At 38.9% G+C, this 144,179-nt stretch overlaps 4 protein-coding genes across 15 annotated transcripts; all 4 read right to left on the bottom strand.

The window, feature by feature from the left end:
- Positions 1-5,445: 5,445 nt before the first annotated feature.
- On the bottom strand, positions 5,446-26,113 carry LOC121326350 (period circadian protein homolog 2-like). 3 transcript variants are annotated; one of them, XM_041269583.1, is made up of 24 exons: positions 25,955-26,113; positions 21,618-22,074; positions 20,307-20,405; positions 19,845-19,999; positions 19,318-19,439; positions 19,004-19,205; positions 18,810-18,861; positions 18,539-18,681; positions 16,824-16,902; positions 16,069-16,175; positions 15,682-15,838; positions 14,522-14,630; positions 13,840-13,971; positions 13,604-13,712; positions 13,285-13,453; positions 12,558-12,685; positions 11,815-12,018; positions 10,293-10,580; positions 9,016-9,884; positions 8,679-8,834; positions 8,071-8,257; positions 7,469-7,667; positions 6,874-7,024; positions 5,446-6,521 (listed from the first exon to the last, which is right to left on the bottom strand). In XM_041269583.1, the coding sequence occupies exons 2-24, from the start codon at positions 21,959-21,961 to the stop codon at positions 6,348-6,350; spliced, it is 4,335 nt and encodes a 1,444-aa protein (XP_041125517.1). In that variant the 5' UTR covers positions 21,962-22,074; positions 25,955-26,113; the 3' UTR covers positions 5,446-6,347. The 3 variants fall into 3 exon arrangements, with proteins under 3 accessions (XP_041125517.1, XP_041125518.1, XP_041125519.1); XM_041269584.1 differs by having other exon boundaries at positions 11,815-12,015; XM_041269585.1 differs by lacking the exon at positions 11,815-12,018.
- Positions 26,114-32,143: 6,030 nt separating this feature from the next.
- On the bottom strand, positions 32,144-46,355 carry LOC121327365 (vesicle-associated membrane protein 2-like). The gene is made up of 5 exons (XM_041271344.1): positions 45,912-46,355; positions 37,795-37,921; positions 35,752-35,910; positions 35,495-35,546; positions 32,144-34,027 (listed from the first exon to the last, which is right to left on the bottom strand). Coding segments are annotated over exons 1-5 (357 nt in total). The 5' UTR covers positions 45,914-46,355; the 3' UTR covers positions 32,144-34,010.
- A 2,208-nt stretch (positions 46,356-48,563) lies between these two features.
- On the bottom strand, positions 48,564-98,986 carry LOC121326758 (phosphatidylinositol 4,5-bisphosphate 3-kinase catalytic subunit beta isoform-like). 10 transcript variants are annotated; one of them, XM_041270223.1, is made up of 25 exons: positions 92,929-93,223; positions 92,533-92,806; positions 87,873-87,945; positions 77,171-77,357; positions 74,552-74,780; positions 73,503-73,726; positions 70,148-70,327; positions 69,195-69,362; positions 68,424-68,513; positions 67,429-67,677; positions 66,486-66,582; positions 65,808-65,938; positions 65,487-65,540; positions 64,998-65,186; positions 63,053-63,174; positions 62,275-62,418; positions 60,413-60,512; positions 59,425-59,603; positions 57,625-57,734; positions 56,293-56,371; positions 53,584-53,751; positions 53,285-53,408; positions 52,702-52,847; positions 52,432-52,564; positions 48,564-48,921 (listed from the first exon to the last, which is right to left on the bottom strand). In XM_041270223.1, the coding sequence occupies exons 4-25, from the start codon at positions 77,321-77,323 to the stop codon at positions 48,784-48,786; spliced, it is 3,207 nt and encodes a 1,068-aa protein (XP_041126157.1). In that variant the 5' UTR covers positions 77,324-77,357; positions 87,873-87,945; positions 92,533-92,806; positions 92,929-93,223; the 3' UTR covers positions 48,564-48,783. The 10 variants fall into 10 exon arrangements, with proteins under 10 accessions (XP_041126157.1, XP_041126155.1, XP_041126154.1 ...); XM_041270221.1 differs by lacking the exons at positions 92,533-92,806; positions 92,929-93,223 and adding an exon at positions 98,311-98,986; XM_041270220.1 differs by lacking the exons at positions 92,533-92,806; positions 92,929-93,223 and adding an exon at positions 98,103-98,302.
- Positions 98,987-114,134: 15,148 nt separating this feature from the next.
- Positions 114,135-115,952, bottom strand: LOC121326507 (forkhead box protein L2-like). Its single transcript, XM_041269816.1, has one exon. The coding sequence runs from the start codon at positions 115,429-115,431 to the stop codon at positions 114,514-114,516; it is 918 nt and encodes a 305-aa protein (XP_041125750.1). The 5' UTR covers positions 115,432-115,952; the 3' UTR covers positions 114,135-114,513.
- Between the last annotated feature and the right edge of the window lie 28,227 nt (positions 115,953-144,179).

Here is a 144,179-nt window from a genome sequence, read left to right as displayed (position 1 = left end):
TGATCTTAGATAGTGGATTACTATATTATTTTTTATGTGGGATATTTGTGAAAATATGCAATTTTTAGTAACAATTTGTAACATAAATATGATTCTTGCGTATCTCGTATGACCTTGGATATTCTCTCTGTACGATTCAGAGATTTTGGCCAATTTCCAGGTTGTGGTCAACCAGTTTTACAGGAAGAAATGTAAACTAGATGCGCGTCGACAACGTCAGCGGAGAGCCGTTTCATCCCTAATATAAAGACAATAATCAATTGATTTTGAACTTTAGCGCCTGGTTCTAAACGCTGAATTAAAACCAAGGGTCGAACAAAGCGCCGAAATTGCAAACCTCAGTCTATCAAAGCTTTTTACCACAGATCAATATGAACCATTAGCTCTCAGCGTTGATTCGGATTCATACACACTGGCTATTGGCTCATGAAACAGCACAGAAGGCGATCCAGTTATTTTATAAAACGTTAACTGTTTGTGACTGTTGTAAAATATATAAAAATACATTCAAATGCATCAAATGGTTTGCATTGAAAGGTAAATGATCTGCCAATAACAATGTTAATAATAATATTACACAAAGTCGAGAAATGAGTGAGCAGTCATTTGACGTCTGACCACCAGAGTGCGCTACAATCACAGTAGCTGCGTTGCCATTTGTGTGGCGCCACATGAATAGCCTCATCAATTAAGCCTCTTAACCACATACCTGTTTTCTGTCAACTGTACCAACGATTAAGAGGCTGTTACTGCCCCAGGTCACATGCATATAAATATGGATAAAGGCACCTGCCAAATAAATATTAATAATAATAATAATTATTATTGTGTTAAAAACATTGCAAAAAATATGCAGAAAGAGACTATTGTGTAAATGGCACTGAGCTAATCCAGTAGAATGCTGTGTAAATGGCACTGAGCTAATCCAGTAGAATGCTGTGTAAATGGCTCTGAGCTAATCCAGTAGAATGCTGTGTAAATGGCTCTGTGCTAATCCAGTAGAATGCTGTGTAAATGGCTCTGTGCTAATCCAGTAGAATGCTGTGTAAATGGCTCTGTGCTAATCCAGTAGAATGCTGTGTAAATGGCTCTGAGCTAATCCAGTAGAATGCTGTGTAAATGGCTCTGAGCTAATCCAGTAGAATGCTGTGTAAATGGCACTGTGCTAATCCAGTAGAATGCTGTGTAAATGGCTCTGAGCTAATCCAGTAGAATGCTGTGTAAATGGCTCTGAGCTAATCCAGTAGAATGCTGTGTAAATGGCTCTGAGCTAATCCAGTAGAATGCTGTGTAAATGGCTCTGAGCTAATCCAGTAGAATGCTGTGTAAATGGCTCTGAGCTAATCCAGTAGAATGCTGTGTAAATGGCTCTGAGCTAATCCAGTAGAATGCTGTGTAAATGGCTCTGTGCTAATCCAGTAGAATGCTGTGTAAATGGCTCTGTGCTAATCCAGTAGAATGCTGTGTAAATGGCTCTGGGCTAATCCAGTAGAATGCTGTGTAAATGGCTCTGAGCTAATCCAGTAGAATGCTGTGTAAATGGCTCTGAGCTAATCCAGTAGAATGCTGTGTAAATGGCTCTGAGCTAATCCAGTAGAATGCTGTGTAAATGGCTCTGAGCTAATCCAGTAGAATGCTGTGTAAATGGCTCTGAGCTAATCCAGTAGAATGCTGTGTAAATGGCTCTGTGCTAATCCAGTAGAATGCTGTGTAAATGGCTCTGAGCTAATCCAGTAGAATGCTGTGTAAATGGCTCTGTGCTAATCCAGTAGAATGCTGTGTAAATGGCACTGGGCTAATCCAGTAGAATGCTGTGTAAATGGATCTGAGCTAATCCAGTAGAATGCTGTGTAAATGGCTCTGAGCTAATCCAGTAGAATGCTGTGTAAATGGCTCTGTGCTAATCCAGTAGAATGCTGTGTAAATGGCACTGGGCTAATCCAGTAGAATGCTGTGTAAATGGCTCTGTGCTAATCCAGTAGAATGCTGTGTAAATGGCTCTGAGCTAATCCAGTAGAATGCTGTGTAAATGGCTCTGAGCTAATCCAGTAGAATGCTGTGTAAATGGCTCTGTGCTAATCCAGTAGAATGCTGTGTAAATGGCTCTGTGCTAATCCAGTAGAATGCTGTGTAAATGGCTCTGTGCTAATCCAGTAGAATGCTGTGTAAATGGCTCTGTGCTAATCCAGTAGAATGCTGTGTAAATGGCTCTGAGCTAATCCAGTAGAATGCTGTGTAAATGGCTCTGAGCTAATCCAGTAGAATGCTGTGTAAATGGCTCTGAGCTAATCCAGTAGAATGCTGTGTAAATGGCACTGGGCTAATCCAGTAGAATGCTGTGTAAATGGCTCTGAGCTAATCCAGTAGAATGCTGTGTAAATGGCTCTGAGCTAATCCAGTAGAATGCTGTGTAAATGGCTCTGAGCTAATCCAGTAGAATGCTGTGTAAATGGCACTGGGCTAATCCAGTAGAATGCTGTGTAAATGGCACTGGGCTAATCCAGTAGAATGCTGTGTAAATGGCTCTGAGCTAATCCAGTAGAATGCTGTGTAAATGGCACTGGGCTAATCCAGTAGAATGCTGTGTAAATGGCTCTGAGCTAATCCAGTAGAATGCTGTGTAAATGGCTCTGAGCTAATCCAGTAGAATGCTGTGTAAATGGCTCTGGGCTAATCCAGTAGAATGCTGTGTAAATGGCACTGGGCTAATCCAGTAGAATGCTGTGTAAATGGCTCTGTGCTAATCCAGTAGAATGCTGTGTAAATGGCTCTGTGCTAATCCAGTAGAATGCTGTGTAAATGGCTCTGAGCTAATCCAGTAGAATGCTGTGTAAATGGCACTGAGCTAATCCAGTAGAATGCTGTGTAAATGGCACTGGGCTAATCCAGTAGAATGCTGTGTAAATGGCTCTGAGCTAATCCAGTAGAATGCTGTGTAAATGGCTCTGAGCTAATCCAGTAGAATGCTGTGTAAATGGCTCTGTGCTAATCCAGTAGAATGCTGTGTAAATGGCTCTGAGCTAATCCAGTAGAATGCTGTGTAAATGGCTCTGAGCTAATCCAGTAGAATGCTGTGTAAATGGCACTGGGCTAATCCAGTAGAATGCTGTGTAAATGGCTCTGTGCTAATCCAGTAGAATGCTGTGTAAATGGCTCTGTGCTAATCCAGTAGAATGCTGTGTAAATGGCTCTGTGCTAATCCAGTAGAATGCTGTGTAAATGGCTCTGTGCTAATCCAGTAGAATGCTGTGTAAATGGCTCTGTGCTAATCCAGTAGAATGCTGTGTAAATGGCTCTGAGCTAATCCAGTAGAATGCTGTGTAAATGGCTCTGAGCTAATCCAGTAGAATGCTGTGTAAATGGCTCTGAGCTAATCCAGTAGAATGCTGTGTAAATGGCTCTGAGCTAATCCAGTAGAATGCTGTGTAAATGGCTCTGAGCTAATCCAGTAGAATGCTGTGTAAATGGCACTGGGCTAATCCAGTAGAATGCTGTGTAAATGGCACTGGGCTAATCCAGTAGAATGCTGTGTAAATGGCTCTGAGCTAATCCAGTAGAATGCTGTGTAAATGGCTCTGAGCTAATCCAGTAGAATGCTGTGTAAATGGCTCTGAGCTAATCCAGTAGAATGCTGTGTAAATGGCTCTGAGCTAATCCAGTAGAATGCTGTGTAAATGGCTCTGAGCTAATCCAGTAGAATGCTGTGTAAATGGCTCTGAGCTAATCCAGTAGAATGCTGTGTAAATGGCTCTGAGCTAATCCAGTAGAATGCTGTGTAAATGGCACTGGGCTAATCCAGTTCTCCCAGGTATCAAGGGGTGTTTTTACTCATTTCACTTCATTGTTTTAAATTTGTAAACAGGATTCAATTAGACACTTCTGTTCCTACAGGACTGGTTATGACTGGTGAGCAAGTCTGCTGTAAAGATGACACTCCGCAATGGATAAAAGCAGGAAAAGGAGGCAGAACAAACTGACTTTTGATAATGACTGTGAATTGAACAGCACTGTTTGCCAATATTGTAGCAGTGATGATGTACTGTAGGTTAATGACGTCTGTATTTGAATGAAAGGTTTCATCAGAGCAAACAAGGCAAATCTAATTTAAGAACATTTACATAGCAGATGAAAAGGTTTTTATATATTGCCTAGGAAAAAAACTGAGGCTAATCAAATAATATGGATGCCTTTCCACCCTCGGAGCAATTCAATCATACAAAGCAGACCTGGACACGAGTCACACTGACCTTTTTTTTCATATTCTCCTTTATTTGCTCTGTGACTGTACAAATAATCCCCAACAAAACGTTCTCCTCTTTTAATTACATTTTTCAAATAAAAAAAAAAATTGTATCAGTGCATGTAAACTTTGTCCAACAACACTTAAAAGACCAACATATATGCTTTCATTTCTACAGTTTATAAAATATTCATGAGTTACTGCTAACAAGTTACCCTATTCTTCAAGTTGTAGACAAACGCACGCACTGGAACTAGAGCATGTACAGGCACATAACGCTCAAATGTACGTTTAGATCAGCAAACACATTGTGTTAAGAGTGTGAAACACTTTTGTTGTATCTGAATAATCCCTTTACCACAGTTAGTAGTCAATCCCAAAAGAAGAATGTAACAGTTAAAATATTGATGCTTTCTTATTGCCACACCATGTTGCCTTTTTCCCCCACACTTACTCCTTGCGGGTACCATTTCCACAAACAGTTTTTCTTCAAGTGACTCGCTTGCTTTCAGCTATCTTTAAATGGGGCTGAAACAGGTATGTAACTGTGAACATGCAACACCTGAGCATCGACATTCAACATGAGAAAAAAAATATTTCCCTTTTTATTCTTTAAAAAACAAGTTTATTGTTATAATATATAACTATATATATATATATATATATATATATATATATATATATATATATATATATATATATATATATATATATATATATATATTTTCCCTGGTAAAGTAGTGGAAAAATTCAGTTTAAATTCATCCTTACTATATATTTTTTATTTATTTATTTATTTTTTGTTCCACAATGCAGAATTGCTTGCAAGAATCCTGGTTACCCGGTCACAGCAGACAAACTACATTGCACTTTACTTTCATGCACAGACAAGAACCAATAACACTGCGATTGTCTCAAAGTTCAACTAGCACCGACAATGGCCCTTTCTTCTGATGCTGTCATTGTGTTTATTGACCATTCAATAAGGGAATGACAGTTAAAATTACCTTTCAAATATACAAAACCAAATTACATTGAGTGGCAAAACCAGTACAACATATCAAGTGTTCTCTCACAGGACAGCCAGCACTGACAGTTATGGTTAACACAAATAAATACTTAACCAACTGGATGAGAAGTAAAACAAATAAATAAATAAACAAATATTTATAACACATACAGTAAAACCTGTATTTATGGTCACCTTGGGCCGGTTTTTCAAAACTTTTAATTTGGATCAAAATGATCCAGATTTTGTAATCCTATACTTTGTGATCAAGATTACTTTTACCTGGATCATTCTGATCCGGTTTTTCAGAAACTGTCACTGCTGGATTACATTTATCCAGATAACAAATAATCAAATATAAAATCCATTATTATTTTTTTAAGAGGGCCTTATTTATGTTAAAACCTAATTGATGCATTTACACCAGCCTGCTCCAAAGTACTGATCTCACAACACCATACAATACACACAGTGTTTCTCAAGTGGTTGCATTGCTCAACTTAAAAGTGATTGCAGCTGAAAAACAAACAAACATATATTTCTTACTTGTTGTAAACTGCTGTTCTTCATAAAGGCAGTTTTTAAATAAATACAAAATGTTTTTTTTTTTTTTTAATTATTTTAAAACATGACGATAGATCTGATCCAGCACTCGGTCACAGAAAGCCTTGCTTTCACACAGTGTTGCACTTTGATTGAGACTGAAAGTGTTCCCAGCCCTTCTAGAATTTCCAATCATTAACCAATCAGCTGCTTCCCCTGTTGACTGACATGCTTTCAGCCAGTAGTATTCTTTGACAGAAGAATGACTTTGACTTTTCTTTGACTGCTGAGGTGAAACAACGTAGGAAGTGCAAGTGTAACTTCCTGACAGAAAAGGGCATGCAAACTGGAAAATTTTCAATGCAGTCCCATGTATTATGTTTAAAATGAAATATACATGCTAGCTGTATTTGCAGGTCTCAAACTCAATATCTGAGACCTATGCAGTTACAGCAAGAACCAAACAGGTAAGATTCATGGAATTATTTTGTTTGCTAGGTTGCTACAATCATTTTTTATTTCTGGAGTCTTTCTCATTAATTGTCTATCTTGCTGTTAGGGCATTGGGCTTGCTTCTGCATTCATTTGCTCCTCGTTTGTAACACTCAGTGTCCTCAAACTGCCCTCCTCACTGGGTTCGATCATTGCGCCGGGTTCAATGACCTGTGTAGCCTCGTCAAAGGCAGAGGATGCAACACCCTGAGTACTCTCCACAGAGCAAATGCATTCCTGAAGAGACAGAGTGAAATACGTTTAGTACAGGACCACAGTGAAGAAAAAAAATCAGTGTTAAAAACTGTCCTTATCGAATATTTGAGTGTGACCCACATGAACCGGGAAATAAAAACAAAACAGGTATTGGGTGGGTCCAAGATTCATGACAACGTGTGCAGCTGTGGTCAAAAGTTTAGCATCACCGAGAATTTTAGGATTGAGACAAATCCAAAAAAAAAAAAAAAAAAAAAAACACACTATATAGTTCTTTCCCCCCCCCCCCCCCCCATTATTAGGGGTAAAGGGGATTTCCCCTCCCCCCTTCCCCTCCTGTGCTAAATGTATAATTAGGGTTCAACAAACTTACTGCGACATCGATAGCTTCAGGCAGGGCGCCCTTCTTGAACCAGGGGTGAACTTCCACCAGCTCTCTCTTCTGTTCCGTCCTGAACTTGGGCTGGGCTTTCTGCATCTGTTTCAGCTTGTCTCTGTCTTCTTTGAGAACCGTCTCAAAATCTCTGCAGTCAAATAAATCAATAAATAAATAAATCAGCTGCACCTAATATACACATCTCCCCCTTCCCACGGATGATAATGCAGCATTACATGCGTCAGTACAGAGGAAAAAAGTAGGTCACCATCTGGAACTGCATCTAATCCCATACATTATTGGTTATTTAATCAAACTTGGAAGACCAGTTTGAAGTTGCCAGAGGCCAGAATTTATTAAACACACACACACATTACCATGGCCTTGATTCTATTACTGTGAAGAAGATTTAATGACAAACAGGTGTCTGTTTGAGATCTAGATACAGAGTATATATTCATCTCAAATATTTAAAATCAAAATTGGCTACTATGACTACTACAAAAGTATATAATTTGCTAAATGTACACTCCCATTACTACAAGACTACACACTGAAACCCAGCCTGCCTGGGCGTCCCCATGTTACTCACCGTGACGGCACCTGATAAGTCATCATGACCGAATCGTCTGCATTTGAGATCAGCAGCCACATCGGATCCTGGAGGACGTATTTAACCAAGCCAGCAGCTTCTTTCTTTTCCATGCCGGTCTTGCCTTTCAGTTGGTGGTCGTTCTCAGAAGAGTCAATGCTTCCAAAGTACTTGCTGGTATTGCTGGTCTGGCTGCTCCCTAAATGGACGAGGGATTGCTTTTTAGTTCAGTTATACTTGCATTAAAACAAGCATTGAGTTCTTGTAGAATGGTGGTCTAAGAAAGCACTGAGACTCTTAGCCACAAATGCTAAATTAACTAAGATGTTGCTTCAGTGTACTTTTTGGGAATAAAATATATATTTATGTTTCAATTTTTATTTTTTTTTCTTACATCAGCTGTTTACAAATATTTTGGAAAATGAAGTACTTTATTCAGGAGCAGACCTCCCTCTGGAGCAAAAGCTGAATACATTTAGTTAGGAAATGTTATGGTATTGTATGGGCAATGGCATGTGTGTGGCATGCGGTACTATTTGTCATTTTGTTTCAAACTGTATTTGAGATGCAAATTGTTGTTGTTTGGTTACTGCGATCGTTACCTGTTCCACTGCCTGAGGTGCCACATCCATTGGAAGCTGAGCCCAAGGACCCCGAGTTTGCTGACCTCCCGCTGCCTGAGGCGGCCGACCCTGTACCTGACCGCGAGTCTTCCTGCAGCAGGATGTCAATCAGATCACTGGAGGAGGAGCGGGCATCACTGACCTGGCCTTCACCTGGGGATTCGCCCTGCACAGCAAGAAGGAAGGGTCTTTTGAGTGGGGTACGGAGCACACATTATCCGTTCAACTTTAGGGAAGAAAAGAAATCAAGATTGTTCAGTGTGCCACATTTTAGAGAAATATACTTTATTTGCAAGATTGTTAATATAAACATGGTTATAAAAAAAAAAAAAAAAAAAGATGTAAGAGGATTTTTAAGATTTTATTTTGTCAGACAGATGTTACACTTCAGTTAGCAAACTGGTGGTGTGAACCCATTACTTGGTAGGAGACTAAGATACACTTGATCAGGAACTAAATCAATACTTTTATTTAATGTGCTTATTTTACAGCTACACCAACATAGTGTTAAAACAGATTAATATGTTTTCAAGTTAAAAAAACAAAAAGATCAATATACTGCCCAAGTTGTCTCGATGTTCGCCTACCTCAATGTTCCAACAACCTCTACAGCTCACTTTATCCCATACAAGGTTTTCTTCTGACTTTAACCCCTGATCCCTGGAATAAAAGGATCCTGAGGGAATAGGAATATTGGCAGGTGCTCCATACGAGTTTACTGCACCAGGATGAATATGTGCCAGCTAAAGGGTGTAAGGATACATTAACATTAACATTAACATCAGATATTGCTAAAATATATAAAATACATGAAGAAAAACAGTATATATATAATATATATATATATATATATATATATATATATATATATATATATATATATAAACAGGACAAGAAATATTTGTAAAATATATTTCTACATACGCCCTCTGACTCTTTGCTCGTGGTGGCTCCTTTGTCTCTGTCTCCTGCAGTCCCAGCAGCCCCTAGGAATGCGGCAGAAGGTCCCTGTTCCTGCCGTTCCACCCGCTTGGGCGTCTCTTCCAGCTGAAGGAGATTCAGCTGCAAAGGAGAGCTGCACCTCGACTGGAACAAAGGTGGAGAGGCTTGGTCCTGTGCCCCGACCGACTGGGGGGTAGAAGAGCGGGATGGCCCATCACGCTGCTCACTCTCCATTGGCATGTTGTAATGAAACGGTTGCCCGGGAAACTGGGGGTACGCCTGGACAACATTGGACTTGGGAGCACCAAACTGGGGCTGTCCTGGGAATGTCGGCGGAACGGGGAACGCAGCTTGGGCGGAGAATGTTGGATGTGGGGGGAAAGAGGGCTGTCCGGGGTAAAAGGACGGATGGACTGCACTGTTCATTTGTGGGAACATATAATTTGGGAGCACGAATGCCACCATTGGAGTAACTAAAGGTGCCGAATACTGTGGCGGGTGCATTTGGCCGCAATTGTCCTGGGCACTCTGCCCATCCCCAAAGCCAGACAGAGATGGGCTGGTGGCTGAAAGCATAGCTCCTGGTGCAGTCAAGACTGGCATTGGGTACGCTGGCACAACCGTGGGGAAGGACATAGCAGGGTAGCTAGACTGAGAGGTTTCTGAGGGGGACCAGGGGGTGTGGTTTAGGCCCACAAGAGTGGGCCTGTTTGGCTGCTGATTGTGTGAAGAGGTGCTGTCTGATGAGTCACGTTGCTTCAAACGCTTAGACTTGGTTTTCTTGTTTCTCCCTGCCTTCTTAAAGGGGAGTTCTGTGGCACCCTGCCCTCTCTGTCTGGGTGTTTGTGTACCTTGAACCAACAGAGAAAAAGGGAATGCATTAAAGAGTTTTGCCCTGAATATGAAACAGTTCTACATGCATGTCCTTTTTTATTTTTAATACACAGCTTATCTTATATATAGGAATTCTAAAAAAAGAACATGTGCAATATACTTTTATTTAAATCACAGAAGGCAAAGGCACAGAGTAACTTGTCGGACAGATAAAAACTTTAATTATAAAAATTAAATCTTTTTTTTTTTAAAAGGCAAAAAAAAAACTTAATTACAAAATAAAGCACAATTAAAACAATCTAAATTAAATACCAATTTACACTTTAAAAAATATAAAATCACCCCCACTATCCCCACGAAAACCACTTAAATTAAATGTAAAATAATAATAATAATAATAATAATAATAATAATAATAATCCCACCTTGTGCACATTTGTGCCCCTTGTGCTTCTCCTGCAGGTAGAAGCTGCAAGGAGATTGAAACACGTGGAACCCCCGGGGCTCCTTGAACTTGCTGAGGAATGCTTGCTCCTCCTGCTGTGTGTGCGCTGCCAGCACCTCTTTGGTGAGGCCCCGCTTCTTGTAAGCTTCCTTCTCCTGGCTCACCACTGGCACCACACTGGCTGGAGGCGGAGGGGGAGGAGGAGGGGGAGGGGCAGGGGGCTGGCTCTCCACCAGTTCAATACCACTCTGACCCTCTTCTGTTATTTCTGAAATGGCAAAATTCAGTTTTCTAATCTATGCTCCAATACCTTTATTTATGCATTTTTAAATACAATCAACCAGCAAAATAAACAAGTAATAAGAAAGTCCTACTAAAGATATAATTAACATTGTCTCCCACATTTAAATGGGTTAAAAGACAGCGACCACTAGTTTTTATTTTGGGCTGCTCCATTTCGCTGTTGTTTTCCCAATCACAGCAATTAAGTGCAGATCAGTTCCCTGACAATGCATTTGATCAGCTCTTCTGGAAGGTACAGTGCTAGAGGGGGAGAGCCCTTACGTTTTAAACTGTACAACAGCATATTTGAGATTATACTATTTGGGTTATCCCAATCATTACTGGTGCCACACCCATTGAAATATGGATTTCTTAGTTAAAATCCTGTAGGTAGTTTTTAATTCATTATCAGGGACAGGCAGAGTGTTATCTGGGTAATTTTAGTTCTATGATGGCAGTCCTTTCTGTCTGCTTTTCTATTTCCTAAAACATTTCAATGTGCCCAGGATATACTGGTAAGCTGCTGTAATGACAGGCGCTTAATAGTGGTTAGTTTGCAAAAATCAAAGAGAGAAATTATTAGCAATACAGAAAGCATGACAAGATACATACATTCAAAATCTTGCAAAATAAGAAAAGAAGTATGCATGCAATAAGAACACAGTATTAGGGTATTATTAGCCTTGGCATAGGTTTGAGTTGCTTGTCGTTCAGTTGCTTTGCAATTTGAACAGTTACTCAGTGAAACACATCAGGGCCATTCAATGAATATAAGTTAATATTGTTGTTATTTCAGTGCCAACATTGACTATAATACATATCAAACAGTGGGAATAGGCATTCAGTAGGAGCTTACTCGAGGTACGAATTGAACATTGCGGTACATATAAATGGAATATTTACTCTTATTAGGTCCTTTGAGAGAGAGCCTTCTGCCAATTTACAGTCAAATTTCAGTACGATGCTTCTTATAATATATATATATATATATTATATATATCTATATATATATATATTAATATATATATATATATATATATATTAAATATAATAATTTTAATTAAAAAATAATAATACTGTTTGAAATAAATTTTTATCCACAATTCAGTACGAACTTAAAAATTAAAATCTGCTACAAAAATAAATGAATAAATCAAATAAAAAAAAAGTAGTAAAAACACGTTTTAAAAGAACACAAAACCAAAGGATTATGTGTGTACCGGATTCAGGCTGTGGTTTCTTGTCCCCAACGTGAACAAGGGTACTGCTGTAACTACACTGGCTGGTAATGGACACAACACTTTCAGCCTTGCTGGGTAAAGCAAGAGGTGTCAGTGAAGCACCAACAACCGCTGCTGCAGAAGCGTTTTCAGGCGACTTCAACGAAGCAAGATCAGCTTGACGCTCTAACAAGGGCGGGTCTGCTAGAAAAATCACATCACAGAACGAAGAGAAGAAACAATTTCAAGAACCGTTTTTGTAAAAAACAAAAAGCCCAACAAAAATTACTTAATAAGGGCAAGGTAGCCATCTTTGTCTCAAATATGGACACACTAGCTCTTAGTTTTGGCTGATTTTCTGTTTAACCCTTTCAGTCCAAGGTCCTGCCTTATCTTAGCGCCGTAAGCTAAAATAAGCCGTCAGAAATCACGTTGCAACCTCACATGACTCTTGGGTCCCAGTCTGAGGTAGAAATATCTGTAAAACATTTTTTTTCTTTTTTGTTCTGTTCTCATGCAAACTCAATAAAGGGGTTCAGGACTGAGAGGGTTAAAATCAAAACTTCAAAAACTTTTCAGTGCAGCCAACACACAGCTCCTACTTGCAACAGTTCAACCAAAGTTGCTATATATATATATATATATATATATATATATATATATATATATATATATATATATATATATATATATATATATATATATATATTATATATATATTTAGACACACACATGCGCCGTACCTTGAGAAACTTGCATGCTGTCGTCAGTGACACCCTGCTTGTCTTCGTCAGAGTTGGAAGATGCCGTGTTGGAGGAGGACACACATTTCCTCTTAACAGTGACTGGGACATTACAGCTATCCAGAAACCTGGAAGCAACACAGCAAAGTGAGCCTGCTTGGTCTTGCTGTTGTACGGTATACACCACACAGTCAAACCTGTATCAGGTCTTAAACAATTACAAAGCAGGGCAACACTTTCATTAAGTCTTATTAAATCAGGAGGGACTTCCTTTTGAACAGTGCATCTTCACTTTGCAGGACTTGCATGCTTTTCTCCTGATTATACTATGCATTTACCACAGTTTGCCATATGTTTTTTTTTATATGCTTTACCACAATTCTCTGGGCTTTACCGTATTTTTAAACAGCTTTGTTGCAATAACCACTCACATCTGCTAAGCTGATGTTGATTATTTGTAATAAAATTAAGACACAGTGTACAAAAACGAGTCTGGGAGTTAACAACATACACATCTTGCTAATGTTTCTGAAGACACTCAATAATGTCTGAACACCTACAGGCTGGCTGCACTCCACAGAATCTTTCTTTAGGAATGTTTCTTGAATCTTTCTTGACCGGATTTCAATGGATAGAAACAGGCTTTAAAAAGGACCAACCAATGACACACCACTCCTTAAAAGTTACACAAATAGTGCCCTGTAACACCACTGACTCTTTTACTGACCTGATAACACTCTCAAGACAGCTGATTTGCTGGTAGGAATAAACAGTCTGTTCCTTATTGCTTATCTCTTCAGAGTTGATGGTTTTCTCAGAAATACCTATTGCATTACCAGTCCCAGAGATCAGGAGAGTGTCTTTGGTCCTCAATTTTGAGTCCTTTTGTGGTTCAGCTAAAAAAAATAATTAAAAAAATAGGTTAACTGAGGATGTCCCGTTAATTCCACCATGCTGGTAGATTGTTGTGGATAATTCTAGCCCTGACCATTCAATTACTTAATAATAATAATAATAATAATAATAATAATAATAATAATAATCACCAGCAGAGCTGTGTTTCTTCGGCTCGGGTTTAGCTCTGGACTCAATAAAGACCTGCTGCCCCTGGTTCTTCAGCATGTGAACACCTTTACAGATCTCTTGAAATGTTCTCTACAAAAGAAAAAAAGCAAATCAAACACCATTTTTATTTTGAGACTATTATTAAATGCATCGTAACAAAGAACTGAATGGAAATTAATTAATAAATCGTATGTGTACATTCTGAATACAGACTTACAGGTTTCTCCTGATGTGACTCTTCGTTTAGATGACCAAAGCTCTCACTGGATGAAGCCACACTTCTTAAATGTTCACGTGACTCGTAGCTTCCTAAACTCCCATACCCACTGGAGCCATGGCTGTGCACCGGCTACAAGAAACACATTTAAAAATAAATAAATAAATACAGCAATGGAAACAAGACCCCCCCCCCTGCCCCTTGCATTGCAGTTTGATCCATTCCTGGCTTTACCATGAGTTTTAAAAAACAAAACAAAACAAACCTCTTCTTGTTACCTATACACTGTGGCTAATCAAGCTTGTAATAAAACCTGGAATGGGTGAAAGTACTATGCAATAGGAGTCTTTTTACCATCCCCGAAAAAAATTAATAGTGTTAAGTATGGATAAATATTAATAGACGTTAAACCTTATAAGTTTGTACTGGTTAATTATTTTTCAGATGAAAAAAACAAAAAAACAAAAAAGCTTAATTTAGAACAGTTACACAGATCCTACAACAACATGTGACACACAAACACACACACACACACAATGATCCGAGTCACGAATCCTCAGCAGACCAACTGATCTAAACAAGAACATGCTTTTGACTTTAGTTTCAAGCACAAACCACGACACAGTGTTTAGAAGAAAGCATGCTGTGTATAACTGCGAAATCAACATGTTTCAGGACGTACCTGGAGCAAAAGCCTGTGAATCTGCTCTGTGATTTCCTGAATATCAGAATCGATTATTTTACCCTCAGTAAATGGCGGAGCGGCAAAGACATCCTCATTTACAGGACCGCTGTTCAAACAACAGTTGCAGTTATGTAATTTTATATATTCTAAATCCATATTGCTGCACATAATTTTTTATTTTTGTAATCCTTTGTTTTGGCTACAGATTGCTGTGTCTTATTTTGAGGACAGTCACGTTAGACGTGCCAGTAATCAGAACAGTGAAATTTCACACCAAAAAATGTATCCTTTTTAGGCTTCAGTTTCTTATTTTATATTGAGGCATCATAAAAGCCTTTGAAGAGCAACATTTGGAGAATTAAGTCAAATTTAAACTTAACTTTTGCACTTGAAAAAATTAGAGTACAATATTATAGCATTATCATTAAAGAGAACATTCAAATAACAGATTGATGCCAGTTAAAAATGCTCCAACAAATTACAAAGCAGCCTGTCCTCAAGTGAGGGCTATGGCACTTAATGAGTTAATAATATTATTCCTTTTTACATAAACACCCTGATGGAGTCCAGTCGATTCAATGGGACGTTATCAGGCAAAAATCACCCCACAGGAATGGGCCAGTAGGTACCCACTAGCCTTAACAGGTAGAGTGGGTCCGGATTAAAAGCTTTAATGGACGTCGGGAGTAGTAGCTGCTAGAGAGCGCTAAAAAACAGTGTTGAAATAATAGTAAAAATGACTTTAATAGTAATGCAGTTAGGTTTATGGGTAGAGATTAGGTTAGTTGCAGACATTAGGTTTAGGTGAAGGGGGTAGATTTAGGGGTTAGTAGGCTAGTTGGTACCTACTGGTTAGTTTGTTTTACATCACCCAATCTGACTGTGATCAATTAATTCTGCTGCTAAGAAATACTGACCCATTCCTACGGGCTGATTTTTGCTTGACAATGTCCCATTCAATCAACTGATCCCAGTCAGATTGGGTGACGTAAAACAAACTAACCACAAGCTCTTTGCGGCACCTTGCTTTGATTGAAATGCGTATCTGTTTTAGTAATTGTAGCCACTGTGTGTATTCAGAGATCCAGATTCGCAGCACAACTTTGCTTTATTAAATTTTACAATAAAAATCAATACTTTAAATTTGTGACACTTACGTTCTGACTGTATGTCTTCCTATGATAAACGACACCTTCCTGCTCCAAGGGTTGACAAAACTAGACCAGCTGGTATCCATAGTAACGTATTCTCCGTTCCGAGCACAAAATCGAGTTGCACAATGATCTGCGAAGGGCTGCCCTGCACACTGCAAAACTAACAACAAAAATCAGTGCGTAGAAAGCATTCAACAAATGTCTTGCACAACTATCCAAAATAATCTTTCTCCATGCCAGCTTCTTACAGTACTTTGCAAAAAACAAAAACTGAATGCGATGACACATAACTAATCTCAAAGCATTTTCACCACAAGATACTCTCTGAAAAGACAACACTTTTCCTGCAAGTCCAAACAGATGTGTATTAAAGCTACCGTACAAACTTACTTTTTTTGTGGATAGCCAGCATCAAATGCCTGTCGCTGGGGTGCAGATACAGCAACACAGGTGTCCCTATCAAGTCCTGAGGAAGATAACCCAGCAGTGGCACCACTCTGAAGAAACAGATTGAACGATTCATGAGCAACAAGATATATTTAAGAGAGTGAACATGTTATTTACTACAGTATGGGCAATTCACCCCACAGTGAAGCCACAAACCCACAGGGCTTAGGCAGCTACACCCTATGGTTCTATAGGAGAATGAGGACTAACATTAGCAGCCCTGTGTCCCAGGCAAGGGGAGAGGATTGCCCTAAAAGCTCCCTTTACATTGGTATACCTGCCACTTTGTCCAATACAGTGTTCTTTAAAAAGATGGATTCAGTTTGAAGTGTGTCTCCTTTGTTACATCATGTCTATAGCTGAAACTGTTATCTGATGCATTGATGTTTTTTTTTCTTAAATGGAAAAAAGCCATTTAAAATGTGCTACGAAGAAAGACCAGTTTGCTGAAAGCGCTTGCCTTAATAGACTAAATGTATAGCTGTCTTCAAATTAAAAGCTGTATTTTCCTTACAGACTGACTATACTGTTCTATTAAAAGGATGTACCCAAGGTTAGGTGTTTTTGAAACACAACACTATATTACAATGACATTTTTGTGAATGCTGACGCTTAATTATTCAGTGAAAGCAATCTTTTATTAAAGTCGGTTTTGTCATTTGACAGTGTTCGTTTTAGAAACGAAAATAAACTCCCACCTTTCATCCACATCCTCAAACATGCAGCTTGGGGTGTGGGTGGTGGTAAAGATCCTCTTATCTGCAGGAATCCTGGGTGCTAAAAAAAAAAAAAGAAGATATGTAAGGTTTTTCTGTCTGCATTGTGCACTGTGACGTTGCCAGTGGGACCAGAAAAAAGGGTCGACTCTGAAACAGATGAAGCAAATTCTCATTGTGCACAAACAGCAACAACAGCAAATGATATAAAACCAAAAAATAATGACACCGATACAGGACAGTAGTGGACACATGAGACAAGAGGCATAGGCAGCATTTCAAGCACTCCCAGGTGTTGCAGGATCACTGCAAATGGTTGTGAATTCAAACCTAAGAGACTCAAAGAATCACATGAGTTAAGCTGCTTTCTCCCGGATAGATACAATTACTGTATACCTAAACTTGAAAATGCAATGACTTATTCAACTTATGAAATGATACTATGTGCACATACTTTTTTTTTTATATCAGTAGGGATATTTGGATGTGTGCAACCATGAACGTTTTTGAAAATCGAATCAAATAAAATTTTAAAATCAGGTACTATTGAAGTGTATGATTATTTGATCTACGATCTCTTCTTCTTCTTCTTCTTCTTCTTCTTCTTCTTCTTCTTCGCACCTCATATTTTCATCGATTGTGAATTAAAACTAGAAATGTCTATTAAAAAAAAGGACTTGTAGGAAAAAGAAGGAAATAGACAACAATTACAAGCAGCTCCAATTCCTCTGTGATTGATGTAACTGTGTCATCTGCACATGCCAACTGCATGCGTGGTGGTGATGAACAGAAAACCAAAATAGAAGATACTATTCTGGATCCTATTCATAGTGAAGGCAGGAGAACAAAGCCAAGCCAATCTTGGGAAGAGGAAGGCTGTACACCATATAATAACCCATCACGCTGAACAGACTGTTTTTACATTGAGTGCAGTGTGTTTCTACCACATGCTGGTCTGCCTGCCTGCCTGCCTGCCTCCTCTCCAGAAATAAAGGAAACCAGCTTCTAATTACACACATAGCTACAATTAGTAACTACTGAGATAGAATTACTCAAACAGTTGGCATTATACATCATTCTAAACAAAGAAAGGTACACTGTAAAAACATAATATACACATTTGTTAAAGAAAAAGTATGAAATGTTTAAAAAGCATGGAGAGTAAGCAAATTACTTTCTGCAATCTGCAATATCAGCCTTCATCTCAAAAGCTTCCCTTAAACATACTAAGCCGTGTTAAATATTCAAAATGATCTGCCTGCTTATCCCTCTAGCACAAGGGTGTCAGTTCCTGGAGGGCCGCAGTGTCTTCTGGCTTTCGTTCCACCCGAGCTCTCAATTACTTAATTGGTCTAATTATTTGATTAATTGGACACATTTAACACTTCTCTCCAGGCCTCAAAATGTTTCATAGGTAGTGTACCTTGAATCAAGTGCATTTTTAAAACCATCAACTGTAAAGAAATATTAAATATGCCAAATTGAACAAATAATGAGATCAGTGATTAGTTAATTGAGAGCTTACGTTGGAATGAAAACCAGAAGACCCTGCGGCCCTCGAGGACTGGAGTCTGACTCCCCTGCTCTAGCTTAACATGAATAGAGATCTGATGTTAATCAGAACAGCCCTAGTATATTCAGACTATGAAAGGATTCCATTAATGAGAAGCTGTGTTCAGCACTTGCATTCCCTTTACCTTCATATCCAGAGTGTACTCTTTCTGCAAGCAGCAGGCAGCTGAAATGGTCCTCAGCGTGTTCGGAGTGCTGTACCTTCATCAGGTAAGGAGTCATCCGGAATGGGCAGTATAGCATTTCTCCCGCTCGCTCTTGCCCGCCGCTGTGAAACATGATTAAAAGATCAGTGGTCAGGAATCAATGCCGAGTCATTCTCCAGTAGATAGAGACATTGGTTTGGGCTGCAAGTTACCCAGTCACAGCTTTATAAACCAATTCATAGGAGCTCACCTGATCCGACAGAAAAAAGATTTTTCCTGTATGGAGTCTAGAGGAGATGACTCTGCAAGAGAAAAATACAAAATGGTTTCTGGAACTGTACTTCAATTACACCCTGTTTGTTATTTAGAAAAATATATGTGCAGTCCCAACTACCAATGTATAAACACAAACTCCCTTGTTGACATGGATAATGTTGTACACACCGGCCCCAGTACACATGCTCCAGGACGGCAGTCTGTAAGGTGCTGTGAAGCTGTAGAACACGCTCACGTCTTGTGGTGACAGGAACTCCACAAACTTGGCATTCCTGAACACCTCTCTCTTACAGTTCAGGATGCACGCAGCTTGATCGGAGATGTAAACAATCTTCCCTGTGATCAGAGAGACAGCCACAGCAAATATATCCTGTGGGCAAAAAGCACAAGATGAGGCTGCAATGTAAACAGGCTTTTAAAAAATACTGCACTCAGCATGCACTTGTGAATAGAGCCCGTGGTATCATCAGCTGCAGACTTACATTGTTTTTCAGTGTGTACTCAGATGTGATGTTGTCTATCTCTTCAATGGTGTAAGAGGAAACATCAAGACCAGAGGGCTGGCTTTCGTTGATCATGAGTAACTGGTAATACTCCTCATTAGCTATACAAATAACAACAAAAAAACCACACTGCGTCAACACAGAAAATTAATAAATACATCCGCTTTTTGTCGATTTTCTTGGAAAGTTTAACATTAATTTCAATTATTGTAAAACTAAGGAAATCAAAACCCTTTTCACAAGTGTCCCTTTCAAGGTCTGTTTGTATTATGCATCCTAGTGCAAGAAATAAGGACTGCATGCAAAAATAATGATGATCCGAGTACCTAATTTGTATATTTACAGTGACAGGATTAAAGCCACACTTATGTTTCCAGCCATTTCAAAGCATTTCTTATTTGAGAGAATGGCCATTGACCTGAGAACAATGTGGCATTAGTGTACATGATGAAATTTAAAGCTCTCGTGGGGGGCAGGGGTAGCTGAGAAGCCACGTGTCCTCATACCTTTGACTTGCTTCACACAGCGCAGTGCGTAATTCAGCGTAGCCAGTGTGCTGGATTTCCCTTTGGCCCTCTTTTCAGAAGGGAGGCGTACTTTCAGCTGCTTCAGAGTTTTCAGCAACTCTTTTTGAGTCTTGGCCTTCGCAGACTCTTCACTACTGCAAAGTTGAAGCAGAGATATTTACATAGCTAAAATGATAGACCTGCTATTAAAGTTTTATATCCCCTTTGGTGACAGTTTGTGTGAACTCTATGTAGTTTCATTAGTTTTTTTCTTAAGCATGTCTTCACGTTGTTGAAGGGTTAATAAATGTTTAAGTATCAAAAATACAACGTAAACAAAATACATGCTGTCATCAAGTCAGTAGAACAAAACAGAGCAACAGATTTATCCTGACACTGGGCTAACAGCTTAAACAGCAAAACACTTTGATGGCGGTGCACTGCTAAGACTGCTTCACTAACCTGCAGCCGCTAGTGGAAGGGTTGTCAGGCTCAGAGCTGGCACTGAGGAGGCTGAATGCATTGGAGCTGCTGGGTGGAGACGGACTCTGGGATTTCGCGCTGTGGAGAGAAGTAAAGACATTTAGTTTGAACGTGACACTTACAGGGTGTAACGCTGCACTGGTCACAGCACACACCAAAACCACTTAAAAGCTGCCCTGAATTCCAGTGGTGCTACTAGATGGTCCACTTCTTTTGTATTTTCAAGTGAGGACAAGAAAGATAGATTTACTTTGGTTTCTACTGCACAGTAGAATACAAGTAAAAGGCATGACAAAGTATTGTTTATAATGACACTGCATTGATAGATATTTTTGGTATAAATGCATCCCCCAAACCAAACACACTTATATTCCCCTAAACAGGGTGATTACACAGAGGGTCAATGCAATTATAATTTCTCTGCATCTGCTCAGACTATGGACTTGTTTTCCTGGCTTTACTGGGTCATAACCTGGAGTAGGTGGCTTAAGCTTCCAGCAATACTTTCTACAGCCTATTTATAGTGCAAATGAGCTTACTCCAGAAACCAAGCCCAGACATCTGAATTACAGTACAGCAATGAATAACGGTTTTAAATACGCTATCAGCTAAAGTAGTCGCACCTGAGTGCAACAGGGCAGCAGCCGGGCGTGTGCCAGAGGCCCCGCACACCGAAGGTTAGCATCCTAACAACAATGCAAAAGGGTCGGGCTTGTCTGGATTTGTGGTTCTAGAGCTTTTAACCTCATCTCATCTCATCTCATCTCACTGACAAAGGACAGACTCTGTATCACACAGCACTGCCTGCTACACTCCTCACCTCCTTTAACCTCGCGATTGGCTGCAGCCACTCTATGAGATCTGGGTAACGGCAGCACTGCAACTGGGCAGAGGCTGGGCGCAAACCAGCAACCCTGCACACCGCAAGAGTCTAAATCACAACGCAAAAGAGCTGCATCACACAACACTGCCCGTTAGCTAAATTAAGACATCTGCAATAGGGCACTGGCTTCAGTGTAACCTAATTAGTCTTACATAGTAATAAAGCCTTAAATAGTTTACAATGGTAAGTCCTATCTATTAAAGTACCTTGGGGATGTGATGCTTACTTTAGCCTATGAGATCTATATGGATGGCGGAATTATTTTGGGAGCAATCCTTCAGTTGAGTTTTGGCTCAAGATAAGAAAACTATATAAAAGAAACAGACAGTTTATTTGGTGGATTAAACTACTGGTAGAAACTGTCACTAAAAAACTGAAATCACACACAAGATGACAAAGGCAATGACCTTTTATTGCTCTCCGAAGATTCCAATAGCGCTGAATCCTTCCCGTTCCCACTGGAACTCCCTGAAGATTCATTCCCGTGGGAGTCGTTGCCGCTGGAGCCGCTGCTCGTCATCTCCATGTCGTCGTGCAAGCCCTGCCTGGGCGAGGGGGCTCTCCTGTCCTGGCTGCTGTCACTGCCATCTGAGTGAAGCACAAGCTCTGCCTCCTCAAGTCTGGCTTCTGAAAAGCTGCTCATTCTGTGCAGCCGGGGTCTGGACGCTGAACACGCTGGGACATCTTCAAAATCACGGTCACGCTTAGTGCTCTGCCCCTCCAAAGTGGAGTAGGGATAGCCTTCCGACATCGGATGGTAGGAGGTTTGAAATGCAACCAGGCAAAATCCAACCCATTTATATTGTCTTGCTTCCAATGAAAGCTGGTTCTCACTCGATGCTGACAAGCAGAAATCTTGAGTATCTGTTAAAGTCAAAAGAGACACATAAAAACACATTTGCATCTCGAAAGAGATGTATTACAGCAGTCTAATGTACATCAAACAGCCCCTACAAAAGTGGATTATTGTACCTATGCAGACAGGGTGGAATAAAAAAAGACCGATGTCTGGGTTTGAAAAACATATTGTATGTGTCTATGTCTGGGTTTGACAGGCGTACTGTATCTGTACGTCTAGATTGGAAATGAATCAGAACAATTGTCTGTCTTCAAGTCTGGCATTAGCCAACAAGTGAAGAAGGAAAGAAATTCACATCTGGTAGTGATCAAAATACAAAGGCAAAGACTTCTCTTCAAAGTAGTGCCATTGGACAGTTTACACTCCCAGTGTCTCTGTGCACTTTAGCAGACCTCTCACCCCAGGCTCAAAGGCTAGACCGAGCAATTTCAACTTTTTACTTCATAGTGAAAACCTAGACTTCAAGAAAAAAGGTCACAGTAGCAGCAAAACACTGCAGCTCAGTAAAGTAACATTCCAAACCAGTAAAAGCGCTACAATGAAACAATCCAACGGCATCAGAAATGAAACCACTACTAAAAATTACAAACAGTGCAGTATATGTGTTGAAACATGCTGACTTACTCGAGCAACTTGCTACAGACGGCAAATAGGCTTACTTCAGAGGCTTTGCCGTACTGCGGTAATGACCCTATTAGAGTAGGTTTTACGAGGTTCTTTATACTGCATCCGGACATATTCATGCAGTACCGTGAAAGTAACATTGATAGTAATAGTATGCTTTATGAAAGCCTCATAAAGGAACAGCTTACCAAGATAAGAGGAGCGAGTATAAAAGTGCGGACTCGGTGGTGTGTAGAAGAGCTGTGCATTTACAGAAATGCATGGGAACTCTTAGCATTTATTACATAGTGGCAGGCACACTACTGACAGCATGCCAATCACATTAGAAGTCATATTCGTCCATATGGGTAAATGCACGACAGCACAGGCAAGTGCAGTTTAATATAGATACAGGGAGATACTTGGAATAGCGGTAGAACAGTGTGTTTATTACCACAGTCCAGGTCCAAAAGTCAGAGATGGTTAACCTAAGGTCATGAAATCTGTGTCACGTCAGAGAAGTATCGTCACTAACACTGTTAAAATGACTCAGCTGGAGAAAGACAGTTGAATTGACATTAAGACATACCATAAATAAATAGCCTTACCCTTCTGTTACTGCTCTATTGTTCTCACATTGACACTGCAGTGACACTGGGTATAAACAAAGGGAAATGAAGGGGAATGAAATGACACTGCATGGAAAACACCCCACTAAAATACAGCCTCGTAAGAACACAAGAGCTTCTTCTGCTCTTGTGTTGACAAAATGTTCTGGCACAAAAGCTCCTGTAGCCATGGAAATGCACATATTCAAGCTCATTCAACCATTGTTATCAAATTGAGGTGCCTTAATGCTCCCTGTATAACAGAATTACCACAAGTGAATTTACTGCAGCCCTTGAGCAAAAACTCACTTTGCATGTATTAATGTTACTGGGGTTTTACGAGCAATTTGCTTTAAGACTAATCATTATTTATGCAACCATTTACCAAGAGTCACACACGTAATTACAGCCAGTTTCACATCTTATAAATATTTGTAATTGTTTTAAAAATGTATTTAACAAATAACTGCCTGCTAGACTAACAGCTTCAAATAGTAACCACATTTAAGACCAATTTCCACATCCACAAAAGCAGCCTATAAGAACATGAAGATGAATCTGAATCCTCTTAAAATGCCCTGTTTGCACAGGAACACCTGTCAGACAAGCACACATCCAATTCTTCCCAGTTTGAATAGCTTGGCGTTCTCTAAAACGCTCTTCACCCACGGTCTCTCTCCAAACATCCTGTCTTTTGAAGACTGCATTAACAGAACTGACTGCATGATTATGTTTTTTTACAGTACATCAAATGCCACACAGCATGTAATTCCATCTCAAGTGCAACGAGGGCGGTTGTCAGTCATTACGTTGTGTTTTGTTGCAGGGTAGCAGACCCTCAATATGCATTTGCACTATTCAAACCCATCCATACCAACCCACAGCTCTTCTTTGGCAGGTACAGGACACCCACGCTACAATCTTTTTCTCCATCACATGTGATTTTTCATGGTACACCATGATTAAAGACACCCTAGGGGCTCTAAGTAATCCCCAAGCAGCCAATATTCATCTAGGTACAGTAGGTATATGTGACTTAAGATTTTCCATAAAAATAATAAATCCCAATGTAAACTTTCTGTGGGTTATGTTGAACAAGACCTAGCTGTATGCAATTCAATATGCAAAACTAATTAATTGTATAGAGCGATGCAAAACTTTTGGCCATAGCTGTATATGTACTACAACCCTACTTGACTCTAAAATCAAAATCTGAAGTAGACACCATGATTAGAGCTTCATGTTTCATTTTGTATCCTGTCACCTGTCACTTCCCCTCACTGACATGCATTTCTTCCATTTCTTTGTGTGTCCAATTATACCCGTCCAAAGTTACTTCTATGGGTGATAGGGCCTTCAGTTGCTATTCACTCAAGCTCTAGAATGCTCTCTCACAGAAAATAAAAGATTCGAATACCGCTGATGTTTTTAAAAAGCAACTAAAAACACATTTTTTTAGAATGGCATTGGAGTCTATGCAGGGCTGGCTGTTTGTGTGTTGTACAGTACTGGTGCTGTGTGTCCTCTGTTTCTGGGCTAAACTTGTTGTGCGTCCTGTTTTAATGTGTAACCTGCTTCGTGTCCATTTTTAATATCACTGTGTATTGTTTTAAACTATACAGCGCTTTGAGATATGTTGTATGAACTGCGCTATAAAAAATAAAGATGAATATTATTAAATATATTATTATTACTTGACGATCCCAGAATATGCATGTCCTGCTAAACAAAGACCAGGACCTGCACTGTCAAGGTAGCCCTTGGTACAGCATGCAGAGACTCCCCCAATCCATCACCCACTTACTGTACACTGCTACTGTGCTGTCCAGCCTTAGAAGACAGTTAGTTTAAATTAAAAAAATAATAATAATAATGTACACACTAACTACAAAAATAACAATCGTATGACCAGTACAACAGGAGCATCCGACACCAGCCTTGTTGCATTCGAATTATGAAGGCAGATTTCACATCCTGCAGTTCCTTGTGCCACTTACAGACGTTCTTAACAGGCTTTGATGATGTACTGTAGTTTAACATTCAGTGCTGCGGGCAGCTGATACAGTGAACTCTGAGGACGCATTTTTCCTATCAATTGTTTGTTCTAAAGAACGGATGGCGTGCAGATAAATAAATAAATACATTTATACATAAATAAACAAATAAATAAATAAATAAAACACAGTTTACAAGGATTTGCAAATGATTAAACTCATGTTAGTGTAAAATAAACATGCATCGTGCGCAGAAAGCAAAGTGACAGTTATGTGCACACTGTGTTAGAGAAAAAAAAACAAAAAAACCAGCAAGGGTTGATATTGTGTGTAAATTAAAGCAACGCTACAGCAGCCACATAAATGTAACGTGGGTTCGTTTCCTAATCTAAACACGCTGACCCACCAGTAGCTTAGTTATGTAATCTCTTTTAAAACTGCCTTTAATAGCGCGTTTCATCGTTCATTTTAAAACACACTCGCGAAAAGATCCTAACGCTACATGCACTGTAAGAATTTAAACGTAGACACGCTACAATTTAACAAAACAAGTGATTTTACCAAGGTGCCGCTGCTTCATAATACAATACAACGTCCCTGTGTTAACCACACCTAGCACAATGTAACAGCGACTGTATGGGATACATTACATAAGACCAATAAATAAAAAGTTTCAATACCTGAATGTAAAAAAAAAAAACCCTTGACTGTCCTCCTTGGTTTTGCTTTTCTTTAGTGGAAACGCTGCGCCGCGCTCTTGTCAATGCATTATGAATTCCTGCGTATTCTCTAACACACCTATGGGAAGTCACATAACCCAGACTGAGCTCTGCTTTAACACTGCCTGCAAAGATACTCAACTACTGAACGTGACCCCATTCCTTGCAGGCAACCCTATTGGTTGCGACAGCTTTGCGTTTCCATGGATATGTGCCGGAGATGACGGCTCTACGCACCGATTGGCTTGTGTTGCAGCCAGGCTGTTTATATAACGCACACATGGAAAACCATTCTGGTCACAGCACTACTAGTGACAATGTGGGCGTTGCGGTGGGCCAGTACTGTGCGCCTTCTTACAGAATGAAACGACTAGGTTGTAATTGTCCACTGTTATGTAAACGCGGTCCAACCCATTTTAAGAACATAAGAAAGTTTACACAGGAGAGGAGGCCATTCGGCCCATCTTGCTCCTTTGGTTGTTAGTAGCTTATTGATCCCAGAATCTCATCAAGCAGCTTCTTGAAGGATCCCAGGGTGTCAGCTTCAACAACATTACTGGGGAGTTGATTCCAGACCCTCACAATTCTCTGTGTAAAAAAGTGCCTCCTATTTTCTGTTCTGAATGCCCCTTTGTCTAATCTCCATTTGTGACCCCTGGTCCTTGTTTCTTTTTTCAGGCTGAAAAAGTCCATTGGGTCGACACTGTCAATACCTTTTAGAATTCTGAATGCTTGAATTAGGTCGCCACGTAGTCTTCTTTGTTCAAGACTGAACAGATTCAATTCTTTTAGCCTGTCTGCATATGACATGCCTTTTAAGCCCGGAATAATTCTGGTCGCTCTTCTTTGCACTCTTTCTAGAGCAGCAATATCTTTTTTATAGCGAGGTGACCAGAACTGCACACAATATTCAAGATGAGGTCTTACTAGTGCATTGTACAGTTTTAGCATTACTTCCCTTGATTTAAATTCAACACTTTTCACAATGTATCCGAGCATCTTGTTAGCCTTTTTTATAGCTTCCCCACATTGTCTAGATGAAGACATTTCTGAGTCAAAAAAAACTCCTAGGTCTTTTTCATAGATTCCTTCTCCAATTTCAGTATCTCCCATATGATATTTATAATGTACATTTTTATTTCCTGCGTGCAGTACCTTACACTTTTCTCTATTAAATGTAATTTGCCATGTGTCTGCCCAGTTCTGAATCTTGTCTAGATCATTTTGAATGACCTTTGCTGCTGCAACAGTGTTTGCCACTCCTCCTACTTTTGTGTGGTCTGCAAATTTAACAAGCTTGCTTACTATACCAGAATCTAAATCATTAATGTAGATTAGGAATAGCAGAGGACCTAATACTGATCCCTGTGGTACACCGCTGGTTACCACACTCCATTCTGAGGTTTTTCCTCTAATCAGTACTTTCTGTTTTCTACATGTTAACCACTCCCTAATCCATGTACATGTGTTTCCTTGAATCCCAACTGCGTTCAGTTTGAGAATTAATCTTTTGTGCGAGACTTTGTCAAAAGCTTTCTGGAAATCTAAATAAACCATGTCATATGCTTTGCAATTATCCATTATCGATGTTGCATCCTCAAAAAAATCAAGCAAGTTAGTTAGACACGATCTCCCTTTCCTAAAACCATGTTGACTGTCTCCCAGGAACCTGTTACCATATAGGTCATTTTTCATTTTGGATCGTATTATAGTTTCCATAAGTTTGCATATAATAGAAGTCAGGCTTACTGTCTGTAGTTACCTGGTTCAGTTTTGTTTCCCTTTTTGTGGATCGGTATTACGTTTGCAATTTTCCAGTCTGTCGGTACCACCCCTGTGTCAAGAGACTGCTGCATGATCTTGGTTAGCGGTTTGTAAATTACTTCTTTCATTTCTTCATTTCGGCCCAGGGGATTTGTTTATTGTAAGAGCTCCTAGTCCCTTTAACACTTCTCCCTCGGTTATGCTAAAGTTATTTAAAACTGGATAGGAACTGGATGACATGTGGGGCATGTTGTCAGTATCTTCCTTTGTAAAAACTTGTGAAAAGTAATCATTTAATATATTTGCTATTTTTTTTTCTTCATCTACGATTTTGCCATTTGTATCTCTTAAACATTTAATCTCCTCTTTGAATGTTCGCTTGCTGTCGTAATATTGGAAAAACATTTTGGAATTGGTTTTAGCTCCCTTAGCAATGTTCATTTCTATTTCTCTCTTGGCCTTTCTAACTTCCTTTTTGACTTGCGTTTGCAGTTCTGTGTACTCTTTCTGCGTACTTTCTTTTTGGTCCTTTTTTAATGCTCTCTAAAATGTCTTTTTTCGCTGAATATTTTTTTAAATTGATCTATTAAACCATTTTGGCAATTTAGTTTTACATATATATTTGTCTACTTTAGGGATGTAATTGTTTTGCGCCTCTAGTACTTCATTTTTGAAGAACAACCATCCTTCTTCTGTGGGTGTTTTCTCTTTGGCAGCACTGGTATAGAGGATCGATGAGCTGTCGTTGTAATAACGTGTAATGCTTTTTAATGTAATATATTTATTGCACTGTAAGCAAAAATACACATAATTTCATTATAACAACTACGAATATCATGTCACTAAATATCGGACATTAAAAACAAAAACAAAAAAAACATTCAAAACGCAATATCACTTAGCAAATGTCTTTGCCTTTTCTCTGCAGACACACTTTCTCTCACGATGTACAGAATGGCTTGTGCAGTAAACTTTACAGTGAAGTCAATAAGTAGCTTACTTACGTAAAGGGCGTTGGTTCCGGTTAGAAGCTCGAGTGTTATACAACAGCATAACTATCTACGTTTAATAATAATAATAATAATAATAATAATAATAATAATAATAATAATAATAATAATAATAATAATAATAATAACTAGAACTGCCAGGCAGTTTTAGTTTAGTGTTTATTTCTCAATGTGCCAAGTTTAAAATCAGCAACTTCAACTGTTCCAAAGAACTTTTTTTTTTTTTTTCAAAAATGTGTCAGGCAGCCATCTTGTTTTTAACGTGAGTTTCTTAAAAGTCGGTTGTATTGCTACAGTGTCAAGGATGATGCTTGTGAAGTTTCGAGTTAGTCAAGTAAACTGAGGCAGTTTTAAATTTCAGACTCAAACGTACATCTGGCGGTCATCTTGTTTTATAAAACATAACCATTTGACATATTTGTATCCCATTGTTACTGGGACGATAACTACCAAGTTTGGAGTTTGTTGGACAAACAGTTTTCAAACAGCAGCAGTTTGTTGTTAGGGGCGGTTTCGATAAGATTTGTAGCAGCCATTTTGACATAAAAAATTGACAAAGCAACTTCTGCTTCGCAAACATGATATATGGGTATATATGATATATGCCAAGTTTCAGATCAATTGCTTCACCGGTTCCCAAGAAGAAGATTTCGAAAGGTTTTATCGAAAAATGCGTCACGGCGCCAATTGCAAGGATGCAGAAGCAAATTTTTTTCAGCATCTGACAGCCAATGAATCCAGCTTGTTAGCTGCCAAGTCAGAACCTGATCAGGCACACAGCCTCAAAGCAGCAGCAGTTTAAAGTTTTGGGAAGAAAAAAAAAAAAAACTTTAACAATAATAAAATTAATAATAATAATAATAATAATAATAATAATAATAATAATAACTAGTAGAAGTAAACCACAGTAGATGCAGGAACGAACATAAAGCAATTGCTCCGAAGCAAACAACACAGTGCTGGAGACTTCAAAGTGCAGTGGGAATGCCACGTAAAACAAATGATTTTTTCCTAATGCATTGTTGGCCGAGGTTCTCAGTGAGACATTCTTTACATAATCCTATTCATTAATTTAGTAGCAACACACCAGCCAAGGAGAAGGGATGAAAGAGCTGTGATGGAAATGACAGCACTGGTAAACACTGGTTAGAAATGATGTTTTACTGGTTTTCAGATGGTTGTGCTGGTTCAGGTATATTGGTGCTGGCTCAACCAACACAACCATTGAAGACCAGTAAAGCACCAGCTCTGACCAATATAAAACAGTTAGAACTATAAAGTTCTTAAGAAAACTGTTTGTTTTCACCACTCCTGAATTACACTGTTTGCTATAACATTGTCTGGAATTTCATATACCAGCTGGGTTCTCAGTAAGGGGCCAATAAATTGAGCTGCTGGAAAATGTAGAACTTTTAGAGATACTGTAGTGTATGGAAAAAAAAAAACCACCTGTACAAAATAATCAGTTTTGCAGTAAAGAGATATCTTGTGCGTTATTAAAAATGCAACAAAGGGGCATTATTCATGAGGGTGCATAGAGGAACAGGGACATTGCTTTTTAATATGGTGACTCATTCATTACTTTGAATCATTGCATCACAATAATGGGCATACACTACATTACCTAGTGTGACGCAGTTGAATGGATTACCATTTTCCATGACACTCTTCACTTGTACATTTTCAGTGTGTAGACCCATCGCAGTCCTCAATATTTCATAGAACGAAGGTCTATATAAGATTTGCTGATGGATCTCCTCAACCTACATTCTGTTTGAGTGTCCTATGCAGCTGTCCTGTTCCAGTCTCCACTTGACAATGTAGGAAAACAACCAACAGGAACACAAGTCTGTAAGTGGTTTTAGCATTTTAATAACCTAATGAATCTCAATAAAGCACATGTCGGGTATAATTCCCCATGCTTTCTATTTTGCACCCACCATTCATAAACACATCCATGCAGCTCTCTTTTCATCATGATTGAACTGGACTTTTTTTTTTTTATCATGTGTCATTCAACGAAAATTGATTTTGTCACCATTCAAGTCTCCAGCCACTTACTTGCATTTCCTTGAACCAAAATAGGTTTCTAAAATTGTTTCCGTCCATCAACAGAAACATTTATTTATTCCCCTACGCTGTCGCCGAAACACTGCATGCGACAAACCACTTCTTATTAAACCCTTTATCAGGGTAAAATAGACCAAATTAACAGCAACACAGTACTGACTATTGGGTTTTAAGGTAGCCTGAGGATCCTGTGTTATTGAATGCTTTCTGGAGGTGGATCATCTCCTTTGATGCTACCCCACTTCTTGTTTTTGATGTGTCCATCAATAAATGCTCCCTCCACACTTTTATAACAAAGGCACTGCCTACTTCACTTCCATAACTGCTATCCTTTAAACATGCATCTGGACTTCTTTGTCCTCTAATGCTCCTCCACAATGCTGTGAAGGAGACGTTATTAAGGAAAACTGTTGCTGGGCTTTGATCATTTTCTCCAATTGCTTTTCAGATATATATTTCTTCAAAACACTTGCTCTGAACTCAAAGAAAAACTTTAAGAAACTAAAGTAGATAAACAAGACCTGCAAGTTCCTTCTCCTCCAGTGAAATATATATTTATAATATATATATATATATATATATATATATATATATATATATATATATATATATCAAGCTCTTGGTGCTGACAGATAGGCAGAGGATCAGGATGACGATTGTGTCGTTAAAGTTCACCACAGATGTGCTCGACTGGATTACAATCCATGGAAGATGACCACGGGGCGTATTATTGTCTTGAAAACATTAGGCTACAGCACTGTTCTACAATGATGCTGACGTGAACAACAGCATTCTTTCATCCTCCCTCAGTAATCAAGGAAGCCAGGGTATACAGGCAGACTCTGACCCCCTTACAGAAGATTACTCCACAAATACAGAAGACAATGAAATATCCAGCGATCTTACAGAAAAGGCCACTATCAGGGCAAATATTCAAACCCTATAAAACCTGAATAAATCAGGGTCACCAAAGAGACTGCTCAGTGCAAGTTGCTGTGTTTGTTTTAGGAAGCAATGAATTATTAATGCTTTCTGATTGGTTAGAAAAGTTTTTGAAACATAATGAATATCTAACCTCTACTGTCTAGTTTCATGAAATGTTAAAAAATGGTTAACATGGTTCTTAACGATGTTCTTTCTTTGTGCAATTTATGAGCTTTATGGCATCTAAGCGTCTTCCAGCACCCCCGGTCCACTCCCCTCCATTTGCTATTTAAACCGTCAGTTAAAAAGCCATCAAATTGAAACTCTTCACACTTTGTATATGGAACAGTGTTATGAGATATACCAACACAGAGGCACAGACTTTGTTTTGTAACAAAACTTTTATTTGCACATTAATATGCACATTAAACTCTGTAAACAGGATCACCATCGCAACATAAAAAATAAAATAAAAAATCCAGTAAATAAACAAAGTACTTCCATGCAATGCCCAAACATAACACTACAGAACCGGGAATGACCTTGAACTGACCTCCAGCAGGGGCACGTACACAATATCACTGGTCTTCACAAGTAAGAAGCTCCATTATGACACAAATTAGGCAAAGCCATTTTTATTCAATAGAAAACAACTTGGAATGCTCATTTTTTTGCATACTCTCAATATAATGTATCATTATTCTACTTGTGCTTAACATACATAGGCAATTAACTCTGGTAACGCAGAAAGGTCACAATAGAGGAAGAAAAGATTCATTTTGTGGCTAACAAGAATATTTATGAAAGCTTTAAAAAGCGTGAGACGTATCAAAAGACTTTTAGCCAAATGAGCTGACAGCAGAATACGGTCAATGGGAACTACACTGTGGAAATAATTACGCACATGTCAGTTTTTTTCTTATGGAAAACTAGATTAGAAATCCTGCTCTTTGTTGTTTAGTTCAAACTTTTTAGGGTACCCTTTAGAGGGTAAACATCAGCTTGCATCATATTTTCTTTACATGCAATTGCTGTAACTTTCAGTGAAGTGTTGCTAGGTTCGTTTTGTAAAGGAAGGCTATGATTTGAATCATTGTTTAAATATTTGTGCTTTGACATGCTGTTTTGGGTCAGAGAGATATCTCAGGTGATTACAAAGGCAAGCTACCATAGTCCCAGTGAATAATACTGCAGTTCCTGTGACTGTACTCATACTGGACAGCCATGTTTTTATTATTAAACAATAAGTGTAAGGCACAACACCACCACATTTACAAAAACATGTACTACTAGTGAATGCACTCGGCGTTTAAGATATAGGTCGCTGCAATGTCAAGCCTTGTTGTGAGACTAACACAAGGCACAGCTAGAGTGTGGCACTATTTTACAATACAGAGACGCAGCTGCAAGAGAATAGAATGCAGAATGTTGCTTGTGGCAGAAATCTACAGTATGGAACAGTGCGTGCGCTGTGAGTTTATCAACTTTCAATCCCAAACTCAACGTACCGCACTATTAGAAACGGCTAATGCACTTGGAATCTGCATAATGGAACTATTTAAATCTTGGTTTGTTAAACTTGACTGAAGATCCAATTTGGCACTAATTTCTGGCACTGTGTTTGGCAAAAATAACAAGCAAATTTACAATATAGGGTATTTTGTAAATATACTGTTGACTTACAGTAGTTTGCATTTTCCTTAACTAATTGGATTGTACTGGCCCAATCTCAAAAGACTATTTATTGGCACATGCTTTAAGGCTTTAGACAGAACCTATATATGGTTAGCATGAAACACAGGTTTAAATTCCCCTTAATATTTTAATGCTCTGTCCTTGTAAACACAAAAACAACCACTCACATCAGGAATAGAAAAGTTTAAATGACATTACGGGACACAGATCTACTCCGGTTACAAAGCAATATTTCTGTCACCTTTGGGAAAAATGTAGCCATTAATATCTTTGCTTGGCAAACAGAATGGAGAGGAGGATTCTGTATGCCGGAGTGCTACTTGTCACATGACAGACAAGCAGAAAAGGGAACACTTGGCAGTATTTAGCTGGTACAGTTGAAACAGATTAATTCTCATTATGTAACAGTGATGACCACCACGCTACTCCATCAGATCACACTATTTACAAGCAAAACAAAAACAACCATGGGACTGGTATGCAGAGGTCAGTATGTAGAAAAGGTAGGGTCCTTGGAAAACATGGGTCTTCTTCATTGTCACTTCCTCTCCTCTTTAGGTGCAGAAATAAACTATTTGAAAAGAGAAGCAGAAGATTGACAAGTTAGCAGAGCTGCTGTATAACAGTACTCCACGTTCTCAAGCAGCAGGAGTACTTTCGGTAACTCATTCGTGTGCAAAACAGTCCAACACATTCAACACATCCCTGAACATGGTCCAGATATAAAGGGGCAACAATCTGTCTAAATTAAAAACACTATTCTGCAATTGTATGTATTTTGGTAAAAACAAACAAACACTAATTTTGGACTAACTAATGTTATTTTAGGTGAAACAGTCTAGAGCGGTGCTCATCGGACTCTGTAAAACCAGCTGTCCATGTTTGTCGTTGAAATTTCTAAATCATACATGTTAAAACAGTTTTCTTTTGAGAAACACACATACAAAGACCCTTCAATGCCTGGCTACATTTGACTATTTTAACCCAATTTTTGTGTAAAAGTCTTACATAACACATGGGCCTCCACCCGGCTTTAGTGTTACTACACTTGAGCAGAATAATGATTATGTAAGTAAAGTGTTCCACAGTAATTGCATAACAGGTATGAATCCTGAGTAGTTGTTGCTTCATAACAGATGAGCACATGGGTAGATGTGTGTGATAGTGCTAATTCAATTTACAAGACCTGAACCTGCTCAGTGTTATACAGCCTTCAAGCTACTCAATAGCTGTAACAGAAAACAGGCAGTGAACATTGCACTCTTATTGGTTCTATAGCAACCAATCCTCTGCCTGCTTCCTAGTACAACAGATCTCAAAAAGACAAGCCTCTGAGCTATCAGCAGCTTACATAAAGCAAATGGTTTTATTTAACTGGGTTACACACTTATATATGCCACTGGTTTATCATGCTTGCTGCTAGCAGTGAAAAACTAACAGCAGACTCTTATCACATTATATAAAACATATTCAGGTATAGTAATAATAAGAATAAAAGTGTTCTATCGGAAAGATTTTTTTAAAGCGACTCCACATCACAAATGTGTTATTTTGAGTAATCAAGAATTAGGGAAGATAAACATAATGAGGAATATTGTCCTGCATTAAGCTGTGCAAATATGAAACCTCATGTAATGTCTGAGGGAAATGACCGTAAGAAACAGGTGCAAGCACACAAAGTGTGATAACAGCATGATGTTAAATGAGTCATCCATCACAATGGAAAATTGGACCTGCAGGCTTTTTTTCGTTCTTTTTTTATGTAAACAAATAACCCCCTAATCTGTCCAGTAAACAAACAAAATGTAGCTGTAATACGTGGAATCCTCTCAATACCGACAGTTAATATCCTTTCTGTCAAACGTTAATGACGAGAAATAACGTCGTTAACTATCATGAGTATAGACTGAGGTTTAATGAGCACAGAAAACAGAGCCTGGGCCTAAACCAGAGTTCAAGTTTTGTGAAATGGGTCATATATTTAATCATTTGGGCATTGCAAAATATATATATAATTGAGTATATTAAATGTACTTACTGATGATGACAATTAGAATGATTGCACAAACCCCTCCAAGAATGATCATCATCTGTTAAAAAAACAAAAGGATGAATTATTAAATAATACAAATTAAAAATCACAATATGATTATAACTCAATGTAGAACCATGTTGTCTGATTTTTTTTTAATTTCATCAACCACCTACCCGTGGATATCCTGTGTTGCTGCAATCCAGTCGTGGCTTATCCAGCCTGTCACCATCCAATATAACAAATCTTTTCACTGGGCTTACCTTACAGTTTTTCCACCAGTTCTTCCTCTTCAGTTTGGCTGCACTGGTTTCGAACTGGGAGGCCCCAGCTTGGAGAGCATCAGCGCGGTCATCCAGCTCAGAAAGCTTTGTGTCTCTCTCCATGACCTTCTCCATGTTCATTCTCATCACGTCCACCACCTGCAAAAGAGCAGCGTTCCGACTGATAATCCCAGGCAGAGCTCCCATCTTCACTCAGTCAGGAGCTTGCAAAACACAAACTCCAAATAAATGGAACGGATTAGTCACTGATGACTCAACTGCATAGCAGAGACACACGATGAAAACTTTATTACATGAACATGTGAAAGGAATCTGGACACTGAAGATCTCCGTAGGAAAATCCACGATTAACATCAGATTTCTGACATAGAATCTACTTTCTACATATGAACACAACCTTCATTCACAAACATTTAAAATGACATCCTATTTTAAAAGTTTATAAAAGTCACTGAATCTTGCCTCCTCCCAATTGCTTCCAATGAGCTGAAGGTTGGTTTAAGAGGCTGCTACTCAGGCAAGCTGAGGGATTTACAAACTAGACAGAAGACTTGAGAGCAGGGGATGGGGTGGTCCCTGGGCGTAACATGTAGCCCATGGTCAGTATAATGGTAATTATGTGATCTTTCACAGGAGTCAATTTAATAGTGATTCCCTACAGAACATGTGTTTTACTGTCATCTAATAATGAATCCTTTCTTAGGTCCCAGATTTCAAGAAGACAGGAGTAGGATGCCATCTGTTGGATGTTTAAAATACTGCAGTATTCAAACTGGGTTATTCTAGTATTTTTATATTCATAGCTAACCTAACACTAAATGTAACAAATCATCCCTGACAAAACGCACACCTGAATTGACTGGCGTAAAGCCCTCAAGGTATATCCACACTTTCTATGGCTTATATGTTAGACACACTGTGTGAAGTTTGGTACTGGCATACTTCATAGGGAACGCAATGCCGCATTAAATAGTGGCACAGTAACACAGTTATACGAGTTTAAGTTACAGCCACAGCATGTGTGGATATACCCCAACAACACTGTTAAATATAACCAGGGAAAAAGCATGGGAAAAGTGCAACAATACAGTGCAGAAATACTACGGTAAACTTATACAGGCGATAATTTCACATTCTCCACAGCACCTTTGGATTCCTAGTATATTTTTTTTACACAAAATGACATTTAAAAAGCGAATTAGCACACGTTTAACTGTGAAATATGGCTCAGCATGTAAAACATTTTAAATAACAGTGAGTCCATCTCGAGAGCCCGGTTACCGCTAACTCTGTTCAGGAGTACAGTGACCGCTTCAGGCTAGCATGACCAAGTGCACACGACAACATTGGACTCCACAGGTCAGTAGGAAACCAGCACTGGCAGTGTATGCAGACAGTTCTCCTGAGATGACCCACTGACTGATATCGTTCCCACCAGGCCTCAGACTGTGCTAGATCAAGAGTGCTTTTTATCAACACAGGCTCCCGCTGTCTACGCTGCACCGGGGGAGGCTGATCCCTCACTCTTAAAAAGTTCAAATAATACAATCCTGGCTTTAGTACACACCGTATGAACCCAATGCTTTTCAAAAGAGGGCCAAACAGGTTTTGAAATTACTGTGTTTTCGAAAGGGGGTCAAGAATGGTAATGAACTGCATGTGTCATTGTTCAAATGAGAGTTTTGATTCATTCATTTTGATTCTTCTGTAAACCAGTGTTCATTACTTCTTGCATGTCCCTGTTTTAATTCACATGATGGCAATCATTTGGTAAGATTTTAATTTTTTTGCAGAGATTTATAAGAATTTATATTCAAAATCAAAGCTAGTTTTTGCTATTTATTGTTATAGTTTATTTACACGTCAGTCATTGGTAGAAATCCATTTCAGTAAATGGCCTCCATTGCCAGGATGTTCCACAGGGGGGAAGCAGACAGGACACCTGCAATGTATTAATAGCATCAGTTCCTATCCTATAACACAGACCCACGGCTTGCACAGCAACCCACTCTCTGAACTCACCTCGTCCACCTGGGCCTGCGACTGCTGGATCCGGCGGTTGCTGGTGGTGTTAGGGGGTGGGGGGGGACCCCCAGTCTCTGGATTGGCCGACCCACTGAAGGGTCCTTGTGTGGGGGCTGGAGCTGACCTGAAAACACAAGGTTAACTACAGCCAGGCTGCATTGTGATTTATCAATAGTACAATTGCAAGAACACCTCCACCCTGCAGCCTGCACATATCAGATTTAAAGAAACTATGCTAATCACAATAGGGATATGAAATGCAGGTTTGATGGCATTGTAAGTATACAAAAGCGAGTTCTATTTGAGTCATAATGCATGGTTTTCCGAGAAACATAATTTTAGAGTTGCTGTACTGAATCATGTTGCTAAAAGAGTGCAAAAGAGTGAGTTTAAAAAAAAAAACACTAATTAATGGCTGTCTCAAAGGGGCAATCATAGAAAAGTGCTCTTAAAATCTATTTGTTCATTAGATTGGGAATTTATTGAATGCTGTTACTGTAATAGCGATGCTGTGCTAGGTAATGGACAAGTACTGAGGGACCAAGCAGCCTTGTTCATAAATGTTCGCTTGTTCTTCTGCTTTTTATATGCGCCCAATCCAATCCTACTTCAAGAAGAGAACATTTCTACTGCCTCTCCTTGTCTCTCTCTGTCTCTCACTCTCTGTGAACTCTGGCGAGGTTTCCAGCACTTAGTGCCAGCAACAAGGATGTGAACATGTGAAACATGAAACATCGGTATTAATTATTTTCAGGCAGCTGGCTCTCCACCCACTCAGAATCAACTTTTTTTTCTTCTAGGACTATGAAAAAAAAAAGTACTTTGAATTAATGATCAGATCAGAAGCCGAGGTGCCTGAACGAGAGGATTAAATCCTCCTCACTGACTCAACCCGGGCAAGCCACCTACAACAGGCCTAATCCGACTGATGCTTATGTACTTTCAACTGTCTGAGTGGCCAGAGAAGAGGGCACAGGTGTCAATTTAATGCTCAATAGCAGTCCGTGACAAAGCTAAATTGGATGGATTTACAGGCAGCTCCGAAGCAAAGAAAAAGAAATTGTCCGCCCACATGTAACCGGTGCTGGGAAATGTCAGTATAATTAACAATGCAAGTAGACAACAGGCAGTGTTAGGAGGATGTGTCCCCAATTAATTTCACTGCAGGCTGCATTCAAGCTTACAGGGGGATCTTCATGTTAGACAATTGATAAATAGAGGCATGCAGTGTTTCTACCATTGCAAAGCTAAGATCTTTATCTTTTAACAGCCTGTATCTAGCTTCTACATAGACTTACCAATGCTGTTTGTTACCATACCATTTAGGACAGGTGTGTTATAGCCTTATTGTAATTTCATATTTGACAGTTACTTCTGTTTTTTGAACAGTAATGTTAATGGCTGCAGTCCGGTAAACTGAAAACATACGGTACATTATTTTAAACTCTGATTGGGAATCTCACTGTGATCCCATTGAACGTTGCAGTACTGTGGCAACTCCATGTACGAGGAACGTTGAATGAGCAACGGGCTCTTGAAGGAACTGAATGATGACACTTGAACTGTAACACTATTCAAACACACTTGCTATAAAGAAGGTCATCCAAGAGGATTAGCTTGTTAACCAGATTTAATGACTTAATGACTCATGACTTTCAAATATCCATCAATATATGTCATATTCTTGCGAGGTTCATTTTTCCGAGATTCGTATGTGGAATCATGTTTCACAGAATGATTCCATTCATCAAGACTTAATTTAACACACGACGGAACTTTGAAAAAACCTATATTGGCTACCTTGGCAACCGAAAGGGCACAAGAGATGACTCACTCCATGCCTTGCTGTTAACTACGGAGGTAATGTGTCAATCAAGTGCAGAGGTGCCTTCGCCTTCATCAGCTATTAAATACCCCTCACAGAACTCCTTTGTTATAACCCAGCAGTCTGGATAGACAGTGACATATGTCTTAGTACAGACCAATGCTTTTACTGTGCGGTCAGGGCTAGCAAGCAGAAGAATGCAGTTGCACAATTTTTGCACAATTATCAAAATGCCAAAACAATCAAACAAATTAAAAACAGCCCCCAATCAAAGCTTTAATTTCTGTGTTCTTTTTAAATGGTGTGGTGTCTTCTCTAGGTGGCTAACTGACTGATTGATCAGCCAATCAGGAACTGCAAAGCTAGCATTCTCGGGATGTTCAATTAGACAATCAACCTCCCCAGAAAGACACCACACCAAACCAATTACCTTATTTAAAACCATGTTGCTGTGCAATGGGTGGCCATCATGGCACCAGGCTGTTCTCCTTCTCTTCAGGCAAGATGACTACCAGCCACAGAAACACATATTTTAATGTGCAGGGCTAATTAAGAGGGCCCATGGCACCTAATAACCAGGGATATAAAGAGCTACCTTGTTAACAGGGAGCAGTGCAGTGTGCTCAACAGGTGTAGCAAAACAGCAGTTAATTCAATTAGTCTTCACCCCATTCAGTGTCATCGGGAAAAGAAAAACATCATTGGAACCTGTAATTATTAGTAAATTCCACAAAGGACGATTGCATTCCAGCCTAGGTGTTTCCAGCCATGCTGCGTGGGTTGCAGGGGTCTCCTGTGACTCACTAGGAGACCGTTTCCCTTTGCACAGCAACACAGGTCAACTTATATAGCCCACCTACCTCCCCCACAGCTGCCTGCCGCAGAATGAGAAAGCTCTTAGCTACTTCAAAGTGGTAATCAGATTCTGTTTTGAAAAGATGCAAAATTCAATATTTCATTCACTATTTGATGAATGAATAAATATTTCTTTTTATGGGAGGGTAGGATTGCATGATAAAAGTCTGGTGAAGGTGCAAAGCAAAGCAAATCCCCCCCCCAAAAAAAACATTATTGTAGAGTATGAGTGTGTCACATAAGCAGCAGATAAAGGTCCCTATTGTATGAATCAGAACAAAAACCATTCTACTGTTATTGAGTTTCACAGTCTTATTGCTGCAATTCCAATTATATTCTTCTGTAAAACTAGTTGACAGTGACCTCAATGTTGATTCACCTTTAAAAAAAGTACGATGGAAGTTGCAGTGCCATCATACATTTCTTCCCAGGTTATTGAGTACATCCAAAGATTTAAAGGGCAACTTGACACGTTTTCCTAATAAATTACTGTGCAACCACTGTAAACTTTCACTGAGATAGAGAAATATATTAGCCAACAAACATACTTGTTCTTGTTTTTTGCCGAGGGAAGATTTGACAATGGAAATATAATAACACCTCAACGCTGTCAGCTCCTCCTGCTGTTTTCACACATTTTCCTAAAGATGTTTTGAACGATCAACACATCTTCAGATTAAAGGTGTATAATCTTATCACTGAATAAATCTGCACTCAATTTTCAATCACTTTTGAAAAAAACCATATGCTATCTTATAAAATCCTTAAAGGAAGTATGCTCTATACATGATGTCACATTAGGGAAAACAAATGATGTAAAAGGCTGCATGTGACTTGTAAATACATATTTTAAATGGGTTACGTTCACAATGCAATCAATGTAATAACATCCATTGGGTTTCTCGATCAGTAGCAATTCAATATCTCTGAAGGTTAATGTTCTGCAGATTTGCACAGACTGCTATGTTACAATTAGTGTCCATTTAACATTTTTTTTATTGGATTGCCAAATTGCTTGTAAGGAAGACAAGTCATTTTGTTCAGATCTGTCTATGCCGTGCATGACTGTGAAAAGCAATGGACATATAAATTTAAACAATTCTACAATCACATAAATATGGTTTAATTAAATACATTCTGTATCTGCTTTTTGATTGTCTCCTAATAACTTCTGTATTATATGGTGCATGAATGTCACATAGGGGTGTGGGGTGGGTGAGGGGCTGTACTTTTCACATTGATAGTCCTGTATGTACTGTAATGGGAACTGCTAGTTATAATAATTCCTGCCTACAGAAATGCTCCCATTGATAAACTACTTGTAGTTTCCATATAGAACATATTCCCCATAGTGCATACAAATAAAACATTCTGAAATATAATAGAGCACTTGATACTGTAAGTATTCACCACCTGAGTCAATACTTGGTAGAACCATCTTTGGCAGCAATTACAGTGTTTTGGGGTAAGTCAGGTTTGCACATGTGGATTCTGCAATATTCACCCATTCTTCTTTGCAAAATTGTTCAAGCTCTGTCTAGTTGGATGGGGATCGTTGGTGGACAGCAATCTTCAAGTCTTGCCACAGATTCTCAATCGGATTCAAGTCCGGGTTTTGACTGGGCCACTCTAAGACATTCGCTTTCTTTTTTTAAGCCACTCTGGTGTCGCTTTGGCTGTGTGCTCGGTGAAAGGTGAATATCCGTCCCAGTCTAAGGTCTTTTGCAAACTGAAGCAGGTTTTCTTCAAGGATTTGCCTGCATTTAGCTCCATCCATTTTGCCCTCTACATTGACAAGCTTCCCAGTCCCTGCTGATGAAAAGCATCCCCATAGCATAATGCTGCCACCACCATGCTTCACAGTAGGAATGGTGTTACCTGGGTGATGTGCTATGTTGGGTTTGTGCCAGACATAACGCTTTGCATTTAGGCCAGATAATTTAATTTTTGTTTCATCAGACCACAGAATCTTTTGCCACATCTTTTCAGTCTTCCACATGCCTTTTTGCAAATTCCAAGCAAGATTTTACATGGGCTTTTTTTTCAGAAATGACTTTCTTCTTGCCACTCTTCCACACAGGCCAGATTTGTGGAGTACCTCAGCTATTGTTGACACATGGACAGTTTCTCCCATCTCAGACATGGAACGCTGTAGGTCTTTCACAGTTGTCATTGGCCTCTTGGTGTCTTCTCTAACCAATGCCTTTCTCCGAGTTTGGGAGGACGGTCTGCTCTAAGCAGATTCTGGGTGGTGCCATATACCTCCCACATCTTAATGATCGACTTGACTGTGCTCCAAGTGATATTCAATGCTTTTGAAATCTTTTTATACCCCTCCCCTAATCTGTGCCTTTCCGAACTTTATCACGGAGTAGTTTTGAAAGCTCCTTGGTCTTCATGGTAGGTATCTTTGCTTTGAATGCACTAACCAACTGTGGGACCTTACAGAGACAGGTGTATTTCAGGTGAACCACTTTTATTGCACGCAGATGAACTATATGTAACTTATTGTGTGAATTCTGAAGGCAGCTGGTTGCACCTGAGCTTGTTTAGGAGTGTCACAGCAAAGGGGGTGAATACTTATCTAATGAAGACTTTTCAGGTTTTTATTTTTAATTGACTTGCCCCCCGCCTCCCCATTTTTTTCACACATTGAAAGTGTTGAGTAGGTTGTGTAAATCAGAGGAAAAAAATCCTATTTAAATGCATTAAGATTTCAGGTTGTAACACAAACTGTGAAAACATCCAAGGGATGGTGAAAACTTCCTATAGGCACCGTATGATTTATCAGTAGAGCACCAAGGGTAATGTGCTGAGAACCTTAAGAATTTATTACAAATAATGAGTATATTTTGAACAAAACTAGATGGGTTGTTCTGAAACTATAGATTAATACAATGCACGTAGGACCTGCCTACAAGTGCCTCTACTTCTATAATTTATACAAATTAAATGATATAGTCCTAATGTATTCTAAATATGAATGAATGAATCCAGATACTAATCTGGTTATATTTGCTCATTGTATCCCACTGAATACAGCGGAATCTGCTTTTTATTCCTCGTCATGTCATCGTGTCTCTCAGTATGTGGCTTCTTGATTTATTTATAGAACTATTGATAAACCCGGCTGATGAATTCCGGGATGAGTCATCAGTCATTAAACAAGGCAGCTTTGGCTACTGTGCGTGGTCAGACTGCAAATGTTCTTGTTTCACACAAATTGCAACAGCAATCAAAAGAGAAAAAAATATATGCTCCTCAGCAAATTTCACAGCATGCTTTAATACCTATTAAGAAAAATGCATACAACGCAGCTGAACTCTCTTCAGTTTTAAAATGTCATTTTCATGACCCTACAGAATGTGTATTTAATTTAAAAGAATCTTCATTAATGTTAGAAAAGAGATAGGATTTCCTTTGATGCTAATACTGTACATCTTGTTTTAGACAGACCAACAGTTCTGAAACATCAGATTTTTTTTCAATGCTTTTGATGTGAACAGACATAACAATGGTTACACAGACTTGTTCCAAAAATATGAGTCACCAATGGACTTTCAGGTGAAGCACTACTTGGTACTGACTTCTAATTGAGCAAGTGCATAGATTAAAATGAATCTAAGAAGTTAGATTTGATATCATCATTTTTTACAATCAATGCATGGCATACATCCCACCTCTGTAAATGCATTAAACATCCTCAGGCTACACTGGGAGAGTTCCCAAGTGTGGTTATTTACACATGAAGTGGCGATGCCCATGCCTGTGTAGGAGAACAGCTCGACAGGATCAGGTTTGCGGCTGAAAATAAACCCAAAATGTACAGTGGACCATTTTTCTTTTGGCTCAAGTACAATGTGAGGAGTAAAATTTGAACACACACAATAACTCCCCATTGTGGACTGGAATTGTGATTGAACATGTAACATAGGTATCAGTGTAGCTGAAAAAGCAGAACTCCATGCACAGCCACAGGATGAAAAAAATAACACAAGGTACATAAATGCTTACACTTAATTTAATGGAAACCAGACAAAATGTTATAGCATTCATTAGGAAATCACACAGGAACTCCTACATAGTCACATTTTGTGAAAAGTTCCATCAAATTGGGAGAGAATAGAGCTTTCATCGGCTCAGACAAATCAGTAATCGGTAAGATTCTGAGCCAACGAATGCCCGTAGCAAATTTCATCAGAATACAATTTTTTTTTTTTTATGATATACCAGACAGTGCAAGTATGATTATGGATGTTACTCTCTCCTGAAGTGGGGAAGGTGAAGACTGTTTCTAAGCTTTGTTGTTTTTTTTTTTAACCAAGAACAACCAGTTGGGGTGGGGGTGCTGACCAACACACTAAAGGGCCACCAAGCATCTGTATTCTCAACAAGTCACACAAGTAGAACAGGCAGAGCCATACCACAGTTATACATGGTAGAACTGAATTGCCAGATCAATTCCATCTCATTGCTGTGTGTAATAAGATGGGTGGGAGAGACCATGCACATGCAGGTAAAGATCCCTCTAGAATCACATGCTTTATGGTTTCCAGTTCTCCACAATACCGTTCCATATGCTTAAGATTGCTTTAAACTTACAAATTAACTGTATGTTATTAAAGTGCATGCGTTACACAATTACACTTTTAAAATATGTATTCTTGCAAAAGAAGTGAGGCTTTAGACAACTGCACTGCATAGGGATATAAGACGACAGCAACACAGCATGTATTAGATATTTAGGGCGGGTGTTTAGTTATTCTCTAGAATAAACATCCATGGCGACATTAAGTGACTCTTTAGCATACTTCGGTCAGTATTTTTTTGCTCCTGAAATGACTGAGCAAAGACTAGAAAAACAATGTTAAATAACTGCGCAGAAGAAATAAGAAGGCAATACTTATACCCACAGAGCACCCCTTATGAGTACTGGTGGGCGCGCACGCATGCGTCAACGTCACACCACTTGCTTTTGTTTGGGAACAATGGAAGTAAACACACAATAAAAAAGGGTGTTGACCAAAACTCGACTTGCTGTCAATTAAATGCAACCACCTAAAAACTGACAATTACTCTGCATCTCACGGTTATGGTACCCCACGCCCTCGCAACAAGTTAAAATGTTAGTTATTGAACTTTTTAAACCGCGTGTGCAATAAAATAAAATAAAAACAAAATATAATATTACTAAACACATAATTATCCGCACTTAAACGAGCACATTTGCAATTACAATACAATTGTTCCAGCCCACTACATTTTTCAAGTCATCTCTCGGCGTCACCTGTTTGATTCAGCACCATCACTTAAGAACAGCAACCAAAATTCTCACCACGCCAAATTCGTGTTTGCATCGAGCATTTAGTTATGATAACGTTATCACACATGCTTTAACGCGTTTTCATGTTCTGAGCAACTGATCTGTACTTACATCTCTTGTTGTTAGATAGTTTGACGCCGCCTGCTAGACAGTAAAACAACTCTTCGCTCCTCTGCCGCAGCTAACAAAGATGGCTTTTGAATACTGTAAAACCAGTGACGTCCTCGACATCCGGGTACTTTTCAGAGTAGAGCAATGATGTTCGAGTAGTGTGTGCAACCTGTTACACCGCCCTTAGAATTCTTGCTATGCAATTGCATAAAAAAAAAAAAAAAACTACATTTTTTGGTCTGGCGTATGTTTAGATATATTTTAAGTCTCTGTGTCTTTCCCGAATTGATAGGACAGAGGGAATCATTTTTGAGAGAGATGAATAAAAAACGCTTCCGCCACCCCACCAACCTAAACTAACGGTACTTAATGTCCACTAGTCCAAACTTGTGCTAACCGAAGGTCAGTGAAATCCGCAGTTAATGTTAATAACCTTGTGCTCAAATGCTTCGGTAGAATTATTAATAGTTGCATTACATTTACTTTAAAATCTATTCAAACTAATTTCACAGCACTGTATGTGTGGGTTACTCTCATTCATACAACATTATTGCTTATATATACACACACACACATTTTATATATCTATATATATATATATATATATATATATATATATATATATATATATATATATATATATATATATATATATATATATATATACACACACACACACCCAGCTACACATACGTGCATATACATTTACATACGGCTGCATGATAGTCGTTTAGGATAGGGTAAGCGGTTTACTGGAGATAACAGGCATTTTCACAAGACCTCAATGATTTTAATATACATATAGGGTGAGGGAGTAAATACCTGCCACGAAATGGTCTATAAAGTGTAGGACCATCAAGGATATCCTGAGTTGATTATTATAATGTATTTATTAGCAGACACCCTTATCCAGGGAGACTGACAAGTATTACATGCTCATCTGTTTTGGATGGATGCATGAGAATTCTTTAACACTGTTTACTTTCACAGAATTGCACTGTGGGGTCTAAAATGACCCTGTTATCTAGTCACAAGATAACAGACTTCAGAACTTGCTTTGGCTTTGTTGTCCCTTCAGGATTCTCCCGTTTGAGCCCTTCCTCTGAAGAACGAGGGTAAAAGCATACGCTATTGAAGACATAAATATGTTGGTACTTCTAACACTTAAGGAAATGTGTCTGCTTCAGAACATTCAGAAATGGGGTATTAGAGTTTCAATTTCAAAGAGGACCTTCTCATATTTGATCATATATTTGATATAGAACATCTGTGCAATGGAAACCCTCTACCAAGGATAAAATATATTTTTGTAAGGGCAATGGATTTTGAAATATGCATCCATATTGTTGTGGAAAACAAGACACTTTGATACTGCAATAGCTGAGTAGAAAAGTGCCCGTGGCTCACAAAGCATGCAACGATGGCACTGTCAAGCATCTATTTCATGATCAGCTTCATATGCGCTAGACAATGCAGTATCAACACAATTCAAGAGTTCTTTCTGTACAAACACCTTCATTGTGTACTGCTGCTGGCCCCGATTCCAATATCCATCTATCAATAGCATTTCCTGGTATCACTCTACTGAACGGCAAATGAATATTGTAAAAAGGCAATCAAATAAATAAAATGAAGTTTCCCCAGAATATAAGAAAATAAATGTAAAAAATACTTTAATAAAGTGTATGAAACAAAAACAAAGCCTGCCCCTAGGCATACAGATTTCAAATGCTCAGCGACAACAAGAAATACGAGCTACCAGTGTGAAATCAACAGCAGGGCAGGAAAAACAAAAAAAAAAAACACCTCACACTACAGTTTCTTGGAACCAGCTTCTCGTATTGCACAAATCAACAGTTGATACATACCTTTAGAAATAAATTACTACAAGAAGATTAACAATCTCTGTATCCCCATTGCTTTTTATACTACAGCAGATATAAAAAGGTACATGTCATAAATAAACATGTCAAGCAATAAATGGGGAAGTACATAGTTGCACTTTGGTCCCGGGTCCTAGTTTCCCCTCAGAGCAGAGATCATTAGACTTCATGCTTACAACCAATCTGAGAACCGAAGAAACAGACCAGTGTTTAAAGATTGAGTTTTTATCCAAGATCATAATACAAAAAAGAATAAACCTGGTGGATCACCCATCTTACCTGTTCAGAAACCAAAGTGACAAAACCAATGAGAGCACTATAAAGGTGCCTGTTGGTTCATTACTGGGTATGTCCCTATGAAAGATGTTCTGACTTCTTGCCATACAAGTGCACGGAAATTATTTGATTATCAACGGTAAGACCATCGTCAAAGTTACTTAGTGTTGAAAGAAGAGTTTGTGATTAGAAAATCCTTTTTTTTGTTGGTTTCAGATATTACAATGTTTAAAACGTCCATTGTAACTCCATGTCACGTTTCAATTAAAATAAAGCTTCAAAACCTAGAGACATCGTTACAGTATAATGTCACATAGAAATATTATATATATATATATATATATATATATATATATATATATATATATATATATATATATATATATATATATATATATATATTTTTTTTTTTTTTTTTTTTTTTTTTTTTTTACATACGTTCCTGAGTATGGTCCAGTAATTTTTAGCGCTTTTGCTTCTTTGGTATCGCAAATTCAGCAATGGATACTCACTATATACAGATATGTAGAAAAAACAAATGAAAACAAAACATTGTGGTCAAGCTTTGAACAAGCAGAGTGAAGCTCAGAGTGCAACGATTGGGGTTATTCACATCCAGTCTGTTACGGTTACATTATTTTGGTCCAGATGGCAGCTGATCCCTTATTTGAAAAGCAACGTCCCCTGGTCATCTCAGTGTGGTTCAGCGATCGCTAGGACCTGTTGTCTTTTGCCACATTATGTGCCATCCAGTTCACTTTAGTGGTCCAGCTCTCACGGAGTGCTTCATCAAACTTCTGCCTGAACTGTTTCAATGCATCCTCATCAGTTTTCCCCAGGGCAAGAGAATCCTAAAGGAAAACAAGAGGGGATTTTAAAGGATACCTCCCGCTACGGTACAGCTCTAAACAGAATAGATAGTATACAATATTTGACTGGACCAACAAAGTGAAGTGTGTGTGAAGGTCTCAACCTAGCTACCACTGTAGCTACCAAAAATTTTTCCAATATTATTCCAAAATGTTTTGCCAACATTATAACAGTGAGAGAACATTCAAAAGAGGAGGTAAAATGTCTAAGATACAAATGGCAAAATCAAAGACAGAAAAAATAGCAAATTTACTAAATGTTTACTCTTCACAAGTTTTTACAAAGGAGGATACAGACAACATGCCTCACATGTCAACCTTTTCCTATCCAGTCTTAAATAACTTTAGCATAAGAGAGGCATAAGTGTTAAAGGGACTAGGAGCTCTTAAAATAAACAGAAATCGCCTAGGATGGAGAAGATACTCCCAATAATACTCAAAGAAATGAAGTTATTTGCAAGCTGCTAACCTGACTTCTGTTATATGTAAACTTATGGAAACCATAATAAGATCCAAAATGGAAAATTACCTATATGGTAACAGGGTCCTGGGAGACAGTCAATATGGTTTTAGGAAAGGGAGATCGTGTCTAACTAACCTGCTTTTTTTTTTTTTTTTTTTGAGGATGCAACATTGATAATGGATAATTGCAAAGCATATGACATGGTTTATTTAGGATTTCCAGAAAGCTTTTGACAAAGTCCTGCATAAAAGCTTAATTCTCAAACTGAACGCAGTAGGGTTTCAAGGAAATGCAAGCACATGGATTAGGGAGTGGATAACATGTAGAAAACAGAAAAAGTACTGATTAGAGGAGAAACCTCAAAATGGAGCAAGGTAACCAGTGGAGCACCATAGGGATCAGGTCCTCTGCTATTACTAATCTACATTAATGACTTAGATTCTGGTATAGTAAGCAAACTTGTTAAGTTTGCAGACAACACAAAAAATAGGAGTGGCAAACACTGTTGCAGCAGCAAAGGTCATTCAAAATATCTAAACAGCATTCAGAACTGGGCAGACGAGACAACGTTGAGGTGATAGAACCTAGAGAAGTATGGAGTGTTGCCCAGCTAGCCGCAGTACAGATATGGGACAGAGGACCCAAGATGTAGCCAACCCTCTGGTAGAATGTGCGGCTACCTCTGAGATAGTGTCCACAATCCAGTTCAACAGTCACTGCTTCAGGAGGAGCTTTCCTAGGGTCCATATCCCGTGACAGACAAAGAGCTGGTCAGAATGACACAGATATCTTGTCTTATCCACGTAACACCTACACCGGGCAGAAGAAATTCCATGTGGATGGAAAGACTCCAGTTCCACTTCATATGAAAGGCTGTGATCACCTCAGGGAGGAAAGCAGGGTTTGTATGTAGTGACACCCTGCTGCCATCATCCCAAATACGCATACATGAGCTGTGCACTGACAGCGCCTGCAGCTCACTGACCTGCTTTGCAGAGGTGATAGCCAACAGAATGGCAATCTTCATAGAGAGATACTTCAACTCTATGGAGTGTATGGGCTCAAATGGGGCCTTCATGAGACCCTCCATTACAATATTAAGGCTACATTCAGGGAGAACGTCCCTCCTGAGGGCGTAATCGGTAAGCATGCTTAAAACCGGATTGCCAAGAAATGCGCACCCAGAGATACAGAATTAACGGGGCATTGACATGCAGAAATGGCTGCCAAGTACACCTTCAGTGTAGAAGGTGACCTACCAGCATCGAGCAGTTCTTGCAGAAACTGCAAGATAATTGTCATAGGGCAAGAGACTGGGTCATGACCCTGAAGTCAGACACCAGTTCTGAAAACATCTCCATTTGTAGGCATATAATGACCTAGTAAGCCTACCCTAGTGTTATGCAACGTACCCACGACTGCATCAGACAGCCCTAGAGCTGACCAGAGGTCCCCTTCAGGGACCAGACCCATAACTGGAACCTGCCCGGTTCCGAATGCCAGAGAGTGCCTCTCATCTGACTGAGGAAATCCAGGCTGCCTCGTCAAGAGCTCCAGGACCTGGGCTATCTGCGCCTTGAGGTCCATTATGTCCCTTGCCTGCTTTGAACGCTTAACCGGCCTCGCTTGCGGAGATGTGGAGAGGCTACGAAAGGTCAACACCAGAGCCTGCGTGCAGGGGATATCCTGCAAGGGGCTCTGGGACAATCGAAGGAGTGGGCGGACCGGGGCCCGAAGAGCCACTGATGGTTCAGCCGCAGGGGAAGGAGTGTCCGTCACCATGGCCCTAGCCAGCCTAATGCGTGCACCAGGCTATGCATACACAGAGGTACCAAGTACCATGTGCACCAGTTAACACGCACCTAGCACTATTAAAACGCTTAGTGCACCGAACACAGTGTGCCCCACATACTGAGTACTGTTGCACCGTGTACACCAACTACTGTTTGCACCGAGTGTACTGAGCACCAAGGGCGATATGTGCACAGAGGTACTAAATACCGTGCTCACAGAGGCACTATGCACACAAGGTACTGAAGCACAGGGGGGCAGCTAAAGCACTGCATGTAGTCACACACCTGGTCAGCGCGTAGCATATACCAGGGAGACACACAGGCTAAAGTTGCGGTGGGCGAATTGAAAAAGAACAGGGGGGAAAAAGACCCTTTTTTTTTTTTTTTTTTTTTTTTTTTTTTTTTTTTTGAAGGCCCGACACACCGGGGTGGGTGGGCCGAGGCAGCCGGCGAGGTCTACCTTACAGCGGGGTAGGTAAAAACACAGCCGAGGTGGAGTAAGTACATGCCTGACTGGCTGCTGCTTCTGTTCTTAAACACTGCACTGCAGCTAAAAGCATAGCACAATGCAGACATGCTGGGCTGAGCGATCGGGTCACACAACATTACAAATGTATTTATTTATATTTCGCACTACTGCACGCATGGCAGCCAGTTGAATCACTCAACGGTAGGAGTACAGCCTGAGTTCTCCCCAAGAATGTAGGCTTTAAAAGACACACTGCTTTAAATCAATACTGCACAGGCAGTTGCACACATACGACAGACAGTAAGAAAAGACAGCCTGCAATGCAAGTGAGGCAGGCTGCTGAAGAAAGGAGTCAAAGAAGCTTTTAGGGCTGCTGATTCCACAAAAGCGGCAAGCCAGCTTTCAGCACAAATCCAGGGGGAATAACAGTCGACTTGGAAAAGCTCTTTTCAAAAGACGCTTAGTTTGTACACAGAGGCCTTCCCTTACCTTCCAGAGAAGCACGAAAAGAGAATATTGCTTCCATGGGCTGACAGTTTAATCCCTTGGTAGGCAGGACCAAGGAGGTCACCCCAAAGGAGCCTAATAGCAGATCTGATAAAGAGCTCAGTGAATACCTACCAATAGGAAGGCATATCCCTTAAGTATGTTTTTGGCGGTCGTCTTTGAATTGAAAGTGAACTTAGTTATTTTAAAACCACATTTTTGTGACTGTCCCACCGTGGCAGCACAAAAAATAAATGGGGGGGGGGGGGGGTAGTACAAACCTTAAGGTACTGAATGTCTTTGACTGAGGTGAGCTCGGGGAGGCCTGCGGTCAGCATCAGTGCAAACAGGGTGATGAACAGGTTTCCATTCTTCCGCAGGATCAAGTAGGCCTCTTCACAGTACTGACGAAACCTATCAGAGACCAAGCAAACATGTACAGCAGTCAGAGCTGCTCCCAGTACAGCAACTGATGAGATCTGAACATGGAACACCACACTGCTGAACAGCTAAACTCAAACTGACTGTAATGAAACCAGAGAGACACCTGCCTGCCAAACTTCTCAGTGTTCCCAGTCTTCCCTTGCTGAATGACGTGGATGAAGTCGTAGGTGAGGATAAAAGGCACACGCTCCCTTTTGATTCCGAACTTGGATTTGAAGTTACCAAGGATATGCCCGAAGTCTATGTGGAAAAGCTATTTAAAAAAAAAAAACCCAGATATACACAAATACAAATCAATCTGATTGTTAAATCAGGCGATTCCAAAGCACTTCTCTTTGACGACTACAATCTTGAGTTTTGCATTTCGGACACATTCTATTAAAAAAAATAACGCTAGAAAAAGTACAGAGATAAATGCATGTACAAATTACTGTTCCAAATACAACACACTGTATACTCTTGACAAAAAAAAAAAACACAACAAAAAAAAAACAACACATTGAGCCATGAGATGGTGCTGTTGTGCTGGGCAGAATTTTTTAAAAATTAAACCTAAAAATCGCAAGTTGTAGATATGCTGCATAAGGAAAAACAGCATTACAAGTGCAGCCAGCAACAGAATATAATCCCTGAACTTCGAAACGTGGATGTGTGAAATCATAAAAACTATATTTGTGTACAAAACCCTACCTGTCCAGTACTTCTGACCATGATGTTGTCACTGTGTCTGTCGCCGATGCCAAGCACATAAGTAGCTACACAGTAGCCAGCACAAGACAATGTAAACTCTTCAATGGCTCGGTCCAAGGCATCTCTGCAAAGCAAACCGGGCAAAAACTAGTGAGGCTTACAGGTCTGGAGACACCACCAAACATCTAGGGAAAGCTGTATCAAAAAGCAGAATAAAAATGAATTGGAATCTGTTTTGATGCTGAAAGAACAGCGTACAGGCCTGCTTTACATATGATGACAGGTGCGATAGTCGTTACCCAGAATTCTTCTCTTTGAGCCAGTTCAAAAGAGCATCCTTGTTGAAGGCCGCGGTTGCGGCCACATTGCTGTTTGTCAGCTGAATGTTGGCGATGGTTTCAGATGCTGACACCACCTCAATCAAGCCAGACTTGTCTCCGGTTGCTAGGCAACCATAAGGCACAATTCTGAAAAAAAAAAAAAAAAACACTTGTGAATTTAAAGCTCATAAGTATGCATCATATAACAAATAGTCTACTTGTCTGCAGAATACATGCAAACTAAAGTTTTTTTTTCCCTGCAATTTCTGCTATAAAACAGCAGGTGGTGCTGTGTTTTAATTACTAAAATAAAACCCACACAGCTCTGTATAAATGAATAAAAGTATGCCAATGGTAGTTTTGGGGGAGTAAAGACTATTTGTCTGTACAAATGTTGTACTCGTTACACAGTTTATAACATTCCTGGACAATTATGGTTTATTATTAAATATTGAAAACATTATTTTTTAAAATTATTTTTGCAGTTTTAATATATAAACTCAAATACAGGGATGAAAATAAGACTCCTAATGCATAGCACTTTCACCTATTCCAGGTTTTACTACAAGCTTGATTAGCCACAATGTACAAGTAACAAGTTCAGGTGTGTCTTACTAAGCTTCTAGTAAAACCAGGAATGGACCAACCTGCTTTGCAAAGTCTGATTTCCATCCCTGCAAGCTTGTGAATGCTGTGTCACTGTCTTCACCAAAAGAATAATCCCCCCATTCATGCATTTCTACAAGGGAGAATGCTTGTCTTCATTAAACAGATTTAGTTTGTGAAGTTGCAAGCATGTTATTCCAGCTCTCTGAGGCTGTCAGGCAGCATTATCTCAAAACAGGAGCCTTCAGATCTAGGACTGGGGTTGCAGATCAGAAAGCGCCCCGAGAGCCAAAACCCTTGCGCTGCAGATTGAGTTCAATAAGAAGCCGATTAAGAAAGGACCGCGAGTCCGGGAGACATATGGAATCACTGTCTGTCTTATCACAACATTACAAACCCGCGCCAAGAACGAGAAGGTCAGGGGGACTGGCTGGCGCTCTTCCATGGCATTTCAAGCTTGCCCAGCTTGCTGCTGCTTCCCTCCAACTACTTCCCTTCAATAGCCAGAAGGGATGAAAGCTCTCTGCTCCCCAGAGGCTGAGGTACTCACAGTCCAAGGAAAAAACATCCTTGTCAGAGAGGAATTCTGACAGAAGTCCAGGACACATCCTCAGGGCATGTTCTAGCTCATCCTGGTCTTTCTGACCCTAACCTCCTCTTGACCCAGAATGCAGTCCTCCACCTCCTTTCTGTGGTGGGCTACTACTGACAGATCTAGAAGCAATTCTTGAAAATCAAATGTCTTCTTCCTTCCTTCCTTTTTTTTGCGCTTAAAGATTTAGTGCGGTCCAGCTGGAGTCATTTTTGTTCCGTGATGCTGAACAATATAAAAAACGGCAGAGATGCATCAAATTTAACCACCTCGGTTCCTTTGACAGATTCAATGGCCTATTTACTTCCTGCGCATGATGTGCTGGGCACTTTGCCTTGGCTAAGGCATACAAATTGGAAACAAACGGATACGCTGTGGATGAAATGGACACGTGCCAGGTGAAGTAATGGACGCAAACAAGAACCTACTGACCCTATTTTTGTTTCGCTAGATTAAATTTAACACCGGTAAGGGAGAACTACTGGGACCTTTTGCCCAAAGGCCTTGTAACAGGCTTCATTCAGAAACAGAGAGGCAATTTCTTAAGGCATGTACTCCCTCATATCAAAGCCAGACAAGTTTATCTTTAATAGTACCATATGTTGTATCCAGGGTTACCAGTGCCCAGGGGCGAGACTGAACTCTAATATGCATCAAAATGTGGCCAATGCAACGAACTCCTGTCCAAACCCCTTTAATATTGTGAATGATAAAGATTATGTAAACTACCCAGAACAGACCATTAACCCAGAGTGTTAATGTATTTTTAAAAGAAAAATGTAAATGCTTCTTCCAAAGGAACATGAACCTAAATGTGCCAATGCTCACACACAGTTCCCAATATATTATCCAAAACATATACAGCTCATTTATCTAGCTACTTTCAGAAAGTTGATAAGCCTGTTCCTATTAGCATAGCTTGGTGCAAATAATTCTTTATTTCACTTCTAGAGAACTGCTTATTGAATTATGAAGTAGACGCACTGTGTCATTACATTGACAGCAGCATTGTTACAGTACCTGGTGTGGTGACATGTCAAGACCATGGTACAAGCCATTTCCAAGTAGTTACTACAAAAGAGCTGAAATGGTTGGTAAACAGTTACCATGCTGTGTGTTTGTACAGCTAATCACCAAAAGTTTTGCATCACCTCATAGAATTAATTTTGCTTCATAAAATCACGTGAAATGTGCTGAATAATTTTACGCTAACATATTGAATTACATACCGCTTTGTAGTTTTCCATATACTTAAACAACAAATGTGACATTTTTAAATTACTGTACTACTATTATGGCATTTAACTTATTTGATTACACAATGTTAAATAAAAGATCTAAATTACACCTGTAGTTTTTTTTTTTTAAATAATGTCTCAATCTTAAAATTCTAGGTGATGCTAAACTTTTGGCATGAAATGCAAAACACAAGTGTATTGTGTATTCAATCTTAGTAGCCAGGTCTCTGTATTTAAACAAGGAGTTCTCACCGGAGGTCGAGATTAGCCTCCTTCCAAAGCATGTCCATCAGCCGGAGAATCTGCAGAGTCAGCATGTCCTGTCGAAGGTCTGAGAGAGAAACAAAACAGCAATGAAGACCCTTTACCAAGTAGAGGGGCTCTGTGAACTATGGTCAGACATAACCAGTGCTCCACAAGTGTCCTTTTCCTCAGACTACTTTAGAGGGAATACTGCGGTTACTTCACAATAATTAACCCTTTACTTTATGGGAGCCAAACACTGGAGGCCTCCCTCTTCCCTGCCCCCCATGCAATAAAATGTTCTACACAGGGGTTCACATAACTTATCATTGGGTTCAAGGACCAGGGTGCAAATTTGGAGCTAGATTCTAGAGTCAGGGTTCCTCATACAGAGCGAGCGACATTACATTCTGGCGCCAGCAGACATCTGTAAATGTACTTTTATTATTATTATGTATTTTTACTATGTTAGCAATGGTAGATGATAGTTTCTAATTGGGTCTGGACTACTCACATGACTCACCCACACTCATCCACATACGCAGGAGAGAAGGTTCATGTTGTGTGAAGTTGTAAGGGAGGCTTGATTAGGGCAGCATTTAATAATTTAGCACCGATTTTCAAAAGGATTTGCACTCCTGTCAAGAATGCTGGGTTCAGGATCAAAGGTTTTCATCTTGCACATGGACATGCATCAGGGCAGAAAGACGTGAGGCTGATAGATGAGATCGACGTTTGTGTTTGAAAAATGTTGACATGTGAAAATACACGCTCACAAGCAGCACTGTTTAATGGCAGTGTCAGAGACAACAATAGTTTATTAATGTTGAAGTAGGAATCCAGATTGCTAGTTATTACCATTTAACAAATCATCATGCATTCTCTGCTTATTTCAATAGCCTACCATCAAATTCCAGCCCTGAGGATTTCGGTTAGGAAAAGCAAAAAAAAAAAAAAAAAAAAAAAAACACACGCTTCTTCACTTAGTGTTGACGGTACAATGGTATTTATAGAAGGCTATAACGGAGAGAAAAACATACTATCAAATAAAAATAGTAAATGCTTTTTTTTTTTTTTTTTTTAATTCATTTAAATGTAAGAGCACAGCACAAAACCATGCCTACCCTACAACGGTCTACAGAATAAAATGAGGTAATAAGAAATTCACAAAATTAACAATTTAGTTGGATGATTTATTTTAAATTCAAAATGAGCTGTAGTTTTGGTAAAACTACAGCTTGCTTATTACTCTGGCTTACTGAGCCAGAGCACCAGTCATTGCAAAGTTGGGCTGACAGCAGGCAAACCGAGCACTAATGGTACAAACCCTGGTCCACTCACCATCCCCGTTCTTGATGATTATGCCCAGCGACTCCCCTCCCAGAAGCTTGTTTTCATACACTATCCACAGAGGTTTCATTTTCGAGTCCATGAATCTGCATTTCTCCACACTTTACAAAATGAGGTGGAAAAAAAAAAAAAATAAGTTCCTGTACAAGCTTATCCAGATTTTGAGAAAAAAAATAAAATTAAGCATTTGAGTGTGTTACCGAAATATATTCAGTCACTGATGCACAGCTGGGGAGAGGGGGGATTTGTCGAGGGCTGCCAATATTGTCAGTTTCTCCCATCACAAACATTACAAATGACATTGAAACCAGCTTTTTCCATTGTGTTTTATTATTATTAGATCACTTTTCACTCCCTGCCTCTTGGCTCCTGGCAGGAACAGCCAGCCATATGGCATTCTCCTTTTCTGCAGGGGCTGAAATCACCAGGGTGTCCAAAAGAGAGCGGAGCTAGCGGGACTTGGTTTAAAACATTCCAAAAACGAGAGGGGTCAGGTTACTGGGACCGCGGTGAGCCAAAATCATGGGTACCATCAATCTAATGCAGGAACGGAAATAAGACTCCCATTGCATAGCACTTTGATCCATTCCTGGTTTTACTATGGGTTTAATATCAGACTATCCAGCACGGGTTACCTTATACAGTGTGGCTAAATCAAGCTCATAGTAAAATCAGAGAAACTGCTAAGCAATCGGAGTCTCATTTCCATCCCTGTAACGTAAATATCTATATCTATATGGGGGGGGTGGGGCAAACAGCCAATCAGAAAATACGTTTTATTAGTGTTTTCAGTCTGACGAATAAGTAATTGGTCGATACGCTGTAGTACTGTCAGAACTGCAATAATGCTTCTACAATCTGGCAAGTCAATCATTTCATGCAATCTCTTGTGCTTTACCAGCACAAGGAACACAAGTTTAAAGGAAGGCCTTTAAAAACAAATCCAGCAAGATTCTTGAGATTATCCAGCAGCTGATGCTGTCACTCAGTTGCACAAATTATATATATATATATATATATTATATATATATATATATATATATATATATATATATATATATATATATATATATATATATATATATATATAATCTATATATTATATATATGTTTTCTCATAAACCAAGACAGCCGCTGTTTCTGACTGGGCTATGACTTTCCACTCCCTGTCTAAGTGTGGTTCAGTCACTGAAGCGAGCCCTTGGGAGACAGAGCAACAAAGCCTGGAACCCCTGTGACAAACTATAGAAGGACTGCGCTGTGTGGCTACTTCAGCTTGGGCTACATAGGTTTCAAATGATCCCTAATGATCAACTCCTGGTTGGACAGGAGGAAAGCAGTCTTTGAAGACAGTTTAATATTGTCAGTAACTTGCCTTAAAGATTACATTCCCAGTTTATGACAATAGATAGATAGCTTTTTTTTTTTTATGGAGATGGAAAAAAAATTGTAAAAGAGGTGCTACCTTGATTCTTTTTTACAGTTGGCTACATAAAACTGCAATCTCACATTCCTGTAAAATTAAACATTTAAAGATGCCCCCCCCAGAGATAGACTGCCATATACACATTGCACTGCCGAGCCAAATTGGCAAACTGATGCTCTACACATGGAGATGACTCATCTAGCTCAGGGTGTGTGTGTGTTATTGTGTGCGTGTCTTATTGCGTGTGTTCTTGAAAGCACATTAGTTTTGCCTTAATGGAATAAGGATTTGCACAACCCCATCTGATCTCATCTCACACCTTTGATGTCTGCCCCCATGGCCTGCAGGAAGGCCGTAGTACTCACTTGAGCCCCGAGAGGATGACACTGGGATTGAGAGGCGACTGGAGATTGGAGAGAGTGTCTGTGTATGCACTCTGTTTCAGGCAGGTCATCATGGCTTCCTTTGCTTTGCTCTTCGTGCTTTTGATGGTGCCCAGCTTGATGAGCTCATTTACTGCTTTCAGCTTCGTCAGCGCCTCCACCTGAACGACACCACAGGGGTTAACATCTGATAATATTCAACCAATTTGATAAACAGCCAAGTGCTTTCCCAATATTGCATAAACTTCAAAATATTAGGACAAATCTGTCAAACACCACTGCTGGACAACAAGTCAAACCAATCCTTGATGATCACAGGCCACTAATTGCTTACTGTTCAAGGAACAGAATGGGCAGTTCAGAAAGGAGATCCTTCTTTTCTATACTAGGAAACGGCTGCCTAATCTCCAAGGTGTTAGGTTAAAAGCTGAAAGGCAGCAGTGGTATTTTAAGCCTGGCCTGACAGGATACTGTGGAAAACTGGACCAGGGCTGATTGTGAAAGAGAGGCAGTAGAGAGCTGTTGGGTCAGCCAGCTGTCAAAACCAACGCTGTGTGGCTTTTCCAGTGTCCCACAAGCTGTGCTAGCACTGCCAATAACATTGTGTGCCACAAAACAGGAGCTTTTTGAAGTATTTATTCTTTAGGATTTCTCCCATGTTTGTGCAGTTGGGAATAAGCCAACCCTCCCCTCCTTCCCAGAAGCCGTGTTGACATTTAACTTCCTGGTATGGCAAGAACAGTTTTACTTCCCTGTACTCACTTTGTTTCTTTTCATCTTTCATCTCTCCCCCCAACAGGGACTAAATGACAGAGGCAAACTATCCCTTCAGAACACACAGGACAAGAGTGCGAAGGCAAACAAAGTGGTCAACACAGCTGTGCGTGTGGCAGCACAATGTAAGCAGTAACGTCTACCTATCAAAATGAAAGCAGCCCACAGGAGAGGGAGCTGTAGTGTTCTCAGTTACCTGTCTCTTCAGAACCTCGATGTGAGGTATACTGCCTCGGCAATATGCCTCCAGTATCAATGCGAACTGTACAGAGACTGCAGGCATGTGTATTTCAGACCTGCAAGACACCAAACACAAACAATGATTAAAGCCAGAGTTTAAATAAAAGAGCACACGGACAGCTTCTTTCTTTGCTCTAAATATCCATTTGCTGTTACAAGAAAGAAGTGCAGGGTTAGAAAGCTGCTTAAACAGAGCAGAAGTAATTCACACCGGATCTAGGTCAAGCCAAGAGACTGAAAATGAGCTTTCTCCAGCAATTTCTACATAAACAGTGGAAGTCTGGTGCCCCATTACGAGAGGGATTTATTACTGGTCCTGTTTCACAAACATGAGCACGCCGGCAACGTGGCCAACAGACATAAGAAAGGTTACAAATGAGAGGAGGCCATTCGGCCCATCTCGCTCGTTTGGCTGTTGGCAGCTTATTGATCCCAGCAAGCAGTTTCTTGAAGGATACCAGGGTGTCAGCTTCAATAACATTACTGGGGAGTTCGTTCCAGACTCCCACAACTCTCTGTGTAAAAAAAAAAAAAAAAAAAAAAAAGTGCCTCCTGTTTTCTGTTCTGAATGCCCCTTTACCTAATCTCCATTTATGACCCCTGGTCCATGTTATTTTTTCAGGTCAAAAAAGTCCCCTGGGTCAACACAGTCAATACCTTTTAGAATTTTGAATGCTTGAATCAGATTGGCGCATGAATTTTTCCATTTTCCGCTCTTTCTAGAGCAAAAATATCCTTTTTGTAGTGAGGTGACCAGAACTGAACACAATATTCTAGATGACGTCTTACTAATGCATTGTAACATTTTAACATTACTTCCCTGGATTTATATTCAACACTTTTCACAATATATCCAAGCATCTTGTTGGCCTTTTTTATAGCTTCCCCACATTGTTTAGATGAAGACATTTCTGAGTCAACATAAATGCCTAGGTCTTTTTCATAGATTCCTTCTTCAATATCAGTATTTATAATTTTATTGCCTATGTGCAGTACCTTACACTTCTCTATTAAATGTCATCTGCCATGTGTCTGCCCAGTTCTGAATGCTGTCTAGATAATTTTGAATACTGCTGCAACCGTGTTTGCCACTCCTCCTATTTTTGTGTGGTCTGCAAATTTAACAAGTTTGCTTACTATACCAAAATCCAAGTCATTAATGTAGATTAGGAAGAGCAGAGGACCTAATACTGATCCCTGTGGTACTGCACTGGTTACCTTACTCCATTTTGAGATTTCTCCTTTAAAAAAAATCAGTACTTTCTGTTTTCTACATGTTAACCACTCCCTAATCCATGTACATGTGTTTCACTGAATCCCAACTGCGTTCAGTTTGAGAATTAATCTTTTATGCGGGACTTTGTCAAAAGCTTTCTGGAAATCTAAATAAACCATGTCATATGCTTTGCAATTACCCAATGTCGATGTTGAACTCTCAAAAAAATTTTCCATGTTGGATCTCATTATAGTTTGCCTAAGTTTACATATAACAGAAGTCAGGCTTATTGGTCTGTAGTTACCTGGTTCAGTTTTGTCTCCCTTTTTGTGGATCGGTATTACGTTTGCAGTTCTCCAGTCTGTTGGTACAAGCCCTGTCTCAAGAGACTGTTGCATGATCTTAGGATGGTGGTTTGTAAGTAACTTCTTTCACTTCTTGAGTACTATTGGAGGATCTCATCCGGCCCAGGGGATTTGTTTATTTTAACAGCTCCTAGTCCCTTTAACACTTCTGCCTGTTATGCTAGTTATAAAACTGGATTGGAACATGTTGACATGTGGGGCATGTTGTCCATATCCTCCTTGCTCTGAATTACTTGCCTTAAATGCCAGAACAGGAAGTGCCCTATCCTCCTATTGGCTTGTGCTCTCTCCAGCAGGAACCTGGAAAGCGCGCAGTCGTAGTAAGGCTCGTAACGGAGAACTTGAACAAGCTGCAGGAGGTATTGGGACAGCTCCTCGTCACTGCAAAGGAACAGAAAAGACGACTTATTGTAGAAAGAGCCATATATTTCTCCAATTAATTCAGCGAAAGCTTTATTTTGGTTTTGCGCTTGTGCTGGAGATCTCAGAAGTCCTGTCAAGCCACACAACCGACACGTACTGCACGGTGCTGACAGGGCTCAAAGTTGTGCTTGACAAGATTTGTCTGAACGCAAGGCATAAGAATGGAGAGCTGTCTGTAGGGTCCGATGACTCATGAAAGTTGCTTAATAAAACAGATATTATCGTGGTTTTGTATTTTATACAATGCAGTATTTATCGGTCCTTTTCTCTAGCATCCATTACAGAAAAGTAGACACTGCTGTAGATTCAGACTGCAGGGAATCACCAAAGGAATCCAAAGGAACACTGTCAAAAAAAGCAATCTCTTCAGAGAGCAGCTATGAGGCTGTTACAGCTAACAGGAGTGAAAGCAAGCCCCAGTATGCAGGCCTGGTTATACTGTTACTGTGAATGCTGAAACAAGCTGCAAGAGCTGAACACCGGCACGGGATTCAACAGCCAATAACAGGACTGTTCAGAGAGCTCTGCATGCGAGGTATACTCAGTCAGCGTGACAGAAAGTAAACACCCAGCACAGTGCTCATGTACTTGCCTCATGTCTCTAAGGCAGTGCACTGCGTACTCCCGCACGTACTGGTCTGGGTAGTTGAAATCCAGCAACTCCAGCGCATCCCTCGGACTCAGCTTGGGCCAGATCTGTAGCAGAGCTTGAAGCTGTGACAACAATCAGTGATAGATTAATATTTTGCAAACCCAAAAATAAAAAGTGGCATTTAAAGGGTTCTATTTCCAAATTTTATATATAAGATTTTCTTGCACAACCTTTAAGCAGCTATGGAATATTTCTTTTTCAGACTTTCTCATATGTCAAAACTGGACCTAGATCTATAAATAAAACTACTTACTTTTAAAATAAGAAAATGTATGCAGAACACTAAACTGATTCCTTTTGATTGTGTTGATTTCAGGACATCCCCGTCTCCGTTTCAGCCATATAGGTTATGAATGCCAGGCATGTTGGGCATCGTGTATTTCATGAAAACCTCTGAATTGGGTTTAATTTCACGTAATGGTTGTGTTAGGACAATAAAAGCTAAAGATTAGAAAACTATGTGCTCAATTTTCAGTAAAATGTTATTAGGTATTGTGCTGCCTCTTAGAAAGATGGTTGAACCCTGGGTCTTTCCCAACTTAATGATTTAATCTAAAACAATACATTTGTTAATGCTTCTTTAAAGGAAGCAAAGTTAAAATCATTGTAGCCTTCCCCCAGTCTAAACTGAATTCAATAGGAGCCTGAAAGTCCAGACTTACATTTAATCTCATAACTTCTATTATTAGAAGGAAAAAACAAAACAAAGAAACTGTCAATTAAAATCGCCAGTCTATTGTTACAGCAATGCAAACCAATTAGCAGAGTCTGCAGACCGCATGTCTGTTTAACTGGTGCAGAGCACACTAGAGAAGTACAAATGTAACAAACACATTGTTTCAGGTTTTAATCGAAACGGCCACTGGACAGTATTGGCAGCGAAAGAGCTTGTCTGCCTCCAATTAAATTTCCTTTAAAAAAGTCTAGTGCCTTTCGCTCTTTTAACCAGACCCATTTAGCAATGTCCACAACCTTCAATACTTTCTAAAGAGAATACTAAAACAGGGGCACACTGGAGTGAAGCATATGCAGATTAAAACCATTGGAGCTGTACAATAAAATTAGACTGCCCCAATACAACACTTATACATGACCCAAACTAACTCAGGTGAAAAGCTGCCAGCACTCTCGATTAACGCAAGTGTTACGATGCCAAACGCTTTCTGCAACAACCTGGACCACAGGCAAAATGCGAGAGCAAGCCAGGGAATTTCAAAAAGAAAACGCGAGGTATGGGACAAGTTTATTTGTGCAAGTTGCTCTTTGCGAGCGGAAGTTTGATTCAGCGAGCTCTGCAAGCAGGGTGGGTACCTGGTAACGGCAGTGCAAAGGTCAGAGGGCAACCCGGGAACTGTTTTTACAGCAGCTTATGTCAACATCTGGGGTGGATTCAAATCCCCAACCTTGGAAGCAAAGGACACATTTATATACAAACCTTTCACTACCTTAACCTTTAACTGTTTAGCTGGAACATCCTTATGAAGATCTTCTGTATCTGTGTGCATCTACTGTATATATTTATATATATTTCATGTTGGCAGGGTTAGATCATTTAGCTTTGATCAAAAAACACACAAGTCAGTCTGTGGCTGAACCCACGTTATCAAAGCAGTCCAGGGAAAGCTCAGTCGTTTTGATGCATTCTGCTGTACTATTGCGCCCTTGATAACATTTTAAATACATAGCAACCAACAATAGTATTGCAAATGTGTACTTTAAGGGTGCTTTCTGTTATTAACGCCTTACTAAAGAAGAAAACAAAAACACAAGAATCAAATTCACTTCCCCCACAAAATGAATCGTCCCCCTTATTGGAAACCATGCCAAGACACCAAACCAATCCATTTCAATTTCTAGTTCTATATTGATTGGCATGTTCTTATACCTGAGCCATGTCCTCATGCTTGTTCCACTTGACAGAGAGCAGCAGTTTGGGCAGGGACTGGGGGAAGTTCTCACGGCAGTCGTAGCGTAGCGTCCAGATCAGATCCTTCTCGTTCTCACACAGCTGAGACAAAGGGTCCCGCTCCATTATCTCTTTCAGTTCAATATGAAACTTCTTGCCTCCACGGCCCTATGAGAAGACCAAGGACAATATCAGTACTGGACACAAGGGGGCAGTGGTGCACTGGCTTATGCTTTCATCCAAAAGAAATGAGGTTGCAAAAGAAGGTGGAATTTTATTGGCCTCTGTGCATCATTGATTACAGCGCATGATAGATTATTATTTCGGTTCTGAATTGCAGTATTACACAGAGAAACTAAACACTGTCAAAACTGTATATGGCAATGCAGAAAGTCACCACGCAAAAGTGCAGGACAGGCAAAGTTTAAAAAAAGAGGCAAACCATGTATTAAACAAAACCACACTTACAGCCATTGTCACACAATCACTATTTCTTGCAATATCAGCTGCCTTTTCCAAAATCTGTAAAATAAACAATGCAGTTACAGTACACACCAGTGTCAGGCTTAAGCAGAGGTTCTTACTTAAGGAAACAATTGCAGTTCTTAAATATCAATAACTGTGTCATATTTCAATTTGTCCACCTAACCTGCTGACTTAAACCTAACAGTCAGTAAACTATTAACAATTATTACAGGGAAACCTTTATTAAACTGAACTGAAGTGGCTCATGACAGCCTGTGTAACTTAGAACACGAAGTACAGTTTCAAACGAACACTGGGACCTACCTTGTCGAAAGGGGGGTAGAAGACTGTAGGTCTGGAGTATGCTGGAAATTTGATATGCAAAGCTGTAGCATTTTCGGTGTATGGGTTGGTTTGCACTGTTCCTATAGGATTCAGCATTTCTTCAAGTTCATCTGAAATCATGAAGAATTACAAATAATCAGATAAAAACTATGTGCTTTTGCTGTCAGTCACCATTCACCAAGTACATTATGCGCAAATAGCCTTGTTGATAAACAGCTCAAGAAGTGCCTTCTTCAGTGTACTAGTGTACTTTACCCAAGAGCCAGAAATGGGGGAAAAAAAACAAAACATAAAATCACTTGAATGAAAATAGAAAATCCTCTCAAATACACTACCATGTGTTTACCAGTTTATCCTGATTTGATATTTATTACTAATCTTTACCATACCTCTCTGTGCTTTAAAACATACCTATGCTTTACCATGCTTTCAGTGTGCTTTATTACACTTTTCCTGTGCTTCCACTATGGGGAAACTTTAATAAGGGCGTTCATGAATATCACCTTAAGAATCCCAAACAGATGAATTCTAGTAATCTTAATACATTTAGTCTCAGACTTGACATCTTAATATATTGTGTATCCGATGATTCTGCTGCTGAGGGTCATTTATAACTGATGTTCAGGTTACTTGGCTCCTACAAGCTGGAGAGCTTACCAGGAAACGACGACCAGCTGTGCAGAATAATCTCACCAGTCTTCATCTGCCCCCTGTAGTCAAAAACCATTGTGTTCACCCAGGCGATCGGGTAGTGCTGGAAACATGAATGAGAAATCAATACCAGTCGTCAGAGTTCAAACAGAGTCCGTTAGTTTCACTATGATACAGAAAGAGTGAGAAACTGAAGCATGGTGCCTCAAACAGGGGCGGATCCAGACTTCATGAAAGGGGAGGGGTCATGAAGAGGATATACCTGATATGAAACACAGTTAGAGTAAACAATATTTTAACATTTAACGAACACGGGGGGGGGTTCCCCTAGGACACATGATTATTTCCACTGCTTGAGCAGAGAGAGACGCTTATGGGTTTTATTACACTCCATTTCAAATTAGGGTGTCTGACTGGAGAGAATTCACTGCCACAGGTATGAAGTCTTGAGACTTGAACAGAGGCTGCCAGATTGTGTTAAAGCCCTCTACAGAGTGCTGAAAAACTGAGAGCACAAAACGATTTGTAATCCATTTCTCCACAGGCATGATATTATATGCCTCTACAGGTGCCTAAAAAACTAGATTTTAAAAGAATAAACAAAAGTAGCTATACAAGTTTTTTTTTTTTTTTCCTGGAACACATTAACAATGGAATAACTGAACTACACTCTCAAAGCCAGTTTGGAAAGTTATTGGGTTTAACTTTCCTGGCTTTATAGGAGAGGGAATGACGAGAATCTTGTAAAGTTACAGAACAATCTTTTTCTTCTAGGACACAGGAACATGTACATTTAATCTACAGAAGTAAGAGCCAGTCCATTAGCCTGCAAGACACGCGATACAAAGTTTAAACTGTCTCACTAATACACTGCTAGTAATTGAGCCCTCTTGGGATACATATTTATACTGTGCAATTGCTGGAAATTCATAGAAAAATGGAAACTTACTACTTTCCCAGCTTTTCTTATCGTCTGATACTTGGCATGTATGTTCTTGGTGGACTTCTGTTTCTTTACTTTATCCATCACTGCATACACTGCAAAGCACAGCCGCGTCATTCTTGGCAGGTCGCAGACGTTAATTTCGAATTCCAGTGTTTTGTCCCAAACATGCTCATTCTTTCCAAATGTTTCCGTGCTCACAGCAGGTTTACAGAGAAGTTCTGTTCCGTGGAAAAGGCCTGCGCGGACCTGGACCTGGCAGGGGGAGGATGAAGATGGGTAGAAATCAGTTCAGACACTAAAACATGGAATATAGCCTGGAAAAACAGGGATGCAAACATGACTCACGGCATAGCAGATTGATCTATCCAGTTTTTACTACGAGTTTATTAAGACACACCTGAGCTTGTTACCTAAAAACACTGGGGCTAATCAAGCACTTATTAAAACCTGGAATGGGTGAAACTGCTATGGAAGAGGGGTCTTATTTCCATCTCTATAAATGTACCCCAAATCTGATTAAAAGTATTGCCCTCCAAACTTCCATGGATAAAGTGAATGTTTCACATTGGAAAGATGATTTGAGAATAAAAATGTAGTTTGATCTTGCTTATCCTTTAAATATTCTGTGCAAGAGAACATTTCAAACTGTGACACCTGGGAATCTGCAAAGTTCTTCCAGCACCGTTATGGCGGAATATAAGCATTTCTTTTATTTCAGTGAATGCAGAGAAAGCAGAGACACTGAGCAGTTTCTGCAGAGTCAAGGATTATGTAATGCACTGAAGTTTTCCAATGCTTTTCGTTGTTAACATGCCAGGGTTTAAGAAGGCGTACTTCACAGTACAGGAAAGGGGATTTACGAAAGACAGCATTGTGCACTGCATGAGTTTAAAGACAGTCCAAACTTGCGACTACAGCAATCACAACAAACCAGAGAAACAACTGTGCAGCACATCGACAGCAATACCACCGCTCTCAAATATTCCTTTCTTACTTACTTTAACTGTCTCTTCTGCGTTGACCTTGCTACCTTTCACCAGCACAATCGTAAAAGGCACCATTACGTCCCAAACGCAGGTTGATATTTGCTACAGGAGAGGCAAGGCAGCGATGTTAAATTATGCAATGTAATTACGTGACCTCAAAAGACAGTGTTATAATGGTTTTAGAACATTAAATGAAGACCAAAATAACGTCGACACACAGATTGATCATTCTAATGATCTGAATGGTGCTAGTGGTCAGCTCAGGTGCCATTTAGAGAACTAAAAGCAGAGTTCGAGCTCTAAAAGTAAACCAATTTGAGAGTATGCACCTAAAAATCGAAAGCTGTTAAGCAGATCGGCTTTTATTAAAAATACGTGAAGTGTTACAATGTAAGCCACATAAAAAAATGCACTTAACACTTTCGCTGTGCCACAAATACGACATTCCCAAAAAATTCAAAAACACATAACTTCAATGCAAGTTCAGGTAATCGAGACCTTTGCTGTCAGTGAATAAGCTATAACTTCAAGGTTTTCTGTAACATAAGAAACCAAGTCATGAAGACACAGTTTTGGCCAGTGCTGCTTTCAGTGTACCAATTCAGTGTACCAGTGTTCTTATGAGTTCATGGTTTGAAGTTCTGGATAGATTTGCAAAAGGCAATTCAAGGCTGAACAAAACATTTCTTGGAAGCACTGTGGCACAGTTCAGTGGAAGTGGCTAGCTTGGCAATGCAAATGGAGAAGCCCTGCCCTCTGGGCATGTAAAACACTGATACTTACCGATGTGGCTCTCCTTTTAGGAGGCAGAGGAAGGGGCGGGTTTGAAGATTTCCTATTCACTACGGCCCCAATGGTGGAAAGTTCCTTTTCAAACATCTCCTTTACAGTGCAGGAGTCGATCAGTGTAAGGTGGGGGGACTCGTTATTTGTCACACAGTTCCTTATATACTGCAAATGTAAAAGACAAGAGTTGACATACACATTAACACTCCCGTCATCCATTACATTTAATAAGGCATTGTGCAACAGGTGTGTGGACTTCACGCCTTTCAATGATCTGTTTTAAAGACCAGTAACTGCAAACAATAATATATAACTATATGATGAGTGGTTGACAATTGGAAGGATTTGGTGTTGAAAATGTAAAAATAAAACAGGGAAAGAAGGTTAAGGTACAGAAACACAGGATATTTTATCAGTACTGATATTTACTATGTGAAAAAGTGGTACAACTAGAAACAGGATGAATAGTCCTAATGTTGTCATTTATTCTGGCCTGATGAGAGTCATGCTTATGGGTCAGGCTACTGTCCAACATTGCAAAATAAATAAATAAATAAAAATAAAAAATAAATAAATAAATAAATAAAAAGACCCCACTTGGTACCCCAGGCTAGTGCTGTACCCCCTTCTCTCTCATTCATTTGACCTCATGAGAGTATTCCACATGGCTCCCACATTACCGGTAAGAACAAACGCTTTTATATGCAGGTGGATTCTCTGAGCCAAAACAAACGTAAGACAACTGAAATCAACAAAATGGGCCGCAGTAAATGTCTACATGTTGTTTAAATGTAATAACATGTCTAACAAGGTTAAACAAAAACAAACACGAGAATAGGGCAGAGAGAGAGAGAGAGAGAGAGAGAGAGAGACACAACTTCTTCACCTCAGGCCCTCGAACCCTCACTAAAAAGTTCCGATTTTTGGAGTGCTGCTTGTTTTGTACACACCTTGAACTGGATGAGGGGGTGATCTCCAAACAGATACTCCAGCCTTCCACTGACTCTGAGCACAAAGTTGTTGCTGTTCCCCTCCTCTTCCTCCTTGCCGTGCGTAGTCAGCCACTTCCTGACAGCCTGCTCCGTCAAGGTGCTGGGACTAGTGTGAGGGGAGACTTTGAGGCTCACAATCTAGTACAGGGGGGAAGGAGGGGGAAATAATCTTAATACACACAGGCTAACAGACGCCAAAAAAAAAAAAAAAAAAAAAACTGATTGGCTTTTTTTTTTTTTTTTTTTTTTTTTTAAGCTAGCTGCTCTTTTAAATCAGGTCTTTTAACTGGCTTTACCCTTGAAGTCATAGCTAAAGCAACATTAGTCTGTAGGATTACAAAATGGAGAGAATTAACCTAGCCGGTTAATCCTGTGTGGACCAACACCTCCTCTATGTGCATTTGATTGCAAAACAGTAATCAGCACAAGTGTAGCACCAGCACTGAGACAAGATCAAGGGCCATGGTCTCACAGCTATTATCCGTTACCATATGTACCACAACAAGTTGCAAAGTGCCTGGACACCATGTGCCCAAGCCAGCATTTACTTGATTTCAAGTCTCAAGAACACCTGGACTCCACTGGAAGCCACAGTTTTCGTACCCAGCAGGCTATCCAAGGTGAAGCGTGCATGCTTGAATTCACTTGTAAAAGGTACACTTACAAAAAAAAAGTCAGACAGCTATCCTGCTTTCCATCCACACCTCTATGAAAAGGAACCCTAAGGGGATTGAATACTGCAAAGCAGAGCGTCACTGCTTGTCTACTGAAATGGAACGCATTAAGACAGTCATTGACTGACTAGTGGCAACCAAAAGTTTTCCATGGTGGCGAGTTCGATACTAATACACTAAAATTGCAATGGTCTACACTAATACACTAAATCTGAAATTCGTGAATGACACAGCTAGGGTATGAAATTCTAGCAGTGGGACTGTTCACTATTTAGGAGAGACACTAATATAGTGTTCTGTTTAAACCCAACAAACTGACTTCGGAACTGCCTTTATATATTTCTGTTGAATACTGTTTTAATCCGAGCAGCCTTGAAACTGCTACCATGGAGGAATGGCTGGGCTGTGTCAATCTGCCACAGGAATAGTTTTATTTTATTTGATGTTACTTTCACAGGACATTAGATCAGGACTCATATGTAAAGTGTACAGAGTGAAAATGAGGCTGAACTGACAGCAGCAGATATTGTTTCTTCTGCACTCTGTTAAACATCACATTTGCTATCTGTATCCTACTAAAGCACCCTACTGCAATTAAGCAAGCTCCATGCTTCTGTAGGTTTGCGATTGAACGGGTGCCGAGCACGGCATGAGCAGAGTTGTTGGGAGGAGGAAAAGGATTATATTTGGATGCCATCAGTAATGCTGCAACACCTACCGAGAAGCAGTCAGCCTTATCTGATGATCAGGGCCAAAATATCCTGCAATTCATTCTGCCTGCCACAGTTCATTTAGTAGCTAGGATAGCTGAACATAAATACCAAAACAACTGAGACATTCAGACGAAGAACTACGCATTTCTGAGATAGCTGCTAATAAAATTAGCAGTGCTTAAAATAAAAGTTCTCAAATTCCAATACACATTTGCAGTTTTGGCAAATGTGATTGTTGAAAAGGTAGACCTTTAAAAAAAAAAAAAAAAAAAAAAAAAAAGTCTGGAATATGACCAGCAGGTGGAGTAATGATGTCACAAAGCTGAAAGATGACATAGTACCCAAGAAACCATCGACCTCTTATTAGGTCTATTTACAATATCAGACATTTACTTTGGCCAGGAGAATAAGACAGTTCCAATACCATGGTTAACCAGAAAACCAGTTTTTAAATTACTGTTCCTCAGACAAAATTGTTTCATGCAAGGTCAAAACTTCTGTGTGGCCTGGATATAGGCAGTTATGATTAAATGCATTTATATCTATATGTGGTTCATAGCTATTTATACAGTAGCTGACACTATATTATATTGTACACTACATGCAGAATTGTGACATTCTGTGCAATTGCATCTACTCGAACCGTCCGACTCCCTCCCCACCCACTACTGACACACAGAGATGCAGAGCAAGTAAATCAACGGCATGCGAGTAAAAGAGGAAAATCTCAAGCCATACTGTTGAGTTCTAGAAGTGTGTTCCACAGATTACACCTTTTTATCCCAATACAACACGGCAAAATGCACAAGGCTATTAAAAGAACATGACAGGGAGGGTCATGTATAGATGCTATGCTTTTAAAAAGTACACAGTAGCACCTTTAGTTAAACTGTATGCTCCTGCCTGAAATGACAAACTGAAATGTTAATTGACCAAGGAATACCTTACAGAACCACCCGTGTTGGGATGCGTGTTTTCATACTTCATGGTGTTTCGAATGTATTAAATTCTGGTTATTATAACGTTGTAAAGAAGAAGAAAGTGCATTGTTGACATGTTATTCCCCTGCCTCAGGCATATCATCACTGACTTTCGAGTGTTAAGAATCCTTCTCAGCTGCCACGACACACAATTACTTGATCATATGCAAAAAAAAAAAATCTCAAGACAAGCCTGCACAGGGTCCAAGACTGTCTGGGAGAACAGCCAGATGCATTCCTCTTGAAACCAGCACATACATGATTGCCTAAAGGAAGATTCTGTCCTTTCAGTGCAAGCTGCTTTCTACTGAAGAACCGCAACTGGAAATAGAATTCCTAATAAATGTGCGTCTTACATCTGCAGAGAACACACGAGGGGGCCAACATATGACAAGGGTGTTGAAAAACCTCTACAATCTTTTTATGGTTTAAATAACGCATTCAAAATATCAAGGTTTACAGAAGTTACTAGTTCTGTTGCGTCACCCATTCCAGACCACCCCCCCACCACCACACTTTTCAGACTTCAAAACTCATCTGCAATGAATGCACTTGCACTGTTACCCCCTCCCCTTTCACAACCTTTAGTGCTCCTGCGTAATAACTAATTATGTAAAGGTTCTCTTCTCCATTCTTAAAAGGAACTACTGTAAACCAACCCCACCTAGAAAAAACTCCCTAGAAAAAAAAAAGTTAGATACAAACATTAACTGAAATTTTAGGGCGTTTTTTTTTTTCTGGGTGGGCTTGGTTTGCTCTTGTTACTCCAGTTTCTTTTCTAAAAACCAGAAAAAGCCCCCATACAGAAAGAGTGGCACGGATTAATTGTAGAAAACCAGTTCTTTCCTAAAGGTTCCCTGGTACACAATTTGAAACGGAGGCACACTTCTACACACAGGTGCACACACACGCATGCATGCACAAGCACACACACAAACTGCTCTACCTGCGAGTTGTCGAACCGAACTGCGATCACGATCTGGCCCCCGTGCAGCTTGTCCAGGATGCTGTCTGGCACGCTGGGCTCCAGCAGGGGGCAGAAGCTGCACTGCAGCCACTCCATCCACGTGAGGAGCTGCAGCTTCTGCATCTTCTCCTCGCTGATCCGGATCATCTTGGCACGGAACTCCTTCACCTCAGGGTCCTGGAGGGCATCCAGCTCGTGGAGACCTTTGGAGGGACAGAGCATTAACCACTGGCGGGAGAGGGAGAGGATTTGTACCGGTCGAGCTTAGCGTAGCTGGAATTCATAATGAAAGCACTATATCATTCCAGCCACTCTGGAGCCTGGAAACATAACTTCTAATCAAAACAATATAACATATATAACTTTTCGGGAGTGGTTTTATCAGGTAGTCCATGGCTAGTGCTAATCTGTGTTTGTAGTAGTAGTAAAAAAGTAGAATTTGACAGTTGGATGCTTTTCCAATACAGGTATTACAATAAAATCTAACTATCATCTAGGAATTGAGATGTATGAAACTGGAGCTCAAGAGCTCAGTACTTCCTTTGGAGCGTCCATTCACAATGTCTGCCAGTATTCTTCCTTTAAAGTAGAGATCTCACCTTGAAGACCTGACATCTGAACATCGCTCTGGTGAATTTCCATTGATAAACAGATAGATAGACCATCTGGATTAGCACGAACTGCACACAGGATTTAACAAATCTGAACTTCTGGCATGCAAACAGAATATTTCTCTCGATTCCCAAAAATAACCAGCTCTGCAATGTCTCTGTGTAGGTGTTGCATCTGACTCAGGATTCTTGAGATTCTCTACATTTTTGCTGCACGCATTATAGGAATAAACAAAGCCGAATGATTCACCATTATAGAGCAACCATCACTAATTATAGCCAGGCAAAGGGCTTTCTTTCAATTCTAATTCAATAATTAAAAGTGTATACTAGAGCAGTGACTACTTACTGCACTTAGGGGACAACATGAACACAAAAAGAAGCATTTTACTTAGCACAGCCCCTCTCCCCCTTTACCTTTGCTTATTAGCACCCCTATCTTGGAGTCTAGCAGTTTCTCAGCTCTGCCACAGTTCCTGGTGACGAGTTTGAGGGCCGGGAGGAAGGGTCTGACATCACAGAGCCTTCGAGTCTCGTCCTCCAGCTCCTCGTGCACGGCAGTCTGGTTCACACACTCGAACATGTAGGCCTCCATCTGCCCCAGGAAGGTGAACAGGGGGTAGCTCTGAGCCTGCTTCCACAGCAACTGCAGTTAAATAAGGGAAATGTTTAGCACACTGCCCGCTTCTCATATTCACACATATTATATATATATATATATATATATATATATATATATATATATATATATATATATATATATATATATATATATATATATATATATATATATATATATATAAGTTAAGGGCGAAACCGGTGGTCTGGCGAATCTAGTTTCGCCAAGGGCTTCTGGGCGTCTTGAAGTTACCACTTTTTTTCGGCACTCGCTCACGTCCTATCGGGCGAATCTAGATTGGCCCAGAACTTGAAGATGACGACGACTGGGCGAAACATTCAACAGTTTTTACTGAATTTCAGGACTAGCCCGGGCAAGTCTAGCTTTGTCCAACGCTTCAGAATTGATGCTGGGCGAATCTGGTTCACCCATGCCATTAAATTTGGGCGAGTCTAGTTTTGCATTTCTACACTCTCCCCTGCCAGTGGAACAGTTCGCTTTTAAAACATTTCAAACTATTAGAGCTGGTAGATTAACCTAAATACTTCTGAATGGTCTGTATAGTCAGTGGTTATTGGATACGAGGGTGGCTTTTATGTTCCGATATCAAGCCAGTTATGCTTGTTATGGGCCAAGGTCTTTAATGTGGGAAAGAACAGATGGCTATTTTTATTACAGCTCTGTTCTAGCTTTCCCTGTCAATCATTTTGAATTTATTGCCTCTTGGACAGAAAAACAATAACATTTTAAAATGCACACCCCTGAAACAGCTACATAATTATAATGCAGAGGCAATGCTCTCTCTTCCCCAGCCTTTGATCAATAAAAATGCTACCCATGAATTCTTCTGCATGCAGGACTGTAGGGATTAACACAATTAAAATGTACTACCAGTAAAGGAAAATAGTGCTGAATATTGACAGGTTGGTAACAGTACTGTCCCACTATACTGGAAGTAACTGGTGTGAATGATGTGTGAATCACATGAATAGGCCTACGTGTTCATGGAAGCAATTTAGAAATCAGTAAAAAGACTTAAGAAATATACTGGAACTAAAAACAAACAAAAATAATCAAGAAAATCCTCAACTTCCTGGAAAATGTAAATGACCTGGCAGGGCAGGGGTAGAAGGTTGTGCGATTTCTATTTAAACAAGGCATCACTTGTCATTAGTTGGAAAATGCCTTCTTCCCCATTTCGCCTGTTTTCTGTTATGAGTCACAGAAAGCATGACAAGTTATTTCAAGCATGGGTTTCCTTGTTCCAACTATGTCAGCAGCAGCAGCAGCAGCATGCAGAGTCCCGGATTATTCACACAGTTCAGGAATATCTCCCCTAACTTCCATTACATTCCTCTCTCAGGCTGGGAGGCAGGGCCTGCATTTCTCGAATGGGCAAATTTCCCACATCATACATCTATTGAGGCGTTGGCAACGTTCAACACGTTCAAGATAAGGGTTTCCCAGACAAGTACAAGTCTCAAGGAATTTAGATAAACTGGCACTAAATGAATAATGTTCACATACACACACATATTATATTATAATAAAAACACATCCCCCTTTTGCTTATTTCCTGTTGTAATTTAATTTAGCCTTGCAGCAGTGGAACTGAGGGATAGGATATTTTAATCTATAGAAGACCGCACTTTGCTTTTTAAAAAATAGCCACTCGCTCAGCACTAGCATCGAATTATATACAGGAAACCACCCCCACAGGTTAAAGCTCAGCAGCAAAAATACATTGCAACGATACTCACAGCTTTGACAACACAGAGAGCATTTCTACAGAAACAACATCATCCTCACTGTACACTATAGCGCCAGGCTGGGGTCAATTCAATTCCCTTTTTAAAATCAATTCCCCAATTCCACATTTCTTCAAAGGAATTGCAGCTGATACTTTAGAGACATACTGCAATTGTGGTGGTTGTTCAGAGGCACTCATTTGGAGCCAATTTAACTGACTAACAGTGACTTCACTTTGTTGCCAGTGTAAGAAGTTCATTTCAACAGAACACAGTATTGCCAATTGCAATTTTGTTCAATAATGTTCAGGAATTAGAAATTGACTTAGTGTATTGGAAGCGGAAAACTGAAATTGACACCACCCTGATCCTAATAGTTGCTTGATAATCCCAAGTAGGAAGATGCCCACTGCCCTACAGAGTGCTTTGTCCACTCTTGCCAGCCCTTCCCATTACAGACCACCACTAAAGCCCGCACTTCAATTCAAAATGAGCCAAGCTCCTAGGTCTTTTTCTCCAATGGGGATTGCTCACAACCTTATTGTACGCAGCCACACACGTACCCTGCGTCAAGCAGCACCCAACCAGCATGGTCCAGTCTGAAGAACTTCTATAATAAGAAGTAAAAGCCTCATAGATTATAGATTCTTTCCCTGTCCCAGAACTCACCAGTTTGATGTGCTGGAGGGTAGCTTCTCGGGGGACGTCCATCTGGATGAAGATGCCAGTGGGAAGCAGGAAGTCCACAGTGATGCCGGCATCGTTTACAAGATGGGAATCCACGGCCCAGATATCCAGAATATCCGTCATAGCAGGTGGCATTGTGGGTAAGGGACTCCAGGACAATCATAGGGACCTGAGAACAAGAGCAGCAAAACAGCTCAAGCAACATGGTCAAAAAAACCTGAAGCAGTAAAAGGTGGCACAAGGTTTGCTTTTCAGTCGAGACAAATGCAGAACAGAACACACTTCAAGCACTGTAACAGAAAGGAAAGGGGCACTGAAGAAACACCCTCCATCAGATAAAGGCAGATCTTAAATTCCTGAGAGCAGCTAAAACAGTTATCTGCAGACATGGTTTGACCGAAAATTGATGAGAAATAAACCAAAACAAGAACTTAACTCTCCACTACAGTAAATACTTGCAGCTTCTGACTGGAAGATAAGAGCACTGTTTTCAAAAGACCCCCCACCCCATTACCAGCAATACAGTAGGGTGAGCTAGATGAGATGCAGTTTCAACAAAGCTGAAGCAGTAAGTGATCTAACCGAGGCGTGTGATGCCTTTACTGTACAGAAGTACCAGCACAACACAAGGTGTGTCATATTTACAGTGGCAATGTTTTCATGCATTCTTCAAAGGGTGGTGAAAGCAGGCTGGTGTTTACGTTTCTATTCTGTGCACAGGCCACAGTTTGCCATGTACACAATCTGTCACACAAAGCTTGCTTCAAGAGAAGCTGTGTTCCAAATATTAGGAGACAGCAGAGAAACCAGACTGCACTGTACTACTTTCCAGCAACACAAGGTCGTCTTAACTGGAAAGTGAGCATCGCTGTGAGGAACAAACAGCCTGCAGAGCAACGAATGATCTCAAACACTGTTCGGAATGCTTGCAGCAATCAGTTCAGACTTACCAACCTAATTCACCCAGGCACTGCTCTGATGAACAGCATGCCTGTACCCAGCTCTACTTGACCATCTAGTAGTCCCTACTCTTCTGCACAAATCCTCCATTAACATTCGGAGCACTGCGGTTACTTCCATGAGTGAGGATTACTGAATATGGAAAAATAGTCAAGAGAGGGGGAATTCTAATAATTCTAATTCAAGTAATATATGAAGCAGCATTGCAAGTACTGTAAAGCCTTACATTCCTGCAGTCGAGCGAGTTCATTAATTAAAAAAACACACAACTAAAATACATCAAGTCAAAATTGCTAGTTCTTGCATTCACTGTCTTTGATTATTATGATTAAAAAAAGACACCTGAGCATGCTAGGATTACAAAACTAACACACCATGAAACAAAAACACACAAAAGAACCCTTTTAAAATAAGATGTGTTCAATACCACTATTTTCTAAACAATGAATGCCTTGCTGATTTAAGCCTTGTTTAGCCAATTCAGAAAGGTGTTCATGTTTAGAAACAAACAAACAAAAGCAGACGAAAAGACTGACCGTACGCTAATGCAAAAACTGGCTGACCTTGCCAAAGAAAACTCCCTGGAGCCAGTTGCTGTAGACCCATTATGAGAATGAACACAGCAATTGATTGCTAGCTTTTAATATCTCCACCCTCCCTGCGAGACATTCCAGCATGTGATCACGTACACAGGTAAACATGTTTACTGCACAGGCCACGGGGGTGGGAAGATCCCACACCGGATTCTAAATCTAAAAACAAAAGTGTGGCCTGAAAAGCCAGAAGGTGTTGAACTATGTCATTATATATATATTTTTATCTAAAAAAAGCCACAACACACATCATTGCTTGCTGTCATTTACAGCACCATGGCCAGTTTCTGGGGAAAAAACACACTGGTTTTCTTTCATTGTTATAGATGCCGCTAGAGTACAAAAAAAAAGGCAGGAACTAACCCAAATTAGTTCACTTTTTCTGGACAAAGGTTAAAGCCAAAGATGCCCTTTTAAAAGAAAAAAAAAAAAAAATTGTTTTCACAACCCCCCCCCCCAACACTTGACAGTAACTGGGCCAGTGTACCGCCTGCAGAAAACAGAACACAAGCAACAAACAAGGATTTGTATTCATTTCTCTTTTTATTATTCATTTTGCATTTATAACTTGTATGCAATACAAAAAAGAGCCACACTGCAAGCCTACAGCCATACAGAAGGAGTCTGTGCCTGTTGTTCAAAAGCAAGCTAGTCAGAAATTCAATCATATTGCCGAGCAAAGCTGCTTTAACAAAAAAAGTGGACATGTACTTCAGTGCAAAGAATTCTTAAGATTCCAGTAACGTAGAATCACCGTCATGCTGATTTTACAACCAGACTCTGCAAAACAGACCACACACGGCTTTTCATACAAAAGGCCCAGGTTACAGGGAGTACAAGCCTTGAACAAACACCTGTCACACATGCTGTGATCTCATGCTTTAACCATGATGACCCGGGAACACCCCACAGAAGCCCCTCTGCCCAGTGGCATTGAGAACCAATAGCAACAGCAGAACTAACACAACAGTCTTTCTGCCAAATGGCTGTGTTTACAGTCAGATTATCACCAAGGGGTCCATTTCGCTCAATAACACTTCGTTCTTAAGAATTTATATTTCCGAGACGTGACCATTGTCGTGATTGTTCAACTGCTTTCATTTAATTGACTAGCAGTGACATCACTTGAAGGAATTTGTTGCCACTGTTGTGATGAGCTCATTTAAAACAGAATGCTGCTAATTGCAATTTTGATCAATGATTTGCTAGAACCGATTAAAAGGGAACTGGACATGTATTTTAAAAAGGAACTGAAAAACAGGAACTGACCCCAAACCCAGTAGAGATATCTACAATACACTTTCAAATAATCATTGAGTTCCACTCTTCTGCTTGACAGCCCTTTCTTCCCTTCCAAATCATGGAGGGAGGTTATTTCTACTGTAGGAAATATCTTAAAATCAAGACTATGAAAAGAGAACAACTTCCCATTTTGAAAAAAAAAAAAAAAAAAAAAAAAACCCGCCTACAGCTGTTCATGTTTCCACATAAGTGACAGATAAGCACAAATCAGGAAGTCAAGAAGTTAACACGTTGTGGTTTATTTGTTACTGAAATGAAAAGAGCAAGCCAGCTGATTTAAGCAGTACAAGACAGAAGATGTTCGATACCAAAAAAAGCTGACCAAGACAAACCACAAACTTGGGGAAAAATAATTCAGCTGTCATTTTACAGGGAGCACAGAATCTCATACTTTAACTAGGGTAAGGAGTGTGGCAAAAATAAATAAATAAAAAAAACTTGGGAACAATACCCTGCTGTGAATGTCTGATGTGTGGCAAAATAAACAATTTCTATGCATAACAAAGGCAATTGTTTTAATATTTGATCTAAAAACACAGTATGATACAGTGTGACTTTCAGAGAGAGAAACTGATTCAGCATTCCTAAATTATACTTGGCTCAGTGAATGTAAACATCAGGCTTTGCTTAAGGCACAGTTTTGATCTCCAGTACTGGCAGACAGCAATACAGGCCGCTCACATAGTATTTAAGCTCAGTAATAGCATCTGTCTCCATACTGTACGTGGAGCTCATTGCCGTGGAAGCCTGAACACCATTGCACAGGGGCCGTGACTCATGCAGACTTTGCTGCGGCTGTATATGGACAAAGTGCTGCTGGATTTCCAGGTCCGAACCCTTTGACACATGCCAGTGTGTTTACATTCCTGAGAAATACCAAGTCCAGTTCGAAAACTACTGGTACAAATTCACAGGACAGCCGGTGTGGCTATGCAAGTCCAGTTCCCATAGCACTCCACCACGTATATAAAAAAAATAAAAAGTCAGGCTTCTGGATACTCCCAAGCTGACCAAATGTGTGTTTGTCCACAGAGATGCCGCTTACATAGACACACATCTTTGCTTATGTAACATTAATACCTGCACAGCAAGTACACAGTAATTCAAGTTAGCGAGGATTTGATCCAGAGTGCTAAAGAGTTGCATTAGGGGTACTGTGCCAATAACATTGGACTCTAGCCCCCTGCATCTCACAGTCTCAAACACTCTGTTTGCAGGATATGACACGTCTATCCACGGTCAAACTCCAAAAAAGGCTCCAATCACAGTTTACCACGAGACAGCGATACATCGACAAGATTAATACAGTAAGCTGCACTGCACACCTAGAAAAAAGAAAAAAAGAGAAGTCAGAAGAAATTAATGCATTTTTAGAAAAATAATGTTTTTGCATTATTCTACCCCATTTTAAATGCTGGATATGAATACCGCCTCACAGCTGTAAGCCATTTGCCCAATACACACCTTTTTGAAGACCAAGCTACTGTATATTTAAAAACAAAACAAAAAAAAAACACCCCATACACACTTTATAGTTGCTGTTAATAGAAAAATAAATTTAAAAAAAAACCATGACGTACAGATAAGCTGGTCAGGTAAATTTCTATTACATGGTTCCCATTTGGCCACTGGGCTGGAACAGCGCCATTATAAAAGTTTTAATAGCACCAGAAAACTGAGAAGGACAGTCGCCTAGCAACCTTCCTTCTGCACTTCATTGCTTCTGTTAATTTTTAATTACAAGGAAAAAAAAAACTGGCACGTCTTAATATACTGTACAAGAAGATCTTAAATCTATAAAAAATACAGCCACCCAATGACTGAAAAAGCTGTGCTGCATCACTTAAGACAGGAAGTTCAAAAGTTTGTATTCCAACTAAATTCCTTTCTATGTACTGTATTGATAAACAGAGGACATATCTATAAACTCTCAAAGTGAATTCCGTGGATGATCAGAAAGAAGACGTCACTTCATTATGAATATAAATGATCATCTCAGGAGGCAAGGCTTTCTTACTGGTGCAGTCCTTGGACCTCCCCAGGTGTATATTAGCATCCTCATGTTTATACCCAGCTTGACCATTGCAGCGTGCACCTTTTAAATGAAAAGATGCAAAACATTTCACAAGCTGAATACAAAAAACATGGGCGGGGGGGAATGCAGGTCCATTAGTCATATCCTGAAAGAACAGTGAGTTCATGAATGAATCAAGATAAGTAATTAGTCAGTTTGTGGGGCCCAATGAGGCCCACCGTCCTGAACCACTGCAGGATGTCTCAGACAATGCGCCTGGTCATAGACACGGGACAGCAACACGCACGAGTCACGCTGGGAGGATCAGTGCCAGAGACAGAGCACCAACACGAGGACAAGTCCCTAACTCACCACACTCCGAGAACAGCCGAACAGGGGCCAAAACGAGCCATCTAGCTGTCAAAGATTAAAAACACAGCATGAATGTCAAACACTTTCTTTTAATAGGAAATGAAGAGTTAACAGCTCTGCCTGCATGTACAGTATTACCCAAGCACAGTGTAGCGAGAACCGTTGTGTGTTGTGTCATCTTTTCAGTAAGTTTATATCCTGAAATAAAGCCAACAATAAGATCCTTTTTCACAGGACTGATCAATTCTTAGAAAGCCTCCCTAAGAATTCAACTGGTGTGCCTAATTGTGTTACTTGGAAAAAATGTGTCACAAAAGGTATTATATCATCCAGACAGTTTTAAAGATGAAGTATTTCTATGGAACAGCAGCTGAAAAAAACAAAACAAATAAAACAAGATTAACAAAGAGGGGTCAGCTTGTCACAGTCCAGACTGTATTCCATTTCATGTAATTAAAACTACAGAATATAAATATTCATCCAAAAGGAGAGGAGGAAATCTTTCAAGTTCAGTGTTCCAAAGTTATTTCATTAGGGTTATTTAAAGAAGCACAGAGAGCAGAATCCTAGGACAGAGTTTAATCAAATGGTTAATAAGTCTGTGAATGTTTGATAGGGGTCAGTTAACCAATTTAGTACCTGGTTAAAACAAAAACCCAGACTCTATACCACGGGTTTAAAAACATCAGAGGCCCAGTCAAGTGCAGCCTTTTTATTCTCAACAGGTGGTCAAGTGGAACAGTTTTCTCCTTCCGTTTCTATTCCACCAGAATGGTTTTAGTCACTTGACTGTGAAACGGGCTCGATTCATTCTGTTTCAGATAACTTCACGTCACTCGAAGCTGAAAAACAGTGTACCCTGTGGTTTGTCATGCATTGCCGGAGAGCTTAATCATTTTCTAAAAGACAAACAAAAAGACACGCATAGCCAGCAGTTACCACTGCTTTAAGCGCCAAAATGGAGACAGAGAGTGCTAAACACAGGAAACAATATCTATTTGTCTATTTCAGATGGGTAAAAGATCTCCCCACAATAGCCTTCTGTCAAACCACAGCGCTGTCAAATAGCAGCATTACCAACCTCAGCACAACAATGCCTTTGTTTGAACATTCCTCAACTGTGTAAACAGCATGGGGTGCAAACTTAACAGTATATTAAAGTAAACCAACTACAGGAAGCACCACTTTTATGAGTGTGCCATTTATTGAGCTGTGCTGTACACAACGCAATTTTGAGTTTCCTTAAACATATACTGTAATGAGGTTTATGGATAGAGGCCTTTACTAGTATTGGTCACAAGAGCTCAGACACTACCGTACATTTATTAAATATTTTTGACCTTTGTGAACACATTTGTAAAATTGCTTGCTAGTTTCTCTAGTCCTGTAGGCTAGTTGTTCAGATCGCACAGAAACTATGAAATTTATTTCTTTGTAAACAAAAGGTTTAAATGACTAAAAAAAAAAAAAAAAAAAAAAAAAATGTATTTCAGGGTGTTTTGAGCAAAAGCCCATCTTAAGCTTTGTAGAAAGAAAAGTAAACAGTGCAGTAACCCCCCCCCCCCCCCCCCCCCCCCCCCCCCCCCCCCCCCCCCCCCATTAAATGTTTTCATTTCTATACACTGCCGTTATACCTCCTTTCAGACACACACACACATAGATTATTTATAAAGACAGAAAACTTGCCCCCGATAGAATTAAAAATAGACTGCATATACAAGTTAAAAACAGTTCCGTTATGGAAACATAAAAAAAATTGAACCATGATAATTCCATAGACATACAGGACAGCTCTGTCATGTGTCTTTCTAATTTTAGGAGATTCATCTCTGCCAGATGAACTCTACTGACCTAATAAAATGATATAACGTCTGCTGTCAAAAAGCAGTTTAACAAATTGTTCCAGCTGCCAAAAGGGGAAGCAAGTCACAAACCCTTGGAAACAATAGCTGCCATGACTGCTCTATTCATAAATATATTTTGATGCTGCTGCTTATCAATGCAAGAGGTAATAATGCACAAACCACTAACGTGTGCTTTTGTACAATTTTAAACCGGACAGCGCCCTTTACTCATAATGGAAAATTATACCCTGCATTTCCTGCTCAATTTACATGCCAAGCAAATAAAGAAAGGGCATCTTTAAATCTATCAAGTGCAAAGCATATGCAAAAGGAATGTACCTATTGTTTTTTTCCTGGAACACTCAATACCTCGAAAACAGAAGTGCCCAGACCTCCTTTTCCAGTAAACTGTTCTATTTCTAATGTTCTTCCTTAGTGAATTGCACCTGGGGGTGAGAGCTACAGAACTATAGTAGGTTTCACAAACCTACTGTACCTACCAAAGATCATCCAGCGAAACTTTAAACAAACTGCATCCAAAAAAATAATGCACTTATGCAAACTACAAGATTCAGCACCAATGTACTTGCAAGGCAGGAAACCTGTGTGATGTGAAAGACAAAAAAACCCAGGAGAGACATAGTCCTTGTTTTCCATAGCTAAACATAAAATCAGTTGACAGCAAGAGCCTTGAGGCCAGATGCCTAGAATGCCATGCTCTAAGACAGACACAGAAAAAGAAGCATTGAGTAAAAGTACAGCACTTGCACCACCCTGTGTTCTCATGGTTCCAATACTCATCTGGGCCAGTAAAGAAGCGGCTCTATTGTGACCAGGGTTGGGGTCAAGACATTTTTCATTTCCTTTTTAATGCATTCTGACAAAGCCACTTGGCTCCCTGCACCCCATTATAGTGGGACAGAAATGTCGAACAGGGTTTCTAGGTTACTGGGTAGTGCAGGTCACAGATCCCTTCCTCGGGATGATATGGCTCTATTCCAGATCAGTACTGGAGCATACTGTGCTGCTTGAGGTCTACTATAAAACTATAAATATGCAGTTCACACTGATAAGCAACTTAGTTAAATGTTCTGCTGGTGAAAAAGTCATAAAAATAAAACCAAGCGTCCTGCTAATTCTGCAAGCTATTCACTAAACAAACAAGCAACACATGCTGGCACTAGGCTCAGTTTTACCAATTGAGTTGAATGCTGAGCCAAACAAGCAAGCACTGCAGTCTGGTTACAGCAACCTGGATAAAAATCCTTTAGCAGCAGCAAGTCAGCTATAAAGGTTTTCTAGTTGCTCACATTCTATGTACTGAACATTACAAAACCACTTGCATGGTGTTCCAGAAGTGTGTATAAAGACCAGAATGTTATCAATTCATCAGTGTGACCAAGGCTCCACAACTCTGCGGAGGACAGCAGAGGTGGTTTGTGGTCACACGTCTGCAATGCAGACACATGCCTTCATGCAAAGTGTGTAGTCTGAATATTTTTAAACCGTACATCTGAATTTTAGGCATTGTTCCAAGTCTCAATTGTATCAGAAGACGTGTTCTTTGTGACAACGTGTTAGGTAGGGTCTTAATTTCTCAACTTTTGACACAGATTGCAAGCAAGTCAAAACAGCAGGTGCTGGTCTGTCAAATCCATTCAAGATCAATCTTAAAATCACCCACAACTCTTTCTTTCGTTCACTTCACAGCTGATATGAAACAGCACATAGGAGAACTCTGATAACACACCCACTTTAAAACTACTGTACAAAACCAACTTTGATGGAGAGCACAGCATGGAGAGAGGGGGAGGGAGAGGCGTGTGCCTGCAAGTCTGGTTGTTGTCACAAACCAGACATCCCCTTGCAGGCAGCAGCACGTTGGGACAGAGGCTCACTGCAGACAAGCACAAAACCAGCGATCCTCGTCAATGCGCATTCCTTAAGAGCCACACCGGCAATGCCAATGGAATCCCCTCTCCTGCAAAGCCTGCAGAACGTTTGGTGCAACCACACATCCCAGCCAGCACTTTAAGAGCTCATATTCCTCTCCAGCTGTAATAGAAATAAAAAATCCTGTACCTGGCCATTCAGTGATATATGCATGTTCGGAGAAGCGGAAGGAGGGCTTCAACGATCAACCCACAGCAGTGGATACCAAATACCATGCCAGAGACTTGAATCACTAAGCAATGACATTTTCTACCAGTGAGGAGCAGAGACCGCAAACCTGATCAAGTGCCTTAAGATACATTCTGGTAATGTATACAAATAGATAATTTCAACAATGTTCCTCAGTGTTTAACTGGACCAATTCAACATCTATCCAGGTACTACTTCATTATACAGTGGCCTGTTAATCCCGGGGCAGAATGGCCATCCACAATGGGAGTTACACTGCCCTAAAATGACTGATTATATTTTCAGACTACAGTAGATACGCCACCTGTGTCTCCAACACATGGTGAAATCTGTTCTTAACTCAGGAAATGGCACATATATAACCAGCTGGGGAAGACACACAGATGTATAAAAATATAGAATATTACATATACACAAACACACACAGCTGTCTTCAGCTCACTTTTTATTATTTATGTGCCTATACAATAATTAACACCTGGTTATTCATTAATACTGTAAGCAACATGTTTCACTTCTTCTGCAATGAATGGAGTGCAAGCAGCACCTGTACAATCTGGATCAGCTGTAATCAGTCTGACAATTCCGATTCAGCAGAAAGGAGCCAGAGAGAAAAAACAATAAAAACACCAACAGTGTATCCAAAGCACTAGCCAATGAAGGCAATGTGGCATTTCAAAGTGTTTCACAGTGCTGTACCGTTGCACTGTTATACTTTTTAGGAACTAAACAAACAAAGACTGGAGCAGATTAAGGTAAGCAGAAGTCAAAATACGACTGGGAATAACTTTTTTTTTTAATGTTAGCATGACAGGATTTCCCAGAATTGTTTCTCTACATATACCAATGTCAATAAGATTAATAGCTGAATTGAGGATTTCTATACATCTATTGTGCCTTGCAGAATCAGCCCCCCACAGGTGTCTTTCAGGAAGGTATTTATTCTATTGCTAAAAATCAACTGCGTGAGGAACAATGGACTACGCTGAAATTAAACTATCATGTCTAGGGATAACCTTAACGCCCCCATTGACTCACACATCAGCGGGGTGCCTGGAGTTTAATGGATAACTATCTTAACAAATGATCAACTCAACGCCAGACTTATAAATCTGCAATACAATATCCCTGTGAACAAAGTGCAGACGAGGCTCTCACGAAGCCATTCCCACTCCCTTTCTTTGTGCTACTATAGTTATATTGTACCGTGCCTCTGTTAATGCTCTATAGTAGGTACATTGTACAAAAAAATATGCATACCAAGTAGATCCTCAGGCCAGACATGCAGAAAAGCCTGTGGAATTCAGACACTATACTATAAACATATTTGCAGAAGTCTATAAAGACAGCAGATATACTGTTAACATGTCCTGTTGTGCCACCCTCTTCTCACAATGTGTTGGGGAAATCCCACTGTGCTGTAGAGCTCCTCTAGATAGGAACAGACAGAAACCTACCTGCTCTCACTTTGAGGTTTATTTCCTGTAACTCTCCCTCATAGTCATACCATCAAGGACAGCAGATCTGCATCTGAATTCATAAATATAAAAGAGGCACAAAAATGCAAAGGTTTACTGCAGTGCAAGGAACACAGTGTACAGAATGTGCATGCAGCTTTCCTGCCTATTTGAAAAGAAGTGCTACATTTAAAGTGGTTAACATCAATGCACAGTATTTACTGTTACAGCAGCATCAAGCTTTCAGAAGGCATTTTAAATAAAGTTCAATTGAGAAAGGCAATCTAATCTTACCTTCAATATGTCAACCAGCTTGGCTTGTTATAGTGTTCTACACTACACATCAGTATTCAGCACAGGCTGCAGGAACATTGCAGTATGCGGCTACAGTACCAAATGCCACAGCACTACCAGTACAGTAACTACAGTACAGTGCTAGGAAGCACAGGATTTCCTAAAGATTACATCATTTTCCAGGTCATAAATAAAGCAATAAAGACACTAAATTGCAAAAAAACAATTCTAGTTAGTGACACACAAATATTAGCCCACAGCAAGGATTTAACACAACATTAGCATTAACAATTCACCACCCTCTCTCCCTCCTCATTCACCTCAGTGTCACCCTCGACCCCTCCCTCTCCTACTCTCCCCACATCTCGACCCTTCCCTCTCCTACTCTCCCCACATCTCTACTAAAGCACATTGCTGTCTTCCTTCCTCACCGACTACACAGCTCCTAGTTCGGGCCCAGGTACTGTCCTATCTTGACTACTGCAACTCCCTCCTGGCCGGCCTCCTTGCCACCGCCATCTGTGCACTCCAGCTCATCCAAAACTCTGCTGCTCGCCTTGTCTTTTTCCTTCCTTGTATCTCTCATGCTACACCGCCACTCCGCTCTCTGCACTGTCTCCCTGTTGCTGCTCACATCCAATTCAAAACTCTTGTACTCGCCTATCGTTGTCTTGACCTTTCTGCTCCCTCCTATCTCTAGACTCATTTTTTTCCTACACCTCCTCCACCACCGCCAGATTAGCTGTAACCCGTCCTCGTTTCCAGAGCCCGCTCGTTCTCCACCCTTACCCTTCAGTGGTGGAACAAGCTACCCACGGATATCAGGACTGCTCAGTCCCTGACCACCTTCCAGCGCCTCCTCAAGAAACCTGTTCAGACATCTGTAAACTCCCACAACTCTCAACTATACTGGACTACACGGCACCCAATTGTTCTAGTACTTGTATCAGCTTGTACTTGCACTGAACTGCTCCATACCTTGCCATATTCTACTACTGCTCTTAATTATAACTACTTCCTGCATCTTGTACATTATTTTACTCTTATAGCTATCTGTATTCACATTTTTTGTAATTGCTCTTATTTGAAATCACTCTCATCCATTTATCGTACTTACTACATGCTCTTACTGGATTGGATAAGCCAATATTTTTACTACAAGTTCTTGTACTTTATAGCTGCTTGTATCTGCAATATGACACTCTAATGCGATATTCTATAATATGATACTTTGTAATGTGATATTTTGCAACAATTGCAAGTTGCCCTGAATAAGGGCGTCTGCTAAGAAATAAAAATAACCCACATAGAAAATGACTGCTGACAAGCAAACACAGAAAACGAAACCATCCTATCGGATATTTGACAACATATCCATGGAACAGATCCCTAAACCTAGCGATACTTTCAAGATCACTGACATGTTAATTCAGAAGGTTGTACTTTTGAAGAGCCACAGTTACCAGCATGGATAAGTGGAGATTAACATTTCAAAAGGTAACTATCGGGAGCTAGCCAGATGACAAAAGGTCACTTCAAGGTTACATAACCACATCCACATCCTGTTTGATATGGACTCCATGACAATCACTCTGTAAATCTAGTGCATGCCGTGCTCTAAAACCATGCAAACTCACCATATCTTTCTCAATTCACAACCCTTCAGTGTTCAGTAAACATCAGAAATGCTACTGAATACCTTTCAAAAGTCATCAACAAAGAAGTTTGGATCAGAAAACAGTCTTTGGTCAGAACTGATCAATTAGAAGCCAGCTGCAACTCCAAAGCCTGCTGTCTTTGCACGGGACAGCTTTGGGGGGAAAAAAAAAAACAAAAAAACACAAGACCACCACCCTAGGGTTTAGGGATATAGGGCTGGGTGAAAGGCAGTGGATCATTATTAAATAAAAAAAAAACATTAAGGGCATCAAAGATGACTTTTTTTTTTTTTTTTTTTTTTTTAAATGTAATAAACTGGAAACAATGTTACTATATAGGCAGGATGTGAAGATGGAGGAGGAACAGTCCTGGCAATGGTTCCATCCTTTACAGTTCGGGAATACAGAGCTATGGAGAGACAATCTAGTTATTGCGGCTTATTACATCGTGTCTAAATGCTATACTTTAAAGTTATACATTAACTTCTCCATGTGTAATTACAGATAGACAGATAGAAAACCAGAGCTGCTGCTTCATGGTTTGCTGCCCCTTTAAAAATGACACATGACACTTTTTTTTTTTTTTTTTTAGGCGCTTACTCGTTACTTGGAATTATACAAAAATAAAATTAAACAAAATGAAAAGTAAGCATTTAGCTCTTTTTCAAGCACTAGCTAAAACACAACTGGCACCTAACTGTAAGACAGGACAGCTAAGCTATTTACCTGTTAAAAGAAACACCAAACTAAACAAAAAAAGCACACAGTTAACAAATATACTGTACTATACAGTACCTTGAAGTTTCATACGCTTGAGCACACAGTCAGGCAGGCTTCCTTACACAGCAGCCCTGAGCAGACTGACTGCTTTCTTTAAATACCCTGCACCTGGCTCTAATTTACAGTATTAGCCATGTGCAGGTGATTATTAAACAATACAACAATTAATAAATGTAACTAAACAATAATCAAACAATTATATTTCTGGCAGGGAGGGTTTTAACCCCCTCCCTGCCTTATCACCACACACACACTCATCCTCAAGAGCATATTTTAACTCTTCTGGCTGTAATGCATGTGCAATACACTGTTCAGAGAAGTCATGTGACTGTGCACCATGCCACTGTAAAACTGAAGTGACACGCTGTCTATTCATGTACATGCTACTACATTGCATAATCCAACCATAAAGTGCAGACAAGTCTAGCTGGCATCTGTTGGCATTTTAAGTAATCTAAATTAAATGGCAGTATAAAACCCTTTGTAAGATTGCATTATGTTGTAATTTTATAATAATGCTGCAGTATGTTCTTTTGTTATAGTTTTGTTGCGAGCCAAAAATCATGAATCATACTGTTTATGTTCTACAACCACCACACACATGTAATAACTATTTGCCACCCATGCATTTCCACTTAAGCCAGAAATAAAAGTACAAGTTAATCAGGTTTAAAAAACATACCTGCTCTACTGTAACACTAGATTGTTCTTGTCAACAGGAAGTCACTGCATAAGTATCATCTTTACACACACCGAAACCTGGATTAACCAAAAGTCTGCTGCATATTCAAAGCACTATTCATGCTCTAGTGAGAGCAGACGACTCCTTAGTAAATATTGGCTTAGCTGCATGCATTATTTTAATCACTGCGGTCGTGAATATCACAGACCCTTCATCACTCCAGCTCAGATTCCTTAACAGCACACTGCAGGTACTAGGTACTAGGACTGTTTGTGAATTTCTGCTCTGGTCCAACAGTTTACAACTGTAACAGCTCATCCATTTACTGTTTTATAAACACAGGCAGGCTGGCTTCTCTCTGCATTAAACAGTTTTATTTAGTACTGTTGTTTTTACGCTCCAGCAAGAGTCTCCTCCCATCCCTACCCCCAGAGGCTTTCCAAAAGTGGAATGCAAGGTATTTAGCTATACCTCATCCAAACTTCTTTAAAAAACAGAAAGGTCAAGGCAAAAACTTGCCATACTACTCAGGGCTTCAGTGCCCAGAAATAAATGAAGTTTAGGTTGTTTAAATTGTGCACCCCCCACCCCATATACACACCCCTTACAGAGTCGACAGAACAGACTAGGTTGACTTTTTAGCTTTTAAATCCAGCAGGAGTGAAGACAATAGCGTCCTGGTACAGTCTGTGTCTACAAATAAACTTGCAGAAAACAAATTAGCTGCATCGCTCCTAGTCACATTTCAGCTGATGCTCCACACGCCCATGCAAAACAAAGCCACAGAACTGATGAAGCACACCGAGCTCATAACTGTTCATTGTCATGTTGTTATGGAACATAGATAACAAACAATTTTTTTTTATTATATATATATATAAAACTTGCAATCATAGTAAGTGTGCTGAGCATTTTAGGCATTATCTACTGTACCAACTAGCTTTGATCAGGTTAGGTACTCCTTAGAAACACTGGGTTTGATCAGGCATTCAGACGTGTTTACACACTGCCATTTCCCATCCGGATCAAATATGCATCGGTACATTTGATCAGGATCAACTTTCACACAGCCCGAGGGCTTCGTATGCACGCCTAGAGCACAAGTCCGAGCTTCACGTTATTACGCTCCATGCCATCCCACTGCAGGACGCAACAAAAATGGTGTTGTTGTGATAAATAAAAAACTACTTTGCACAGTCTAAACTAATAAACAAGCACCCACAGGTTTAGCGCAGTAAGTATTTACCTGTTTTGCTCCAGCCTAGGAGATACACACTTCTTGATGCAGCATTAAATGCTCATGATCTGGCCTTGCTCTGCTTTATTGGGATAAAACTGAAAGACACTTTAGTAGACTGCCAGGTTTTCCCCTGTATAAGCACCTTGTAACCAAGGGAGCTGGATCTAGGGGCACAGTAGCACAATACTCCTTCTCTGAGGGAGGGGGGTTTCCTCCGCCGATCTTTTTCCTCTTGCAGGTACAATTGCTGCAGCTCCCATCCGCTGCAGCTACTGCAAATCTAGGAGCCGAGGCAGGAAAGCAGAAACGAAAGAGGAAGTATGTTTCTTATACCAATAACATATGATATTCAATAAGTAGCAACATTATTACGTTTACAAAAGCTAAAAAAAATTCACGTACCGGCTGTCGTGTATGAACTGATTGTTTTTTCACAAGAGGAGGCTCCATATGATGTAATCAGTTTTGCATGGCCTGTGCAAGACAACTTCAAACCACAACAACATCCTAAAATCACCAGCCTTGCACAAAGTTGTTTTTCTGGGGGCCGCATGAAAAAAAAGATGCTTCTCTTTCACAATCACCGCCCTTTCTGCTAATGGATTTGAAAAGTCCTTCATTTTCTAAAGCACATCAAAAGACTAACATCCACAGCAGCTCAAGGGAAACCAAACAAAACACAGCAGGGTAACTTAATTTAGACACCGTACAGACTAAAACGAATGAGAGCCAGCACAGTTTGTCATCCCTTTTTCAAGCCAGAGAACAGAAGCATGACACACAGCAACACCTGCAATTCCTACAACACACAGCTGCACTTACAATTGAAAAAAAAAAAAAACATTGTGAATGTACAGCCTTGCACACTCTCCTACACTTCAATCTGAGCTCTACCATAAAACAACCGCAGCACTCAGCACACCTTTCAGACGGGCCCCACAAAAGTAAACCAGACTGCAGTAAAACCTCCCTCAAAAACAAAAGATCAGATACTTCCACCTCACCTTCAGTCTTGTTAGAGTTCAAGAGCCAGAGTCTTACTTCACTTTCAAATGCAGGTCTTTTACACGTTGCGAGTAAGCTTTCTCCCTGGGGCACTTTCTTTTAAACCCATACCTTCCCACCAACAGGATCACGACAGTCAAATACCTTTTTTTTCTTATGCAAATTCTTAGCATAGAGCGAACAAAGTATTGAAGAGCTCAAGGATTTTAACTCTGTGCAGGCTCCTCTCATTTGCACGGGTTTGTCAGAGTGAAGAAAGACTACACAGCTATACATATCTGGAGGACTATGACAAGGACGGGGCCCCGAGGGAATGGAGGTGTTGATCAATGACACGGGGAACTATCAGGGGCAGGGGGTAATGTCTGAAGAAAGTCGGTTTGTTTCACCTCAGTGCTTGATGATAGGACAGAGCCAAACAAACACACCCAGAGATGGCCAGGCATCTATCTGACACAGTGCTTGTGAAATGGTTAGAAAAGGGTCACCAACTAATGTGGACCACAAACTGAGAAAGGGTTTGCTCCTCTTGCGGTTAATGAACCACATGTGATGTAGAAAGAATGTCAGGGTAGGAGTCGTGTGCTTGCATTAATAGAACGGCTGTGCCACACATGGGGAGAACATGTCTGAACACGCCTGTCCGATTACCCTTCTTATTAAATGTATCTGGGGGTGAGGGATGACCTTAAATTGATTATCATAACACGATCATCAGTTGAAAAGCCAGCATCAAGGGTTTTCCAACAAACAATAAATTTGACTGCAATAGCCTGACGGCAATAGCCTGGCGAACTGCAGTACAGTGAATTGGCAGCTCATGTGCAGGCATCATCGCGTGGCAGCAACCAACATCTGGCTAGTGGTCTTCCAAAGCATCCCAGGAGAGGCTTTCTGAGGGAAAAGGCTGAACAGTATGTTTGCTTCCATACCAGTCAGGTTCAGAGCATCTCCAGACTGTTCTCAAAAACAACAAGGACCTGCAAGGTTTGACTTCATGACTGTTCTGCTTCTACACTTTTGGAAAACAACAATGGGTATCTGTCTGGAAGCTGGGCCTGCAGCATGACTACGCAACGCATCTGAACTGCAGTTCAGTAAATATTGGAATCGTCCATGCGGAAAGCTACTTAGAAAATACAAAGCCTGTTCACTGCTTAAAAATAAGATCCTGAAGTTGAGCAGCTTCCAGAAGCCCACAGATGGAGAGCTAAGGCATGATAAATATACTTGTTTGAAATGGAAACAATGCAAAACCCAAGAGCTTTACTGTTTACTGAGGACAGAGTGGACTGGTCCTGGTTCTTGGGTAGTCAGACCACACGACTCAAGGCTGCTGTCCAGCCCAACCCTCATACAAAGACATCATCTACTCTCTAACCTGCAGTTTACACACAGGCTCAAATTTAAACTTTAGCAGTTAGGCCTATTATTCACTGATCTGATTCTTTGTTGTCCAAAGAGATTTACAGCACTGCTACAGTTAAAAAAAAACGTTATTTAGTCCACAAATAGAAGCATTTAAAATTGTTTCTGGAAACAAAGCAAGTTATGTAGATTCTGTGTACAGTAACACAATGGGGAGGTCAGCAAGCTGAACCAGCATGGGCTCAATATAAATAGCTGGACACATTTCTTATCTTACAGCAGAGAAGGCAGTCTTCTCTGATGCAACAACACAGTCCAGTGCATTTCCTCTACCACCCACATCTAGACTGTGCTACCCCCATTGTTGATCTGTGTTGGCAGAACAATCTCTTAGAAAAGGTCACTGATAAGGTCTTCTACAAACTTCCATGAAAATATTACCTATAAAAAGGGACAGAGAGCTCACAAAATAATCCAAGTAAATCTTACTAGGTGTATATTTTATTTTTAGATTTAAATCTCTACCTCAAAATATAAATACATAGAGATGAAAATGATGAGACAACCCTTGCATAGCATTTTGATCCATTCCTGGTGTCATTCAGACACACCTGAGCTTTTTACCTGTGCACTGTGGCTAATCAAGCACGTATTAAAATCTGATAATGCAAAATAAGTTATTTCAATCAATTCCTTTTATATAGGAAATATAAGACCTACAAAATGGTATCAATCTAGATTTAGTAAGGTTTACTGAAATTGTTTGTGTGCTTTACCACTTGGACACCAATAATGGCTTACTAGTTTACTTTCACATGGTTCACCCCCTATTCACTAGCCAGAGGCAAGTCATTACACACTGCACTATATATAAAACACACACACTGCGTTTCACCCAAGACCATTCACATGATGAGTCAATGGACTGCACTACTCGCTCTGAATACTGACCTTTCCAACACATTGTAACTGATGCTATTACTGACCTTGCCTGGAGGCAGAGTTAAACACTCATCTTTAAATAGTTTAGTGATTAAAAATCACATGGTGGTGTGGGAACATGGTCACTGCAATCACAACACACACATATATATATATATATATATATATATATATATATATATATATATATATATATATATAAATGCTTTCCATGGTATTTTAATCAGAACCACAAACACTTATTTGAAATGTGTTTACTAAATGCATACGCACAAGAGGCAGAAAATAGAAATCTGCCTGTCAATGTGTTAAAGCCTTTCATTATACTTGGCGGAGAAGAAAGTAAAAGGAAACATTTATGAAGTAGTTCCACAGGACGAGCCATGAAGAAAAAACACAACAGATCTACATTCTCAGAGTTTCCATCCCTTCAAAACAAGACCTACAATCCACATGGCAAGAGCACTGCGTGATTTAGCACTGATGCGAAACCTATTATTCACTGATTTCTGTACAGCTAATGGGAATGTGTAAATGAAGGGAGTACTGGGTGGAATTTCCGTCCTGTGCGACAGCTTTTCTTACTGTCAGCGCTGAATTCTACATTAATCCCAGACACAAACACATGCTGTAGCTCACAGGCATGAGTTACCATTCCTGTCAGTCAACAGCAGTGCAAGCCCGGTATGCCTTCAGCCCCCACTACCTCTGGAGCTACACTGACACTGATGTAGAAAACAATCCGCTTCATTGTTGGTGTGCAATGATTCATGTACACAACATGCACCCCTGGAACACCACTCTCATCAGATGGATTTCTTTTGAAAGTTAACACTCTAATGGGCCAATTCTGTTCTGATACCTTCATAAAGAACTATAAAATGGGAACTTTTGGGATCGAGAGTCAGAGTGAAAGATTTTGTCCAAGATGTTTTTTGTCTAAATAGCGGACAAATTGGCAGCTGACTTAGCAAGTGAGTCAAACAGGCTCCACTCTCAGAGATGATTAATAATAATAATAATAATAATAATAATAATAATAATAATAATAATAATAATAATAATAATTCATCTTGATCTGGTGAGTTTGACTCTCTTCATCACCTACTACACATCACATGTTACCTAGTTGTAGTATACAAAAGCATTACAAGAAGCCAGTTGGTCTTACAATGTACTTCAAGCGAAGGCACCACAAAGCGCAAACAGTACCAGGACCTGCAATGTATTTGAAAATGCTGCAGAAAACTAAACAAAGTGTTTCTCTACTCTAGCACAGGCCCTTCTTACCTGCTGACAGCAGGACAGGATTAAGGGGCCTAACCACTCCTGGACCAATATAAACTGCTGCGTGTGGACTGGTTTACTTTTAAGGGATATTTATTTAGAACATGTTGAATTATGGAAAGAAGCCTGGACAACGCAGGTCAGTAAATGCTTATTTTAACTGTGAAATAGCTTTCAAAATAGACAGATCTGTCAGTTATTGTTAAACAGTGGTAAACCAGGCATAAGGGAAATATCAATACACATGCCCTACATTCTCAGCTGACCTCAAGCAACCTCGCAGGAAAACTCTGCACAGACTGTATATAGAGCAGCTGTGAATGAATCCACATCAAACTGTGCCAACAGCCCAAGAGTTCTACAGCAAAACATGAACAAGCACATATACACAAACAACAAAAACAACAACAACATCATGCTGGAGCTGAACACAGGGGTCAGCAACAAGCTTGAAAATCTCATTTATCACATAAAAGAAGAAATATACCATTTTCATTTCAAAGCCTGAGAGTTGTTAAGAATTCATTTTTCTTCTCTGCAATTCAAACAAACACCAATAAAATGCTTAATGAACAAAAACACCGTTTAACTGAAACAATTAAAAAACAAAAGAGGAGACTTGAAAAAAACTCTTATCCGGAACGTTTAACCATTATCCTGTTTTCACAGTATTCAGCCAGAATGTGTTATGTTATATAATACATAAACTTTTAAAAGTTACATTTTAGAGGCAACCTCTTACAGCGCTTAATAAACACGTTTTGGATATACATTGTGAATCGTTTTGCGTTTTGTGCAAGTTGTTTAGGCAGTATGGAAAGTCGACTTACCCCCCACCACGAATCCCTCAACACCGGAATGTCTTAATCATAATGAATGTACAGATTCAATAAAAAGTAAACTTTAATAAAGCCACCACGAGTCTTTCAGCAAACCTAACATCTGGTTTAGTTAAAGCAGACTCTCTTACGTACCTCCTGTGTGTCTATTTCCCCACTGTTGCGCTTGGCTAAACATAAACTATTCAGGTCGAATCAGGAAATACAACGAAATCTAATTCACAATGATTGTCCAACAGCGACCAGCTTGCCAAAAACTTTTAAAACGCCACGAACACATTTTTTTTTTTTTTTTTTTTTAACTCGGACTTGCAATAAAGAGGCGTGACGCAATATAGCCCACCGTTCCAAGCAGGTGTGGATTGTTGTCTTCTGTTTCTTTTTTTTTTTTCAGTCGTCCTATGCGTGACGTGTTCTTCTCGGCTGCCGGAATGATGATACAGGCAGAATCCCTGATCTCCACTCCCTCGCTGTGCAGATTATTCGACTCTGATTTCACCCGGAAACACAAGCTTCTGAAAACAAAACAACAGCTCACAGGGGAGCAAATTTAAATGTCTTTCTCAGCAAACACAATTGCCGAATGTGGTGCTTCTGCAAAATGCACTTATAATAACAAGTAATGGAATGTTGTTGTTTTTTTGCTGCCAAAGTAGTACACGGGGACCATGTTGCAACTTGAAAAAACAATCAAGAGAGGTGAGGTAATGAAGTTCAGTGACGTGAAATGAGAACCCACTTTACTTTAGCCTTACCTTATGTGGATTTATTGTTTCAAATGCATCACTTTGAAACGACATATTTAAGGTGGTTATCTGTCGTTTTTATTGCGATTGATTGGAGTTGGAAGTGAATAAAAGCATGATGACCTTCCAGAATAGACTAATCGTTTTTGTTGGTAAATAAGTTAGACCAGTTTCAGATGGGGTGCTCCAGAGGCGTGCCAAACTCATCTGAAGTTAAGTACGCGTTAGAGCCGTACTTTTATAAATTCGGTTAACCAATTGCACATCGTTTTCTTACTCAAGCCAACTCAAGTGCTCCCGGGTTAACCTGAATTTTCAAAAACTCGAGTTGGCTTTTTTTAAAAAAAAAAAAAAAAAAAAAAAAAAAAAAAAGCGTTTCTCGAGTTACTACGTGAACTGGACGAGTCTCAGTCGTGTTATCGCGAGAGGTGGCCAGACGGTAACAGGTAACCAGATTACTGTATCGTTATTAACATTGTAACACTTTACCATGAAACACCAGGCTTTTCCACAAAATTCACTGCAGACTGCCATGGGATATGGGACGGTGTCCTAAAATCCCAAATTCGCTCGTGTCAAACAAATAAGCAGCTAAGCAAGTTTGAATCATATTTACCATCATATCCGTTGTAAATAATAATAATAATAATAATAATAAATAATAATAATAATACATCTGAATTTAAAAGGTTTTCAGGCTGGACTGTTTTTACCTCTAACAAGTCCATGATCTATCCGCCGCACTAATCTAGTTACCGGGGCTATCTTCGTTTTCAGAAGCCGCAGTGCTAAGGGCAGATCAGCAAGCGGATTCCCCCAGGTAGAGCACGATTTTCGGTCAGTTAGGAAGTAGAGCTGCTGTAGGCTTTTTTTTTCCCCAGCCGCATTTCTATGAAGTCGAGCTACAAGAACACGAATCACAGCGTCCCCGTTTAGCTAAAAAGCCTGTCACTGATAATTATTGAAATAGTGATTGTTTTTCTGTTTTATTTCTGTTTAGATTTGCCCCAATATATAAGAGCATCAAAATAAATCGCTCAGGTGAAATTAACAGAAGTCTGCGGTCAAGTTAATATTTATGCAAACAAGGATTGATTTATGTGGTGTGTTTATTTGTTTTGGTAAAACGCTGTCTCATACATACATATGTAATGTTTTATTTATTTATTTTATTATATATTTTTATTTTCTTTGCGGTCTGGATTTGGACCGCTGACCCTCGGCGCTAGGGACAGACAAGCCACAGTTTCGCTGAAGGGGAATATCGATATGCATATCAATTGCATATCATTTCGCCGCAGGGCAGAGAAAGGCGTGCTGGCGTCAAAAGAGCATCGAGGCGAACTTAATTGTTTCAGACGCCGCGCTAATCATGTACTTTGGGACTTAAGCAAAATGTTGTGTTTGAGTTGAGGTTGGCACGCCTCTAGAGCATCCGCCTGAAACCGGCCTTAGTCTGCATCAAGTGGACAAAAAAGCGATCTAGCAAATCCGGCAGATCTGCACATATTCACAATTTAAAAGCGTAAAGACAAACTTACACATTCACATGTACACTGTCATTACTAGCAGTTGATTAAAAAACAAAAAAACAACACTGTAGATAATGACCGTTTAATTATATATATATATATATATATATATATATATAATTATATATATAGTATATATTATATATATATATATGTATAAATATTTAACGCGTGCATTACAAAAAAAAAAAAAAAAAAAAAAAAAAGCTTAATGTAGGGTATCAACAATATATTACGGTACATTATATTATTACACAGTGCAATTGTCAGTTTTATTAAGTGTATTTCTGTGAGACGGCGAGGAAACTTTACTGAACTAAATGCTCAAAGGGTTCCCTTTTCACTAGTTTTAGTCCAAGCAAGAGGGATACATTTTCTTAATCCGCTATTTAGACTCATCAAGTGGACTAACTGGTACGTTGTAATCGACCCAGCGGCATTAAAAAGGGGGGCGCTTACTATAAGATTCGCACCTATCCGCTTAGAAAAAAATATTTAAAAACGACCTTTACCCTCAAACGCACTTTAGATTTGGTGCATATTTAAATGAGGTGTTTATCAGAATGGGGAAGTCATTAAGTCATTACTTTGTCCTAAGCAAAGCCCTGTTGGAAAAGAACATGGCAAGGTTTTTCAACAAGCATGAACACGTTTTTAAAGGTATTATATGTAGAAAATGCTGTAATTTGGAGCTTGATTTGCACATAGGTATTTCACACCCAACTTATTGTTCCGTTGTTTGATTGAGTGTATGTGATTGTTACGTTTTCCTAAGGATGCGGTGCTGTTGCATTAGTTCAGCATGCTGGTTTACCAATGCCTGTTTCTACCAAAATAATGCCTGTTCTAAAACAAGCTGTCGGGCTGCAGATCGTCGCTTCTTCAAGAAATAATGAAATAATTAACTGCAAGTAAAAACAACCCGATCATACAACAGTGTCTTTGTTCACGAGCAGAGGAATCTCTTCCTCTAAATGGGAGCCAGCCTTTCTAATGCCACGTTGTATCAGCTTTGAATGCACTTTTCGAACGGATTTCTGCTGCTTGTAATTCATTACTTATGTAACCTTTGTTATTCTATTGCCAACAGCAACGCACATTTTTGATGCGTTTTGCTGATAGCTCGGTGGTCTGAGTATAACTTTCAGCAGGGTTCGAAATGCTTGTGTGTGTGTGTGTGAAAGCACCCCCATAAGAGATGAGAGCCCCCTTTTAAAGGTTAGAATTCATTACTTGTGGTGCTGTTTAAATGCAAGCTTAACTAACTCGTGTCTGTCTGAAGGGAAACTAGGGTAAAGTCTGCATTGCTGTATGACATACCGGTAACACAGAAGCTTTAGAAAATGACCCGTTTTAACTGACCATGATCAGCCTTCACTTCTGTGTTCAGTTAACGGTGACCTACAGCTTGAGTACCCACCTGTCGTACCTAAGTCTTTAGAACGGCACACTCAGATCTGATAGAACTGTGATAACACAGAATTGGATTCTTGTCAAGGATGGCTGCCACCTGATTGGCTGAGAAGTGGACCTGTCTTTTTGTTTAGCAAGCAGGTTAGGTGGAGTTGAAGGGGTGTGAGGCGGGGTTTGTGTGGGAAAGGATCCTTCTCAAATCTTATCCCGCACTAAGGGGTCAGTGAAGCGGGTTAAACGTGATGCAAACGGTGGTGCTCCTGCTTCAAGCTAAACTTTAGGATCACTGAGGACCTCTAGTGGGGGAATGTAAAATACTCATCCCAGAATGTACAATAGAAACTTGTATTAAATACACAAATACTTATTTTTGTTATTGGACCCTTAATTACAACGTTAAAGTTACTTCTCAGTATAGTATTTTTCAGCTTAAGAAAATATTCAGTATATACTGGTATTCGACTGTTATTTGTACCAGTAGCTTATAAACTCATAAATTATTTAAAAACTATTATAATTTGTTTTTTTTTTAGCTTATAATTTATCTGTGGGTTCTAGTTGAAAAAAAAAAAAAAATCAAAAAAAGGACATACTTTTTAATGTTAATGTCTCAAAGCTGCATATCTGCCTACTCTGGTGCATTATATATACTTGTGTTTAAAGGCATGCTAATCAAGGGTTTAAAAACCACCACTCGTATTATCACAAGCACTGTCGTCACACTACACCTCCTTTTCTGCATTTGAAGATCTTTTTTTCTTGTATTGTATTACTTCATTTTGGACTGTTGTATTCAGATTCTTCAAAGCTGTCAATTTAAAAGTTGCTGTATAATCACTACACGTGTTGTCATTGCAACTCACTCCAGTTGTCCAGCTCAGAACTAATAACCCAGTGCAGCCCCAACATGATTCTGCGGTGTGTCTATAGGCTTGGGTTTGAAAGATGTGCCTATCCTGAGTAAAAAAGAAGAAGTGAATGATACAGCACAATAGAAGCGTCACCAGTAATAATGTTAGAGTAAATGCTGCAGCTTCATGTTGTTATTCTTATTTTTTTTGTCAGTCCCAGTGGCTCTTAGTTTTGCTGCTGGTCTGGGGAATCCTAATTGCCAGATCTGAACACACCTCCCCATTCCATTCCGATCATGTGACATGGTGACCTTTCAGCTCTCCCAGCACCATATACTCTGCCTGTTCTAGAGTGGGCGGGGCTAGCAGGGTTCATGTGGGTCATATTGAAAGACAACATGATATTCCTTTTAAACCCAAAAGGACTTCCTCCTTTTATATACCCGAGGTGGGATCGAAACATCACTTAAAGATGGCTCTTAAAGATAGTCAGTCCTACAATGATGTCATTTATTTTTGATTGTGCAGAAGATGAATATATATTCCTCATTAAAGTGGCTGCTTACTGGCCTTAATTTTCTAAACACATAATAAACTTAGCGGAATAAAAGGCGGTGCATAATAATATAATGCGTTGCTCCAGCCCCAGCATGGTTTTATTAAAGAGTTGTTTGGTTTTATTTGATTAAATACAGCCTAATTCAATCCAAACTAGCACAAGTTTAATCAAATAATATGAAACTACCCTGTAATAAAAAACACACTGGACTTAAAAGCAGGCATGATATAAAACTCTACATAATTCCTACCTTCAAAATATATAATTAGTTTAATTGAGAATTTCAGCCAAAAGGAGATGTAATTGCTTGAAAGGAATACTTTTCATATTTCAGGGAGTGGAAACCTTAGGGGTAGAAATGCACGTTTAATATGAACGCGTAATGACAAACGGAGAGGTCAGCTTGAATGTCCCTAATGTACTACATCTGGTGAGAATAATTCCCAACTGCATGCGTGACTCATTTCTTAACATGATGCCAGGAAAATTGTCTGAAAAGCTCGGTAAAGGGGTCAAACAGTAATAGTTACAGCGCGGTTACAGCTATCAGCCCAACTTCGATTACGATATATCTTTTGGTATGTTTACACAATTGAAGTATATATTTTTTATTAATAATAATAATAATAATAATAATAATAATAATAATAATAATAATAATAATATTATACAAACTATTCTTCCAATTAATAATCCTGTGTGAAAGAAGTTGTAGAAGGTCACATTTGTAAGAATGACTTTAAGAAGATGGTAGAAATGAGAGAGAAACACAAAACTGATTTTAGCGATCAAACTAAAACGCATTTCCGAAATCTTTAAATACCTCTACCTCCCCCTGGTGGTCAATGCATGCTATAGTTACAACTTGAAATTACATTCAAATAGTTTTAATAGTGGGTTATTACAAAGCTACACACACACACACACACACACATGCGGTAAACACAGGTGTGTATGGCTTAATATAGGGTTAACAGCAGCACTGCGTTATTAAACTGTCCGGAAAGTGGGGGTTTAAAGCATTTGCAAGACCTACATTTCTACCATTTAAACATTTCTATAAGGCAATACAACTATATCTGAGCGCAAGGAACAGCAATACCATTCTGGCTGTGTCTGGCTGGCATTTAGCTCTAGTCTGCTGTGTACCATAAAAGTCCCTTCATTTAATTGAAGTATTATTCACAGCATTTTAAGTGTTACGGGATTAAATATGAATTTATATGCTGGAAAGTTCACTCTAATGCTGGGAACACGTTTGCGTCAAAGCGTGTTTCAAATCTCTTGCATACGCTTTATGTTTAATTCATAACACTTTGATTTTACAGTGTGTCGTTCAGGGGACGTTTCTAATGTGTTTGAATACAAGTAAAAATGATCGTTATTTACACAACTGTTACTCGTGCGTTATTGAAAGTTCTGTTTCTGAATAATCATACACAAAACAATATAGGCTACTTGAAACTTTTATAAACGTTGATGAAAGAAATAAGTCTTTGTTGTTTCGTGTATATTTATTTATGATTACTGTGTTTAATAACCCGAGGTCCCTATAGGGGATGATAAAGGAATAATAATAATAAAAAAAAAAGTTACATGGAGTGATCGCAACAAACCCAAGAAGAGACGCGGGAAGTGAGCCGTGCGTGTTTATATTGTAACGCAATTTAAGACAATGAAAAGTAACCCATTTGTTTTATTTTAAGCATGCAAAACACGGACTAACTCTATAACAATTGCCGGATTTCTGTGAATCAAATATTTGCATATTTTCCTGTTTCTATCAGATGTATAATAAACATCGGTGACCCCAGTCCACTATCAATAGATTCGGGGTGAAGCTGACACTGTGCGACTGGGAATGGTTGAGGTTAAATGTAAAACATTTACAAGAATGTCAGGAATTCAATTGTGTACAATACTGGGAAACCGGCAGCCTGAATGTGATTTTAAACGAGACGCGTTTTCTCGATCTATTCGATTCAGTTGTGCAAAACCACATTTGGGCTAAATCCGACTTCGAACAAACTAGCATGCAATCTACAAAAAAATAAAAATAAACATAAAAAAAATAAAATAACAGACGAGACCCCTCTGCTAAGCACTTAATCGGGAAAAACCAGCAGTCTTTGCGTTGGCAGTAATCTGATTGTGTTCAGGTTGTCAAGAACCATAAGGAATGCGCCGCATACATAACACTTGGCGATGCTTTCTTTTCCGGACATTGTTCAAAACATGAAGCACTGAATTCGAATCCACGGTCTCTAAGAAGCACAAAGTGAGTGATACAGGCAAGTTACTCAGTTGATTCTTCATTAACTCAGCCTTTTTATGACATCTTGGTAAGACTGACACGTTTCAGATCCCACCTCTATACATTTTTTTTTTAAATCAACCAATCGATCAATCAATATTTTATATAGCGCCTTTCATCGTGGACCACCATCACAAAGCGCTTTACAAGATAGTGAGGAACAATTCATAATAGGCGACATTAAATACACTGAGCTACAGGGAATAATACATCAAATACAAACAGTAATACATAAATAAATACGTGTTATGTCCTTATATATAAAACACCCCCGTGAGTATAATAAGGTATGCTTGAGGCATCGTTCTCTCTATGGGATCTTTCATTCTTAAGGGTCATAGGCCCATTTTGTAATTTTATAGTTATAACAGGACTACCCGAAATAACACCTGAAGATCTAATAGCACTTGTATTAAAATTCGTTACATAAAATGTGTGTGTGTGTGTGTTTTTTTCTTGTAGAGATTATTTCGTAGGCCATGTCATACCTGAAAACACAACAAAGAAGAAGAAAAAGCAAAATCGGTCCTTCCCACACTCACTCATATGAGGACCAAGTTATAGGAAAGGTAGCCTTTTTACCCATTGTGTGTCACGAGTACCCAGTAACTAGTTCTTGGAACTCCTACCCGTGGCATTTCGCATCTCCCGAACACTGGGAGACGCTCTCTATGCAGGTGTATTGTCAAGCCCGTTCCTCGATCACACACCTGTGGTCCTATCAGACTGTGCGGAAAAACAGAGAAATGTTCCAAACACGCGCGCACTGTGCCACAGCCTCAACAACCTGCACGGCTCCACACCTGTTTCCTTTCAGAGAAAAAGAAGGGCAGTAAGATTTGCATCCTTTGTTTTACACCTGCTGAGGACAGACTACATAATGTGTGCTCACATGTTCACGTGATGAATTACATCTGCACTTTCTGGGGAAATTAGACTTCTAATTCACCTAAAAAAAAAAATAAAAAAAAATAAGAGAATTCAAATGTGATGACATACATGACAGGTACACACAAACTAATGATTGAGTAATACACGTTTTCCACAGCATTTTTTGCAGTTTTTCCCTGCCTTTTCCAATGCTATAAGCTGTGTACCCTGGTTTGCAATGTTACCCTAGTAGACCAAGAGCTTGTCGTTTCTTCTGCTGCATGATTGTCCGCATGGGTTCAGGTAGGCGATTCTCTAGGCTCGGCGCGTCCCTAACGTTTCTTCTGCTGCATGATTGTCCGCATGGGTTCAGGTAGGCGATTCTCTGGGCTCGGCGCGTCCCTAACGTTTCTTCTGCTGCATGATTGTCCGCATGGGTTCAGGTAAGCGATTCTCTAGGCTCGGCGCGTCCCTAACGTTTCTTCTGCTGCATGATTGTCGGCATGGGTTCAGGTATGCGATTCTCTGGGCTCGGCGCGTCCCTAACGTTTCTTCTACTGCTCTTCCAGAGGACATACCTGAGCGAAGGATACGGCACAGAGACCGAGAGAACACGTGTAAGGAATCAAAATGGATAAATATCTTCATTTTAACAGAGCTCAATAGTCATAAGAATAACATTTAACTTACCGTAGGGTAATGAATGGCAGTTATCGTTGAGTGAAATCACCAATAAACTTTGTTTTATTCTGTAGTTAATGTATGGGTTTTGTCTTAGGGTCATGCTCATGTGATCTCCGGTGGATACAGCACATTGCAGGGAAAATATGTCCTGCAGAATATACTATATGCATTATTATATTTAAAAGATTCACCGTTAAAAACGGATTTTCTTGGGTTTAACTGTTTTATTTATGCCAAGGGAGGAGGCCTCACAACTGTATATGTATCTGAAGATCTCTGGTGGATGCATTTAAAAAAAAAATCCATACATGGATGACAATGGCTTAAACAATTTACAATAAATGTGCTTATTTATTTTTTTACTTGTTATCTCAAGGGCTTTGAGCTTTAAGGATATTGCATTTTCTCAACTAACACATAGAAATATTGTAGTTGCTTTGACTTGCAACCCGTGGTTTTATCTGTCTGTCTGTGTATAAAGTCCAACACCTGACACTGCTTCAGCCATTTCATTGGACTGTAGTCGGCTTCGGTTTTTAAAATGTAGGTTTGAGGCTGTGTGGTATAGCGTTTAAAGAAACGAGCTCGTAACGTGGAGGTCCCCGGTTCAAATCGCAACTCCACTGATTCATTGTGTGACCTACGCAAGCCACTTAATCTTCTTGTGCTCCGTCTTTCGAATGAGACGCAAGTAACTCTGTAGCTAATGCATAGTTTACACAGCCTAGTCTCGTATCTTGTAAAGCGCTTTGTGATGGTGGTCCGCTAGAGAGGATGATGATTATTATTATTATTATTATTATTATTATGAAAGCCGATGAGGTAAAGGGACCGTGCACAACACTGTTCTGTCTGCAGGACACCATACCCTGACTGTAAAGTACATACCATTCTTGAACTTCACATTGAAGTCCAAGAATAGTTAAGGGGTCTGGCTTATAAAATACAACCCACAACGAGACACAGCAGGTGGAATATCCTGTTTGCTTTAATACCAGGATTTTCTAAAAGCTTTTTACTAGCTATATATTAACGAAATTATGCATAATTTATATTATATATATATATATATATATATATATATATATATATATATATATATATATATATATATATATATATATATAATATAATATATTTAGTCTTCTGAAAGACGTATCATATCGTATATAGCTAGTAAAAAGCTTTTAGAAAATCCTGGTGTTCATATATAATGAATTTGCTTTGATTAATTAAAGCATTTCAACACTCATGACTCTCGATTTAGTTAATCATGTTTCAGATTATGGATTTATATTCTGTAATTATTATTACTCTGTCTTGTACTGGGAATATTTACAGCCCGTTAAAACGCATTTGAGTAATGATTTAGTTAGCATGGTAACGCTTGTGTTTTGGTTGTGTGTAAACTACATTCTCAAGCGGAAAATCAACACGAATGTGTCCATTTCTTTTTTCTTTTTTTTTTCTATTTTTTTTTTACTGTGCAGTTATACCTTTTTTTTTTTTTTTTTTTTTTTTTTTTTTTTTTTTTTTTTTTTTTTTTTTTTTTTTTTTTTTTTTTTAAAAGAAATAAAGTGAACAATTACATTTTTCAAAATCTGTCAAATAAATTGCAAACATATATATCTATCTATATGGCCTAGATATAATACTTTACATCTGAGATCTGAATTCATCTGCGTTAATCTGCACCAGAATCATGTAACAAATTTGATCAGTCTGTTTAAAGTAACCAAGATATAATCCGCTTTTACAGACACCCGCATACATATTGCTTAGAAAAGCAAGCACAAAGCAATACAATATTGGTCCATACGTTATCATTAATTCAACACAGCTGACACTTCCTTTCACATTAGTTTATTGCATTATGAATGTCTAAATTACCACATGCCTCAAATGTGTCAGATTTCTGCATTGTAAGAGTTTTGCTGACATGCATCATTCGCTTCCCAGTCCTTTATGTCAAAGCGCTGGCTTGGCTTTGGCAACGCCGTTTGTTTATTTTCCCCTTAATGTTGAACTCGTTCATATTGTTAGCGCGAATGTTTTGTAAATAAGAGAAGGGTGTTTGGGGCAGACCGTGTGCAGGTTTCGCTTTTCTTTACTCTGTTTGGAGTTGAGGTTGTGAAAGAACTTAATCTCTATCCAAGATTATTTACAAAGCACACAAGTTAGGAAGCACAAAAAATATACACTTGTTTTTCTTCCCCTTTAATTGCCTCTGTGGTCGTTATGAAGATGTTAAAGATTACTGAAAACAACGGGGGAAGGTCGCCTTCCCTTTTTATTTTGGCTTGCTTTGGCGTTTTACTTTTCGTTTTTTAAACAAAACCAAGCGCTCATTCACTGTGAAAAAGAAAAGACACGCGTTGTGTGCTGTTAAAACGTATTGTGTTTTGTGCAGTGGGTTTCAAATCAAAGGGTGTCGTCAGGATGTTTTAGATAGACCGCGCTGTGCAGATCCAGTGTGTTCTGCATGTTTGTACTCCACGCATATTCCGATTTCATGCTATCAGTCTAAAAAATAGATTTGCTACTAACTGAAATCCGACCATTTGTATTGACATTCTTATATGGTAAGGGAATTATATAATAATAATAATAATAATAATAATAATAATAATAATAATAATAATAATAATAATAATAATAATAATAATAATAATAATGACACACTTCCAGGTTCCAGGTTAATGAACGTTTATGCCTATTTAGAATAACAAACATGAATGTCCCTCTCCTTGTTCATTTAAAGCTTTGTATCTAGACTCGTCTGTTGTTTAGCAGTACTGTATATCGAACCCAATGGTTCCACTGAAAGCCTATTGGTTCTATAGAGAACGCCCAGTGCATTAACGAACTGCATAGGACACTTGTATTATTAGACTATACTATTACTGAGTAGCAGGCAGTGGTGAGTGTGCCTTCTTAAACAAATACGCAACAACGCGTGATCTGCAAAACGGTGAATCAATTCTGTACACGCAGAATGAAAGCTGGGTGCACAGAGCAAGTGGGCTATTTTGAAGTACAGGCCGGTATGGAGACCATGTGAAGTGTAGGGTTATAATACGGATTTAAAGAAAATAGGAGGGCCAAATGCCAATTAAAATAAAAATCTAACCTAGATATCTCATAATCACACGTATTATACGTTAGATTAACGGGCGTTTTGTTTGCAAATGTGTCGTCTTTCTTTGCTTGGCTCAAGTTGGGCTTATAATAGGACTTGGAACAAGATCGTACTGTTTTACTAAACCACACAGACTAAATCCAATGGATGGGAATACACATAAAAAGCGTGGTCTATAAAACCGGATACTGTGATTCAACAACAGAGTTTAGCCTGAGCGCCATAGGGCAACATGCCTCAGCCTTGTGTTATACAACCCTTAACCATTATTATTATTATTATTATTATTATTATTATTATTATTATTATTATTATTTATTATTATTATTATTATTATCTTTCATGTCAGTGTTTTCCCAAGCCCTGCCCTTCTTCAGTGATATCAGTTGTAGCTCTCTGTATATATCGATGCAGAAACTCTTGACGATGTTAAACAGACAGGAGGGCTTCGTGATATCATGCCCATGCATTGTTCTCAAAGCACCCCAAAGTAACAAATTCCACAGCAACAGAAAAGAGACAAGATAAACAGCTCACTAGGACCCAGCTGTCACCCCGCGTTTTCTTTGTTATATCTCTGAGGACTATCGTGTATAGCTAAAGAGCCTATACTTAAAAAAAAAAAAAAAAAAAACAGTAGTAAACAAGATGGCCTACAATAACAACGATTTTATTTAAAATGTCACGGTAGTTTTAAGGCTGCTTAAAAAAAAATAATAATAATAATAATACAGCGCGCAATTAACACAGTCCTTGAGTTGCCTCAAACCCTTTAGTTTGGAAATATTGATGATGTAAACATGAAATTATATTATAATTATACGTTAATCGGATACTAAATAAATAATATAATGTGCAAATGCCTATAATAAAATAGTAAAGTTTTACGAAGTATATTCAACCAAACAAGACATTTATTTCATTTCAACATGCTAATGGAGTTGGTAGGCACAGCCTCATTTAACAATATCTCCGAAGCCTCTTCTGCAGCGAAGGCTCGTATATGTCAATGACCCGTCTAGGCCTTTTTGTTTTGTACAGTAACGCGGTCTGGCTTGATAACAAGGCGGGTACCCAAGCATTGGTAATGCCCCTCGAGCTGGCTTTGAATAAGGTAACGGTTAAAACAGTGATGCAATGTTAACTGTGAAAGTAAAAAAATAAAATAAATTATACTACTACTACTACTAATAATAATAAAAATAAATAAAATAAAATAAAATACAACGTATAAAAAAATGAGGATAGTAGGCCTACTGAAAGAAATGTAAATGTATAATAATAATAATAATAATAATAATAATAATAATAATAATAATAATAATAATACAGCAGTAAGGTTTCAGCGTTTTGGGGAAAATTTACATATCAACAGAACGATAACCAAGGTGACGAAATGTTTCCATACATTGAGCGCACGCACGGAATGCGAACAGAGGGTGTGTGTTTATAATGTTAGGTTATTGTCTTCTTTTTCTTCTTAGTTGACAAGATTGTTATATGGGCCTATATATTTTTGACAGCAGTCAAAACACGTTGCAAAGCGATTAACAAAGCACCATTTCTCAGTTTTATCATCAGTTATAGAAAATCTCTCGTATTGTAATTATTTTCATTTCTCTGCTGTTTAGCAAAATAAATTCAAATCTGATATGAATATTGCTATACCAGGTTTCCCCGACACTTTATGATAGTTTATTGTTGGCAATCGCTGTTTTATATTTTATTGTGTGGAGTAACCCTGCCCACGTAGTGTGTGTATTTCTTGTTAATAATAATACTGGAGCCTACTAATATATCTATATCTATATCTATATCTATATCTATCTATCTATCTATCTATCTATCTATCTATCTATCTATCTATATATATATATATATATATATATATATATATATACACACACATACATACACATACATACATACTAAAAGGGTACTGCCGTGTTACAAATGTTGACTCGGTTAACCTGTTTGGCATATCTACTTTGCGGTTACCTCAAACTCTAAGACCTTAATAACGCAATTATACATAATTAAATACAATAATAGCAACGGCATGGAAACAGTTTTCCGTTCTCTGTTGTGTATAGTAGCCCACGGCGCAGCAGGGCGATCGACAGGGCAAACACTTCTCATTTTGCTTGATAATGTCGCGTTGAATCGACTGATTCTAATCAGATTGCCCGACTTATCTAAGAGCTTCTCTAATTCTGTTTGTAAAAGCGTACAAGTTCTTCTTTTTATTGCACGTCTATATTGAAACACAGAACAACGACGCGCACACACAGAACTTTATCTCCCAATGTGTTTTATGAAACAAAATATAGGTCTCAATTTATGATTAAGGGTATTAGGACGCATAAGCGTAAAACTAAAAGACCAGATTTACAGTCTACAGAACCAAATGAAACCACACTTAACTGACTGCATGGCAGATGCTAAAGTTTTTGACACTGTAAGCCCGTGATTCTAAAAACTGATTGCCAGTACAGAATGTTACAAAAAAGAAAAGCGTTCAAGTTGCATCAATAATAACCCCACAGACTAAGTTTAAATTAGGTTAAGTAAACCTTAAACACTATTAATTGAATTATTATAACGCGCGCCAATTGATTTTATTACAGTACATTCATTAATATGTAAGAACCGACACCATTCCATTAATAACAATTTGAAAACAAAGGCCTTAACTTTTTCATTCCCGTTTGTAATATAATATAATATAATATAATGTAATATAATATAATATAATATAATAATATACAATATATTTCACTATTGCGTTCTTAAAAACATCGGAAAGTAAAACTGAGAAGTAGTTTTAGAATGCAAACTATGTCTTTTCTAATAACAATTCATTTCAGTGTATTAGGTATAAAATACGACCAGTATTAGCATTTAGCAGTAAAATGCATTATTATTATTATTATTATTATTATTATTATTATTATTATTATTATTATTATTATTTTAGCTAAAGATACAACTTCAATAAATAACTTCAATTCAAGGGCTTTCTTAATTCCACAATGTAAATGTAAAACCAGGATTGGGTATTTATTCAGATTTTTTTATTTCGACTGAACGTCAAATAACACACATATGCCGTATACTGAACATTTCTATGGATATGGATAATATGTGAAATATCTTAGTATAGTTTTGTTCTTTTCAGAGCAAAAACAGTAATCGATCATTATATATATATCTATATTATATATATATATATATATATATATATATATATATATGTTTGCGACCGTTGTCTCAGACGATACTGAAAATGAACGAGAAACAGAAAAATACAAAGAAATACATGTTTATTGGGTCATTCGCTATAGAAATACACAAAAAAAGTGCTAGTTTTTTTTTTTTTTTTTTTTTTTTTTTTTTTTTTTTTTTTTTTTTTCCAGATTGGCCCACATTGTATGAGACAGCATTTTAGAAAATTAGAAGGCAAATTGAAACTGGCCCTGAAATATAGTCAGTATATTCTATAGGAATTTTTTCTACAAATATATTGCATATATAAAACACAGGACAAACATAATTCAAAGCCCCACATGGGGGGAAGAGACTAACATACAGAACAACATGAAACTTTCTTAATACATGTACTGTGCATCAGAAATCTCACGAATCCACTTGTCCACTGTAATTAATGACCGTAAGTTGGCAACGTGGCGAGTTTCAGCTGCAGAAACGCTCACAGGGTTTTGTATAGATCTGTAAAATGTTTCTATACAACGTCTACAATTATTACATTCATGATACACGTAGTGTAATACCTGGTGGAACACGTCTTCTTATTACAAAAAGGCTAAACCCATGACTGAAAACAACCTGAACAACGCCTTTGTTTCTAAGAAAATAATTTTAGCATCAATGTCATCTACCGTGTTAAATATTCAACGTTGCTCGTGTACATATACAATATTTACATTAAATGAACCAGTGTGTGTGTGTGTGTGTGTGTGTGTGTGTGTGTGTGTATGTATATATATATATATATATATATATATATATATATATATATATATATATATATATATATATATATATATGCAACACCAAACACGACAGTAGGGTTTATTTAACATAATATCACCCTAATGGAAATGGACGACCAACATTTTTAGATGTATCACATTAAAAAAAATAAAAATAAAAAAGAAATCGAATTTTACAGTCAGGACAATAACAAACACAGGCTTCCAGAATCTGTTTCTAGCTTTTTAAGTAGAGAATGTCTCGTCACTTACACTGCCTTGAATCAAACAGGGCGCAGGATTCCCAGTGCAAGAAACTTTGGCACAGGCATTATTTGTATAACAGAATCCATCATCGCCGTTTAGACAATATGTTTTCGCCGGTTATTTTTGTTGCTGTTGTAGTTGATGTTTGGATAGATATTAGATAGTTGATATCCAGTAGTTTAAATGTCTATTCTTGTATGCAACGCGCTGTGTTTACTCTCGTGGTCCCAGTATGAACAATGCATCATGGAGAGCTCTGCTGGTTGACGGGAGCAAGCAAACTGAAGGCCGGCTCCGTTTGTTGAGGAGGCCTGAGGAGGAGCAGCGGTCGCCTGGCTTAGCTGCTGAGGGTGGTGAGCATGGGGGTGGTGGTGGTGGCTCATCCCGTTGTAGGAATTCACCATGCTGGGTAAAGTCATACTTTGGACTCTAGAATAAGGATTGTAAGAGGTGGGCGATGACAGTCCTTTCATATTGACTGGGCTAACGTTGCCACTTGCCATCTGGCAAGACGTGTAAGACATTGGAGTGGGAGGCTGGCTTAGCGACCAAGAGTTGTTCATGAAGCTGGATTGCAAGTATTTTGGAGGAGAAAGATAACCATAGCCGTCACCGCCGAACAGAGTTTTCCCCGGCTGGAAGTGAGTCGGAGGGGGTCTAAAAGGCCTTTTCATCCTCCGTCTTCTCCTGTAGTTGCCCTTCTCAAACATATCTTCACAAGCGGGGTCCAGAGTCCAGTAGTTACCCTTCCTTTCCCCACCGCCTTCCCTCGGCACTTTAATGAAACACTCGTTCAAGCTCAGGTTGTGGCGGATGCTGTTTTGCCAACCTTTCTTGTTCTTCTCGTAGAAAGGGAACTTGCTGATGATGTACTGGTAGATGCCCGATAAGGTAAGCCTCTTTTCGGTGCTCTCTCTGATAGCCATAGCGATGAGAGCAACATATGAGTAGGGAGGTTTTTGGGACGGGTCCGACTTCTCAGAACTTTTATCCGTACCCGGTTCCTCTTTTGGTCGCTCTTTATCCTTGGAGGTGTTGGTGTCATGGACCATCAAAGCCATTGCGTCATCTTCAGCATCTTGGTAAGTGGCCATCATCACAAAAAATAACAACGATAATAATAATAATATCTATAATAACAATAATAATACTATTAATAATAATAAGCTTTAGTCACTATCACAGCTCAGTTCCGTACCAGTGTTTGTATTGGTGCCCAGCTCCAGACTGACTCCAATGCAATGTCCGCCAATGCCTTAGTACCGAAGTTGCTGTCCTTGTGACTAATAATAATAATAAAAAAAAACTTCTGTCCAAACCATGCAATGGCCTGGCAGCCCGAGTTCTTACACGAGAATGTTTCGATAACAGGCACAGCCCGGGTTTTGAGTATCTTCCTCTTTCAGACCAACCCTTTCTTCCTTCCAGAAGCAGAGAGGCACCTCAACTGCGCGTCTCATGTATCCCCGGATGATGCAGTCCTTTCTGATTTGTATGCCTCTGATCTTGTTCCGCCTCCGTCACTATCCCGCTTTGCCTATAGCCGATCGTCCAGGGACATGTGAAGTTATACTTGATGTCAATTTCGATACTCTACACTTCTGTTTGCATAATGTCCATTTCCATACTTACTAAATTCACAACAAATATATATTTGCACACGATATGAGAAAAATGGAACTGTAGAAACTAGTGATTTGCAATGCACCGATATTAAAAAGAAAACAAACAAAAAAAAAAAAACAAACAAAAAAAAAAACATCGTGTGCGCATTGCTGCAATTTTTTACAACTGCGAGATAAACAACGAGTGTTGTGACCTGGTACAGCTATAAATAGCACATTTTTAAGCAGCAATAATTCTTATTGTCTTTGGGACTGCTTATTTATTGAACTGTAGCATTGCACAATTCATCATTCTCACAAATGCGTGAAAACGATACTAGGAGGCACGCATACAACTTACGCATTTCCACTTGTATAGTAACTGCACGCAGCGAAACATTTTTAATCAAGAGTTTTCCTTAAATAAATAAATGCCTTCCTGTTTTATATATATATATATATATATATATATATATATATATATATATATATATATATATATATATATATATAAAAAACAGGAAGGCATTTATTTATTTAAGGAAAACTCTTGATTAAAAATATATATATAGACTGACGGTAGGCCTACGCATTTGCGTTTTAAACAACATTAACTTAGTCTGCTTTTTTATTATTGGTCCGCATGCGTACCTGGTTATGTGAACCCCTGTCTATAGGGCTTTGTTTGACCTGCCTGGCACTACCAGCATCTACAAACTCCACCAACACTGGGGCTTCAAGTTCAGCATCTGCTTCCCTCAAACCCTTTCCTCTGTAAGTTCAACAGCCATTACGGAGAGCTATGTTTTGTAAAACACAAGAAGCCAGGATGATATTGCTAACCTTCTGAGGAGTGTACGGTAGTGTTCCCCCAGAGACATCCAAACATCGGAATCGCATTCTGAGGATTCCAAATGTTCGCTTAATTACAGTAGGAACACATTGAAAGGTACGGTTATACTGTATATACTGTTCGACAGGGGTCGTGGGGTTGAGCAGCAGTGTCAGTAGCCACCGCTTCAGTGGATACCCGTTTTCCCCTATCAACCAACCCCTCCTCAGACTGTCATCCCGCTGAAAAGCAGCTGCCACTTGAGAATTAGCAACGATAGTTTGCATACACATTTGTGATGTAGTTGTTGGCATCACACATCACACACTACTTGCACGTTGACAGAACAGGTCCCCTTACGATTTACATAGAGGTGCCTAGTCTGTGTTGGTGCTACAGGCAAACAGTGTGCTCTCTGTATGTCTCCTTCCAGGTCAGCCTGAAGCAGTTGGCAGATGTCAGTAATTGTTTGTCTGTTCAGGCGAAATTGCTGTATACACTGTGTGTCAGGTTCAGAAAAGACAGAGGATTTCTAAATATTTTGGGGCGTCTCTTCCTCCTCTCTTTGTCTAGCCGCGTAGACATTCTTATTTTTCTTTTTCTTTATTCCTTAGCAGACTCTCTTATCCAGGGCGATTTACAATTGTTACAGTATCACAGTACAAAGTATCGCATTAATTTAGTGGGCACCCCATCTTTCTTTTATTTCTAATTTCTCTCTCTTTTCTTTGCCTGCTTCCCTGCTAGTTTCACCGGTATTTATAGTCGACCGTGTAATTTCCTTACAGTTTAGACCTGGTTTTCAATGTCAATTGAAACGCAAACGCGAACGCTGTTTATGGTTTGCTACATCTTTACATTTGTTTGTAAATGAGGCCACTACCCTAAAGTTCAGTCCAGCAGCGCCAACTCTGGCTTGCAGAATGGGCACTACTCACATATGTGGGCAAAATCTGTTTGCCCACACGTGCGCCTGATTCTGGTGCGCTAATATTTCGCAAACATGTTTTGCTATTGTCTTAGGGGTTTGCAAACGTTGCTAACTAGGGCCCACAGCATCCTATTCTTTGCTGTGTAATTAATGTGGCTTGTGCGGTTACTTTCCTGGAGCCCGAATGCCCCAGATCACTTAATTGCTCCGGTTTTGGGAGGGTATGGATTTCTCTGACCACCCATGCTGGTTCTGCTGAGTCTTACTGGAAGATATTTCCGTACTCGGAGCTCATGCAGGTGTAACAGCATTGTTGTGTGTGTCATCACCTCCTCCAGATTCCAGATTCTACACTCTTCAACTCCACAGCTCGGAGAAAGCGCGCGGCTCTAAAAGCTACACTGCCGCAAAAGAAGGACAACTGGCCCAGGTACTCCAAGATTACATCTTTCAACGCACTGCAAATATTGTACGGGCAAAGATTGCAATAGAGGAAACCAGGAAATAATTAATTCTACAGGAAGAGTATATAATTTCCATATTTTCAGACTAATATCAGTCTTGTATTTTATAAAGAAATCAGCATGATGAAAAGCAAATTTATTACGGTATTAATATAAATTGTTATTAACAGTATGAATGCTAATTTAATACAACACGTGCAATACATTATATATTTTTATAACGTGGGTTGAGTTGAAAATAGTAACCTACTTGTTCAATGCTTTGCACATTTTGACGCTTGTATGTCTATAAACTTCTGCGTTTAAAAACTGGTTAAGTGATAAAGGCATTATTTTCAAGACAGGCAAATTAATAGATTTGTGCACTTTTGATATTTTTAAACTCAAGCAGGAGATTGATGTAATACATCAGTTTGAGATGTATTTTGCTCCTTCATACATTCTTAAAATGCACTTACTGTGTAATATATCTATTTATATGTGTTTTAAATTATTTGCAACCCACGATCTATGCATTTATAAATTATGTATAATAATTGGCTCTCAGTAGCCTACACTGTACAACCAAATTAAGAATTAATGATAAATCCTTTGCAAAGGATTGTTTGGGGTTTGATTGATTAAGAAAATAGAGAAAGGGGTTACCAAAACAAAATATAATTTCTAAATATGTTTCTAAATATATACAAAAATATGTTGAACAAAATGAAGGTTTAATTCTTAAATACATTTGGTTTGCATTTTTCTGCACGTGTTATTTGGCAGTTGAAACTGTACCTGGTGAAAAACGCTATATTCTAGCTCCCAGTCGAGATAATTGTGTTGAAAGAATGGTTAAGACTCACATTATTGTTGTTGTGTTTCATAAGCACTTCTGTTTGACAATGTTTTGATTGTTCACTTTTTAGCAGACACGACGTTTGTACAAAGGACGACTGTTAAGGAACGTTTATCTCGTAAAGGAGATGTGTTTAATTAGCGTGCTTCTCACTGTGTGATATGGTTGGAATCGCTAAAAAAACTTTAAAGAATCGGTGAAAAAGAGGGGGCTCACATCAACAATGGGTGATGACCCCTATAAAGCAACATATTACCCAGTGTATATGTAATAATCTAAAATACAAATTATTTAAGACTAGCCTTCTCTCTAATTCAAAACAAGATGCATTACATGCAGCATACAATTGCTTAATTTGCAAAAAATAAAATCAATTGAAACTCAGCTAGTCTATGTCTATGAGAGAGTATATATATATATATATAATATATATAATATATATATTATATATATATTATATATATAATAAATATATATGTGTGTGTGTGTGTGTGTGTGGTTCAGTGAATAAAACATGATATTTTATTTTAATATATACAGATGTTGTAGCAGTCAACAACATTGGTTTATATGTTAGAATTTAGTACTAGTATATTAGAAAGTATATGCGTTGCCTGCATTGTGAAGTCATAGTCTCTCTGTTCGCTGCAAAGTCATTATTTTATGTATGTATTTGTTTGTTTACTCATGGAAACTTGAATTAGGAGGGTCTTGTTAGCAGTTTAAAACGAGCTTAACTAATCTTTTGCATTGGGCGCTGCACGGCTCAGAAGGGCCGAAGTGCATCTGCACTTGATTGAGCATGCATCGTCACAATGGACCGCGGGTGTACACAAACACGTTAAGAATGTGTAAAAACCCTCTGAGCTCAAGTGTGAGCCCCGAATGCTGCTGTGAGGGTAACACAAAGGAATGTGCTTTGCTAGTGTTAGCTTTTATTATTCGATATGTCAAACTTTTAAAAAGCACACAACTGTAGATTTTACTGTAAAGACCTGCGCATCTTTAATCACGTGTATTATTATAATTTAAAAAAGTTATCAAACTTTTTTCGTACAGACATGGGAGATAATTATCTTACGTTGTGAAACTGTTCAAAGCAGAAACATTTTGTTGAACAATATGTAGGTTTTAATACAATAACCTTTATTTAAGATCTCTCTGTTGCATGTCGGTGTTTTCACTTAGCTATCCTTAATGTGGAAGAAAATAATTGCAAAGAAAAACAAAGCAGGCGAGGTAACAACACCATGGCTAATTATACACGGTTGAAACATTCAAATAAAAAGCTAGATATGAAACAAGTTTATTATTAAAATAAACATTTGTTTGTGGTATGGGACGGGACAGAGGATCTAACAGACCTCATACACCGCGAACTAGTGAGACAGTTTGCAAAGAATTTAGGATGTTAACACACACACACACACACACACACACACACACACACACACACACACACATATATATATATATATATATATATATATATATATATATATATATATATATATATATATATATACACACGTAGAGTGTGATTAACATTATATTGAAACGCCTCGTGCTGTGACTTGTTGCATTTTAACTTCTGTTTGGGTTTTCTTCCATTGAGAAGAAAGTGTCGGAAACAGCGAATTTGCGCAAAGCGCTTGATGAATATAGGCCATAGAGACGAACGCCTCTTATTCTGGAACTGGGCAGGGAATTTAGTCTTGAGTTATTAATAGTCCTGGAACCTTGCGGGTTTGCTCTGGCACCCTCGTTGATAAAATTCCAATTGATGTCTGCAATATTCTGCTCTAAGGAATTCCTGCCTCCTTCATTTGGAGATAAGTGTGGTCCAGTGGATGAAGTCCAAGGCTTCTAACCACTAGAGGACCGGTTCAATTCCCCCTTCTACCACTCCCTTACTCCCCTTGCGCTCCATGTTAAATCAATGTCCTGTTGTAAGTGTCTCTTCATATAATGCAGTCCTCTGTGAAGTCATTCAATATGAAAGGCTCTATGTAAAGATATTATTACTTTAGTTAGTTATTGTCTTTTGTATTGTGCCTGTAACGCATTAGACAGCTTATTCTTTTTCACGAAAACTATTTTATTTTTTGGAAGATTTTTTTAAAGAATTATCACACGACTGACAGACAGACAATAGCTGTACATAATAAAACACATGAAATAATCTCGAGCTTTCTGAAACGAACTTCATCAATTCAAAACGCTTATTTGTTCTTAAGAGCAATTACAGCGACAGAGGGAATCGGAATGTGCGCGCTGTGTCTGTAACATGGTTCCATATTTTATTATGATGTATTGATGTTATTGTAACTATGTAGCCTGTTATAGAGTTTATTGATACGGTAGATTAATATGTAACCTAGCTCTGCCAGTATAATGCTTTCTTTTTGTTCTTGTTTCGGCAAAAGCCTTTACTGATTTTCCTGTCCGGTTTGTCTCCTAACACAACCCTCAATTCCCCTTAATAGTTAGGCTCATTATATTTAGTTTTTTTTAAATGTCTCACACGTGTTCTAACGTATTTAATAATTATTGAGTTAAATGTTAACTATGGTGCAGTTTCAAACATGTACATTACATGGGAATATACAGTATAAAATTACATATACAGCATAGATACAAATGGGGTGTTAGGTCACTTAAACCTATAGTCATCTAATGATCACGGAAATGATTTCCAAGACCATTCAAAATATATTCCTTGTGTTGGGTGGTTCATGTATTTTCAGACATGGCTAGTCTACCTGTCGGATTTAAACACAACCCCAACATACGATTCGACTCACGTATAGAAACAGGTGTTGAGATTGCATATAACTGGTCAAAAGAACTATTGCAATTTAGAACCGAGCCCCAGAACATAATTTGGATTACAACGCTTCATAGGCAACGTTTTTATTATTAGAACTATTATTTTTCTATTGATTTGACTTACTGTAAGTTTGCAAAATGACCTGCACCGCACAATTTAACAATCGATTCCAACCCAACACACTAGCTGCTTCAATCTTGACAATTCACTCGATATATAATTTTTCTCTCTTGTTCCTGCAGGCTATCAGTATTTAATATAATTAGTATGAGGTATTAAAATTGAATAGCATATAATAATAATAATAATAATAATAATAATAATAATAATAATAATAATAATAATAATAATAATAATAATAATAATAATGCAAGAAAAGTAATAAAGAAAAAGATAAAGAAAGAAATAGTGGACAGGATCTGCTTTGTTCTTGAAAATGTGAACACGAGCACAGCCACAATGTATTTTTAAACGAGATTTAAGCCGCTCTGTGTACATTTCCTGACCCTGTTTGAAACACGGATGTTTATCCTTCAGCGTTGGGCTGGAATGCAGATGAGCCGGTGCTTCAGTTCAATACGTTTTCAGTTTGAAAGCAGATGCTGGAAGACACAATCACCAGTCTGACGCGTAATTCAAGCAAACCCATAGGCTCATCTTAACCATCATCACCTAAACGTGTTTTTAAAAGTAAAACTCAGAATTGACCATTACTAAGTTCTACAGGAACAGTCAAACATCTACCTGTAGTTAGGCATTGTTCTTGACACTGGCTACAAATGAGAATATTGTAAAATAGGGCCTACTGTACACGAGAGTGACAGTCCATTTAACCGAAAAGCAATATATTATAGTTAAAATACTGAATATTGTGTTTTTAATTATGACTCCACCGTATTTTGCTGAACGTTTGCGCTAAAAAAAGACCCGAAAAGAAAACCATTATGCACCACGATCTACTAATATTGCACAATTAATGGTGGATTTGCCATGAGATTTAGCCGCATACAGTATTCTCTTGGAAACGGAATTGTTTAAATGAGGAATAGATTGCCAATGTTGAGCAGACAGCTGCTGCCAGTCAAGCATGGCAAAACGGTTAAGAGGGCGCACCAAATATTCTTAGGCGTTGGTACAATGCACATATAATCATGGCCACATTGTTTGCAATAAATACAACGGGGTTAGCTTTCTGATAGAACAGCTTTTATATTTTGTAATTGTATCTCGAACCTCAATCTAGAACCTAAGCACGACAAGGGTTCCAATAAAAAAACCCAAAGGAACCGTATTTTATTGATAGAACGACCAGTCACCGTCTTTTCTAACACCGTATCATTTAACAGTTTAGCAATGCGTGTAGGTGATAGGATACTTTATTCAGAACTTTCCCTTCACATCGTAGCTTCACAAAGCATTACAGTCCTTGCTGGTATTATTATTATTATTATTATTATTATTATTATTATTATTATTATTATTATTATTATTATTATTATTATTATTATTCAATAAACTTGTTTCATGGGTGTGACCATGCATCATTTGAACTCAAGACACCTCTGTGTGTGTCAGAATTTCAAATACAGATGCCTTTTAAAATATAAACCACTGGAATCTAAATGGAACCGAGGGTTGTTTTGACAGCGCAGATCAACGTCATCCGTTAACACGTCTTTGATTAGAGGCAGATGGGTTCTCAATAAAAACCATTCGCTAATAAGACGGGTTGGTGTTCTAATCTGGGTCCGCAGCGCAATTGAGAGGACCTAGTGTTAATCCCAGACTAAACATGAATGGACAACACTGTTATACACTATTTCTGGTTTCAGTTGCCTTACTCTTGTGCTTTAGGGGAAGGGTTACAATGTAGCTAATTTTCTTGATGAATACAAAGTACGAAAAGGGTTAAAAGTGTGAAAAGGATATTATATAAAGGGTGTTCTTAAGTAGCGTCTGACCCAAGTGTACTGCTACCAAGTTCAATTATATAAGACCGGTACAGGACAGGTAATATCTGCCATGTGAATTGCATGCATTAATCTACAGGGGTCTGAATTAAATTCACGTTTATGGCACCACCATGAATATATTTGAACATATATTTGTAATCTACCGTTTATGGTTTGATTGTGGTATGAACGTGCCATATTATCGCGCTTTGGCACAGCAGGCATCCTAATGAGGCTGCCAGGGTTAGTGGTATGCACTTTGTAAAGCCCCTTCTCGAAATCCCGTCTGTGTGCATCTTGATAAACTATTTCTGAATTAGTCGCAATGGTACCAGACTGGGGGCTCGTTCTGTATTCACAGCCCAGAAGGATCTATCAGAACAGTACCCCCATCCCTTTCATGTAGATCCATGCATGCAAGAAAGAGAGAAGAATACCCCCAACCCTCATGGACTAAATCAAAAGCGTCTCTTGTTCCCCTGGAACAGACAGGACTGTAAAAATAAACGTAACCCCCCCCCCCCCCCCCCCCCCCCCCCCCCCACCTCCTTGTGATTGAAGCAGATAAAGCAGTGCGAAAGCTTAAGGAACCCAATTAGATACGCCACATTCAGAGGAAGCTAGAGCAGTACACCTAAGCTTAAGGGAGGAGTATGTGTGTGCGCGCGAGTGTTTGTGCGTGTGAGTGTGCGTGTGTGCATGTGAGTTTGCGTGTGTGTCTCTGTGTGTGTTGGGGGGGGGGGGGGGGGGGGGCACAGCAGGCATCGTAATGAGGCTTCCGGGGTTAGTGGCATGCACTTTGTACACCCTGCATTCCCGATGACACAGATCATTGTCTAAAATTAATAGGACCAATACCCGATACCCAATACCCCCCCCCCCCCCCCCTTGCGTTTTACTACCTCCGGAAACAGGCCCCAGAGTATTCTTGTATGGAACCGAGCAGCATGTTTATCTTTCTTATCACTGAGGTGAAGTCTGACATCGCTCAAGCCCCCTGGATAGCAGTATGACATTCTTTCAAGCTGTACAGAGTTTGGACCTCAAAGCAGGTAATTAATATTCATGAACCATAGAACTTGTGCGACACAACGTATAGCAGGTCTAATTAGATGACAATAGCCTATTATAAAACGTATTGTTTTTCCTCTCCACACAATAAGTATTCCTCAGTGTACAATAATATATGAGCTAACTCTTTTGAATAAGAGAGCACACTGAGCTTCGGTTGCTCTCTGCTGCGTGATGAATAATGAGGAGGTTTCTGTCAAAAAAAGTAATTCTTTGAGGTTTGAATCGAAGCCAGTCCTGAATGCTTCACAGAAGCTGTATTGAACATAAAATCCTGTAATTGAACTTGGTCTTCTGTGCTACAGGGACTTGGATACATCAAACCTGCTTTCATTTGCTGGCAGTGTCAATAGATATTATACAGAAAACAAAACCAATAGGAGTTGTTTGACACATTATGAAACATTAATACTTCTAGGGCTAGCCTCTCAAAGCTATTTTCCAGAAACAAACATCTTTATTTATTTAGTGGCATTTAAGTAGTTATTTATTAATTAATTGACATTTTTCTAGGAGAAACTAATTGTGATGATTTGGAATAAAAAGCTTTGAGAATCTATCTCTTGGTCTACTTTCGGAAGAAAAGGAAAAATCAGAGTTTGCAAGGCAAAGCTTTATATATATATATATATATATATATATATATATATATATATATATATATATATATATATATATATATATATATATATATATATATATATATATATATGCGCAATATATCCTATGCACTCATTGTAATGCACTCGGCCACAGCAAGGCAATAGAGGGACAAGAAAAATTACCCTGGGGATCGCAGCGTATAGATCTGAAACTTTATATTATAGTTTCAAATATATATAATTTACTATTTAGTATTACTTAATCCAGCACAGTGTCTCTCTATCTCTTTGTGTCACACAGTGCAGAGGATTTTCGGCCTAAACAAAGTTCCCATTCAATGGTCGGTGTTGTGAAGGGGATCATAGGAACTTCACGACGGATCGGATGGTATCTGGACCCAAACTCATTGCCTGTTCAGGACCAAGTTGCCAGCTTCTTTCTGGAAATTAAACTACCTGCACATCACTACCCAATGTCTTATCGAAGGGTTTTGAGTGACGTATCCTACTTCATAGAACAACATCGATTAGTTTAAGAGCTCGTACTGGCTGGCTGTATTATGCAGCCGATATATATATATATATATATATAATATATATATTATATTATATATATATATATATATATATATATATATATATAATATATAATATATATATATATATATCTATTTTTTTCAAATTTAAACAAATGTAACAATTCTTGAGTTTTCAAAAGGAGGTTTATTCTTTTACAATGATTTTAACAAAATGTGGGGGTTTTTTTTTTTTGATTGTGTATAAATGTCCTTACAGTAATTGAGGAGATGATCATATTTATTTATTTATTTGTTAGCTACGCGTTTGCAAACGAATAATTACCGTTTTAAAAAAAAAAAAAAAAAAAAAAAAAAAAAAACTTGATGCAATAAATAAATAAATAAATCTTAAATAAAAATGTTCAATTAAGTTTCCTCATATTCATGCATTAACACCTATTTTTATTTGCAATTATTGTTAATTGTTAATTTATGTATATATACATATTATATACCGCGAACAACGTGCACAAAGTCATTGCATACATATATATATATATATATTATAACAATATATATATTATATCTATTATATACTATATATATATATATATATTATACACACACACAGTCACAGTTCCATACTTAAATGCTATTTAGTTAATGCAATCCATTCATAGTTATATTTTCCACAGTGGAAATGCAATATTGAATATTTTTCATACTACTGTTTTGTTATTGGCAAGTGGAAGAAGAGCTCATAATGTGGGTTACTTGAGGAAAGGTAAAGTTTCGATCATTGACCAGACCGACACAAACATAATTACTGTTGTAAAATACTGGGAGAGATGTTTATTAAGCAACATTAATGGGCTTTCACTGGTTTTCTGTAACCCGATGCCTCTTAAAAGTGAATTTGCCTTAATTAGCCAATATCTAGCAGGGTTTGATTTATTTATTTGACTTCATTGGTAAACACATCCACATTTGTTATGGTTCCTCTTTCAAGATCACAGTGTTACTGTGGGAGACTGGGAGACTTGCAAATATATCTTGAGAGTAGGCCAGCAGTGTACAGCTATGGCCAAAAGTTTTGCATCACCCTGCAGAATGAACTGATTTTGCTTGATAAAGTCCAATGAAACCTGCTGAGCAATGTTACATTTACATATTCAAATTACGTAAGGCTTTGTAGTTAATCTAGAACATGAATTACTGTACTACTATTATGGCTTCCGGTAGACTTTTGCGATTTTGTAGTTCCTTTGATTACATGATGTTAAATAAAAGACCTAAATTATTTTTATATATATATATATATATATATATATATATATATATATATATATATATATATATATATATATATATTATATATTTATAACAGTCCCAATCCTACAATTATAATGTGCTAAACTTTTGGCCATAGCTGTACTTTGCAATGCTGACATTATTTAAAGAAGCCTGTGATCATTCATTGAGTTTCTGGTTTAAAATCGAAATGTCTCTAGTATAAACTGTAGCTCTATCAGAGGAACAATAATTTGCATGATGTTAAAAAAAAAAAAACTACAGTAATAACAGCGTGTGCTGGTATGTTCTACATATTGAAAGTAGTGTAGCTTTTCTAATGTTGATGCATGTGCACTTGCTTTATGTTCTGCTCCACAGGTAATGGTGCCAGTGCTCTGTCCTTACTTGCTTTTAACTGATCCTGTGTCTTTACTAGGGCTACCTTGTTTCCACGCCCCCATGGATCTCTGTGCCTTGCTTGTAGAAACGATGACAGGGTATTGCTTTAAGAGTGCTTTTGCACCTGCATTGCTCTGTAACGAATCCGAATGAACTCTTGTTAACAGCTACTTCCTCCAGTTACCAGTCTTATTTACTCCAGGATTCCTGTCTGAAGTTGTCTTCTTGTGTAACAGAAAATGAAAGAAAAAAGGGTGCAAAGTTATGGCACAAAACCTTCATTAATTAAAAAAAAAAAAAAAAATCACAAGGTTGTGTTTACAGTGTGTCTGTCTCTTCTGGGTCTTCACATTTTTACAAGTATTTGTGGATGTCACCACCAAACTACTTCAGCTAAAAGGAAAATGTTCAGAGCAAGTTTATGTATTCAGAATGCAGGTAACTTTAAGGAACCCCTCTGTATAACTTGTCAATAACTTGTCAGCAGCTTTTAGAAGCGTTCTAGCTCAGATGTACTAAAAGAAACTTAATACATTCAATGACAAAGCTTTCCACTCAAGGTCTTTCTCAATGTCGGATAAAAGACTTTGAAAGTTATTTCAGTTAAAAAATGTTTGTCACTGAATTAATTTAATCTCTTCTGGTGTTGTTACTGTTATGGACGAAGCATTGTAGTTCGCTTTTTAAAATAACAGAACCATTTAATTATTTATAATCAAAGGCCGTGAATGGAACTACCATCAAAACAGGACATGGAATTCCTTGAACATTTTTTACCACCAGTGTGAATGGCACAGAAACTACAGTTTATTTGCCTTGGACTTCTAAATCCGAAGAGGTTAGTGAATGCTAGCTATCAAGTGTGTGGTTTGAAACAACAATTATAGAGTCACAAGTCTGCTGTAAGATACAAGAACAACAACACTGCCTGCTTCAACCTAAGTAAGCTATAAACTGTACCTGCTCTGGCACCACCTACACTAAACTCACATCATAGAAAACCATACCTATACAAGGCAAGACAGCAGCTTTGTTCACTTTTTTTCAGATCCACCTGATGAAATTGAGACACTATAATATACTGCCTGTTAGCTATTATTCTCTCCTGCTTTTTATTTTTTAATTGGTAAACCCAACTGTCGTGAAAGACGCAGTTGTGACAGCAGCACTTACAGAAGCAAGTTATCAGTCAGCAGACCAGGTACAAGAGAAGCAGATGTGGGTTAACACAGCTCTCCCCACAGTGCTGCCAATGAGCCTGGTTTCTCAGACAGACACAGGGACCACCCGCTAGCGGGGTGACACAGCTGTTTAGCCACCAGATTAATTTCATTCAGGGACCTCTCTGCTGAGTTTACACTTTCAGTAGGCCCTAATCTCTGAGGTGAGCTCCTGATGCGGACCAGCTGACATCGCCAGACACATCAGGCTGGAAGGAAAAAAAAAACAGCAACCGATCACAGCTAAAACAATTTGTGTAAAAATTACGGTCAAATGCAACCATATCAGGCAGCGTAGGCATAACAGGCAGTGTTGTCTTCTTCAGGAAATATCTGTAAATTAAAAAAAAAGTACATAAATTTAACAATGCAAAAATAAAAAATGTTGCAATTACAGCTGTATTTTCTGTAATTGTATGGTTTATTTTGACATTGTTGGAGTTTAAGAATAATGTGACAAAAAGATTTGAAAAGAACAGCTACACCAGACCCAAAAGTCTTGAAGGGCTTTTAGAATAGAATTATATTTACAGAAGCACATGACTTGTTTTACTTGACATAAGAAAACAATTTAAGAAAGAAAAGTAAATTTAGAATGAGTTTCCTCTGAATTTTTGTTTTATTGCAGTGTATCATTTATTTCTTTCTTATGTTATTTCATCGTCCTTACATTTGAAAAAAAAAAAATAAGCACGCGCTTCAATAAATAATGTATTATAAAATGACAGTGGGCATTCCACACCGCCCTGCTAAGAGTATGCACTGTGTTTTAAGAGTATACACTGTGTTTTAATTGTAAAGGTGCTGATGGTTTTAAATTACTCAGACCGCTCTGGATCCAGCTGCCCTGGCTTTCTCTACTGTTTCAGGTACAGACCCAATTATCATCACCTAATTAGTGTTGTACAAGGAAAGGAATCCCCATGGGGAAGAGAACTGAACAATGCAGCAGTGACACAACTGTGTGATGTGATTCACTGCCGTGCAACTGCTTTAGAAACTTGTTGAAACTCACAATGGTGGTCTCATCCTTAACATTACACAGTACTTTGTGTTAAGGAAGTGAATATTTACTGATGTAAAGAAGGATTTTTAAGCCTTGACACAATTGAGTCATGGATTGTGTAGGTGTGCCATTCAGAGGGTAAATGGGCAAGACAAAATATTTAAGTGCCTTTGAGAACAGGGTATAGTAGTAGGTGCCAGGTACACCAGTTTGAGTGAGTCAAGAACTGCAACGCTGCTGAGTTTTTCACACTCAGCAGTTTCCCATGTGTATCAAGGATGGTCTACCACCCAAAGGACATCTAGCCAACGACAGGCCAGTGGTTGAAAATGGCTCATTGATAAAGGCCAAAGGAGGCTGACACAAATTGTGCAGAGCAACAGACGGGCTACAGTTAGTCAACTGACAATCCAGTACAACATTGGTGCTGAAAGACCCATAAAAGAATGCACAACTCGTCGTACCTTGACACGAATGGGGCATGGCAGCCGACGACCTAACAGAGTTCCACTTCTTTCAGCAAAACACAAGAAACTGTGGTTGCAGTGGGCTAAGGAACGAAAACACTGCAGGATTGGAAAAACATTGCCTGGTCTGATGAATCCCGGTTCCTGCTGTTTCATTGCTGATGGGAGGACTAGGGTATGGAGAAAACCACATGAGTACATGCACCCATCATGTCATGTGTCAACATTGCAGGCTGATCGTGGTGGTGTGATGGTGTGGGGTGTGTTTTCATGGCACACATTGGGTCCCTTGATAAAAGTGGAGTAACGTTTGAATGTCACAGGATATCTGAACATCATTGCCAATCAGGTGCATCCCTTCTGTGTATTGATTTTTTCAGCAGGATAATGCCACAAGGCTAGGATTGTCCAGGAATGGTTTCACAAACATTATAGTGAATTCAGCTTACTGCAGTGGTCTGCCCAGTCACCAGATCTCAAGCCACTTGAGCATCTGTGGGATGAGATGGAACGAGCTATTCAGAGTAGAGATCCACTACCAGCCAACTTGACACAACTGTGGGAAGCATTGGAGTCAACATGGGCCAGCATCCCTGTGGAATGCTTTCGACACCTTGTAGAGTCCATGCCCCGACGAATTGAGGCTGTTCTGAGGGCAAAACGGGGTGCAACTCAATATTAGGAAGGTGTTCCTAATGTTTTGTACACTCAGTGTATATATATTTAAACACTTAGTTACAATTGCAATGGATGTATGTGTACACAATAAGGCATAATCAGGTATAGGATAGTTCTTAAATACATTTGTTCCACTTATTTTATTTTATTAATTTTTTTCTTTTGTACCAGTGCCCAACCCTCCTTCCCTCAAAAAACATACAGCACATTGTATTCGAATAATTTCATGCCTCCTTCTTTGTGTCTAAAATCAAAGGAATGATGTGAAGATGGACTTGTTTGCTCTGCTGAATGCTGGGATTGAAACCAGGCTTCTTCTCTGCAAGACATCCCCCGGCTCCAGGACTCCCGCAGCCCAGTGCTGAGCAGAACGCTTCCTGTGGTCCATCGCTCCCCAGGGGAAGGGATTAGGATTAGGGACCCAGTGCTAGCCAGTGTCCTGTTTTTCTTTCTCCTGCAGTCTTCCTGAGAAAATAAACTATGCATAGCCCTGTGCTCTCTTCAATTCTTAATTCACCTAATTAACTTAATTCACTTAATTGCTCAAAATGTGTTAATTCAGCACACTGGGGACTCAATTATGTTAAAGTTAAGATAGAGGAAATATATCAATATATTATAGATTAACTGTATCTTTCCACAGTGTGTTAATGAAAAGCGAGCTATTACAAAAAAAAAAAAAACATGTTGCTACTATGAATAAAAATAAAATATACTATAACAGAATTTGATATACTGTAAACTATAACACGTTTAAAGCAACTTTAATAGCATGGAGTATTTAATCACAAAGGTCAATAATGAAGGATTTTTAAAGACCATTTAACTGTGAACATGAAAAGGTTCATCATAACATCAGCGCACTGTAGCCAGTTCACAGCCCCACAGGAGAAGATTTGATTTGAAATATCCTTGAAAGAGGTTGACCCTGGACTGTGTGCAGTGGAGCTTGTCCCTGGCACTGAAGGGTCAGAATTGTTAGTGTGATTAACATTACCTTAACAGAGGCACGGGCAGGTCATATCGCCACGGGAGAGCCCTGCCAGGCCTCCCTCAGGCCCCTGCCACCAAGGAGTTCTGAAGACCCCAAAGGAAAGACCAGAGATTCAAAGTACCAGCCAAGGCAAAAGCCAATGTGCTCTTAATAAAAAAATAAATAAATAAAAGGTTTATTAAAAAGCCAAGTTAATACACGTTTCAAAATAACACAAAGGCAGACTGTGGGACTGGGGGCTCCATAGCTCAACACTTATTGAGTTAGACGCTGAAATTCAGAAAATCCTGCAAGGCCCTTAATGCTGGAACAAAGAAAACAAGCAAGATCCCAAAGACTTGTGCAAAGCTCTCCATGGAGAATGTTTCAATTCTGAGGACTGATCAAGCAATTTAAACATTTATTTAGATACAAAATAAATGAAATGCTGATGTTGATGCTTCATTTTGATAGAACTCTCTTTCAAGCAACCAAAACAAATGGATGGATTAGGAAGATCAACAGAGGCCTAATTAGAGGCAGGTGAGGAGGCTGCCCATGTTGACTGTGGAAACACTGCAGACTACCCTGCGCTTGCAAACTCCAAGCTGGTGTTTTTGTTAAGCCTCTAATGTTTCATTTGAAGAAAGAATCTAATTTGTATAGTTTATTTAGGAATTCATTTTTGGATGTTTCGCAGACTGAGAGAGTTAGAAAAACATCATTATCTTTGCTGAGGAAATATAATTTTCTGTGTAAGCAACTTAACATTTTTTATTTAGCTTTGGCAAATTCTTGCAAAGCTGCTTAATATGTGTTATTTAGTTTGAGCTTGACCTCAATTAAAATCAGACTGTTAACAGCACGCATTTTAGAACGCATTAAACTTTGTTAAACACACATTAAACCCGTGCAATAGAATAACTTTGCTATTTTAAATATTTTTATATTTTTTATAAACTTGGATCAAGTGCTAAAACTGATGGCACATGCAGATCTAGATTTCCACAAACTGAAGTGATGTGAACACATGTATTGAAAAGAAGACCCTAGCAAGCCACATAGATTTGTTGATACTGCCATCTTGTGGTAATACAAATATATTAATCTAATTACACTATGTAACACAATTTTTGTTCCTGGGTAGTAAGTGTTATTTCCTAATTGCTTATGCCTCAAAAGTATAGAAAATGGCTATTATTCCCCACAAACTTTGCTTTTGTGACCAGGACAGTAATATTTCAAAATATCACTATTTCCAATGGGAAAACGGGCAAATGCGTGTCTTTTCGTTCACATAAAGTCAGAAAAAAACAACATATGAATCCAAATTAACATGTATTTATACTAAAGTAATACAAAAATGACTACAAAAGATTTAGAAGTGAGTAGTTTTTCGAGATTTACGATTATACTGTATTTACTGTATAAATACGTTAATTTGGATTCATATGTTGTTGTTTTTTTGTTTAATCATTTCAAATATGTATTTTTAACATGTGATTCATTGCATGGGCTTCTGGAACAATGGACGATTATTTAGCCTCTTAATTTGTTTTACAGATATGCAAAACTGGACATGTGTTTCCCAAGAGGTATGCATTAGGAGTGAGAACCGTTTGTAATAAAACAATATCTTTCACTGAATCATACACAGCATGTTCTGAAGATTTATTATCCTAAACAGATCACAGACCAGATCTGAAAAGTCAATTCTACATCTTTTAGATCTTTTAATATCTTTTTTTGAGTGCTTTGTGAAATACAGCTAAAATGCAAATATGACACACATACAGATAAACATACAGGCACCCACACTATAGTCATGTCACTGGAATACTAATTCCACAAAATACCAAACAAAGACTTCAAGTCAATGCAAAAAATAAACAAACAAACAAAAAAAAAAATAGACAGTCGAAGATTAATTTTCTGCAAGGTCCACTCAGCACCTTGCTCTCCCTGTTTCAGTGCTGGAATCCTGAGAAGCTGCACCGCACTCACCTCTCCATCCTAACACAGGCCCATCATCACCTTACACACACTGGTGTGGCATATTCCTATCTCTCTTGTCCTTAGTAGATTAAATGTGATTCAATTTTGTGAGGGCAGCACATCCTATTGGAATTAACTATGAATACCGATTGTGCTCAAAACACCTTTAATGAGGTCTTAATTATTGGCACACCCCTATCCTCATTGTTTTCCACAATCTGTTTACTGGACAGCCTTTCATTTCAGCTGCCTGGCATCTAATTAATCACTGACAGTTTCTAAAGCAGACAGGCAGTGCAGAGGAACACCTTGAACAGGTGTGAACAATGAGCGCCAAGAGCAGGTCAGCGCAGAAATGCTCAGGTGGCCTCCCGTTGCAAAGGCAGCAGTCAAGCGATTTGGTAATGAATTGATCTGTCATCCGAAGCCATTCTCCTGTGCGCGCCGGCCTCTTAGGTTCAACGTCAAACAAAACGTGGCAGCAAATACACCCTGATGGTGGCTAATCTCCGGATATGGTGAACAATGTACATCTTACAGACGCATGCACACAAGTCCTGGGTACTGGAGGGAAAAAAAAAACACAATTCCTAGCTCAGGGAAGAATGAAGCGCCCGCATTACTGTAGTGCGGATTTATCATGCCTTTTCCACACATAATAAATGCCAGCTTTCTCCTTCTGCAGTCAGCCGTATCATTTTGAGAGAACAAAAAGATTGTTTACCAGCATATGACAGGTAGAGTACAGTATTACAAAAAGGCCTACTTCCTGTGTAAAACAATCACATTTAGCCAGTCACATTAATATGCATAACATCATCAATTATGTACATCGATAGTCATGAAAAGCTAAAAAAAAAAGACATAATAATAATAATAATAATAATAATAATAATAATAATAAATCTATAACCAGTGTCAAAACACGACATTCCTATCCGGACAAAGACTATTTTATATGCCGTGAACAGTATTGCTTTTAAAATAAACAGACCACTTTTTGTGCAGGCATTATAAATTATAAATGACAGTATAAAAATACATTAAAACCGGTTATATATGCTTTACAATGTTTTACACCTAAACCTGTATTGCAGCTTGATAACAAGGTGCCAAAAATATCATCTTTGAAGGCAGGCTTTTAATTTCTATCACAGGTTAAAAACAATAACAAAGTCAACACATGGATATATTTTGTAGTTTTTAAAAATAAAGTTTGGATAAAAGGAGGCTGACGTAAATGCTTTTGATGTATCAAAATTCGATTTGAAGGATGCTCCTACACATTTAAAATAAAAAGAAAAATAAATAAAATAAAATATTTTGTTTTGTTTAGCTGCAAACCAGAAATTAACCTTATAATATTTATGTTAACAATCTGCAGCATTTCCTGGAAGGTTCATATTTAAAAAGTACCATAACAAAACAAACAAGAACTGTTATCAAGATACGTTTTTGGCAGTGTTTGCATTAACTAATTGTGCACAGTTATCACAGGCTTTGTTTTTTTTTGTTTGTGTTTTTAAAAAGGTGCTATAAGGATAGCAGCACGCTCATTGAGTAGTTAGCTCTAATACACTAGATAGCTGCAGTCCATTAATTGCAAAGGTAACATCTGACATTCATTCGCAAATGAAGAGGTAGAAACCAGATGATTTTAAAAAATGTGAATTGTTCTTACTGAACAAAGTCTGTAATAACACCAAAGGGTCCAGTTTTATTAAGAAATTGTGCCTGTCGCAAAATTTGCACCACGCTTTTCTGATTCACAGAGACAGCCAGCGTGCAACAAGAAGCCAGCTGTGTTTTTATTTTTATTTTTTTGTTTTAAACTTGTTGCCAAATTAACATTCTTCCAGCTAGTTTGGGCTGCCTAATTCCATGAGTGTTATCTAATAAATTCCTTAGCCAGTGTCCTTTTCACAGGCATTTGTCAGCAGCAAATCTAGTCCTTTTAGCAAAATAAAAAAAAAACAATGATAAAACACCTTATATATCTACAATACTGGTTGAACAGTTCTTTTTTAGTTATGAGCCATTATTTCTTGCCATTATGTACATACTGTATACTGCACACACATGGCTATTCAGTAAGCATTCAGCTGATAGATTAGTAAACTCGCTGTCAGATCATTCTGTGGTTCAGTTTGGTTCCCAGTTCAGAAAGGTTTTTCTGTTCCTCACAAGCTGTAAAAACGTATTGAGAAACAGAAACCACTTCCTACTCGAAGAATCCGGAAACTGTAACGTGGTGGAAAAATAAACAATGGAGGCCTTGCTTGAGAGTCAATGTTTGCATTATGAATAGCCTCTGAACTACTTTTACAACATACAGGGATGGGTACTCTATAGAGTGCGGGACAATCTGATTTATTGATCAGTCAATGACTTAATTCACCTCAGCCGTGACTGTTTGACATTCCTATTCTGTGCATTTCAGTAACTTTTTTATACAGTCAGAACAATGCAGTCATGATTAATTGCTTAGTTTTTCAAAACATCTAGGTTTTTTAAAAAAAAAGTGTTTAGCCTTATTGCTTATAAGATATGTTTGATGACGGGTGTCCTTTGAGTTAATTGTAATTCCTGAATGTTAAGTGCCACACCACTAGGTAGCAGATAGGAAAGCAATGTTTGGTGCTTTTATATCAAACACACCCTGCCGGAGACACACTCTAGAGGCCCTGCATGGAGCCTGAGCTGTACCCTGGTAATCTCGCTGGTATGTCTAGTTTCTAGTTTGCATGCAAACCACACCGGTTTGCCCTAGCAGCACCCACTTCAACCAGCCTTCCAATCTGCAGCATTAGTTAACTACGTGACCGAGTTTTTGAGTTAAGAATCTGTGGCTTTTTTAAAATAGGAAAGTGCATAAAGAAAGCACAAATTTGTCAAAATTTGGTGTTTTCAAATGTTTGGGAAATAAAGATGATATAAACATCACTTTTTACTTACATCATTAATATATATATATATATATATATATATATAATATATATATATATATACTATATATATATATATATATATATATATATTAATACATTAGTAATCCGAAATGGAGTTTAAAACCTTAATTAGCACTCTAACTAGCCTAGTGCGTAGCATCACCTTCTCGTATTGGAGAAACAGACAGCTAGATTAGATAGACACAAAGATACATTTGCCATCAAGTTGTTTAGATTATATTTAGCCTCGTGTTACTATAAACAGCCTCTGGAAGTTAATGCAGAATATGAGTAAATGAATGAAAAGTGCTTCACTCTACAAGTGATGTCTTCAGGAAGCGTCTCTTAGCCGAGCAATGGGAAGAAGGGCCGCTGGTTTGCACGAAAATACCTCTGATTAAAATACGAGAGCTCCCTTTCTCACTTCCTGTTCCCAACTTCCCACAGTCATTGCTCGCAGGGAACTCACGAAAGCATATCAACACCTCTTTATTGAGCACAACAGGAATTACTGAATGCTGGGGTTTTATTTTTGTATTTGTTTGTTTTCCTTTACCTGGTTTGTTGTGCAACTGTTGATCAGGCACAGAGCGTATTATACTGTTCTCCCAGTAAATCTGTAATTACAGCCACTGCATTGTGGCTTTCAGTATAGCAATGACATTTGGTTCATTCCAACATTAAAGGACTTACTTATTACCCAGTAACTGAATTACTCTAATGTTTAGTCAAAGTCCAGACAGATTTGACCAAGTCAAGTCCAGCCGGCAGTGCTGTTAAATGTTTAGTATACAGTGGCTTGCGAAAGTATTGACCCCCCTTGGCATTTTTCCTATTTTGTTGCCTTACAACCTGGAATTAAAATGGATTTTTTGGGGGTTTGTATCATTTGATTTACACAACATGCCTACCACTTTGAAGATGCAAAATATTTTTTATTGTGAAACAAACAAGAAATAAGACAAAAAAAACAGAAAACTTGAGCGTGCATAAGTATTCACCCCCCCAAAGTCTCTACTTTGTAGAGCCACCTTTTGCAGCAATTACAGCTGCAAGTCTCTTGGGGTATGTATCTATAAGCTTGGCACATCTAGCCACTGGGATTTTTGCCCATTCTTCAGGGCAAAACTGCTCCAGCTCCTTCAAGTTGGATGGGTTCTGCTGGTGTACAGCAATCTTTAAGTCATACCACAGATTCGCAATTGGATTGAGGTCTGGGTTTGATTAGGCCATTCCAAGACATTTAAATGTTTCCCCTTAAACCACTCGAGTGTTGCTTTAGCAGTATTCTTAGGGTCATTGTCCTGCTGGAAGGTGAACCTCCGTCCCAGTCTCAAATCTCTGGAAGACTGAAACAGGTTTGCCTCAAGAATTTCCCTGTATTCAGCGCCGTCCATCATTCTTTCAATTCTGACCAGTTTCCCAGTCCCTGCCGATGAAAAACATCCCCACAGCATGATGCTGCCACCACCATGCTTCACTGTGGGGATGGTGTTCTCGGGGTGATGAGAGGTGTTGGGTTTGCGCCAGACATAACGTTTTCCTTGATGGCCAAAAAGCTCAATTTTAGTCTCATCTGACCAGAGTACCTTCTTCCATATGTTTGGGGACATGTCTCCCACATGCCTTTTGGCGAACACCAAACATGTTTGCTTATTTTTTTCTTTAAGCAATGGCTTTTTTCTGGCCACTCTTCTGTAAAGCCCAGCTCTGTGGAGTGTACGGCTTAAAGTGGTCCCATGGACAGATACTCCAGTCTCCGCTGTGGAGCTTTGCAGCTCCTTTAGGGTTATCTTTGGTCTCTTTGTTGCCTCGCTGATTAATGCCCTCCTTGCCTGGTCCGTGAGTTTTGGTGGGCGGCCCTCTCTTGCCATGTTTGTTGTGGTTCCATATTCTTTCCATTTTTTAATAATGGCTTTAATGGTGCTCCGTGGGATGTTCAAAGTATTGGATATTTTTTTATAACCCAACCCTGATCTGTACTTCTCCACAACTTTGTCCCTGACCTGTTTGGAGAGCTCCTTGGTCTTCATGGTGCCGCTTGCTTGGTGGTGCCCCTTGCTTAGTGGTGTTGCAGACTCTGGGCCTTTCAGAACAGGTGTATATATACTGAGATCATGTGACAGATCATGTGACACTTAGATTGAACACAGGTGGACTTTATTTAACTAATTATGTGACTTCTGAAGGTAATTGGTTGCACCAGATCTTATTTAGAGGCTTAATAGAAAAGGGGGTGAATACATATGCACGCACCACTTTTCCGTTATTTATTTTTTTTAATTTTTTGAAACAAGTTATTTTTTTCATTTCACTTCACCAATTTGGACTATTTTGTGTATGTCCATTACATGAAATCCAAATAAAAATCAATTTTAATTCCATATTGTAAGGCAACAAAATAGGAAAAATTCAAAGGGGGGGTCAATACTTTCGCAACCCACTGTACTTAACACACTTTATTATTTGTATGTTGTTACTAACTGCTTTCTGTGGGAATGTTTTAATGCTGTATAAATTGTACTGTACATTACTGTATCAGTTTCAACTTTCTGTATAACACACACAAACAAAAATGATTTAATTAGGATAATTTTCATCAAAGCAGTAAAGATATTCTGGTACAGTGTCATGCAACCCTGACTTGCATTTGGTAAACGTTGCAGAAATTGGCATTTTTGCGTATTATATACTCTTTTTGTGTTTTTAGATGTGCTCATTTTAACCTGATTTAACCCACCTTAAAACTACAAAACCCACAGCAATAACATGTCTACAAAATCTGTTCACACATTTAAAGCAAGGCTTGATTAAATGATCCCACAGCGAATAACATTAGCATTCCCATGCAGTTGAAGGTAGGGTGTTATTTTCATTCATACTGTCACTCTCCTTGTTAAGCAATGCGAGGTAACTGGAAGAGGGGAGGGGAGGGGGTGGGGTGCATCACATGATGCACAGTGCTAATTACATTGAAAACAAATGATATTTCTGGGGGGGGGGGGGGGGGGTTAAAAAAAAAAAAAATTAAATCTAAACCCTAACCCGAAATCCAATCCCAACCCTAACTAACTCAAACCCTAACGTTAATAGTTGATCTATAACATCATGTTCATGTACAACTAATTGCAGGTTTATAAAGTGTTTAACAAACCAATTAATACATAATTATTAATGAGATATTCAACACTTATCAGGAATTCAAGGTTAATATATGCCTCATAGCATATTTTTTAATCAATGTTTTTAGGTTGTGGATGTGATCTCTTAATACCATCACTGCAGACAATAAACATAATTAATACAGTGATATGCAGTTTATATTGTTAGGACAGGTCCTGGAAAGGGTTAATGACTGAGCAGCATTGTCCCCAGTGAACACCAATACACATGGAAACAATATAGAATATTGAAACAACGGGAAGTATTTAAGGCTGTAATTCCACCTTAGGGACGTGGGCGCAAGCATATAAAGCACTCAGACAAGAGGCTGTATTCGAATGATGTAACCCATGGCAGATCTAAAACAATAGGACTCCAACAGAAAACAATAGAATGCAAAACACCCTTATTTGAATTATTTTTAAGGGCAACTTGTTAAAACATACTTTCAAAAGTTTATGAATTACATTGTTGTGACCATCTGCCAATTAACTCAATGCGTCCCACAGCATTACTATTGGCTTCACTGAATTTGCAATTAAAGGAACTGAATTAATGTGATATATGACGTTCTGTGATACTGACCCATACCAACACATTTTCACACCTTTCATCCAAAGTGTGTCCATAGATTTCAATAGCGCTACAACACCAGTCCAAAAAGAACACTTTGTGAGGGCTCTAGAATATACTGTTTTCAAAGGAGTGACCTTTGTTTGATAAATCTTCCTTGAAAGCTCACCTGATGTAAAGTTACAGAAAGTCCTAAAAGCCTAGAATTTGGAAATCAATTGTATAGCTTAATTGGACAAGATATGCTGTACATTTGGCTTGAATTTTTAATCTAATACCTGCTTTCATATTGCACATATGAATTTATACATCACATTCTATACAAAATCTCATTACAGCATTTCAGGTATATGCACTTCTTGCTGAAATGATTAACTTTCATGAATGGAAATGGAATATTTGTCAAGTGCATCTTATGGTATCACTGCACGCTGTTTCGCTCCTTTTTGTTACAATAGATTTAGGGTTTATTGTTGAGCGTTCCCCCTTGAAAATGGGCTTCACTCTTCACAAGTGGCAACTCGACAGGACATTGAAAAGCGGAAACCCTTTTTTGTATTGCTTTATATCATTCCCTTTGCTCGTTCCCATGCTGTGTGTTCTTATATTCCCAGCTCAGCCACTGACTCATTGAGTGACCCTGAGCAAGTCACTTAACCTCCTTGTTCTCCGTCATTCAGGTGAGACGTTGTTGTGACTCTGCAGCTGATGCATAGTTCACACACCCTAGTCTTCTATCTTGTAAAGTGCTTTGTGATTGTGGTCGACTATGAAAGGCGCTATATAAAAATAAAGATTATATTATATTATATATTATATTCCGTGAAACATAACTCAGGACTCTATGTTCTCAAATAGCATTTCTTCAAGGATGCAAGTTGCTAAATGGCCTGCTTTGCCACTGTCAAAAGCACAAGGCCGCCTCCATAGTCAGCATTCTACTGTATGATGTATTGTCCACATGATCAGTGTCACCAATGGGGGGCTGATTGGAATGGGAGTGTGGTTGTATTTCCCCAATATGGCACCCTGTCCACAAGCCTCCTCACCCAATAGTATTGTGCTCCCCACGTTACAGAACTAGGTGGAATAGTCAATAGTAAATAATTTCTCTAAATACGAATGCACACATTAAAACTGCAACCGGGTGCTTTGACCTATTTCAAACTCTTGCTGAGCCCAGTCTGAGATGTCAGTAGGACAAAAATGTGTCAGCAGAACAGTATCCGGAATGCTCCAAATTCCTGCCCGGCCATTTGACTTTCCTTCATATCTGAGCTGATTTTAACAGTCAAGCATCGCTGAACTGATTGCTATGAAAACAAAATAAAACCTTTAAGACCTGCAACCCCAAAGCTGCGTAGTCAACGTTATGATAAGTCTACAGCGGTTTTGATTATGTCTAGCATATGCAGACAAATGAAACACAGAGACTTATATCACCAATTCAGAAACTATTGATGTTCACAGTGTTCTGTATATTTTAAAAAAAATAATAAAATTAGAGCATTAGATCGTACTTGACGTTCTTGTTTTATTGTTTCTCAAGTCCTTGCAGGAACAAGGCTCCCATAGTCGAGGTATCAGATGTTGACACACAAATACACATGTAATGATAATATTGACATTCTTCAACACTGACATTCGACGTCTAGCTCTGATCCTATTTTCACCCATTTATGCCAACAGCTTCTGTGCGAGTTTCCACATTTCATAGAGCTGTACAGTAACAGGTGCAGCAAACATGAACCCGTTTTTAATGTGCGAATGCTGGCTGGCTTCAACAACTTCATGAACTCACTTTCAAAGTATAATGGGTGAAGAATAATGGATGTCAAATGAATCACTTATATGAATGGCGATATTTAGTCACTTATTTTGAAACCCCAGAACTACAAGAATAAGACATGCATATTATTTCCATGCAGTTTATCTTGGTTTCCTGGCTCTTCGGGAGCCCACTGTTCATTGGCAGGGTACTCTAAACCCGCAGCTCTGCTGTGCAGGATATGGCTCTCAGTTGCAAAGGAGTAATCTCAATTGCTCTCAATGAACTCTGTGATATCTTCAATACAAACCCATTAATACCATTAATACCATTAATATCCTTAAGAAAACAAACTCCTGTAGTGGTCCTTTGATATTACTTTTTCTCAGCTGGTCTCTTGCCAGTGCTCCAATGAGCACCCATGAGGAAATGCACAGATTTCTTTTTTGTACTCATTTCATTTCCTATGAGTCCTTTGAAACCGGCGTCCCATCTCTCAAGGCCCGCTTGGAGAACATGGGGTGGCTGACCCTTTGGCAGGCAATAACAGGAAGGGGAGGTAAGGCAGACACTTAATTGGACCTTTTACTCTGTGCCAATGTGGCGAGCATGCCACAGATAAGCCTTCTCTGCCATTGAAACCCTGACTGCCCCTTTCCTCTCTTTCATTTCAAGTATTCTCTGAAAGGAATCGTGTCAAATGAGATTCCTGCCCAACGCCCACATATAATGACCTTTTTACACGATTCCTTCAGGAAGACTGGATTTAGCAACATTCTCTTACATCCCATCCCCATTCCACACAGTGTTCATCACCTGCTTATATTCTTATAAGGGATAGGACGCTCTCTCTGAAACTGGCAAAACTTTTTAATGGGAAAGAGTCACGCAAATTCAAAATGTGACAGCCATTGCATTTCAAAAGTCAGAAGTAAGCACGGAATCCTTTGAATTTACCTTTATCTATCTATCTATCTATCTATCTATATATATTATTATCTATTATTATTATTATTTATTATTATTATTATTATTATTTTATTATTATTATTAGTAGTAGTAGTAGTATTATTATTATTAGTAGTATTATTAAAAATGCTTGTATAAAGTTTGTGTTTTGTTTACATAAAATGATGTAAGGACTTCATATATCGTACTGGAGAAGTATATATAATGACCTCTTCTACAGTTTAATATTTTTCAATGGTTAAATATACTATTTTTAACATTATATGCATATATATATATTATATATATATATATATATATATATATATATATACTATATATATATATATATTATCTATATAAATTTAAAGGGATCGTCCTAGCAGATTCTAAATTGAAACCTTTGGATTCTAATCAACATTTTCAAGCACGGAAAAGTAATTACTTATATTTCAGGGTCAGCTTCATAAACCCTCCTTATAGACAGAATGCGATAAGCAAGATGGCATTTCCAAAAAGTTAATAATGTAATAAGGACAGCTCTATACTTTAATCCTTAACGATATCAAATGCTATGCCTTGGAGCCATGTTGGAACCAATTAGTGATATTAAAAAAAAGAGCTGCACTCAGCATGCATAGATCCCTGATCAGTTCAAGCCTTGTACTTTTGCATTGCTGACACTTTGTACCCTGCAGCAAAAGCAGACACGTCGACTTCAAGGGCTCATTTGTCGTTTGTGGATTTTTAATACATTTGTGATTGTCTGGCTT

Source organism: Polyodon spathula, chromosome 14, assembly GCF_017654505.1.
Source record: "Polyodon spathula isolate WHYD16114869_AA chromosome 14, ASM1765450v1, whole genome shotgun sequence".
Lineage (NCBI taxonomy): Eukaryota > Metazoa > Chordata > Actinopteri > Acipenseriformes > Polyodontidae > Polyodon > Polyodon spathula.
This window is presented reverse-complemented; position numbering and strand designations above follow the sequence as displayed.

Bases quoted from the DNA above. Each gene is read 5' to 3' on its own strand.
- LOC121326350 (XM_041269583.1), bottom strand. From the start codon at position 21,961: ATGTCGGAAGGCTATCCCTACTCCACTTTGGAGGGGCAGAGCACTAAG. The intron at 12,686-13,284 runs GTCAGTAAAAGA...TGTTGCTTCCAG, and splicing joins TGTCTTGAGAGTGTTATCAG to GTTTCTGGATAGCTGTAATG. The intron at 8,835-9,015 runs GTATGTAGAAAT...TACACCCTTTAG, and splicing joins CGAGCAAAGAGTCAGAGGGC to CTGGCACATATTCATCCTGG.
- LOC121327365 (XM_041271344.1), bottom strand. The intron at 35,911-37,794 runs GTGAGTTCAGAG...GCTCTTTTGCAG, and splicing joins CGCAGGCCCAGGTGGACGAG to GTGGTGGACGTGATGAGAAT. The intron at 35,547-35,751 runs GTAAGCCCAGTG...TTTTTTTAACAG, and splicing joins ACTGGTGGAAAAACTGTAAG to ATGATGATCATTCTTGGAGG.
- LOC121326758 (XM_041270221.1), bottom strand. From the start codon at position 77,323: ATGCCACCTGCTATGACGGATATTCTGGATATCTGGGCCGTGGATTCC. The intron at 60,513-62,274 runs GCAAGTAATTCA...GGTGTCTTGCAG, and splicing joins TTCCTGTTCTGGCATTTAAG to GTCTGAAATACACATGCCTG. The intron at 53,409-53,583 runs GTAACGACTATC...TTTGCTTTGCAG, and splicing joins CTCAAAGAGAAGAATTCTGG to AGATGCCTTGGACCGAGCCA.
- LOC121326507 (XM_041269816.1), bottom strand. From the start codon at position 115,431: ATGATGGCCACTTACCAAGATGCTGAAGATGACGCAATGGCTTTGATG.